This window comes from Lithobates pipiens, unplaced genomic scaffold (assembly GCF_037356315.1).
Source record: "Lithobates pipiens isolate NorthernLeopardFrog02 unplaced genomic scaffold, aLitPip1_a1.2 Scaffold_27, whole genome shotgun sequence".
Classification (NCBI taxonomy): Eukaryota; Metazoa; Chordata; class Amphibia; order Anura; family Ranidae; genus Lithobates; species Lithobates pipiens.
This window is the reverse complement of record NW_027507788.1, coordinates 108,303,706-108,425,601: the sequence shown is the minus strand read 5'-3', so window position 1 is coordinate 108,425,601 and position 121,896 is coordinate 108,303,706. Positions and strand designations below refer to the sequence as shown.

General features: G+C 42.5%; 1 protein-coding gene across 3 annotated transcripts; it reads right to left on the bottom strand.

The window, feature by feature from the left end:
• Positions 1–593: 593 nt before the first annotated feature.
• Positions 594–106,688, bottom strand: LOC143934063 (serine/threonine-protein kinase SBK2-like). 3 transcript variants are annotated; one of them, XM_077457358.1, is made up of 5 exons: positions 106,549–106,670; positions 82,339–82,399; positions 35,237–35,417; positions 12,145–12,347; positions 594–1,988 (listed from the first exon to the last, which is right to left on the bottom strand). In XM_077457358.1, the coding sequence occupies exons 2-5, from the start codon at positions 82,348–82,350 to the stop codon at positions 1,425–1,427; spliced, it is 960 nt and encodes a 319-aa protein (XP_077313484.1). In that variant the 5' UTR covers positions 82,351–82,399; positions 106,549–106,670; the 3' UTR covers positions 594–1,424. The 3 variants fall into 3 exon arrangements, with proteins under 3 accessions (XP_077313484.1, XP_077313485.1, XP_077313483.1); XM_077457359.1 differs by lacking the exon at positions 82,339–82,399 and having other exon boundaries at positions 106,549–106,688; XM_077457357.1 differs by lacking the exons at positions 82,339–82,399; positions 106,549–106,670 and adding an exon at positions 38,991–39,020.
• Between the last annotated feature and the right edge of the window lie 15,208 nt (positions 106,689–121,896).

Sequence of the window (121,896 nt, the reverse complement as noted above, 5' to 3'; positions counted from 1 at the left end):
TGGGAAAGATATGCATGTAAATATACTCATATCTTTGGAGGAGTGTTTTACTTGTCATTTCAGTATGTTTACTTATTTTATCTGCACACGATTGGATATTTAAACTGAACAGGAATTTGCTTCTCACTTATAATTTAAGTAAATATTCAATTTATTATGTGAATATTCTTTTGTTCTTTAGTAAATCAGCCCAAGTGTCTTTACTCGTGTTGAGTTTAAAGAAAACATATGGAGCATTGTTAAACTGTGCTCTGCAACTTGATGTAAACGTATATGTCAGCCAATCTTCTTACCTGCTTACCATAGATAATAAAATATAAGTCAGAGTGATTGTGTAGTTTCTATGTAAGCTTGAGAATCAACCAGTACCACATACTGTACCTACAGTTGTAGAAACCCCATTACTCACACCTTCCCGTGTGTTACAAGATTCTGCTGTAAATTCATTTTTGTTTTGCTGTAGACAGAACTATGGACTCTATTAAGCGTTTATTGTCACCTAATGGATAGTGATTATACTAAACACTTGTATCTATTTCCATTTTAATTTAGTAACTTGGATTACAGGAAAAATGACTAAAAATACATTAAAATGTAATGCATGTCTTCATTTTATTAGGTCATTTCAAATGTTACAAAACATTTTACCAGGTGACATTTGACATACATACTGTCAGCCAAATGGGAACGCTAGTCAAATTTCTAAACACATCACTATTCTCTAAAAAAGAACTTGGTAGACAGGCAAAGCTACTGTTAGTGTACAATATTGTCTATATAATGATTCAAAGGTATGTGAAAAATGGAAAGAAAACTGCGTTTGGTATTACCATCCTTAAGAAAATAAAAATATGGTTCCTGCCGTGCTTTCTGGTCCACTGTTTTAATGTCCGTGACATACCTATCACAATTATCCATTCTGTAATAAACTAGTAGGGAGTGCTATGGCTTCCTACAACTAGTGTTCTTAGATGGAGATTATTGAAAGTAGTGATAGTAATTGAGTATTGTCCCCCTTCAGTCTACAATCCACCAGCAGCATCAGCCACCTACTACATCAATACATTCACTAATAGGATTTCCTTTACTTCTAACAAAGGGATCTTTGTGACTAAGAAACTGGCACTATCTTGGTTGGCATACAGTAAAAAAAAATGCCATCCAAAATATTTCAGGGGCACATTCACTAATCAGTAAACTACCGTATGTATTTCACGCTCCAATGAGTAAAAGATCAGTTTTACAACTAAAGTTTTGTCTGTGGCTGGAAAAGATGGTGGATTTTGGTCAAGACTAAAGAACCCAAAATAAGAAATGGCGTAGACTGAGAAATTATAGATGTTAGTATTCTCTACTAACTGACATTTATGTCATTATGCTATCATAAATCAAGCCTGTTTAAAGATATGCATAAAGCAGAAATATTATTTTAATTCTTGCAATGATTTCCAGTTATCCACTATCCATGGATAGTTCAGATATCTTAAAGCTTTGTTCACTGGACTCCTTTCAGAAGGGTTCAGTGCCAATAACTGCCTGAGCATATCCATGGCCTCAAATGTCAATTTCCTCCAGTGCCAAGATAGCTCTTCATGACTGCCAGTTTGCTGCCACATTATAAAATCTTCAAAAAATGGGTCAGACCGTAGTGTTTTCTCCCAAGGAAAGTATCCTGTCATCAAACAAAAGAGAAGAACTCCAAAGGCCCATGTATCTAGAGTGAAATCAATGGGAACTGCTTCTCCATTCTGAGAATTACTTAATTCAGGTGCCGTGTAAGGAATTATACCAGACACAAGTTTAAGCAAGGTGCCTTTAGGACGAGTCAGTCCAAAATCTGTAAGTTTGATTCTTTGACAATCCGTACCAAAAAGAAGCACATTTTCAGGTTTTACATCTCGATAAACCAGGCCTCTGCTGTGGATAAATTCAAGGGCGCTCACCAGCTGACTAGTGACCTTCTTGGCAATTGGTTCTGGTACTCCTTCCTGATAAAACATTCAAACAACAAAAATGAAGGTAAGTTGACAATACTTGGAGGGTGCTAAATACAACCAGACTTGGTTCACTTTTTAAATCTGAAAATTCTGCTAATTTTTCATTTGAAATATATATGAACATTGAAACATGCATAAAACTTTAGTTCTTTAGACTGACAATAATAAAAAATATATATCTAAAGCCAAACTCTTGTTTTAGCATTTGATAGATAAAGGAATGGTAAAATATATATTTTTTTATGTCTGTGTTCCACTAGGGAGATTTTCTTGTCATGTCTTGTCATGGACGCATACCAGGAAATGAAGGAATATTTCTCCAAAGTGAGGGGAAATCACCCCTCGAGCTGGACATACTCTTTTTCTAACGCAGGCTGATTTATAACTGTAATGCTAGAAACATTTTTAGACTGTCTGTTCATAAGCAAAATGGGCTTATGGGTAACTTATCCAGCTTAAAGGTAACTTATCAAGCTTAAGGGATATACAGTAGGTGCCCATTAAAGTGACAATTTGAAGATTTATGTATCAATGATTTTACTGGTATTTAAGTGCATAAATATACATCTGTTTTGTAGAATAACATGTAATAAGCAAGCTAAAACATTCCTGGGTTCTTTCTTATGCATTTGCATACAGTATATGAATGTTTAACTTTGTCTAATGCTTTTTGTACAAGCCTGCTCACATCACAACATTGTAAAGACTCATATTATGGGACAGCAAACAGCTGAGAAATATTTTAGTTGTGTGTTGTAGTCATTTAAGTAACTAATAATCTATTACCAACTCCCCCAAATGTGCAAATATTGGCCAATTGCACATCTGCTTAAACCTTGTGATGAGAGTAGTCATAAATGCACAGGCTGCAGTTAGCCTTGAAGTTTTAACACATTCCCTGTACAGTGTTACTGTACATTGTGTTATAGGGGGAAATAGCACACAGATATATTGTGACAACAATAAACACATAAGTCTCTGGATGTTCATAGACATAAAATGAGATACAATTTCACCCATGCTTAAGGTAACACATGGCCTCTAGTCCAAAGGTATAAGGAAGCACCATACTAGCTTTACCCACAGTGTTGATAACACCTATGGGGGGAGCCAGTTTGTCAGACCATAGAGGTGTGGCAGAGTGGGAAGAAGGACCCAGTGGAACAAGTTGCTACATGCAGGCAATCTTAATTCACTGTAAATTACTCAGAGGGTGAGTAAATTTGGTGGCTTTATGTGCAAGCTATTAGTCACTTGGATAACTACAACACACAACTAGAGATGATAGTATATTGGCTTCTGTAGGATTTATTTTCTCTGGCAGTTTCCTGCATTCTCCTTTGTGTAATCACCTCACATTTTGAGTTGTTACCTGGAGTGTTTTGCTAGGTGAAATATTTGAAATTTTTATACATACATATACACATATACATACACACACATACACACACGGTATCTCACAAAAGTGAGTACATCCCTTACATTTTTGTAAATATTTTATTATACCTTTTCATGTGGAAACACTGAAGAAATGAAACTTTGCTAAAATGTAAAGTAGTGTACAGCTTGTATAAAGGTGTATATTTTCTGTCCCCTCATAATAACTCAACACACAGCCAAAATGTCTAAACCACTGGCAACAAAAGTGAGTACACCCCTAATTGAAAATGTCCAAATTGAGCCCAAAATGTCAATATTTTGTGTGGCCACCATTATTTTCCAGCACTGCCTTAACCCTCTTGGGCATGGAGTTCGCCAGAGCTTCACAGGTTGCCACTGGAGTCCTTGTCCACTCCTCCATGATGACATCACAGGGCTGGTGGTTGTTAGAGACCTTGCACTCCTCCACCTTCCATTTGAGGATGCCCCACAGACGCTCAATAGGGTTTAGGTCTGGAGACATGCTTGGCCAGTCCATCACTTTTGGCCTCAGCTTCTTTAGCAAGGCAGTGGACATCTTGGAGTTGTGTTTGGAGTCATTATCATGTCGAAATACTGCACTGCGGCCTAGTCTCTGAAGGGAGGCGATCATGCTCTGCTTCAGTATGTCACAGTACATGTTGGCATTCATGGTTCCCTCAATGAAATGTAGCTCCCCAGTGCCAGCAGCACTCATGCAGTCCCAGACCATGACACTCCCACCACCATGCTTGACAGTAGGCAAGACACACACGTCTTTGCACTCCTCACCAGGTTGCCACCATACAGGCTTGACACCATCTGAACAAAATAAGTTTATCTTGGTCTCATCAGACCACAGGACATGGTTCCAGTAATCCATGTCCTTAGTCTGCTTGTCTTCAGCAAACTGTTTGCGGGATTTCTTGTGCATCATTCCTTCTGGGATGACAGCCATGTAGACCAATTAGATGCAGTGTGCGGGTGTATGGTCTGAACAGTGACAAGCTGACCGCCCACCCCTTCAACCTCTGCAGCAATGCTGGCAGCACTCATATGTCTATTTTCTAAAGACAACCTCTGGATATGACGCTAAGCATGTGCACTCAACTTCGACAATGCCAAGGCCTGTTTTGAGTGGAACCTGTCCTGTAAAAGTGCTGTATGGTATTGGCCACCATACTGCAGCTCAGTTTCAGGGTCTTGGCAATCTTCTTATAGCCTAGGCCATCTTTATGTAGAGCAAAAATTATTTTTTCAGATCCTCAGAGAGTTCTTTGCCATGAGGTGCCATGTTGAGCTTCCAGTGACCAGTATGAGAGAGTGAGAGTGATAACACCAAATTTAACACACCTGCTCCCCATTCACACCTGAGACCTTGTAACACTAACGAGCCACATGATACCAGGGAGAGAATATGGCTAATTGGGCCCAATTTGGACATTTTCACTTAGGGATGTACTTTTTGCCAGTGGTTTAGACATTAATGGCTGTGTGTTGAATTATTTTCAGGGGACAGCAAATTTACAGTTTTATACAAGCTGTACACTCACTAACTATCATTGTAGCAAAGTGTTTTTACATGAAAAGATATAATAAAATATTTACAAAAATGTGAGGGGTGTACTCACTTTTGTGAGATACTGTATATACTGTGTGTGTATATGTATATATATTATATATAAATACACATGTATATTTTTCTATATACATCACTAAGCACCTCTGAACTGTTGACTGCCTGACTACTGCATTTTATTATACACGAGTGTATATTTAAGTTTTAGTTTAGTATAGTTTTAGTATATACCAGTAAACGCATAAAAAAACTGGTAGTTGTCACTATGCTTTAATTGGTACATATATCTTATTAGACGCATCTTCTATACATGATTTATAACTGTACAGGCTTGCCACCTCTAAATATAAAATGTACTGTTTATTTTCATGTACAGCTGAACATGTACAGTATCTAATGTGATGTCTATCTGCAATACATTAGGTCATTGATGGTACACACAATTTACTAAAAAGAAAAATGGAAGCTGAATTCCATTTCTATTGTTCCATCAACATCTGCAGTAGAGTTTTTTTTTATTTATGTCTACTGAGTAATTATCTACACACAGAAAGACCAGCAATGGTTGGCAGCAGAACCACATGCATGAGATTTTTGTTAATTGAACTTGTCTGTTATTGACAGGCTGTCATTTTTTTTTCTCAAAGAGCTACCTTGGGATACACGCCAAAGTATAATCTCTCCTGTGATCTTCTGAAATTGAAATACTAGTTGCGGACATTTCACTGTATGGTTCAATGTTTTAGAAATGATGGTAAGGTCTGAGAGTTCTGTCCATCTGTTAGAGCATATGTAGCACTCATCACTCTTGCAGATCTTTCCATTTCTCAGCCAAGTTTCTGAACTTGTTTCCCTAGCACTCTACCTGGAAGATCAGGAGGGACTTTCTACCATAAAGTGTACACACAAATAAGATATAGGAAGTTTAAATGTCTTACAAACGTAAAAAATTTTTCAATTGAATCACATGAATATCATGGCCTGCCCCTTAGGGTAAATGGTTGGACTTTGATATTCTTCCAGCAGTCACAAAACACTTTGGGGGTCCATTCTCAAAGCAACATCCCCTCTTGGGCACACTTTAAAATAAAATGTTTTTATCCTTTTTGCGCCTTGCTCTGAGTTAACAAACGCCACACTCAGTTACATGGTATTGATCCATGCCCAATATGTTAAACAAATAAAATGAAAATGTTTTTGTGTATTACAGTTTTGGGATCTGGCCTGGAGCAGCCTTGGGAGAAGGTTTATGACTTCTGGAAGTTTTATTTCACTTAGAGCACTTTTTGAGCCTTTAATGTCTTGTCAGTTAAGCAATGGAGGGGAAGAGGGGCTCAAAATTGTTCAGTTTTGGCTAGAGCATCTGTTACCCTAATCTGGCTCTGTTGATGGGTATCATTTTTTGGAATACATGTCAAACCTAGGCCATCAAAATCCCAAAAATTATAATTAAGCAATACAAATGTCAGTTTTTGGAGGCTGAATATAATCTGGTTTGCATTGTTCTGTGTTTATTTGGATGCTTTGGCCTTTTACAGTGTATTTGGAAATCAAAAAAGCAGGTCAAATTTAGCCTTTTCTTATCAAAGGCTGTAGTTCCTGACAAAGAGTAATTTTTGATGGAACATGTTTACGTTGGGCTATCTGAAGTGTTTAACAGGCCCTAACTGTTTTCAATCTACTATTGAGCTAATAAATTTAAAGAGAAGCTGAATTCTGAAAGCTGTGTTTATAAAAGGCAAGCAGAGGGCAATTGACCGATCACCAGATTTGCCTGTGAGTACACTTAAATGCATAGGTCATGGACTTTAAATGAGAAATAAATACGTAAACGTAAATAAAAGCCTAACTCCAGCATATGAGTAAAAACTGACCATTGTTAGCCCCCCCCCCCCCCCACCAGTGTAAGGGTTCAACAAATGCAGCATTTAAATAGTACACCCATGAAACCCTTACACTGTTGGGGAGGCTCATAATCCATATGGCCTAAACCTTTTTTCTAATAAAAACAAAACAACTGTTTCTGTAACTTCCTAACAAGCATTAGCTGAAGTTGGGCCTTCATTTATTTCTTTCTCCTTTAAAGTCCATTGCATATACATTGCAAATGTATTTAAGAATTCCAATAAGCTGGTGATTGGTGAATTGCTTTCTGCTTGCATTTGTTAATGCACAGCTTTTAGCACTTCGTTTTTTGTTGATCTTATTAGATCAATTATAGATTGAAAACAACTAGGACCAATAAAACATGTCCCATAGCCCAGTATAAACATATTCCATTAAAAACTAATATTTTTCATCTTCCTTTTTATCATTTCCTTTACTTAAGAACAAAATCCTCCCTTATATTTGCATCTTCAGCTTGCAAAGTCTAATGCCACGTACACACGATCGGACAATCCAACGGACTTTGCAGCTGAGGTCCACCGGACTTTTAAGCGAACGGACTTGGCCATACACAATCACTCCAAAAGTCCGGACTGATTCGAACGTGATGACGTAGAAGTTCATAGCCAGTAACCAATAGCTGCCCTAGCGTTGGTTTGAGCGTCGGTTTAAGTCCGCCGGACTAGCACACAGACAAACGGATTGTCCACTAAAAGCCGAGTCTGGTGGACAATTTTGAAGCAAATCTTATTTCTAAGTTTGCCAGACTTTTGGAAAGAAAAAGTCTACTGGAGCCCACACATGATCGAATTGTTCGGCAGACTCTGGTGCGCCAGACTAAGTCCGCCAGATAGTCCGATCGTGTGTACACGGCATAAATAAATCAATAACATTGCCAAACTCGATCTTGGTAGTTAAACATGATCTATGTTTCTGGTGTCAGGATTACTGACTAGTAGTTACCTTTTTCTAGCTTTTTACACTCCCTAAATAATGGCATGACACTAATTGTATTCCAGCCTATTGGGGTTCCCTAGTTGAAGATATATGAAATTTGAACTGGTTTTCTATTTCTTAACTAATATAGTACACAAGGATGGATGCCATTCCTGGCTAGCTTCTTTATCTATGGTATTTTTATTCAGGTGTAACTGGACCTCTTTATGTCCTCTGTGTCCACTATGTCCTCTAGACATGTGCATTCGTTTTCGTCCGAATGCATTTTTGTCCGAATTTCAGGTATTTTCGTTATTGTTTTGACAAAAGTCCGAAAAACAAAAGATCCGATACAAATAAATGTTTTATTTTCGTTTTCGTTTTGACACAGTTTGACACAGATAGCAGATTCAACGTGACTCTAACAATGACAATCTGTGTCTATTGAACTTGTATCATAACAGTCCATTCATTCACACAGAGGCAACACGATTTCCAGCATGACTTTGGGAGGCAACTTGGACACGACTTTAGTGTGAATCACAGTGCGACTTACAACACGACTTTAATGTAAAAAAAAAAAACGGCATGGGTTCCCCTTCAAGAGCATACCAGGCCCTTCGGGTCTAGTATGGGTATTAAGGGGAACCCCATGCCCAAAAATAAATGGTGTGGGGGTCCCCCTCAAAATCCATACCAGGCCCTTTAGGTCTGGCATGTATTTTAAGGGGAACCCCGCGCCAAAAAAAATGGAGTGGGGTCCCCCTCAAAGTCCATACCAGACCCTTATCTGAGCACGCAACCTGGCAGGCTGCAGGAAAAGAGAGGGGGATGAGAGAACGCCCCCCCTGAACCGTACCAGGTCACATGCCCTCAACATTGGGAGGGTGCTTTGAGGTAGCCCCTCAAAGCACCTTGTCCCTATGTTGAAGAGGACAAGGGCCTCATCCCCACAACCCTGGCCGGTGGTTGTGGGGGTTTGCGGGCGGGGAGCTTATCGGAATCTGCAAACCCCGTTTAACAAGGGGACCCCCAGATCCCGGCCTCCCCCCCTGTGTGAAATGGTAAGGGGGTACAAAAGTACCCCTACCATTTCACCAAAAAAGTGACAAAAAAGTGTTAAAAATTACAGGAGACGGTCTTCGACAATTTCTTTATTAAAGTCTTCTTTCATCTTCTTTCTTCTGGTCTTCTTCCTTCTTCTTTTCTTCATCCTTCCGTTTCTTCCTCCATCTTCTTCTTCCTCTGATCCTCTTCTTCGTCCGATCCGCTTCTTCTTGGTCCAGTGTTCTCGTCCGGCATCTTCCTCCACTGCGTCTCTTCTTGGTTCTCGGCCCGCTCCGCGCAATGAGAGGCTCCCACTGTGTGATGCTTCTCTTCTTCTGACAGTTCTTTTATAACGGAGGGCAGGGCCACCCGGTGACTGCACCCCCTCTGACATACTGTTCCATCTCATTTTGCCTTTCTGCCAGGCAAACATTTCTCCTGTCTTGAGCTTCTTATTGCCAAAGATTGGCGGCATGTCATACTGGTCAGCCCTAACGGTTCCATAGGCATCCGTTTTGTTCTGTAGAAGGAACTCAGAGTTCAGGAGATGTGAAAAAATTGTCTGTAGTTACGCAATAGCCCTGATTTAGCAATGGCTCAATCAATGAAATAGCTGAAGATGTTGCCATTCCATAATTACTGTATTTTTGGTTGAATTTGGTTCCTTTCCCAGTGTATAGGACAGAATTCCAAATGTAACCAGTGCTTGATTCACATAGCATGAAGCATGTGATGCCAAATTGTGCTCTCTTTGACACCCTATATTGTATTCAGCTGAGCCTTCCCTTGGAGCTGAGCCTTCCCTTCCCATTAGACTTTCATCTATGCTAATGTCTCTATCTGGCACATAGCTCTGTCGGAAATTTTTCTGAATCATATGATATACCTCCCAAATCTTCTTGAGTTTGGGTGCTGAATGAGTAGTTTCATCAAATACTTCATTATCAGGGAAAATTTTTACTCCGACATAACCGTGCCAAAGAATGGAGTGGCTAGTAATTTATTGGTTGTCCAATACCACTTCTCCAGGGGTTTCCCCACCCCTCCCTGAAGAAGTATTAGGCCCAGAAATTTCCAAATGTCCCCTTTGGTCACTTGCTCCCACTTTCTGCTCCTTGAAAACCTTTGATGCATAGCAGCTTGTTGCTCCTGGTACCGATTTGTCTCCGTAACTATTTTTTCAATAACCTCATCAGTCAAAAATATTTGTAGGTATGCCAAGCAGTTGTCATCTTAAACATCCACTTTAATATGAGACACTCCAGTAAATGTGAATCTTGGGGGCGCTGGATGATCCACGCCGCAGTCAATAGAGCACCAAGTCCGCATATCACTGAGGTCGCAGGATCGTCGCTAAAATCACTTTCTGTGTCTGATGACGAACTTCCCCACCAATCGCTATCACTCAATTCTACAAGTGATTCTGTATTGCTATCGCTGTTTTCCAGCACGTCATAAACCACTTTTGAGGTAGAGGTGCACTTTTTTGATGCCATGGTCATTCTCCAGTTTCCAGGCAGAAGTACAGTAAAACTGCAAGCAAGGGCACTGGACAAAGCACTAGGGGGAAACTGAGGTCAAATTATTTTATTCAGTAATGTAATCCAATAAGATTACAAAGTATTGTAGGTGTTGTGATTTATACTTTTTTTTTAATCTGCCGCCGGTTCCACCCCCCTTTGTCATGACGCTTGCAGGGAAGGAAGCAGAAACACACAGAGCATGGGGCGGAAGGTCTGGCCGCCGCACAGAACGGGAGTACATCGCAGGATCCCAGGGACAAGGTAAGTCATCTCTTCCAGGATCCAGCGATGTGGCTCGGGGTTACCACCACACTTGGGAAAACCGCCAAAGAAGGTTAAAGTGGTTATAAACCCTTACACATACCCAGTGAAGTGACTAACCCAGTGAAGTGACTAGCCTAAAATGATGCAACAAATCCTCCTACATAATTTTCACTTGATTATCTGCTGCCATCTGTACTGTACAGATGGCAAAACACACTGCAGAGCTAGGGCACAGAGCTGAGTGTAATTTGAGAGCTGATTGGAAGAAAAATCACACCAACTACCCCCCACAGGCTCAGAGAAACATAGAGCTGTGGGTATGAGTCTTCTACTATGTGCTGGAGGAGGGATGGATCATCTCGCGGGAGGCTGAGGTGTCAGCTTTATCTATTAGGAGTGAGTCATGCAAATAGCAGAGTAAGAACCAGACTTGGTGCTTTGGATTCAGGTCAGTACACACTATAGTGGGATGTGCTTTGTTAATGTTTCATATCTGAGGTGTAAAAATATTGAGTTGGCCCACCCTTTGCAGCTATAACAGCATCAACTCTTCTGGGAAGGCTGTCCACAAGGTTTAGGAGTGTGTCTATGGGAATGTTTGACCATTCTTCCAGAAAAGCATTGGTGAGGTCAGGCACTGATGTTAGAGAGAAGACCTAGCTCACCCCCTGCTCTCTAATTCATCCCAAAGGTGTTCTACCGGGTAGAGGTCAGGAATCTGTGCAGGCCAGTCAAGTTCCTCCACCCCAAACTCGCTCATCCATGTCCTTATAGACCTTGCTTTGTGCACTGGACCAAATCATTTGGTGGAGAGGGAAATATGGTGTGGGGTTGTTTTTCTGGAGTTGGGCTTGGCCCTTTCGTTCCATAGAAGGGAAATCTTAAAGCGTGAGCATACCAAGACATTTTGGACAATTTCATGCTCCCAACGTTGTGGCAAAATTTCGGTGATGGCCCCTTCCTGGTCCAAATTGACTGTACAACAGTGCACAAAGCAAGGTCCATAAAGACATGGATGAGCGAGTTTGGGGTAGAGGAAATTGACTGGCCTGTACAGAGTCCTGGCCTCAACCCGACAGAATACCTTTGGGATGAATTAGGACACAGACTGCGAGCCAGGTTTTCTCTCCAAAATCAGTGCCTGACCTCACAAATGTGCTTCTGGAAGAATGGTCAAGAATTCCCATAGACACACTTCTAAACCTTGTGGACAGCCTTCCCAGATGAGTTGAAGCTGTTATAGCTGCAAAGGGTGGGCCAACTCAATAATGAACCCTACTGAAAAAGACTGGGATGCCATTAAGGTTCATGTGCGTGTAAAGGCAGGTGTCCCAATACTTTTGGTAATATAGTGTAAATGGATCCTTGATTACATATTATTATTTCTCCCCATAGTTTACCCACTTTTTCTAAATTGCCCATATGATCCTTTATCATATTATAATATTTTACAAATAAAATCCATATTCTATCACAATAAGAATGTTACATTAGAAATATAATATTATCTTACACTTGGTTTTATAATGGAAATAAGATCTTTTTGAAGGGCAGCTTCATACAGGAAACCATAGTGCTCAGAAGATTCAAATGCAATGCCAAACATGCCAATGATATTTGGGTGAGTAGATAGGGATAGAGCCACACAGTATTCATACAGGAAGTTCTGTCTCTTGGTAAAAGTTTTTGGGAGAAGCTTTAAAGCCATAGGTGTTCCTGTAAAATAAATATACATTAAAAAGTGAGTATTTTAGATATAAAAGATATTATAAACTAATGCACAATGCATTTTCTCTTTTTCATACCTTAGTAATAAGCTAACTTGTTACCTAGCCAAAGTCTAACTTAGAGTACATGTAAAAAAAAAAAAACATACAAATGTACAGTATAAGCAAATTAGGGTACCTGTAGCAGACAGAGATGGACACGCAGCTCAATACTACACCAGCAATGTAAGTGCATCCAAGTATATACAAACCCTGGTCACCAGCATATCAAAGTTGCTGTGCTCTCCCGGGGCTGCATTGTGGCGATTGTTGTTGGGTTGTGTCATTCTGACACACCGCAACACCGATCTAGGTAAAGAGTCTGACAGGGACTCATTACCACGTGATCAGCTGTGTCCAATCACGGCTGATCATGATGTTAATAGGAAGAGCTGTTGATCGGCTTTTCCTCATCTGCGTCTGTCAGATGCGAGTAGTGTAGAGCCGATCGGCTGCTCTTTTGACCGGTGGGGGTCTGTGCTGATATCAGTGCAGCCCCCCCACTGAGGATACCCACATTGGACCACCAGGGATGCCCACCACTAGTCACCAGCAGGTATGCTACACATGGTCACCAGGGATGCCAATCAGTGCCCACAATGGGCATCACTGATTGGCAGGCATTATTGTTTATTAAAAACAAATGAGCAAGATATTAGAACACTAAAATCACACTCCATCAGCGCTCACAGTAAATACTAGACTGTAGCTGCTGCTATATTAATACAAAATTATTAATCTGGTGCCAAAGAAGATCACCAATGGTAAAAATTACTGAGGCACTAGCAGCGCTTTGAATGAACTAAACTTGTTTGGCCCTGATTGGTATCCATCAGTACAATCCATTAATGTACATCAGTGCCACCTATCAGTGCCCATTCATGTCCATACGTGCCACCTATCAGTGCCCATCCATGCCGCCTATCAGTGCTCATCAGTGCTGCCTATCAGTGCCCATCATCAGTGCCCATCAGTGCCACCTCATCGGTGCCACCTTGTCGGTGCCCATCAGCGTCGCCTTATCAATGCCCTTCTGTGCAGCCCCATCAGTGCCCATCAGTGAAGGAGAAACCTTACTTATTTACAATGTTTTGTAAGAGAAATTTTCGGTCTTTTTTTTATTTGTTTACCAGAAAATAAAAATCGCAGAGGTGATCAAAAGAAAGCTCTATTTGTGGGAATAAAATGGTAAAAAATTAGTTTGGGTACAGTGTAGCATGACCGTGCAATTGTCATTCAAAGTGCGTCAGCGCTGAAAGCTGAAAATTGGTCTGGGCAGGAATGTGTATAAGTGCGGGGTATTGATGTATTTAAATCATCTTTATGGTGCTGGTTTTGTGCACTAGAGTACCTGTTTTCATGAAGGTGGAAGTGTACAATTATCAACAGCTTCTTTGTATTCTGTAGCCTTAACAGTATCCTACACTGGAAATACCTGGAATGGATAATTTGTAATGGTGTGTACATTCTTTTGACCATACTGGTAGGTTTGATAGCCCATATACTTTTAAACATATTGAGCATTTTTATTATGAAAATAAACAGACAAAAGGATCAAAAATATAAAACAATTATATAGTGCAGTGCTTTGAGGGAAACCCTAAAATCTTAAAATCTTACAAAAATCTCCACCACACAAATAAGTGCATTAACTGGTTCCCAGCCGGCTGATGTAATTATACTGCGGCACAATGGCTCTCCTTGGCAAAATCCCATATGGATACATCCTTCCCTTCAAGAGTCGCCAGAGGGCGTGTGTGCCCACTGCACGGCAGGGGACCCAATGTGTGTGGCCGGTGGGCGTGCCACGCGGGATCCTGTGCATGAGAGCCAGCACGGGGATTTGTGTAAAAGATCCCTGTTCTATCAGGAGAGAGGAGACATATCATTTGTTCCTACTAAGTGGGAACAATATGTCTCCTCCCCCAGTCAGTCCCATCACTATACAGTTAGAACACATCTAGAGAACACGCATTTAACCCCTTGATCGTCCCCTAGTGTTAACCCCTTCCCTACCAGTGACACACAGTAATCAGTGCATATTTATAGCACTGATCGCTATGTCAAAAGCTATGTCAAAAAATAATAATAAAAATGCCATAAAAATGCATAAATCTTTCCCATAGTTTGTAGATGCTATAACTTTTGTGCAAACCAATCAGTATATGCTTATTGCAATTTTTAACCAAAAATATATAGAAGAATATATATTGGCCTTAACTGATGAAGAAATTAGCTTTTTTTTAAAAAAAACTGGGAGATATTTATTATTGCAAAAAGTAAATAATGTTTTTTTTTTATTTGACGCTCTTTTTTTGATTCTAGCGCAAAACTACACAAAAAAACACAGTAGCGATTTCTATAAAATGCACTAGAATCATCTTTCCTTTGAATAGATAAGCTTTTGATATGTGATTTACATTAAAGTCTATGGAGTGCAAAACATTCAGAGGATCCTTTTTAACCATTTAAAGACCACCCCACATACATTTACTGTGACAGGGTGGCCCTTTTTAGCGCGAAATCACATACCTGTACGTGATTCTTGACTTCGGGTCTAGGACGCGCACTCCTGATTGGACACAACGGGAGCCAATCAGCAGGTTCGGCTGCCATCGAGGCTGCCGGGAACCTGGCGATCGTTTGTAGAGAGGCAGAACGGCGGTCCGCCGATGTAAACAAGGCAGACCGCTGTTCTGCCAGAAAGGAAAACTGAGATCTCATGGATCTCTGTTTTCCTTTAGTCAAAGCACTCCCCCTACATTTAGAAAGCTCACATAGGGAACACATTTAACCCTTTGATTGCCCCCTTTTAACCCCTTCCCTGCCAGTGTCATTTATATGGTATATATAAATTATTAATTAATTATATAATTAATTATATAGTGTCAGTGCATTTTTTTTAGCACTGATCGCTGTATTGGTGTCACTGGTCCCCAAAAAGGTGTCACTTAGTGTCCAATTTGTCCACCACAACGTCGCAGTCCCACTAAAAAATGCTGATCGCCGTCATTACTAGTAAAAAATAAAATAAAAAGTCCCTAAATCTATCCCCTATTTTGTAGATGCTGTAACTTTTGCGCAAACCAATCAATATACGCTTATTGGGATTTATTTTACCAAAAATATGTAGCAGAATACATATTGACCTAAATTTTTGAAGAAACTTCTGGTCTTTTTTTGTTTTTTAGCACAAAACATAAAAACCACAGAGGTGATCAAATACCACCAAAAGAAAGCTCCATTTGTGGGAAAAAAAGGACGCAAATTTTGTTTGGGTACAGCATTGCATGACTGAGCAATTGTCAGTTAAAGTGAAGCAGTGCCAAATTGTAAAAAGTGCTCTGGTCAGGAAGGGGGTAAAATGTTCAGAGGCTGATGTGGTTAAAGCAAGTCCATAAATAGTGAGTAAATTATGAAAAGTCCCATAATAATATTTCTTCACAGTATCTTGTGGGGAACCCCTGGATTATTGCAAAGGCATTACACAATTATACATCTGGAACACTTTAGAGGGGTGAGCGCATTTGTTTGTTTGTGTCAAGGCACGTGGTGGTGGTGGCAGGAGTGTCGTTGGTGTTCACAGACACTGTATGTGTATTATTGGAAGATACTGTGAAGAAATATTATTATATGACTTTTCATCAGTTATTCACTAACCATGGACTTTAATGCACTTATTTGTGTGGTGGAGACCTTTGCGTGATTTCATGTTTTAGGAAATCTCAATCATATTCACGAAAGGCCATCTTATCCAAATAGACTCTCAAGGGCAGAGAGAATGAGAGATAATAAATCTATCTCTCAAAACTGATTTAAAATCGGTTACCCAAGCAATATGCAAAACCCTTCACACAGCTTATTTGGAAGTTAGACACTTATATAACAAAACGTAACCTCTGCCTTATGGATATAGTCCAACGCCAACTTCATGTTATTCCAAAAGCAGCAAACCTAGTGTAGCTCCCTGCTCCTAATGGGCAGACGCTATTATTTTCAAATTTAGTTGTCTGAAGCTGCAGTTGGCTCAGGCAAATTTTTTCCTTAAAAAATTCTGGTTTCTGTGCCAGTCCAACTGGGTTGCACTGGTTCCCACTTGACTGTAGGTGTCACTGTCACCGCTGGTAAGTGTGGAAATGTAGCAGGCTGGATGTATTAAATACCACCTCTTGCTTGGAAATAGCTCAGTGGGAGTGGTTTCTCTGCTGTGCATTCTGGGAGAGGATATTTAAGGTACTGACGCTATTTTTGGTTGTTTGTTTTCTGGAGTCCGCTATCCCGATCTCATGGCGATCCTGGCCTGGGGTCTGTGTCGCATGATCCTGCACCTTGGGGCCGGCTGGCCCGAGGCTCTGCAACTGAGATTGTAGGCCCAGAAAAGTCTGGGGGCCTACTGATCCAGGGGTGGTCCTGTGCTGTCTTGCCTGTGGGGAAAAGCTAAGAAAATTGGAGGATCCAGGGGAGGACTTTTCCGGAAGAGGACTGAGCGCAAGGCTGGTGTCTCAGGAGGAGCCTGTAAACTCAGTTGGAGGACGCAACCTGGACCAACACCCATACAGTATTGCTGGGTCGGCTGAAAAAATCTGGTACTGTATGGTAGTTCTTCTAAAACTCTCAAGATTTCTAAGTTCAATTGACAAGTCTGTGGCAGAGACTTTGTGGAGCATTTCATTGGTTGCTAGGTCAAGTGAGAGGGGCCTATCCGGTGATTGCTGGATCCAGTCTGTGGAGCTGTTTGTCCTCTGGATCTGACCAATACCTCTAATCTGCAATTACTAGGTGCATGAACTCCCCTTTATCCTCTGACCCTCTATTGAAGGACTTTTGTGCTATTCTTGAATAAATGTAAAAAAAAAAGTGTCAGATTTAACATCATTTGGGCTACTTTCTAACGGGACCCCTAAGATGGAGAGGCGAGCAGGTGAGGTAACGTTAAGCACAAATAAAACCAACAGCTCCTTCGGGGGTTAGTGCTACACTAGCACTAGGCTGTCAACTGTCTCTGCTGCATTGAGTGGAAATGTATAGCAATCTCCTTTCAAAGTGAACTTAATATTCTGTCGAATAAACTTATAAAAGAATTCCAGTCCCAACTTTTGGACCTCTATGCAGCTAAAATGCCCTTCTCTTGAACTAAGGCAAAGCTAACAAGTTCTAAAGATAGTTGCTGTACTATCCCCCAGTCCACAGGCCTAATTCTCATCTCTAGACAGGGACCTCATATCTACAAACTCCTCTCCAAAACATTTCCTTACATGACAAGATGGGAACAGACTAAATCTGGTCATACGTTAAACAATTTTCCTTTAGATTAACCTTCAGCTATGTAGTGCAAGGGCCTGCCTGATTGCATACAAATTAAAAGTGTCTGGGTTTCACTTCACATTATATGGTTTTGGTAAATCAAAAGAAGAATTGTACAAGAAAATTGTATAATGTGCGATTTGAATCAGTTTTCTAGTGCAATTTAAAGGAAAACGTCCAGTGCGGGTTGATGCGGATCAGACGCGATTCCATTGCATTTTTCATGTGTCTCTCGCTCCTTCGAAAGCAGATCAGGAACACAGTAGCGATTTCTATAAATAAACTAGAATCATCTTTCCTTTGAACAGATAAGCTTTTGACATGTGATTTACATTAAAGTCTATGGAGCGCAAAACATGCAGAGGATCCTTTTTAACTGCTTAAGGACCAACCCGCGTTCACTTATTGTGGCAGGGTGGCCCTTTAGCGCAAAATCACATACCTGTACATGATTCTTGACTTCAGGTCTAGGACGCGCGCTCCTGGTTGGACACAACGGAGCCAATCAGCATCACGGCCGCCGGGAACCTGGCGATCGTTCATAGAGAGGCAGAACGGCGATCCGCCTATGTAAACAAGGCAGACCGCTGTTCTGCCAGAAAGGAAAATGGAGATGTCATGGAAGCACTCCCCCTACATTTAGAAAGCTCACATAGGGAACACATTTAACCCTTTGATTGTCCCTTTTAACCCCTTCCCTGCCAGTGTCATTTATATAGTGTATATAAAGGATCAATGAATTAATTAATTATATAGTGTCAGTGCATTTTTTTTTTTAGCACTGATCACTGTATTGGTGTCACTGGTCCCCAAAAAGTGTCCTGCTAAAAAACGCTGATTGCCGCAATTACTAGTAAAAAATAAAATAGAAAGTCCCTAAAACTAGCCCCTATTTTGTAGATGCTATAACTTTTACGCAAACCAGTTAACATATATGCTTATTGGGATTTTTTTACCAAAAATATGTAGCAGAATACATATTGGCCTAAATTTTTGAAGAAACTTCTGGCCTTTTTTTTGTTTTTTAGCACAAAAAATAAAAAAACGCAGAGGTGATCAAATACCACTAAAAGAAAGCTCTATTTGTGGGAAAAAAGGACATACATTTTATTTGGGTATAGTGTCGCACTACCGCGCAATTGTCAATTAACGCATTGCCGTATCGTAAAAAATGGCCTGGTCAGGAAAGGGGTAAAACCTTCTGGAGCTGAAATGGTTAAAATCACATTCACACTGAATATATGTGAAGGATCGCCCCAGAAAATCATGATATTTCACTTATAAAATCAAAGAATAATCTGCACTTGGTCTCAAAACTTATTATAAACTATAAAGAATAAAGCTGATCCTGTGCAATTATGATGCCAATCGTGTCAGACATAAACTATTTTAAAGCAGTGCTAAATTCATCTAAGAAATTAAAACAATCTCACACAAAAGTAAATATAATTTATATACAAAATTAAAGTACAAAACCTGTATAATGAAAGTGCAAGTGCAACCATAAATTCATAATAGTCCAAAGTGAATGAAATATGGAACAGTAAAAGTCCAAAGTGAACAATATATGGAACAACAGCAGTAGATGTTGACTCGTATTCACAAAGTGCTTCCACCACCATGTACCACCATTAGAAGGAGCCTCTTACCAAACAATATGGACTGTTAAATTATAAATGGTCATAAGTGCTTAAGCTGATTATTCCTCCAATGACCTATGTAGATTGTTTTCATTTCTTAGATGAATTTAGCTCTGCTTTAAAATAGTTTATGTTAATTCACTTGTCATGCAATTCCATGCATTCTGAAAAGCATCCAAAATCACATCACTGTAAACCTTGGCTAAGGGAGTATGCAAAATATGATATATGGCAAACCATTGCCAAACGTTTTTCAAACACTTTAGCTCTTTAAACTTTTCAAATGTGCTCGTACCTAATATTGGACACAATTGCAAAATATGTTCCTGATGCTTCCCTCAGCTGCTTCAGGGGTTGTGCCTCTCATAGATCCATATTACATATTTAGTGGCCCCAAAGTTTAAGCACTGCATGGAACCTTTTAGCCTGAATTATTGAATAGTCCCTTGAAAGCTTAGGGGGTACTTGTGGCTCAAGCACAATTCAGCAGAGGAGGGCTTGGAGAAGGAGGGGGAGGAAGAGAAGGAGAGGTGGAGCTGACAAATCTTGCATAGTCACTACTAGTTGTATAGAGATATGGTGGTATAAGCTGCAGCACCGAGCCCTGTCCTCTTCCAAGTAGTAAGTAGAGTTACCTAGTATGCTATGAATGAAATATATTATATATATCATCTCTGACCTTGCTTGCTGGACCACGTGTCAGCAGTAACGTGGACCTTGCAGCTGACTGCCTTGCCCAACAATGCCACAACATTGCCTTCTACCTGATAGTAGAAAGCTGTAATGGCCTTACATGAAAAGAAATAGCAACTGGGAACCTTCCATTGTGGTACAGCACATTCTGCAAATTCACGTAAGGGGTCAGAATCTACCAGACAGAAAGGCAGGAGTTGTAAAGCCAGCAGCTTTGACAAGCTTGAATTTAGACGCTGGGCATGTAGGTGGCAGTGACTATTTTTTTCACTGCAGCACCTGGGACACCCTGTGCTATGCCATCATCCCTGTCAGTGGAGGTTGCTGAGAGGTCATGAGGTATAACCGGAAAGGTGAGGAGTGAGGAGCAGAATTGCATCCCTTTTGTGTGGCTTTCAGGTGCCAACAGGCTGAGTGGTGGGAGGTTAAATGCCTTGTCAAGCATCTGGTACCCAAATGGCTGGTGTTTTTGCCATGTTTGATGTGCTTGAGGCAAAGCTTGCAAATTACAACAGACTGCGCATGTGCTAAATAAAGCCCAAACAGCTGAGCTGTGGGAAGTGGGCTGGAAGATAACAGCTCCACAATCTGGTGGAATAGGATGGCTTCTGTCTACTCTTCCATGATGGCTGCCTCTTTAGGGTTGTGCCTCACCCTCACTTTCCTCCTCTGCTCTATCCAGCACCCAACATGGCTGCCAATTTGTTGTTTACCAGTGTTCTCCCCTCTATGTAGGCTCATGTTCCTACCTTCCTTAACCTCAGAACCAAGATCTGAATCTAGTAATGGCTGTGCATCGTCAAGGAGCCAGTGGTCGATGCTTTGTTCAAATAACTCAGCTGACTCCTCCATGTCTGATGCTGGGGCTATGACCTGAGTATTTGTGAACAAGTAAGCAGAATAAGCCACTCTGGCAGCTGCAGTGGCATGCACACTAGTCTCTGCTTGGGTGACAAATAATGAGGAAGATGCGGATGGTTAGTAAGCCAGCCCACCACCTCCTCTAAATGTTGTGGCTGATAGCATGGGCAAAATTACTAAACAGAGAAAATGATGCCCTGCCTGAGGATGGACCATGTGCACTTTTGCCTGTGGACACATACCCTGCTGGCCCCCTCACAGTGCCATAGGAATGTCTGCCTCTTCTTGTTGGCTTCCCAGACATGATGTGGGGGGTTAATCATAAAATGTAATAAAGATGTGGAAACATGTACGTGTATGCACTTTATTCAATGAAAAGTGGTGTTTGGTGCACTTTAACTTGAGTACTCACTACACAGACACACTCCACTGACACTACAATATACTGCAGTAAAACTGCCCTGATGCACTGCAAAATACTGTTGTAAACGTGCACTAATGCACTGAAATATACTGTGGTAAATGTGCACTAACACACTGCAATATACTGCAGTAATTTTTACCAATGACCTGAAATATACTGCACTAAACGTGCAGCAAGGCGCTGAAAGATACCATGTTTAACGTGCAGAAATGCACTGAAAATATACTAAGTTAAACATTCAGTAACACAATGAAATATACTGCGTTAAATGTGCAGTAATGCACTGAAATATAGTGTGTTAACCACTTCAGCCCTGAAGATTTGGCTGCTGAAGGAACGGGCCATTTTTTGTGATTTGGCAATGCATCGCTTTAACTGACAATTGCTCGATTGTGCGATGCTGCACCCAAACAAAATTGACGTACTTTTTTCCCCACAGATAGAGATTTCTTTTGGTGGTATTTGATTGCCTCTGCGGTTTTTACTTTTTGCGCTACAAACAAAAACACAATATTTTATACTTTTTGCTATAATAAATATCCTCCTTTTTTAAAAAAAAAAGATTTTTTTTTCTCAGTTTAGGCCAATATGTATTGTTCTACATATTTTTGGTAAAAAAAAATCACAATAAGCATGTATTGATTGGTTTGTGCAAAAATTATACCATTTACAAAATAATGGATAGATTTATAGCATTTTTATTATTTTTCTTTTTTTACTAGTATCTGGCGGCGATCTGTGATTTTTATTGGGACTGTGACATTATGTTGGACACATCAGCCACTTTTGACACATTTTTGGGACCAGTAGCATTTATACAGCGATCAGTGCTATAAAAATGCACTGATTACTGTAAAAATGTCACTGGCAGGGAAGGGGTTAACATTAGGGGTGATCAATAACTCTAGGGGGAGGGGACTGATCTAGGGGAAATGACAGATTGTGGTTCCTAGCCAATAGGGACTCATAATCTGTCACACCTCACAGAACAGAACAGGGATTTTTGTGTTTACACACACATGTCCCTGTTCTGCCTCTCATGCCTAGGATTGCTTGTGGCCCCTCGGTCATTGTGACCATTGGCCATGAGCATTGACACCCCTGCTGTGCAGCGGCCACGTGTGTGCGCATCTGCTATCCCGATCCTGCGAGCATGTCGTATAGCTACAATGGCTCATGGGATCGACCGACCTGCCACAGTAAAATTATGGCTGCAGGTCGGCAAGCGGTTAAACACGTAGTAATGCACTGAAGTATACTGCGTTAAAAGTGCACTAACTTATTCAAATATACTGCATTAAATGAGCAGTAACACACTGAAATATACTACGTTAAACGTGCACCAACGCACTGAAATATACTGTGTTAAACATGCAGTTACGCACTGAATAATACTGCATAAAACGTGCAGTAATGCACCAAATGATACTGCATTATACGTGCAGTAACGCACTGAAATATACTGCGTTAAATGTGCTGTAATGTACTGAAGTATACTGCATAAAACGTGCAGTAATGCACCGAATGATACTGCATTAAACGTGCAGTAATGCACCGCATGATACTGCATTAAACGTGCAGTAACGGACTGAAATGTACTGTATTAAATGCGTACTAATGCACTGAAATATACTGCATTAAATGTGAACAAACTCATTGAAATATACTGCATTAAATGAGCAGTAACGCACTAAAATAAACTGTGTTAAATGTGTACCAAGGCACTGAAATATATAGTGTTAAACGTGCACTAACCTACTGCAATATACTGCAGTAAACGTGTACCAATAACCTGAAATATACTGCATTAAATGTGCAGTAAGGCACTGAAAAATACCACGTTTAACGTGTAGAAATGCACTGAAAATATATTGATTTAAACATTCAGTAACACACTGAAATATACTGCGTTAAATGTGCAGTAATGCCCTGAAATATAGTGTGGTAAATGTGTAGTAATGCACTGAAATTTAGTGCATTAAAAGTGCACTAACTCCTTAAAATATACTGCATTAAATGAGCAGTAATGCACTGAAATAAACTGTGTTAAACATGCACCAAGGCACTGAAATATACTGCTTTAAATATGCAGTAACACACTGAAATTTACAGCACTGAAATATACTGCATTAAACATGCAGTAACGCACTGAAATATACTGCATAAAACATGCAGTAATGCACTGAAATGTACTGCATTAAATGTGCACTAATGCACTGAAATATACTGCGTTAAACGTGTAGTAATGCACTAAAATATACTGTGTTAAACATGCAGTAATGCACTAAAATTTACTGCACTGAAATATATTGCTTTAAACGTGCTGTAACACACTGAAATATACTGCGTAAAACATGCAGTAATGCACTGAAATGTTCTGCCTTAAATGTGAACTAATGCACTGAAATATACTGCGTAAAAAAATGCAGTAACGCACTGATATGTACTGCCTTAAATGTGCTCTAACGCACTGAACTATACTGTGTTAAACACTCAATAACACACTAATGCTGAAATATACTGCGTTAAACATCCAGTTACGCACTGAAATATACTGCATTAAATGTGCCGTAATGTACTGAAATACACGGCATTAAATGCACACTAACGCACTGAAATATACTGCATTAAACATACACTAACGCACTGAAATATACTGCGTTTAACCTGCAGTAATGCACTGAAATATACTGCGTTAAACCTGTACTATTACACTGAAATATACTGCGCTAAACCTGCACTAATGCACTGAAATATACTGCGTTAAACATGCAGTAATGCACTAAAATGTACTGCAGAAAACCTGCCCTATAAAATAAACCGACAGTAAAGTAAAAATAAATGGTCAAACTACACTCACACTGCACTATTACTAGATTCACACCAAAACGGTTATTCTACACTGACAATAGGATCACATTAGCACACTAGCACACTAACTCACTAGTAGTACTGAACAGAGCCCTGTTCTATCTCTCTCCACACCAACACTGCAAATGGCCTCTATACGCACAATATTGTTACAGTGTGGGGTGGGATAGAGTCATCATTATTTTCTCCAATCATGGCTCTGACAATGCTCTTTGCCCAGATTGGGCAAAGCTTTCACTGCTTCAACCAATCAGGGCTATCAATGCACTGTGCGGTGGCACAGTGCATTGTGGTTGTTCAGCGGGGGGGAACAAACGGTTAAATGTCCCGACAATTCGGGTGTTCTTCGAATGGGTGAACAGCCAATGTTCGGCTCAAGCATGAGCTTGCCAAACCCTACCGTGCAACCATGCGGTTATAATGCTGGAGGAAATGTGAATGGACTATGAGTATGCTCGTCAGTGTGCTTATAGTCCATTAAGAACTCCAAGTCCATTTTCAGTGGTGGTGGACTTGTAGTTAATCATTCACAGATCCCTATGAATGAAGGATGCAACTGTGCAGGTGGAGCCCCAAGTGCCAATTTTAAATTTGACAGCGGCTGAGGGAATCTCCACATGCTGTCACAGGGGTAGGGGATCAGGAGGAAGGGGAGCAGAAGAAGGAATGTATTACATATTGCATCCATATTTTACTCTACATACATATTTCTAGGGAAGGGCTGAACAGACCCCTGTTCGGTTCGCACCAGAACTTCCGAACACTGCGAAAGTTCAGACCCAAAAAAGAACCCCATTAAAGTCAATAGGACCCGAACGACACAATCAACATTTTTAAGGCTTATATGCAGGTTATTGGGCATACAATGGTTATAGGGGTCCGGGTCCTGCTCTGGGGAACATGTCAATAAAAAAAAGTTTGTAAAAAAACATAATTTTTAAATGAGCAGTGATTTTTTTATTTTTAAGGTGAAAGCATAAAAATAAAAAATCCTTCCAAAATAGTGCCTGGGGGGTACCCTTAGTTTACCTGTAAAGTGGCAGATCTGTACCATGTATAGAATCTGCTGCAGGAATAATTGCATTTATAAAGCCACAAAAAATTACATTTTCCCTGCAAGCTGCCTTTATTTTGCTCAGCAACAGCTGGGGAGCCAGTGGGTATGATGAGGCCATAATGTAGTACACTGGGAACACGATTAGTGATTTTTTGGATACATTCTGGTGTCACTTTGACTTTGGATATAAGTAAAGGGTACGTAAAAATTGGTCTTTGGGTGTCGTGGCTCCTTCCCAGCGTAACCCTATTGAGGTTATCTTGATGAAAGAAAGAATTGACCTTGCTGTAAAAAATTGCAATGATATGCACCTGTCAAACAGGTGCAGAAAAATTACTCTTTTGGTGTTGGGTGCGCCTTGCCACTGTAACCCTATAGAGGTACTCTTGATGAAAACAAGAATTGGCCTTTCTGTAAAAAATTGCAATGATATGCACCTGTCAAACAAGTGCAGAAAAATTGATCTTTGGGTGTTTATTGTGCCCATGAAACCTATACCAAAAACATTCTTCCAGATGAGATGATTGAACGTCCTCAAAGCTAGGCAGCCTTGAAATCCTGCAGAGATTCCACATTCCAAAAAGACTTAATCTGTGACATTGGCATCAGGGGCTTTCCTAGCTGGTAATCCAGGACTCATTCATTTTTATAAAAGTCAAACAGTCCACAGAGTCTGTGGACAGATGTGTTCTATGATGAGTAATGAAACTTCCTGCAGCACTGAATGCCCGTTCTGAAAGCACACTGGATGCAGGGCAGCCCAAAAAATTCAATAGCGTACTGGGCAAGTTCTGGCCAGGGGTCTATTCTCATGACCCAGTAAGTCAGTGGATCATCAGCTGGAAAGCTCTCCATCTCTGTTTTGGCCCTCAGGTAATCGTCCACCATGTGATGCAGATGCTGCCAATGGGATGTGGAAGCTGTCAGCCCTGGGCGGCGAGGACTAAAAAAATTCTGAAAAGGCTCACTTAGGCGGACGCCTTCTCCAACGCACCTCTCTTGACCAACAGAATACTCAAAATTACGTTTTCCACCACACTCTAATCCTTCTGGAGTCAGCAAAAACGTTCAAAAAAATCCTCTTTAACGTGTTCTCAAGAGATTTTATCTTCTGCACTCTCTGTGGGAACGGGATGAGTTCTGAGATCTTCCCCTTATAAAACGTGGTCAAGGAGGGTTGCCAACCAGTAATCATCCTTCTCCTTTATGCCACGTATTCTTGGGTCCTTTCGCAGGCTTTGAAGCATGAGTTTGTCTATGCGCCTCAAATTTTTCAGAGGCTTGAGAAGCAGACTCCTCGGGTTCACTCAGGATGGCAGCATCTGGAACTTCCACCTCCCAGCCACGTACTACTCCCAAGGGTCCTAGAGTTGGAAAGCCATTGCTTACAGATTGATGCATGTCTTCCTCTTCTTTGAAGCCTATGAAAGTGCCAGAATCCTACTCCTGATCCTCCTCCCCTCTCTCCCCCTGTGTGTTCTGTAACATAGGACTGATGGTGCTTGGATAAAGTGGGCCTTGAGATGAAAGGAAGTGATCCTCTTCCTCCTGCTGCTCTGCCTCCAGTGCCCTGTCCATAATAATCCTTAATGATCAGCCATTGGCATGGGGAAAAAAAGCCAAGGAGGCCTGAGCCCGTCGTCATGCCGCACTGGCACAGGTACTTGTTGACGGCCCTCTGCTGCATGTATAGCCTCTGTAGTAGTCCCAAAGTTGAGTTCCACTTGGTGGGCATGTCACAAATCAGGCAGTTTGCGGGCTGGTGGAGTTCCCTCTGAATTTCAGCCATCCGAGCACTGTGTATGACTGCCTGAAATGAACAGAGCCCTGTTCTATCTCTCTCCATGCCGAAACCCCACTGAAAATGTCTTCCATTGAAAGAATACTTTTATACTGTGGGGCGGGAATGAGCCATGATTGGATAAAGTCATGATGACAGTGTCCAATCATGACTCTGACAATGCTCTATACTCTGATTGGCTGAAGCGTTCACTGCTTCAGCCAATCAGGCCTTGCAATGCACTGTTCAGTGCCGCAATGCATTTTGGTTGGTTCAGGGGCTGAACAAACGGTTGAATGACCCATTTGTTCAGCTGTTCGGCGAACATCCGAACAGCGAAAGTTCAGCCCGAACTTATGCTTGGGCCGAACTGTTTGCCCATCCCTACATATTTCATTCTAAATATGGGTGTAAGGTAACCTGTTCCTAAAGGTGAACTTATCCTTTAATCATCTTCCAGTGAGGAAAGTTGCATTTTTGCATCCTTTTAGAGTATCTCACCAAAAATGTTATTTTTGATGTAGATGATGCCAATTGCAGACTTCTGGGAAACTCTGTGAGCTAACACACAAGCGGGAAATTATATTTCTGGGTATGTTCTTTATACCAAATGTGTACCAAAACGATAACTGTATCTGAAACACATTGAAACACATTTTAATAAAGGCAAGTAGGCTGTTCACTATGCAAGGGAATTTCCCCTTAGTTAGTGAAAAAGGTGAAGTTCTGCTGACAATCATCCATTAATGTACAAGCAAAAATGCTGTTTTTTATTTATATTCTTAGAAAAGCGAATTTAAGTGAGCTAAAGGAAAATTCAATTAACAGCTTATTCCCCTTTAGTAAATTAACCTTATCATCTCTTCTAATATATCCAAGGACAACAAGCCATTTTGCAAACATGACTTTTTACCTCTTTTGCCGTGTACACACGGTCAGACTTTCCGGCAGAAAAGGTCAGACAGAATTGGACTTTTTCTTTCGAAAATTCTGACGGACCTAGAAATAGAACATGTTTTAAATCTTTCCGACGGAATCAATTCCTATCGGGAAAACCATTTGTCTGTATGCTATTCTGACGAACCAAAAACGACGCAAGGACAGCTATTGGCTACTGGCTATTGAACGTTCTTTTTCCTAGTCCCGTCGTTGTACGTGTAGTACGTCACCGCGTTCTAAACGATCAGACTTTGGTGTGATCGTGTGTAGGCAAGTCCGTTTCAGCGAAACTCAGTCGGAACTCCGTTGGAAAAACCGCCAGAGTTTATTCTGATGGAAAAACTGGTCGTGTGCACGCGGCATTTCTTTTCTTTCCACGTGGTTTCAAACCTGTCATTGTAGGTCTGCAACAGTGTAAACATTCTGTTTTTTAATATACAGTATGTTGACAGTCTGCATTGACGATCAGTACCATATAAAATACATAAATGTACGGATGAAGAGATGGAGCTTCAAGCACAACTGACAGAACAGGGATGAGGACTGAGCAGGGCCAACCTAATCATGCACATGGGTTTTCCTCTTCTAGAAGTTTCTAATAGGGTTGCACTGATACCACTTTTTTAAGACCAAGTACAAGTACCAATACTTTTTTTTTAATGTCATGTGACAGTTTTCAAAGCACAATTTTGTAAATAAGTAATTTGCACTGATGGGCACTGATATGCTGCACTGATGGGCACTGATGAGGTGGCACTGATGAGGAGGCACTAATATGCAGCACTGATAGGTGGCACTGATGGGCATTGATAGGCTGCACTGATGTTCACTGAGGAGGCGGCAGTGATGTGGTGGCACTGATTAAGGAGGCACTATTATACAGCACTGATGGGCACTGGCAGGTGGCACTGATGGGCAATGGTAGCTGGGACTTATAGGTGGCACTGAAAGGCGGCACTGATGGGCACTGAAAGGTAGCACTGATTTGGCTGTGTGTAACATAACATAGCTGTGTGTAGTAACTAACAAGCCTTACTGCGGATGAGTGCTTGGTGTATGGGGTATACCAAGATGGCCGTCATGATGTTCTGACACCTCCAACATGCTGCTGACTCCCTCGGTCTTCTCCACCCACTGACTTCTGGGAATGAGCGTGGGACACCTCCAACACACCTCTAACTCCCTTGCGCGACATCTCCTCATGCAACTCGTGCAAATTCTCGGTATCCGCACCGATACTAGTATCGGTATCAGTGCAACCCTACTTTCTAATTTTTTTTTTTTTTTTAATCATGAGCAATGTACTGTAAAAAAAAAGTTATCATGTATTCATCCTATGAGAGTAGAAATTGAAAAAAACAGGTTAATGGAGCAAATGCCTTCCATGTTGTTTTTAGTCCAGATTAGTATAGGTATGTCTCCCTGCACTGTCTTGTTGATAAGTACAGACAGAATGTAATATAAGCAATATTTTACACTCACTATGACCCTTGATTACAGCAAACCACACAGAAATAAAAAGTAGAGATACAAGGTTATATTTGCAATGTTGTATTGTCCCCCTTGATATTTATTATTAAAGGGGCCAATGTATTTTAAAAGCAGAGGTCCTGCTGGCCTTGTTGATCAAGGCACTGACCTATAAGACCTTTACACAAATTAGGATCTGCTTCTACATGTCAGAGTGTAATTTAATCAGAGTCAACATTTCATATTACGCTGTATAAATCTGGCTCTATACTTCAAGCTGAGATCACACTGAGGAAAGAGTTCCTGTCCTGTGTTATGAAAGGCAAGAGATAGAATTAGTGAGCATTAAAAGGTACCATACATATACTTCTATTGATGTACCAACACTGAGCAAACTGTTTCCAATATGTGCTGCTAGTTTGCTTTTGGCCATGAATGTAACTTCACACAGAAGGGACTGGACAGTGACTGTGAAATACAGAGGAATTATAGTGACAGGAATTGAGTTAGTGCATTGCAAACTGATCTTAAATTCTTCCTTTAGAGCACAGCAGTAGACAGAAGTAAGTGCGTGCTTGGAAGCCATTAGTCTTTCTAATTTGTGAAAGCCATGCTTGATAGTGGTATGTGGACACTATGATGCCCTCACTAAATACATCTTGTTAGTGAAACTTCAAAGATTATTTACAGTGTTAGGTAAGACCAAAGCTTTTAAATAATTTTAGGAATTATCTTGTATATTTTTATATACAGAAAATACATATCTTCTTACACATCACACCACACACATTCTTCCTAATATTTGCTATATTCATGCAGCATATGATGACTGTAAGGACAGATTGGGCAAAATCTAATTTTAAAATAAAAACTGCATTGTCTGGAAACTGGCATCGGGTAAGAGGACCCATAACCACTACTTTAAGTACTAAAGTACTTTTTCCAGTGTAAAAGGAAAAGGTTACTTACTCTTTTCAGTAGACAAGCATAGCCAATTAGTGATGGACGAACTTCCGACGGGACGTTTCGCGAACGCGGACCGCGAACGCGGCCGTTAGTTCGCGAACCGGAACGTTCGCGGCGGGCCCCATTGACTTCAATGGGAGGCGAACTTTGCAAACCTACAGGTCAAATTTGCAGCCACAAAATAATTAATAGCTGTGCAAACATAGTCCCACCACATGGCCAATGACATAACACATGTATGAGGTGAATCTGGGATCGACAACTACAAGCATTCTTTTTTTATATGGGAAATTGTTGTGACAATTCAGGACTGTGGAGCGCATGAAGGCAATGGAGGAGAGGGAAGGTCAGGGACCAGGGTAGGCAAAGAAGAGGGTTCAGGAGATGATCACCAGCAGCGTGACATACAGCAATGACACCTGCACCGTGATAGAGTCATCTGACACCAGCACCGTGATAGAGAGCACTGACATCAGCAGCGTGACATAAAGCACTGACAGCAGCACCGTGATAGAGAGCACTGACATCAGCAGCGTGACATAAAGCACTCACACCAGCACCATGATATACAGCACTGACACCTGCACCGTAAGCAGCCCCAGGAGGAAGTCAGCATAGCACAGGGATGGTGGGAGCCCCTCATAATAAGCAGCCCCAGGAGGATGTCAGCATAGCACAGGGATGGTGGGAGCCCCTCATAATAAGCAGCCCCAGGAGGAAGTCAGCACAGCACAGGGATGGTGGGAGCCCCTCATAATAATAATAGTACCTCACTCAACCCTATGTACTATAGCACCCTACACCAGGTTATTACCAGTCCTTATAAGGACCTTTGTGGAACAAGTAGGTTGTGTGTGACTGATTAGCAGACTGTACGTCAGTCCCTATACTGATAAAGGACTGCTGCAGTATAGGGCAGCGGTCAGCAGTAGTGCACCTCAACCCTATGTATTGTGGACCTATACCAGTCCTTAAAGAATAGCAGACTGTACCTCACTCAACCCTATGTACTATAGCACGCTACACCAGGTTATTACCAGTCCTTATAAGGACCTTTGTGGAACAAGTAGGTTGTGTGTGACTGATTAGCAGACTGTACGTCAGTCCCTATACCGATGAAGGACTGCTGCAGTATAGGGCAGCGGTCAGCAGTAGTGCACCTCAACCCTATGTATTGTGGACCTATACCAGTCCTTATAGAATAGCAGACTGTACCTCACTCAACCCTATGTACTGTAGCACCCTACACCAGGTTATTACCAGTCCTTATAAGGACTTTTGTGGAACAAGTAGGTTGTGTGTGACTGATTAGCAGACTGTACGTCAGTCCCTATACCGATGAAGGACTGCTGCAGTATAGGGCAGCGGTCAGCAGTAGTGCACCTCAACCCTATGTATTGTGGACCTATACCAGTCCTTATAGAATAGCAGACTGTACCTCACTCAACCCTATGTACTATAGCACCCTACACCAGGTTATTACCAGTCCTTATAAGGACCTTTGTGGAACAAGTAGGTTGTGTGTGACTGATTAGCAGACTGCAGCAGAAGGGCAGCAGTCAAGTATAATAATCTTTCTATATTTGGAAGAAAGAATATTATACGTGTACAAGCCTATTGCCATACCACTGATACCAGTCCTGAAAATAATCTTTGTGGACCTAATATAGTAACAGCTACTGATTAAACTGACCCTCACTGCCTCACACACAGCTTCCTGCCTGTCCCTATATAAACTGACAAAACAGAGGCTACTGGAACAATAACTGGAATAGCACTTTTGTGGACCTGATAGTAACAGCTAATGACTAAACTGACTGTCCCTGCAGCACACACCGTCCTGTCCCTTTCTCTAAACTGACAAAAGACACTCAGGCTGCTGCAACAATCACTAGCACAGCACTGCCTCAAACCTATATCCTGAACTACACCTAACACCTATACCAGTCCTGAAAAAAACTTTTGTGTACCAAATAGCTAGCGATTTGGGTCACTGCAATCTCTCCCTGCTCCACACAGCAACCTCTCCCTATAGTGACAGAAGAAAGAATGTAAAATGGCCGCCGGATCGGGTGTATTTATAAGTTAGGGGGAATGTACAAGTGTCCATGTGCTGTAATGTCTCAATTGGCTGTCCTGTACCCCATGATGGATGTGTCATCATAGGTCAAAGTTCTTTTACACAGTAAACACGGAAGTCCGCCGGGCGAACGGCGCCAATAGTCCGCCGATCGGGCGGACCGAGAAACAGCCGAAATTTGCCGCAAAACGACCGCTGGGCGTACCGTTCGGCCATCCCTATAGCCAATGTCTAACAATAGAGATCACTAGCTTGAATTTGATACACCAACATTATAATTTTATTATTGTTTGCCTATGTAATGAGAGGAAAGGAGGGGCTTAAGGGAAAATGAGGGAATGAGGGAAGGGAAAATGGGGGATTAATATTACAATGCATCCAAAGTAAATTTTGTGTTTTAGTTGGGGAAGTGCTATAACCACCACCAAAGTGCTATGTCACTTTTTTATTGCTCAGAGCCTAAACCAAAAGAAGGAGTGCCAAACCAACTAGAATTTAAAGCGGAGTTCCAACATTTTTTTTTCAAAGTCAGCAGTTACAAATACTGCAGCTGCTGACTTTTAAAATATGGACACTTACCTGTCCAGGGCACCCGTGATGTCCTCACACGAAGCCGATCTGTCCCTCCGCTCTCAGGTGGAGGCACGCCATCTTCGGTAAGGGAATCAGGAAGTGAAGCCTTGCGGCTTCACAGTCTGGTTCCCTACTGTGCATGCCCGAGTCACGCTGCACACTCCCACTGGTCTCTGCAGTCTTCTGGGACTTAGCTGTCTCCCAGAAGACAGCGGGGGGGGGGGGGAACAGAGGAGGCGCCGGATACGGCAAATATATCTGTGCATACTGTGGCTATCTATGCCCGGAAGAGGGAGCAAATACATGGATTATACAGGTATGTGCTCCCCCTCCCCCCTGAAAGGTGCCAAATGTGACACCAGAGGGGGGGGGGGATTCTGAAAAGTGGAAGTTCCATTTTTGGGTGGAACTCCACTTAACCACTTCAGCCCCAGACCATTTTGCATGCCAAAGACCAAACCACTTTTTGCGATTCGGCACTGCGTCGCTTTAACTGACAATTGTGCGGTCATGCGATGAGGCTCCCAAACAAAATTGACATCTTTTTTTTCCCACAAATAGAGCTTTCTTTTGGTGGTATTTGATCACCCCCGCGGTTTTTATTTTTTGTGCTATAAACAAAAATAGAGCGACAATTTTGAAAAAAACGCATTATTTTTTACTTTCTGTTTTATAATAAATATCCCCCAAAAATATATAAAAAAAAACATTTTTTTCCCTCAGTTTAGGCTGAAACATATTCTTCGACCTATTTTTGGTAAAAAAAATCACAATAATCATTTATTGATTGGTTTGCGCAAAAGTTATAGCGTTTACAAAATAGGGGATAGTTTTATGGCATTTTTATTAATAATTTTTTCTTACTAGTAATGGTGGCGATCAGCGATTTTTATTGTGACTGCGACATTATGGCGGACACATCGGACATTTTTTACACATTTTTGGGACCATTGTCATTTATACAGCAATCACTGCTATATAAATGCAGTGATTCCTGTGTAAATGACACTGGCAATGAAGGGGTTAACCAGTGGATGGCAGTGTAGGGGTTAAGTGTTCCTAGGGGTGTGTTACTAACTGTTGGGGGCTGAGCTTTCATTTAGTGAACACTGATCTCTGCTCCAATCACATGGAGCAGAGATCAGCGTCACTTGTTGCTAGGCAGAACGGGGAGATGCTGTTTACAACGGCATCTCTCCTTTTCAGCTGCCCCGTGAGACGATCGCGGGCATGCCCGTGGCGACCGAGTTCACACGAGCGCGCCGTCGGCGGCGCGCTCGCGATGGCAGGGCGGCATTAAAGATTGGACATACCTGTACGCCAATATGCCTGCCCGTGCCATTCTGCCGACGTACATTGGCGTGCTCTGGTCAGGAACTGGTTAATAGAGTTTAAAGCAGCGCTCCAACTAAAAGGGAATGCTCCGCTTGTTTGCTTCCTCCCCTCTTCTGGTGCCACATTTGGCACCTTTTGGGAGGGAGCAGGTACCTGTTTTTGACAGGTATCCATCCCACCCTTCCAGGTGACCTCACCGGGGCGACTTTGACCCCCTCCTCTGCCGCCGGACAGTTAGAAAGTGAAGCGTGCTTCACGCATGCACAGTAAGGAACCATCTGTGAACATAAAAGGCTTCACTGACAGTTTCCCTTACCACTAATGGCAGCATTAGCACCTGAGAGCCGATTGGAAAATAGGCTGGGGTGTCGACATTGTGGGATCCCTGGACAGGTAAGGGTCCTAATATTAAAAGTCAGCAGCTAGAGTATTCTTAGCTGATGACTTAATTTTTTGTTGGGGAGGCGAAACTTCGATTGAGGTTCCTGTGTGCCCACCAAGATCTAGTGAGCATTTTGAACAATTTTCAAGTTTTACTACTTTGTATCATTAAGTTTTAAACTCCCAGTGCCTCTTTGATGTATCCCCTTGAACGTTTTTTTTTTTGCTATCTGTGTTTGTCCTGTTGACCTTGTCATTTTTAAGGGATGAAAAATCTAAAAATTTTATAGTTGTCTCCAGAACAAAAGAGGGGGTGAAATCTACCTATGAGGTCACCTGTCGATTGTGCAAGGAATCATACATGAATCATGAATGCCTGGAATTAGGTGGATAAAGGTGGAAAGATGGATAAATCGGCACAGATCAGACTAACCTACTGGAAATAATCAGGTGAATTTTAATTACCTCTTTGACGATGGATAACTAAGGTTACTTGGCCATATTTCCCTTTTCCGAGCTGTTTGATGAATTTATAATGATCTTCGACTTCCATTCTAACCAAGTTTTGACCAGTGATTTCGGTCATCTCTTCCAGCATGCTAGCTGCTGTCAAACCGATATTTGAGTCCATGACTGACATCTTGTCCTAATTGCAAAACAAATTAAAAAATGATTTTAATTTACAAAGTTTAAGAAGTCATAATTAACTGTTCATAAATTCAGAAAGTAGTAGCATCCTAATGTACACAGCACTGAAGATTGGTTATCAATCATTGTGGTATCTCCACATTGCCCACAGAGAGATAAATATTATAAATAGTTTTTTTTCTCCTTTTTTTATAAGTGAGGACATTCCCTCTGTTCTCAGCTGAGTATAGACCTCGGGGGGATAGCAGCACACTATTTCGCTACTGACTTCCTAGTATATGGCTGTGCACTTCCTGTCTTCATTGTGCAGCTTGGCAGCTGCTTGACACTTGGTGGGCACTGATTTTAACAAATGTAAATGAGAAAAATTGGTTTAGTGCTAAAATTGCTAGAGTGCTAAAACTGGTTAAATAAAAGTTGGATTTTAGTGATTATTTGATATTGGCTGTGTTTTAGTAACACACTGGATGTGATTTATTTGGGTCTTGCACAGGAACTTGGCACTGTTCCACAAACAGAGAATATTACATGGGATTAACACACTAAGACTAGGGGAAAACTATGTACGTGGGTAGATAACTGGCTGATGAATACAGTTCAAAAGGTTGTAATCAGTGGAACTGATTCAACATGAGCTTAAGTTATTATTGGCCTGTCTCAAGGATAAGTTGCAGGGACTGTCCTGTCCTGTCTTTCAATTGGATGTCAACATAATTTTATTATATAACCTAAGAAAAAAGATGTTTGCATTCATTAAAAAAAAAGTATCCCTCCTTTATTCTTGTGGCTGAGTGCAGGAATATCACCTGAGTTCAGGCAGTTCCAGATTCATCTCCAAAATGTGAACATTAGGCTTTAAAAGCCATCACAAAATGCATCTAAAACAACTTTTATTAAATAATACAGTTTTAACTAGCAGAAAAGGTTCTAAGATTCTTTGTACATGAAAGCAATGATGATAAACTCTCATATTGCTCAACCTTAATTGAACACTTCACAGAACACTTCACAGTATAAGTTTCATAGATACATAGTTAGTCAGAGCACTGTACACACAGTGTTTTTTTAAAGCATGTCAAATTTGCTTCACTGGAGGAAAAAATCCTTCTTAAGTCTAATAAACTTCTGCAATTTTGAAAGTAAATTTCCCATCGGATCCTCCCAGGTAGCTGTGAGACACAGCTTTCTTAACGTCTTTGATCACAAGCCTCCTCTTTAGGGGTGCTACAGGGGTCCTACAGCTTTGCTCCATATTTGGCACCTTTGGTGTTTTAATGGGGCATGTGCTCTTCAGGTAACTCAAGTCTGACACTGAACATTGCTACCACTCTGAGAGTATTGCATTGGTAAGCTAGGCAAATTGAATTTTCAACCTCTTGATACAAAGCTATAAAGATATTATGTCTATCTTGAACTGACATATTATCCCTGGTGTGAATTGAGTGTTCTATCACAAATGTTTGTCAGCAGCATGCCAAGCAAAGACATAAAGATGTTTTTCCAGAAGGTCTTTCAAGGCCTGCAGCTGATCCAAATGCAGATCCAAATCCCCCAACTGCACCTGTTTCAACAGCCCTTCCACTCCAGCGTAAGTGAAGGTGGGCATACATTAGACTGCCATTCAATTCTGGGTTGCACACTTCAGTCCTGCACTGAAAATATTTTAAGATCAGTCAGTAATGGCTCAAGTACCAACCTTATCTTTTCACATGTCTCAAGGAGACTAATCATTCTCCCTGCCTCCCAATTTCAAAGGAATCCAGAATCTGTTCCCAGCCCCTGGGGTTTGCACAGATTGGGAGTCAGGAAGATGTTTTTAGGGAATGCAAGAGAATAAGTGTTATCAGTATATTCTAATCATGGGTGAAATAAACAAGAACCTTTATTAGAGACTACTGCTTCATCAAGCAGGTAACCTAACAAGGTAAGTTAGCATAACATGACCCGGCTATGTCTGACACCTCTCTTGAATGACCTCTGCCTGTTATATCTGCAACTCGCTTATGTTATCGTCCTTGGCTTGGATTTCTGACTAAATATCTGCTTCCTGATTTGGTACCCCACCAACAACTCGTTACTGACTTCTGCCTGTTCCCAACCTTGAACCTGATCCTGACTGACCCTGCACCTGTCTGCCTGACTGCCACTGATCAATGCTTGTGATCAGACTCCATACCACCACTGGAAGGAATCCTGTGTCTCCAAGCTGCAGATCACTACTACAGCTTCCTGGCACGTGTGCCCTTCCACTGAGCTAGAATTCTCTCTCTCTCTCTCTCTCTCTCTCTCTCTCTCTCTCTCTCTCTCTCTCTCTCTACTACCAGGGTTGCATGGACAGTAATTGCATCAGAAGCCACCCTCCTAATCTCGGGCTTCACAGTCAGGTACATGACACTTACAGTTGATCTTTTCCCTGTTACTAAATTACTATGTAATTTTCCACAATGAATCTCTGTATGGTGGACATATCGAATGAGGCAGGTCTTTGTTTCCAATGTCAGAGCCCCCAATGATTTTTGATCTGATGACAAGAGGGGGGATTTTTTTTTTTTTGTAGTAAGAGTGGGGTATTTAGGAAGGAGAGGAAGAGGTTTGAAGAGCACAGATCTATAGAGTCTACAGTATAAAGCAGGAGCAGGACTTGCACTGCAAGTCTTTATGTACAACTTCCTTTTCAGTAAGGAGCAACAGTGAGCAACACAGTAGTGGCATCACCAAATCTCACTCAAATGAGACAGTCAGGGACAGTAATGTCTTCAAGTGCACACTACAGATATACCGCTATTATGCTGTAGGCACAGGAAAAGCTAGACCTAAGAAGTGCACTGTTATTTTTAAGGAGGCATTGAATATTAAAATGTAGAGTTTCCAGAGTACTGTTTAGACACAATTACAATTTTATGAGACTAATCATGTTAGCCTGCTATTGGGTCAACTCCACCCCTCTGACCCCACAGAACAGCCCCCTGCTAAAATAAAAGGACTCCCCTCACCATAATGTTACTTTTTTGTCTTTGCTGTGGGATAACTATTTCTGCTGTTCAAAATTTTTCTGAAGAGATTTGAAGATGCCATACCTTCCCACCTGGGTCAGCCTCTCCAGGTGGAGGGCTCCCTGGTCAGAGGGGAATCCTCCATATCAGGAGTGCCATGGTGCCCAAGCAAGTTAGAGCTGCCTAAATAGTGCACTTGCAGGGTGCCCAAAGTGCCCTTTGTTCAGTCAGACCTTATCCTATGGTTTCTCCTTGGTGGCCAGTTGGGTACCAGTTCCCATGAGCCATCTGCTCCCTGCATTGCTGCTCCTTGTAATGGCACCACCAGTGGCAGGGTGGTGTTTCCTTAGTTACTGGATGCTGGAGGTCTCACTGGCATTAGAAAAGATCCCATCCTTGGTGGGGTTGGCTTCTCCTTCTTAAATGAGTTTGTGCACTGGGGAGTGGAGGCTGCTACAGGACAGGTGTTTTTCTTGTACTTGGCCACAGGTAAGATCAGTCTGCGGGAGCTGGGCAAGTGAAATTTTAATCTTATGACAAGATTTAATTTTCAATCACATTGAACCTGTATATAGTACCACTATTCTATGCATAAAGCATCTATTCCACACTTTGCAGTCTTCACGTCTAACTCTTAAAACACCAAGCCTGAGAAAAAAAAAGAAAAAAAAATCGAATGAAAACAAACATTGTTTAAACCTCTGTGCATTTGCTAATAGTTTCTTAGATAAATCATAGCACCATGCAAGTACCCTAACAACATTCGGTAGTATATGTATATATATATATATATCTGAATAGTTATTAAAACTCAGGAAATAATTTAAAAACATGGTCTGGTATAACAATTTTGAGATGGTATAATAGTTTTATTTTCTAAAATTAAGTTGGACTTTTTTTTAGATAATGTTGTGTTTTTGTGCACTACTGATAATTTCACTGTATTGCTATGAGACTTGTGCACAACAGAATATTTTTTTAGTTTAATTTTCATTTGTAAAATACATCATTTAGTTCTGTTATATTCGTTATGTTACGTTAATTCGTTTTTGGATAATTAATTATTGCGTAGAGTGTCTCTATTCGTTATACTGAATCTCTAATCATGTCAAATTCATTCGTTATATCTGCTATAATTTCTTTTGAATTAGTTGAAATTTGATATTTATGTGTGTATATTGATTCGTGATAATGATTCGTAGTTTGAAAAGTCGTTTGTTTATTGAATCTATTAACACACACAATGACAAATATCTCTTCTCCTCTGCTCAAATACAATACAACACCCTTCTCACTCAGTTCTCAGAAATGCACTTTGCCAGTAATCCAACCTCCAGCGCAAAATTAATCAGCTGATTGGACTGTAAGATTTACTTTGAGCTGAAATTTTGTTTCAAATTCATTTGTTATATCTGCTATAATTTAATTCGTTATTCTTTTATTCGGACATTTAGATGCATCCGAATATCTGAAAGATGCAAAATTCTTCCGAATTTCGATTTGTTATGAAACAAATTGCACATGTCTAATTGCTATTAAAAATCTTGTTTCATTTGCACAACATTCCTGCAATGTACAAAATCAACAGTACCATCTATCAGAAAATGTATTGTTTGGGATATTCTTTTGAAAACCTTTAAGCTCTTAATACACACGAGAAAACAATTAAATATGTTTTTATTGTTCTCTTATTGTTTTCTTGTAACATTTGAAGACTTTGAGGACTCTAAGGAAAGGAAATACACCCTAAAATGTTCAACCGAAAAACCTTAACAAAGTTTATAGGATGCATCTCGTACATTCAGTTCATATCTACCTGCTGCTGCTTACCCACTGCTGTTATTGGCAATTACTGGCTGACAAAAGGACAGTTGGGAATTACTTTGTATTAAAGAGGAACTCCACTGTCTCTGAGCACCACAAATCAAAAATGCTATTTAAAGCGTCATTAAATTCAGACTATGAAAAACTCTCATTACGTGCTATACAACAGAGTGTTCTCAAAGCTACTAATGCATTAATTTTGTGTAGAGTGAAATATACCTGGCTGGTCTTACCTTCAGCTGTCCCTCCCATCTTCTCTGTGTCCCCACTGCAGGCTGAGATTGTGTAGACAAGCGGGTGTTCTCTATGGAGCATGCATATTTTCAGTTCCCTTCCTAAGCTCTTTATTTTCTTCCTTATACTTCCTTCCTTATACTTTCTTCCTATACTTCCTTATAGAGTAGTATACTCTGTACAGCCCACATGACTGTAGGGTCACACATGTGGGCATATGTACAGCGATACATGACAATCCCCTCCCTCCCTTCTCCTCCATGTCCTCCTCTTGCTAAACACTATGGGGGCAGGATATAATAAAGCTGATACACTACATTCAATAAGAAACTCCCAAAAACACTTTGTTTTAATACAATTTAAATCAGTACTAAATATATTAAATGTAATTGCCAATACCTTTAAAAAAAAAGGAAAAAACGACAAAAAAGAGCCTTGGATGCAGATGCTGTCTGAACAAAATGAAAGCTAGTGTAAATCATCTTTGACTCTGTCTACACCAGATGAATGTACAAAAAAATACACATTTCATGTTCAATAAAGATTTATATGGGGCAGTTAAACAGCTATTTGATATTTATATTTGTAGCGGGTGTCTTGTTTCTCCCCGGACCCCGCCAAGCTGCCCGTCACGAGTACACAAGCTTTTCACAGAGGGAGAGCTCCCTGTTAGTTTCCCCCTCCCTTTTTTTCTTCACTTGCTACATGTTAACACAGGCATCTGCCCACTCTCTGCCTTCCTCTCATGTGCTACTTTTGGCAGGAGAGGAGCCAATTAAAGGCACAGTTATAGCAGCCAATTAGAGGGACTGTACTAAGCTGTAGGAAGCAGCTGCAAAGGACTCTGGAATATGACGTCTCAGCACAGAGCAGCCTCACTAACTTTTAAAGAGGCAGGGCTACAAATCCCAGCATGCTCTGCTGGCAGAAAAGGAAATAATCAATTTTGATTCCCTGAGGAGAATTCAGTCAGCACGAGACGGAAGAAGAGATTAGACCTGAGGGATAGATGCTATCTCTCAGGTGATTTCACCAGACAATTTGGGCCTCCACTGCCAGTCAGGCCATCCAGTCTGAGAGAGGGGGATCCCAGGTGCACCGACGGTGAAGCATTCCAGTGTAAGGGGACCAGTTGGGTCACCAGGAGAGCCTGCTGTTCCAGGATGTTTCGCTTGGGCTTTGACCGCAGGATTTGGTGAGAGGGCTTTTGCCCATTTGCAGGAAACAGGGACACTGCACCACAGAAGGCGTTAAATGAACACTGTGTACAGACATCATTGCTGGTAGTCATCTTGCTGACACTTGTAATGCCACAGGGATAAAGGATAAGGCCATCCATTTCTGGGGACACTGTATACAGACATCATTGTCCTTTCACCTTGCTAAGAAAGATCCTGCCATCTTCACTTGATAATCTGGGCCAGTTGTGTTGTTTTTTTCCTGCTCTTCAGGAGTTTAAGTGCACACAGTTTTATCTTTCCTTCAAAAGGACTGAAGCTACTAGTGCCATACGGATCCTCACACACATATTTAGGGCTCCGTATATGCAGTGGGTGTGTCTATGAGGTTAAGCATTTGCTTGTTGATTTGAATAAAGTGTTTAAAGTTGGGCCTGTGGTGTCAGGAGACAGGAGAGAGAGGCCTGACACAAATAGGGTATATAATTAATAAATTGTTTTATATGGTAATGCACTATTGGAGACTTGTCTACGTTACATGTGGGACAGGATCCTTTATTGAAGAGTGGCGGTGCTGATCACGGGAGGATAGTTTACTGATTCCTATTGGATTTGGATACAAGGCTTATGTTGTATGTCTATGAGGTGAAGGTTCTGTGAGCACTGAGGTGTTGGTGACAGCGTCTAGACTCTCTGGGAATCACTAATAGACAATGTCACACAATTTGCATTGCATTGGAACACTGGATTTGCTACATTTATTGGACTTTATTCACTATTCACTGTTTATTAATTTATTCACCACTTATTGTTTATATCATCATATATTGATTATGTTGCTTTATTAAAGAATTTGCGCAAGATCGCTGGCCCTGACAGCTCTTAAAGGGAACAACGTACCCATACAGGGTTTTGCCCAGAAGAGAAATTCTGCCAACATATATCAGCATGAGCCAGTCGGCAAGTGGTTAATTATCAGCAAATTTACTACATATAAATAACAATGGTGTTGCACTGTGAACTCAGGCAATAGCCATTTTTATTTCATGGTCACAGTGAAGGGAATATCACAGAGTTTTAGCTTTTGGATTGTTTTGAACGTTCCTGTCACTGAAGTAGCAGCATTCATTCATGTTTTGGAACTGTCATTTATTCACTACCTGAGTCCTGTGGTGGCTCATTGGATGTTTGTTTGACTCACATTCATACTAATGTTTCTCAGTACCATTTTGTGCTAATTGTTTTTTCCTTTCTGTGTTGAACATTATTGACACTTTGCACTTTAGCACTTGTATTTGCATTATATACCCTTTTACATAGGTCATCCGATTTATATTTTATATTTGCACTTTGTATCATAATAACTTTGCTATTTACACTAGAATTCTCTTGCATTTTGCATTTTTTTATTCTAGTTTATTACTATAACCTATTTTTGAGTTCACAGTGCAGCACCATTATTATTTATGTAACCCATTTATCTGTCAAGGATCAGCTAACTAGGTACCTGCTGCGGTGGGCAGAGTAGTTTAGTCACCTGCTGACAGCGTGGGAGTCTAACCAATATAGTCAATTTACTACATAAATTATGTCTCCACACAAAAGGCAACTTTTCTTGATGCGTTTCACCACTCCCACCTTGCTTGTGAGAAAGAAAAGCTGCTATTGTACTGTGGCTGTTTTATCTTTTTTTGACTTTCAATGTGGTCACATGATCCAGAGCCTGTCTCTCCAGTTCATAATCGTGACTAGAGGCTAAGAGGTGTCTAGGAAAGTTTAGTCACTGTGGTGGGAGAGACACAGAAACCTTGGCTGTCCATGAATGCATAGGCGTTAAATCCCACCATCTTATCCACTTCGTATATGCATTGCAGGGGCAGCAAGAGGTTAAAACGGTTTTAAAGGCATATTTTTTATTAAAATAATAAAAAATGTATATTCACTTTCTGTGTGCAACCTCCACTTCTGGGGTGCTCCAATGGGGATCTTGGTTCCTCCTGTTCTGTGTCTGCCCCCATAGCAATCGTTTGTCAAACCAGCAGCTGATCGGCATCAGTGCTGGCTGTTAATGGCTGTAAGCACTGACTGGTATGTACTGGTGGCGGCAGTCCCCCTGTCAGAGCACAATAGCACAGTGGGGAGATTGCTACTCCAAAAAATTCATAGTTAGTAAAGCATGCTCCTTTTTTTTTGTTCAGCCCGATGGATTGAACTAAGAAAACTGCCTGTGTGTACCAGGCTTAAGTCTGTGTGGAAGACACAGCTCTTTTTCTTTTGGTAATATGGATGTATGGCTAAAGCTTTAGATGTTGGACACTGAAAACAGAACTCCGGGGCAGATTAAATAACCCTGATTCATATAGCAACCCCTTATATTAATCTAAATCTTCAATGATTATTTTCAAATACAACAGCTTTCTTTGACTAACCCTCCTTGAAGTTGTGCTTTACAAGTCTTACTGGCTGCATCTTCCCGTTCTGAAGACTGATCACCATGGTGTTCTCTTCTTGAGTCGGGCAACTAGAATGCCCATGGATAGTTTTTGCAGGGCGGTGCCTGGAGAAGCTGGACCTGGTTGGCTGTTTTCCTATTGAGCCTTTCTCTGTCTTCCGCAGGCACTCATTCATTATTCACCCTCCTGGCTTTGATCAATACTTTGATCAGCTTGAATCCATTAGATGCTGTGATACTGTTAAAACCCTGATTAAGGGGTAGTGTTTGGCCCTGAAACACGTTGGCTGCCCTGTTGTTATTTTTAGCTTGTGTTCATTTGATGCTCTCTTTTGCTCTACTCTACATAGACTCAGCCTATACAAATTTCAGCCCAAGCATTTTGCCAGCATCTATCATTGCTGCTACTAGAGGTTTAAAGAATCATGGGGCACATAGTTTTGTTAGTTGCACCTAATATCTGTGGAATGTGACATAGCACACCTTACATATTTTCCCTGGTGGCCTGAGGTAGCTACTCTTCTAAGGGAGAAGAGATAAAGTCACTAAAGCTAAAGTTTTTTTTGACACTGCTGTAAGTTATTGAGTGAGACAAAGAAATGTAGGACAAATCTCCATAATCCCTGGGGATGCCAGATAGATTTAGACCTGGGAATTATTCTAATATTGATCACTGTTTTAAAGCTATACTTTCTCATACCTCCCAACTTTTTGAAATGGAAATGAGGGACACCTATAAGCAAAAGTATGTAGGTGTAGGACATACCCCCTGCTGTGCCCCCTTAAAAGAGAATTACACACACACAAAAAAATAGTTAAACCCACAAGTGCTTCTTTTACCACTACTATTCCTTTATACTTGTTTTTGGAATTTACAAATGCAACAACTTAGAAATTAGACAAAAGGTTTAGCAGTGTGAAACACTTTTTGAAAGATAAATAGTGCATTTCATATACAATGATATAGATCGGACCAATCTGAGGGAGAAATGAGGAGGAAAGAGGGACAGAGGGACAGAGGGACTTTCTTCCAAATCAGGGGCAGTCCCTCGAAATCAGGGGCAGTTGGGAGTTATGCTTTCTTATGAAAGGCGTATAGGATCAAGCCTTACTTGGAGCATTATCAAATGTGACAGAACATCCAGCACCCAGCTTGTGTGCATCCGTCAAGATATAGCTTTCTTCAGTCTGGAACCTGGAACCAGATATTATAGCTGAGCACCCAAGATCTAGACTACACTATCTTAGATGCAAACTGGAACTTACTTTATTGAAAATTCACACAGAATATATAGCATACAAAATCAGGTAGAGCCTGATCACATCACCCTAACAATGCAAGCTGTAAACAGGAATATAAATAACATAAGGAACAGCCAAAATAAACAATAAAAATTAAGCTAATTAGCTAAAAGTTAGCTATTGAAAAATTAGTCACTTAAACAAGCCTAGGTGCCCAGATTGTCCATCCCACAATGGTTTGATAACAAGGTAAAGTGGACACAATATTAATCACATCTCCAAGAGATGAGCAGACAGAGAGAAGCGATAGGTGACTCACTCAACAATAAACACATAACATAAACAGTGATCCCACCCCACCTCAGATTGTCCGGGGCCAATCTACAACAGTCTATGAGACAAACTCATACAATGTTCCAGCAGCCTGAAAAGGTGGACTTAATTTATCTTATAGATTTATTGAGGGATATTGTTGATAAATATTTCTGTCCCAAGTGGAGGAGCTTTACAGACCCAATCTGCAGGTCCACCATATTCCCTCTGACCATTAACCTGTATAAGATTAATATTACACCTTTCCATCCACTCCGGAAGGGAAACTTTATCGTCCTTATTCAGGGACTTAATCCAAGCCTTACTCTCAGTGTTCATCACATGGTGATCACATCATTATGATCTGGTCTCTCTCCATGGGATCAGAAGCCGAACTGAGCTCTTCACCGTGATCTAACTGGAAGAAGCAGCCAAAATCCCTGGTCTGCTCCATAGGTCATAACCAGTGGGTAGGAGGATTGCCCCCTCCAAAAGCCACTATACCGGTTCAGTTTGTCATATTTCTCCCCCATCAAAAGTAGACTAATAAGGTCCCAGACATTCAGCAGATCTGGACATGCATTAGTCAGGCAGAGTGGTCCATATGATTTTCATTCTTGGCCGCAGGGAATAGTTGTCATTGGTAGATGTGGGGCAGGGGTTGTGAACTCTCTGTATAGCTACCACCTGGGATGTCTCTACCATTCCAGGGCATGGTCTGCTGTTGGGGATAGGGCCAACTGCCCTGGCTCCCTGGAGCTGTGGAGACACTCTAGGTGTTAGGCAGAGGCCAGTGGCCAGTAGACTAGGGGCTTCACTACATCAGCCTGTTGCTGGGCAGAGGGGCCACCTGCTCCGGTGCCAGGCAGATGTTGGTAGCACTCTGCCCTGATGCCAGTGCTTCTGCTGCGGACCCAGCATCATCCTCCCTAGCTAACTGTTGTGGAGGGAGGCTGGTTTCCTCTACTTCCAGACTGTGCATCTGCTGCTGAGGAGGGAGGAAGACCACCTCCTCTCCCTGGTCCTTGGCATGCAGTTGGGAAGGGGGAATGGCTTCCTCCCCTCCCTTTATCTCAGACTGTTGCTGTAGAGTGAGGATGGTTTCCTCCCCTCCCTGTATTTATGACTTCTGCAGGGGAGGGAGAATGACCACCTCCTTTCCCTGGTCCTTGATCTGCTATTGGGGAGATGGGCCAGCTGCTCCATCTCCCATAACATCATCTGGCTGCTGGACAGACACATTCCTCTATTCAAGCTCATCCAGAAACAGGTTCTTCAAGGTGAGACAACACATGCTGCATCCACCATAAGAGCTCCGCTTCCATAGTTGGTGGTGAACAAAACACACTGTCATTCTGCCCTATTGTGGACACTTCAGCCGGGTTTTCAGAGCTGTCGGCTGGTACTTCCAGGTAGTCCCAAGCAGGGGAGCCAAGTCCAGCTGCTGAGCAGAGTGGAGCAGTCATCTGTAGGCAATCTCCAACTCCCATTCCTGAATGGCTAGAAGCTTCAAATCTTCCTGCCCAGTGCACATCCGAGATGTTCAGCATCTGGTCTTTGTACTCCATGATTTCCTCCAAACACTGCTCCAGATCACTCCCAAAGTCAGGCTCCTGTGAAAGCCTCCTATACAACAGCCCCAGGAACCCATAACCAAAGTCTTCCATCGGGCTGTCATCCTCTGTCCAAGGGCACACTTGGGCTAAATGCCACCTGAGGGCTCTGTAACTCTCATCCAACCGCATCTCTGCCCAGACCAGCCAGCGTAACTCAACTGTCCACTTCTTGTGCAGTCGTTCCCCCAATAACAGCACCTGCACTTCGTACTGTGGCCAGTATCTTTTCTGGATAGAGGAGATAATGTTATACTGGCAGCACTGCTCTCGGTTCAGCTCTTCCTTCCAGAGTTACCGGCAGACAGATTCATACCATCCCAGCAGGACCTGCGTTGGCACTGGTCCTTTGTGCTGCATCTGCATCTCTCGCAGCCTTCTTATAAATGACTCTTTCATGGCATGGCAGCTGGCATCTGTACTTCTCTTCTGCTAACCAGACCTCAGATCCTGGTGGTGGTTTGGATGTCCCAGACTGCAGATAGCATCCCACCGCAGCTACCAAATGTGACCAAATGTGACCATCTTGGGTGCCTCTGTGAAGATATGCTTCCTTCAGTCTGGAACCAGGTATTATAGCTGAGCACCTAAGGTCTAGACCAGTGTTTCTTAACCTTTTTCCAGTTGGGGCACCCTTGAAAAGTGTTTTCAGTCTCGGAGGCACCCCAGTCTAAGGCTTGGTTCACATTACTGCGATTCACGGAATGCGTACAAAATCATGCGCATTCCTGACATGCATGCAAACACACTGCTCTTTACCAGACACGCAGGGATATCATTAATTCCTAATGGTACCCTGCGCGTATGTTTGCATTGGCAAACGTGGTGCATTTTCGGTGCAGTTCAATTAGAGAAAAAGAAAAAGAAGGAAATGCTTTCCTTGTGTTTCTGCAGGGCAGCCCACTGAAATTAATTTGCTGCCCTATCATCACGCAGCTGCACAGATGTGAACCAAGGGCTTGTTCACATGTGAGGTTAAGGGGCAGTAAAACCACATGATTTAACTGCATTTTTACCACCCCCATCTTCCCCTGGGGGTGGTAGCTGGGGGTGTACACATGCTGTGGCTGCATCTGGAAGTAGACCCCCAGGTGAATGGGGCTGTGCTGCAACTATCCCACAACTGATGATGCATGTAGGGTATTAAAGAGGAGGTGAGGAGGCAACATATCAACTCTTCAATGCCTGTCAAACGCCTCTAAAAAGCGATCTGAACATGAAACACACACACATATAAAACACACATATATAAACAAACACATACATGCACACAAACACACACACACACATACAAATACATGCACATACACATTCATACATACCCATACACACACACATACATACATACATACACACACATGCAGACATATATAAACATACATATAAACACACCCATACCCACATACATACACACCCATATACTGTACATACACAAACATACATATAAATACACATACACACATATACATGCACACACCCACATACATGCAGACACAAATATAAACACAAATACATGCACGTGCACACACACACACACACACACACACAAACACACACACACATATAAATACATGCACACACATACAGTGCCTTGAAAATGTATTGAAAATGTATTCATACCCCTCAAAATGTTCCACATTTTGCCATGTTACAAATAAAAACATAAATGTATTTTATTGGGATTCTATGTGATAGATCAACACAAAGTGGCATATAATTGTGAAGTGAAAGGAAAATGATAAGTGGTTTTCAAAATCTTTTACAAATTAATATGTGAAAAGCGTGGCGTGCATTCAGCCCCCTTTACTTTGATACCCCTAACTAAAATCTAGTGAAACCAATTGCCTTCAGAAGTCATCTAATTAGTAAATAGAGTCCCCCTGTGGGTAATTTAATCTCAGTATAAATACAGCTGTTCTGCGAAACCCTCAGGAGATTTGTTAGAGAACCTTAGTGAACAATCAGCATTATGAAGGCCAGGGAACACACCAGACATGTCAGGGATACAATTGTGGAGACTTTTAAAGCAGGGTTAGGTTATAAAAAATATATCCCAAGCTTTGAACATGTCATAGAGCACTGTTCAGTCCATCATCCAAAAATGGAAAGAGTATGGCACAACTGCAAACCTACCAAGACATGACTGTCCACCTAAACTGACAGGCTGGGCATTGATCAGAGAAGCAGCCAAGAGGCCCATGGTAATTCTGGAGGAGCTGCAGAGATCCACAGCTCAGATGGGAGAATCTGTCCACAGGACATCTATTAGCCATACAATCCTCAAATCTGGCCTTTATGGAAGAGTGGCAAGAAGAAAGCCATTGTTGAAAAAAATCCTTAAGACTTCCCATTTGCAGTTTGCAAGAAGCCATGTGGGGGACACAGCAAGCATGTAGAAGAATGTGCTCTGGTCATATGAGACCAAAATTGAAAGTTTTGGCCTATAAGCAAAACACTGTGTGGCAGAAAACTAACCCTACACATTACCTTGAACACACCATCCCCACCGTGAAACATGGTGGTGGCAGTATCACGTAGTGAAGATGCTTTTCTTCAGCAGGGACAAGGAAGCTGGTTAGAGTTGATGGGAAGATGGATGAAGCCAAATACAGGGCAATCTTAGAAGAAAACCTGTTAGAGTCTACAAAGGACTTGAGACCGGGGAGGAGGTTTACCTTCCAGCAGGACAAAGACCCTAAACATACAGCCAGAGATATAATGGAATGGTTTAGATCAAAGCATATTCATGTGTTAGAATGGCCCAGTCAAAATGAAAACCTAAATTTGATTGAAAATCTGTGGCAAGACTTGAACATAGCTGTTCACAGACAGTCTCCATCTAATCTGACAGAGCTTGAGCTATTTTGCAAAGAAGAATGGGTAAAAATGTCACTCTCTATATGTGTAAAGCTGGTAGAGATATACCCAAAAAGACTTGCAGCTGTTACTGCAGTGAAAGGTGGTTCTACAAAGTATTGACTCAGGGGGGCTGAATACAAATGCACGCCGTACTTTTCACATATTTACATGTACAAATTTTGAAAACTAAAAGAATTTATAATTTTCCTTACACTTCACAATTATGTGCCACTTTGTGGTGGTCTATCCCAATGAAATACATTTCCATTTTTGTCCGTAACAGCATAAAATGTGGAAAATTTCAAGGGGTATGAATACTTTTTCAAGGCACTGTACAAACATATGAACACACACACACACGCAAACACAGTATATATATATATATATATATATATATATATATATATATACATACATACTACACATACATGCGCATACATGCACACACACACACACACATATATACAGTATAAAACACACACATACAAATAATAGCCTTTTCAAAAATCTGCATCACTTACTTTCACTCTCCCTGCTGGGTACTGCACTGTGGGGGGGGGGGGGGGGGGTTGTGGAGAGCACAACACACATCTCTCATCCCTTGCTTTCATTTTAGAAGGGGTAAACACAGTCCGTCCAAGCTCCCGAAGGGCCGAATGACAGTTCAGACTGTCCGGCATCAGTCTACAACAGTCTATGAGACAAACTCATACAATGTTCCAGCTGTCTAAAAATGTGGAATTTACATTATATTTTCAAAAGTATTGAGGCACTTGCCTTTAAACGCACATCAACTTTAATGGCATCCCAGTCTTAGTCCATAGGGTTCAATATTGAGTTGACCCACCCTTTGCAGGTATAACAGCTTCAACTCTTCTGGAAAGGCTGTCCATAAGGTTTAAGAGTGTGTCTATGGGAATGTTTGACCATTCTTCCAGAAGTGCATTTGTGTGAGGTCAGGCACTGATGTTGGATGAGAAGGCCTGGCTCACAGTCTCTGCTCTAATTCATCCCAAAGATGTTCTACCAGCTTGAGTTCAGGACTCTGTCCAAACTCGCCCATTCATGTCTTTATGGACCTTGCTTTGTGCACTGGTGCACCATCATGTTGGAACAGAAAGGGGCCAGCCCCAAACTATTCCCACAAAGTTTGGAACATGAAATTGTCCAAAATGTCTTTGTATGCTGATGCCCTCAGAGTTCCCTTCACTGGAACTAAGGGGCCAAGCCCAACCCCTGAAAAACAACCCCACGTCATAATATCCCTCCGCTAAATGATTTTGACTAGTGCACAAAGCAAAGTTCATAAAGACATGGATTAGCGAGTTTGGGGCCAGTTTGCAAGGCCATCTGATGACATCACTGGGTGACCCGTCCCTTATGATGTAATCAGACCAGCAGGGCCCAGGTGATGACATAATAAGGGGTGGAGTCACGCAGCAACATCATCAGGTGGCCCCACCCCTAGTTTATTTTGCGAAGGGAGGCAAGGCAGCTGTCATTCAGCAGGAGCCAAGTATCAGTGCGGGGCATTTTTCTTTTTGGGTTGGCGACCAGCATTTATCATGATTGACATTGGATCTACTTTTGAGGAATTTTGGGGGGGGGGGGGGGAGGGTTGAATAAAGGACTTACTCCATTCTCAATCACATGGCGAGGTTGGGATCTGGTGGGCTTCATGATTCCGATAAGCCCCCTGCCCGCAGACCCCACAACCACTGCCCAGAGTTGTGGGGAAGAGACCCCATCAACATTAAAATCCATACTAGACCCAAAGGGCCTAGTACAGATTAGGGGGCCCCCACTTCCTGAACCATATCAGATAACATGCCCTCAATATTTGGAGGGGAGTTTTGGGGCAGAGGGGGCCCTGCCCCCTAAAGCACCTTGTCCCCTTGTTGATGAGGACAAGGGCCTCTTCCCCCCAACCCTGGCCTGGTGGTTGTGGGAGTGTGGGGGTGACTTATCTGAATATGGAAGCCCCCTTTAACAAGGGGGCTATCAGATTTTGACCCACCCTATGTTAATGAGTCTCATTACGCTACTCATTCACCAAAAAAGTGTAAAAAGTAAATAAAAACACAACGGTTTTTGACAAGTCCGTTATTAAAAAACAAAATAAATAAATGTCCCCCGAAGTAGATACAGCATCAATCACGATGCCTGAGGCTACTGCCGACCTCAAAAAAAAAGCCCTAACCTGACTAAGGCTTCCGGGTCTGACAGCTCTGCTGTCTGACAGTTCTTAAATAATTAAGGGGCAGGGCCACCTGAGGACATCACTGGGTGACCCCCATCCTCTTATGACATCATGGACCAGGGCATGTTGGGTTGGGGCGGGATTCACCTGATGAGATCGGTTGGCCCCACCCTTTACTTATTTAATAACTGTCAGATGGTGAAGCTGTCAGGTCAGACAGCGGGAGCCTTTGTTGGGTGAAGAGATTTTTTATTTTTTTGGGTCAGCGGTAGCGGCAGGCATCATGATTGATGTTTGATCTACTTTGAGGAAAAACATTTTTGGGGTTTTTATTAGTTTTTTAATAAAGGACTTACACTTTTTTGGTGAATGAGTAGGTGTACCATGTGCCCCAACGCACCCCCCCCCCCATGTTGAGGGCATATGGCCTGGTATGTTTCAGAAGTGCTCGCTCGTCCCCCCCTTTCCTGGCCTGCCGGGTAAGGGTCTAGTATGAATTTTGGGGAGGACACTACACCATATTTTAAAAAAAATCTGGCGTGGGGTTTCCTTAAAATCCACACCACACCCAAAGGGCCTCGTATGGATTGGGGGGAAGATAGTTCTTAATTACATTGGCTGTATGTTTGGGGTTGCTGTCCTGCTGCAGATCACATTTGGGATCAGTCACACACCTTCCTGATGGTATGGCATGATGGATAAATATCTGCCTGTGTTTTTCATCATTGAGGATGGACATCATTGATTCTTAACAAATCTCCTAATCCATTTGCAGAAATTATATGCTTGCAAGGAACCTCCACCATGCTTCACTGTTGCCTGCATTGTACTGCTCTACAGCCCTTCAGCGAACACATTCCCGGCTGCGACAAACAATTATGACAAATGTTGACTCATCAGTCCAGAGCACCTGCTGCCATTTATCTGCACCCCAGCTCCTATGTTTTCATGCATAGTTGAGTCACTTAACCTTGTTTCCAAAGTATGGCTTTGTGGCTGTAATTCTTCCATGAAGATTATTTCTGGCCAGACTTCTACAGACAGTAGATTGTTGTACCTGGGTCCCACTGATTTCTGGCAGTTCTGTGCTATGGCACTACTGGACATCTTCTGATGTTGAAGGGAAGTAAGCACGATGTGCTGCATTAAGTTTCCTTGGCCTACCACTGAGGCTACAGTCCACAACATTGCTAATTTCTTTGTGCTTCTTCAAAAGAGCTTGAACAGCACATCTTGAAACTCCCGTCTGCTTTGAATTCTTTTCCTGGGAGAGAAACCTGTCTTGCACAACCTCACCTTAGTAGCAGGGTTTGGCTGTTCCTCACTCACACAGCTCCTACACAGCTGTTTCTGTTTCAGTTAAACACTGTGTTTCAACCTACATATGCACTTGGCGATCATTAGCAACCTCTTGGTATAATTGGTTAATCATATATCTGATTCTAATCCTACAAAATCCCTGACTGTGCAAGTGTAAGAATTAATGCTAGTTTGAAGCCAAAGGATATTCACACCAAATATTTATTTGATTTAGACAGTGGCAGAACTACCGCCATAGGGACCCGTGAGGTCGCTATTGGGCCCGCAGCTGAGGAGGGCCCGGTGAGCAGGCGACCGGTGAGCCCATCTGCTCGGTGCTCCTACAGTCACACTGGCTGTATGAGAGGAAGCAGCTGGTTAACTCGGTAGCGGCGGAGGGAGGCTCGAGGAAGTTGCCAGCTGGGAGGCTCGGTGGGTGGGTGGCCAATCAGTGGGTGGTGGAGCAGAGAGATGACGTAATCTCTCTCACCGCCCAGCGCCCACCCTGCAAATTCCACCCTTACTCACTGTGCAGGCAGCAGAGAGATTACATCATCTCTCTGCTAGGCCAGTGACAACACTGGATTAATGACACTTTGATATAATGTAAAGTAGTGAGTGCACAGCTTGTAAAACAGTGTAAAGTTGGTGTCCCCTCAAAATCACTCAACACACAGCCATTCATAAGTGTCAATATTTTGCGTGGCTACCAATATTTTACAGCACTGCCTTAACCCTCTTGGGCATGGAGTTCACCAGAGCTTCACAGGTTGCCCCTGGAGTCCTCTTCTACTCCTCCATGATGACATCACAGAGCTGGTGGATGTTAAAGACCTTGCGTTCCTCCACCTTCCGTTTTGAGGTTTTTCCCCACAGATGCTCAATAGGGTTAAGGTCTGGGGACATGCTTGGCCAGTCCATCACCTTTACCCTCAGCCTCTTTAGTAAGGCAGTTGTCTTGGAGGTGTGTTTGGGGTCGTTATGTTGGAAGACTGCCCTGTGGCCCAGTCTCCGAAGGGAGGGGATTATGCTCTGCTTCAGTATGTCAAAGTATATGTTGGCATTCATGGTTCCCTCAATGAACTGTAGCTCCCCAGTGCCAGCAGCACTCATGCAGCCCTAGACCATGACACTCCCACCACCATGCTTGACTGTAGGCAATACACACTTGTCTTTGTACTCCTCACCTGGTTGCCACCACACACGCTTGTCACCACCTGAACCAAATAAATTTATCTTGGTCTCATCAGACCACAGGACATGGTTCCGGTAACCCATGTCTGCTTGTCTTCAGCGAACTGTTTGCGGGCTTTATTTTGCATCATTTTTAGTCGAGGCTTCCTTCTGGGATGACAGCCATGCAGACCAATTTGATGCAGTGTCCAGCATATGGTCTGAGCACGGACAGGCTGATCCCCCACCTCTTCAACCTCTGCAGCAATGCTGGCAGCACTCATACGTCTATTTTCCAAAGATAGCCTCTGGCTATGACCCTGGGTATGTGCACTCAACTTCTTTGGTCAACCATGGCAAGGCCTGTTCTGAGTGGATCCTGTCCTGTTAAACCACTGTATGGTCTTGGCCACCATGCTGAAGCTCAGATTCAGGGTCTTATAAATCTTCTTACAGCCTAGGCCATCTTTATGTAGAGAAACAATTCCTTTTTTTCAGATCCTCAGAGCGTTCTTTGCCATGAGGTGCCATGTTGAACTTCCAGTGACCAGTATGAGAGAGTGAGAGCGATAACACCAAATTTAACACACCTGCTCCCCATTAATACATGAGACCTTTTAACACTAACCAGTCACATGACACCAGGGAAGGAAAATGGCTAATTGGGCCTAATTTGGACATTTTCAGTTAGGGGTTTACTCACTTTTGTTGCCAGCGGTTTAGACATTAATGGCTGTGTTTTGAGTTATTTTGAGGGGACAGCAAATTTACACTGTTATACAAGCTTTACACTCACTACTTTACATTGTAGCAAAGTGTAATTTCTTCAGTGTTGTCACATAAAAAGATATAATAAAATATTTACAAAAAAATGTGATGGGTGTACTCTCTTTTGTGCGATACTACATATATATATATATATATATTATATTCACAGTCAGCAGCAGGCCTGTGTTGATTACAGCCTGAGGTCTTGATTACAGCCTGTTTTTGCCACCTCCCCTAGAAACATTCAAAGGCTGCTATGATATCTGCTGCAATGTTTTCAGTGGACACTCTGGATGCCACCTAAATTTTTGCCTTCACCTTTGGTTGCTAGAGTGCTGGCACATTAACGAGAAGGGACATGGAAGTGGCTTACAGTCCTGGGCTGCAGAACACAGAGCCAGGCATCATAAGTGCCCTTTTAAGGGGAGTGGCTCCATAGTGCCCTGCAAGTCAGAGTGGCCACCTAAAAAGACAAAAACACAGGAGAGTCCATTGTCAAAGATTGAATGCAAATGAGCCACAGACTTAAATTAAAGACCCATAGCAAACAAAGTAAGTGGTGAAGGCTGCTAAACTAAATGGTTCTTTTATCGTTTTGCTTGAAGGGTTTAATACTTCTTTAATACATTCAAAGACTGATATCCATCAAGTTTAACTCTTTGCATTTCTTGCACTTTTGGCCGGGATAAAGGCAGGACAAAACCATGGGCAACTGTTACCAATTTCAATACACATGAGTTAAAATAATTTTTTTCTAACCCCCATGGTCAGCCAGATTAATTCCTTCAAAAATTAAAACTATGTTTGACGCACGTTGTTGTAATCATGGATATTTTTAGATGTAGGAAAATTCTTCCAAATAAGAAAGTTCTTTCCAAATAATTAATGCTAGTCAGAAGCTATTGGTATTTTAAGAAGTAAAATCCCCTGATAACTTTTTTTGCCAATTGGGTTTCAGGCATGCTTCGCTGCTGCTTGCGGCTTTACACGAGCCAACAGGTTGCTGGATTTCCTATTTTGTATCAATACAAGCCATGTACTTTTTTTACTACACATTATTACAGTAAATACTAAATGTTTGATGGGCTTCACTATAGCAGTCTATTTTTTTTTCAATTTTTTGGGTTACATACTGGGATCTGGTGTCAAGTGACAACTGCTTTCATTTGATGATCAGTTCTCTATAGTATATTACATACGTTTATGACAATTATAATTTATGGTCCAACACATTCGGTAAGAGGCATGCTCCGAGTTTATTTGACTGGTGGTGGATCCTTTTTTCATCTACATTGCACAGTGCACTTTCCAGATGGTTGGATGCCGCTTCATTTCATTTAAATGACTGTTTGCGATATATATGAACTTTTTTCACTGATCTGTTTGTCTGTATTTTTACAGGCTGTTTTTTTACACAATCACTTTAGCATGTTTGCACTTTATGTATGTGTATTTATTTATGTTTATGAATTTATATTATTTATTAACCCTGCTTATAATTTATAAAAATTGGGATTTACACTCAAAACACTGAAATTACTGATAAAATGCCATGTATATTGTGGTAAATTTACATGGTCCATGCAATAATAAACATTAGCAGATGCAAATGCATTTTAGTGAAAATACAATGCTATGCTTTAATGAATTAGGTCCGAAGTAAGATTTTATAACATCCCATCTTACAAATCTGTACATAATGAATTTACCAATGACATAACATGTCTTGGATTCATCCGCTGCCAGTGTTACTTTTGGACCATGCTCTGGCCTGTCTCCTAGCCTCTGCCTGCCAGGGAAGTAGTGTTAATGAGCATATAGAGTGAGACATTCATTATGGAAAGCCAAGGTGCAAAGAGAAGTAAATAGTTTCCTTAGCTGTACTCATTAAATCCTGGCTTAGTGCTTGGGGTAGGGGTGGGGCGGGTGCTCTCAGTAGGTTAAGGAATCCATGCTGAACACCCTATATGAAGACATATTAGGGTATTACACAAGGCCATACTAAGCTTGTATAAATATACAGCAATAATGTAGGTTATTTTATGTAAAGGCAAGCTTTCAAAACATAGTTTAAAACTGGTCTAGTGACTACAAATATAAGATAGGGATGTGGCACAAAAACAACATCTAAAAGAACATATAAGTATATAAAAGGCAAGAATGCACAAAAACGATATATTGGGTTTTTTATTAAATTATATTTGTTTGAGAAAGGTGCCAACCTAATCAGAGTTCAAATAAAGCACATGATTAAAAGCAATCAAGAGGCCAAGAGGTTATAGGAGTCTATGAGGAGCAAATCCTAGTTAACTCTTGGCACCCAGCCCAGAGTTTCAGGTGAAAGCTCCAACACAGTGCAGGTCCTCTTCCAGGTCCTAAAGCAATGACTTCTAGTACAATGACATGCAGGTACAAAGAAGTTCTATAGGCACAAATGTGCAGGCATTGAGGCAAGATTATTGATTTATGTACTTATTTTCTTTATGTATATAGTGCCAACATGCAACTTTCCAGAGCAAATAGACAATCTGTGAGATCAATTGCCGTGGGACATGTACATAGCATTAAGTAAACTGACCGGCATTTGGCTTACCTAATAGAACAAACTGTTGGAGAAACTATACATTTAAAGCCTAGTACACACTACTATTTTTTTTAGTTCAACCCAACAGGTTAAACGAAAAAAAAAAACCTTACAGCTTTGGTCGGAGTTGCTGTACTAACAATCCAATGTTAATACAACAGTCCCCCCCCCCCAGCCAGAACACTCCGGTCAGCCATTGGCTGAGAGCGCTGATAGGGAACCGGCAGGCAGACCACTTTCAGTCATGACCCTTCGATAGATGGTCAGGATCTGTCAGAACCGGCTGCCATACACACAGGCCAGAAGGGAGTGGGGGAATGGGGCGCTTCTGGAACTGGAACTGGAACTGGAACTGGAGCTGGAATAGCACTGGAGCAGCACTTCAGTGAGGAGAAGCAACTCTGGCATGAAAATAAGAAGAATCAGGAAGGCACTTCTAAGTGCCGTATTCTAACAGTATTTTATTGCATAAACGGTAAAAAACACTTACAAGATCCAATGATAAACAGGAATGTGAGTAGTATAATCTTGGTTCCTGGCTCTAACCATAGTCTCCACAGGAAAAAGCCGACCAGCAGCACAGAAGGAGGAGGGAGTGAAGAGGAAAGATGGCTGCCTTACTTCTGGAACTATGGTGGCCATCTTTCCTCTTCACTTCCTCCTCCTTCTGCAGCTGCTGGTCAGCTTTTTCCTATGGAGTCTATGGTTAGAGCCAGAGATTATACTACTAAAATGCTTATCAATGGATCTTGTAAGTATTTTTAACCGTTTATGCAATGAAATACTGTTGGAATACTGCACTTAGTAGAGACTTCCTGTTTCTTTTTGTATACAACAGGCCGAATGTCGGCTGGTTTCTATTGAACCAGCCAATGTTGTCTGACATGTGTACTAGGCTTTAGACTCATTTGTACATTTCTACCAGTGGGTAGAGCAATAGAAGTGATGGAAAAGCTACACTTATAGCATTTCTGAGCATCTCTGGTCAATTTGTGTAATGACTAGTCCCTGCTTCTTAAATGCTTTCAAAAGTGTAGCTTGCAAACAGTTTAGTATGCCTTTTCTGAAGACAAATCTGCCTTTCATCTGGAATCTGAATTTATTTTTTCGTACATCACGGGACACAGAGCCACAGTATTTACTGAATGGGTTATATAGGCACCTCTAGGTGATGGACACTGGCACACCCTAGACAGGAAGTTTAGCTCCCTATATAACCCCTCCCCTTACTGGGAGTACCTCAGTTTTTTCGCCAGTGTCTTAGGTGTTGCCTGAAGGTTCGGAAAATGGACAGGCAGCATCAAAATCTACTATTGCTAAGTGGATTCGGCAAGTAATTATTCAAGCTTATGGTTTTAAGAGGAAAGTTCCACATTTTCAAATCACACTCCACCAGGGCTGTTAGTGCTTCATGGGCAGTGCATGACCAGGCTTCCATGGCTCAAATCTTCAAGGCTGCAACTTGGTCTTCAGTCCATACATTCACAAAATTCTATCAGGTGGATGTGAGCAGGCATGAGGATATCTTTGGGCGCAGTGTACTGCAGGCAGCAGTATAAGGTCCTCGGGTCTGATTGCATCCTACTATTTGTTTGTGACCCCTCCTCTCAGACAGCATTGCTCTGGGACATCCCATTCAGTAAATACTGTGGCCCTGTGTCCCGTGATGTACGAAAAAAAAAGAAAATAGGATTTTTATAACAGCTTACCTGTAAGATTATTTTCTTCTAGTATATCACGGGACCCAGAGGTCCCTCCCCTATTCTAATACACATATATTGCTTTGCTGCAAAACTGAGGTACTCCCAGTAAGGGGAGGGGTAATATAGAGAGCTAAACTCCCTGTCTAGGGTATGCCAGTGTCCATCACCTAGAGGTGTCTATATAACCCATTCAGTAAATACGGTGGCTTTGTGTCCCATGATGTGCTCAAAGAAAAGGATTTTACAGGTAAGCTGTTATAAAAATCCTATGTTTTAGTATATACTATGAACAGGATCAGGTCTAGCAGCTGCAACATTGCCCCATCTTATAATGGATGTTTCTGAGACCTGAATTTTCTGTTTGAAGAAGGGCAAACCAAGATGTGTGTCAAATGTTGACTAATGAAATTAGATCTGACATACAATGTGGTAGAAGGGAATTCAATGTGCTTTGTATCTAAGATGAATGACAGGTGACCTTACAGGTAGATGTGCATAAATTATCACAGAATTTCTACTTTATAAATATGCCTTATATCTATACAATATGTATCATTTCTAAGTGGATATATAAAAAACATCATTTGACAATTCTTTCAAGTTGTTTTACTTTTTATTACTTGATATTTCAGAAAAATCATGTTCCGAGCCATGTGAATGCACATTAGTAATGTGACAAAAGGCTGAAACCCCACACTAACACCCTATAAAAAGCCAGTTACCCTTAAATGATATACAAGTATGATTAACTCAAATAAAGCTAAACTCTAGTTAAACTGCTAAACAGACAAATAAAAAAAAAATTATATAACAGCCCTTTTACTTGCCAAAAGATTTGTATTTCTGGCTAACCAGTCCCGAGATTTACACAGATCTGCAGCACACCTTAATAATTCCTACCTTACCTTACAATGCTCTAATCCATCTCTATGTAGCACCTACCCCAATTTTCCGGGAGCCTAATGGTGACTACCAGAGGCAGGAAGGATGACATAATTCCTCAGGGTGCAGGTTACTAGGCATGGTGGGTGATGAACACGAAAGAAAGTTGGGCGCCAGTCACTTTTATGCTTAAACAAGAGAGAAGTTTATCTCTCAAACAGGAAAATGTGGGAGAGGGGATAGGGCACAGGACACCCTTAGTAATGATCAGCAACAGGCAGATTGGCAGACTCCTTAGACAAAGATAGGTGAGATAAACAGCAGTACAGGAAAAAGAGCCTTTAAGCTGAACTAGCACATCTGTACTTCGTAGGATAGGATGTCTCCTCTAGTAACTGAACTTTACTCACAGGGTCACACACAGATTCCCTTGGATGAGTTCGCTCTTGAAGTCCTCCCAGCCACTTCATAGCCTCCAGCTCATGAAGGGTCATCCATGGTGCTTCCTTAGAACTTCATCCCTCTCAGAATCATTTCTGGATCTTTGGCAGGCTTTTCTCAGCAGAATCTTGAACACCTGGATAACAACCAGGAGACCATCTGCATAGGCCTAAGGCTTCAGGTCTAGCAGCCAGGAACTGTTGCACCCACATTCACCCAGGCTACAGCCCTGGGCAGGAAGACTAAGATCCCCTGACTTCTTCCCAATAAATAGCTTCTCCCAGCAGACATAGCAATGAATCTTATTGGCTGAGAAAAGTATGTTTATCCATAACTTGAATGTACTTTAGCTCATCATACTAATTTTTTTTTTTAATTGAAAAACAAAATTTATTGAAAAAACAAAGAAAAAAACAAAAAGAAGGAAACAGAGAAGATAACATACATAGTAAGCATACATAAGGTACATCAGGTAATAAGGGCCAACCTGGCCAAGGCAGTGTTGCATACATGAGTGCTTTGGGATAGTTGCGCTGCATAGGGTATAGATACCTATGATGGGTAGCATCATTGTAAGACCAATCCGTGTCAACCGGGGAAGGGGAAGGAGGCGGAGAGAGAAAGAGAAAAAAAGGAGGAGAGGGAGGGGGACACAATAAAAGCAGGCCCATGGGGTGGAGGAAGCACAGAAAGGGAAAAACAGAGGGGGGAAGGGGGCAAGGGATCAATACAACAGCATATCAAGTACATGTCTCCCCATCCCCCAACCATCTGCCCCATATCTGCTCGTATTTAAGTGGACACCCTCTATGCGTATATATTAATTTCTTATACGGGAGGGTATCGTTAACCTCTTTCTTCCAGCATTGGACCGTGGGGGGAGGGCCTGCATCCAGCCGCGAGCAATCACTTTTCTCGCCAGGAACAGTGTTTCATGTAAAAAGGTACGAAGGGACTTGTCAGCATCAAATTCTGGCAAGAGACCAAGTAAGCACAGCTTCGGGTCGAGGCTAACAGGAGAGCCCATCTGGTCATGGAGAAAGCGAATTACCTGTATCCAGTATGTTTGTATAACCGGGCAGGACCATATGAGGTGATAGAAGGAGGCTGGAGTGTGGTCGCATAAGCGGCATCCCGGACTATACGTGGGTTTGAACCGTGCTATCTTTTGGGGGGTCAGATATGTCCTATGTACGATGTACAGCTGTGTGAGGCGGTCCGAAAGTCTGGGGGATACTCTCTTCACATCCCCCAATACATCATCCCACTCCTCGTCCTCAATTAATCCAACATCCACCTCCCATCTGGCCTTGGCGGCGTAAGCCAATGCCCCGGAACCTGGGAGACGGATGGCGGAGTAGAGGGCAGAGATCAACCTGGTTGGCTCAGCCCCTGTGATTATATCTACTATAGGAGGGACTGTCAGAGGGGGGTTGGAGCCGGCAAACTGAGTCTGTAGCGCATGTCGGAGCTGTAAATATCGGAAGAAGAGATGGTTAGGGAGTGCGAATTCTTCCTTTAGCATTTGAAAGGATTTAAGCCCAGTGCTAGTCATAACTTGGTGCATGTACAATATCCCATACCGCGTCCAAGCTGCGGGGTCTGGAACGGACAGCAGTTCGGGCAAGTGAGTGTTGAACCAGAGAGGAGTATAAGAATGAACCTGTGGGGTCCCAAGTTTGTTTAGGGCCGTCCGCCATATCCTCCGGTGATGCGTCAACATGTCTACTTTTGGATAGGGGGAACGTTTTGACAGTGGAGCCCTAAGGACTGACTGAAGTGGGGTGTGGGCAGGGTCGTCAGGGCGTTTACAAAGTAATGTCTGGTATCTTGGTAGCTCGCTCTTGTCAAAGTGATAAAAATGGGACAATTGGGAGGCCAGGTAGTAATCCTGGAAATCAGGAAGGGCAGCCCCTCCCATTGTCACTGGATTCTTCAGAAGTCTCCAAGACAATTTGTGTCTGCTGTGGCCCCATATAAATGAATTGAGAATTGATTCAATCGTCTTGAAAAAATTTTGTGGTATATACAGGGGTGCATGCCACACCAAATAAAGTATCTTGGGCAGAAGTATCATTTTGACCAGATTGATGCGTCCCATAACGCCCAGAGGTAGTCTGGCCCAGGTTTGTGTCTTGGTCTTGATCAGGGCATAAAGGGGTTCAATGTTTAGGGGTACATAGTCTGTCAGCGATCTAGTGACCTGCACTCCTAAATACTTGAGCGCGGAAACCCTAGGGAGATCTAGAGGAGGGGACGTGGGTACAGGGGGGAAATGATCAAGCGGAAGGATCTGGGATTTGGACCAGTTAATGCTCAGACCCGAATGACTACCGATACAGTCTATGGTGTGGAGGGCTGCAAGAAGGGAGGGACCCGAGTCGGCTAAGTATAGGAGTGTATCATCGGCATACATCCCGATCTTTTCCTCCAGATTTCCTATCCTAAGGCCACGAATTCTGGCGTCTGCGCGAACCATAATAGCCAGTGGCTCCACAGCCAACGCATACAACATGGGGGAAAGGGGGCAGCCTTGTCGGGTCCCTCTCTCCAACGGGAACTGCTCAGAGAGCCAGCCGTTCACAAACACCTTGGCCCTCGGGGATTGATACAGGAGTTGGACCCAGCGGATAAAGTTGGGGCCAAGTCCAAATCCCAAGAGGCATTCCCACAGGTAGTTCCACTCCACGGAGTCGAAGGCCTTGGCAGCATCCAAAGCCACCATGACCCGCGAGCCGACTTCATCATGGAATCCCTGGATGTTCATAAGTAAGCGGCGGATATTCATGGCGGTGTTTTTTCCTGGCATAAAGCCAGTCTGGTCAGGGTGGATCAGTGAGAGGATAACCTGATTAAGGCGGGAGGCAAGAATCTTAGCCAGTATTTTAATGTCAACCTGTAGTAGAGAGATAGGTCTATATGATTCCGGATAGTGTGGGTCCTTCCCTGGCTTGGGAATCACAACTATTTGTGCGTCCCTCATGGAGGGGGGTAGGATTCCCGTGTCAAATATGGACTCATATAAGTCATGGAGTTTAGGGGTCAAAATTTCAGAGTAGGTGGCATAAAATTCTAGCGGCAGACCGTCCAGTCCTGGTGCTTTAGAAGTGGCCAGAGAGGAAATTGCCTCGGAAATATCCTCCTCAGTAATGGGGGCCTCTAAAAGGTCACGTTGGGCGTCTGTCAGTTTGGGAAATGTAATTCTCGCCAGGTAGTCTCTGGTGTCTTGGGGAGTATGAGTGACCCGAGTGGCATAGAGTGCTCGATAAAATCTCGCAAACTCCTCCGCCACCTGTTGTGGATCCGTAATACCATTCCCCTGGGTGTCCAGCAGCGACACCACGACCGGGGGACGGGAATCTAAGTGAGCGAGGTAAGCGAGTAGTCTGACCGATCTTTCTCCATATTCAAATACCCTTTGCCTACAGAAAAAGATGCGCTGCTTGGCCTGTTCCGTATGTAGTTGGGAGACCTGTCGTAGCTGGAGCTTAAGATTAGTGGCTGCGTCAGGCGAGGGGTCTCGATGAAACTCCTCCTCCAATCTCTGTAGGTGTTCCGTAGCCTGTTGGACAACAAGTTTGGACGACCGCTTCAGTCTGTTAATGCGCGTGGAGAGCAGGGAGCGGGCGTAAAGCTTAAATGCGTCCCACACCATGTCGTAAGTAGTGGAGTCCCCGTTAACCGCAAAATAGTGCTGCAACTCCGTAGAGATGTACCCCTGCTCCCGCAGCCAAAATGGGTTCAGCCGCCAAGTAGGAGAGGGAGAGGCCCCCAGGAGCCGCATCGTAATCCAGTAGGGGGCGTGATCCGAGAGGATTCTCGGAGCGAAGCCCACATCTTCCAGTCTGGGTGTCAGAGTCTGTGAAATGAGAATGAAGTCGATTCAAGACATTGTGTTATGGCTGGCTGAGAAGCACGAGTATGCTTTGGCATGGGGATGCTTGTGGCGCCATGTATCCACAAGAGCAAAGTCGGTCAATATACGGTGTAGTCTGGTATGGGCTGGAGGGTCACCAAGGGAGTCCGGGGTGCCCATGCGGTCCAGAGCGGGAATGAGGGTCATATTAAAGTCCCCCAACCACACTGCCGGCACCGAGGGGTAGTGTGCCATAAATGCAAGGCCCTCCTTAAGTACAACTGAGTTATAGGGAGGGGGGACATAGCAGGCTATTATCAAAATAGGGGATCCATTAATGGTGGCATGCAGGAATACATATCTGCCCTGCCGGTCCGTCTGGAGCAGCACTAGATTAAACGGCACCCTTTTAGCAATTAGGACCGAAACCCCCCTGGAGTATGAGGTGTGGGTAGCATGGTACGCCCAACCTATCCACGGCTTCTTAAGAGAGGACTGGAGATGGCCAGTAACATGGGTCTCAACAAGCGCGATAATGTCAGCACGCTGAGACTTAAGGAATGTCAGGGCGGCAGTGCGTTTTATCTTGTTCCGCATGCCTCTGACATTCCACGTAAGGAACTTTAAGGAGCTCATGGTGGGTGCAGGGCGTAAACAATAAACCATAGACGGGCCAGAATCAGCAGGGCAGTCATGGCCAATTTAGTGCGCACAGAACACAATAGCAACCACTTCCAAAAATGCTGGTATGACTTTAACACAGTACCTTTAGTAGAAACAAACGTTAGCAAACATAGTGGTACAAAAAAAATAAAAACCACAACATCCCACCCCCCACCCAGTCCAGTGCCACCCCAACACGGCTTGGACATCATACCCCAAAACTGGGTACCAACAGGGGACATTCAACGCTTAGAACCCATTGGAGGCAAGGAACTTATTTGCAGAGGAGCATAGATACCCAAGGTAACAAAAAGAAAAACAAAGGGGGATAAAAAAAAATTAGATAAATGGGGGAGGGAGAAGTACACAAAAATCCTAAAAATCCTAGGGGGGCGACTTCTTCTCTGGAAGGTGCATGGGGAGCAGGGGCCACAAAGGTGTGATACCATCATGGCCAAGCAGGGGGAAGCTCCGCCCGCCATAGGGATGATGAATAAAGTACAGTAGAATAGTCCTGGATGTCGTATAATCTTCGGTCTTCCCCAGGTGCTCCTCAGGCACAGGGGAGGTAGGGATCTCAGATCAGCGGAACACCGAGAGAGAATAGGCATGCTGTGAGATCCAGTACGAGATGAAAAGAAAGTCTTCCCGGGATAGTCCCCTGGCCCTGCAATGGGCGTCGATTAATAGTGTGCTGATCGCGACGACTCAATCATCAAAGTAGCAGGAGGAGATATCGTGGGGACCCACGGGAGCAAGAAAAGAAAGGGAAAGCATCCACAATGCATATGTAGGGTGAGATGTTCAGTCTCGGCGTTCTCTCTGGTCAATCCAGGTGGATGCCGAGGCAGGGTCTTCAAAAAAGTGGGTTCGGCCCTCGCATTCCACGCGAAGCTTCGCAGGATACAGCATTGCATATTTAAGGTGTAGGACCCGAAGGCGTCGCTTAACATCCTGGAACCTGGATCGCTGCCGTTGCACCTCGCTGGAAAAGTCCGGGAATACCGCCACATGAGTATTGGTATGGGGGATATTGCCCCTCTCTCTAGTCAGGCGGAGAATTTTGTCACGGTCTCTGAAGTTAAGAAATTTCGCAATCAGAGTACGCGGTGGGGCCCCCTGGGGAGGGGGACGGGCCGGAATTCGATGAGCTCTCTCCACAGCGAACATCACCGAAAATGCCTCTCTTCCGAAGGTGGAGGTCAGAAGACTTTCAAGGAAACCCGCCGGATCATTGCCCTCAGCTGTCTCAGGGAGGCCGATGAAGCGGAGATTACATCTTCGGAGACGGTTTTCCATGTCGTCCTGTTTCGCGCAAAGCTGTTGCAGCTGACGGCGTACCTCGTCAGTGGTGTGCTGCAGGGGGTGTATGATGTCTTCAGCTCTACTGATGCGGGTCTCCGTCTCCGCCACATGATCCCGGAGGGTAGAGAGGTCTTGCCGGATGAGAGACACATCAATTTTGACCTCCTCAATTTTGGAGGTGAGCGTGCTCTGACAGAGGGCTATAGCGTCCAGGACTTGGGTGGTGGCCGACGTGGAGTGGTCTGCGTCAGAGGGAGCACTAGCTCCATCTTTGGCCCGGTGATCCTCCTCATGGCGGCGGTATCTGGCAAGCTTGTCAGCGGTCTCGTTAGACTTTTCGGTGGGGACATGGTGCAGGATGGTCCGGGGTGTTTCAAAATGGCCGCTATATATTAGGCCAGCTTCTCAATCTCCCCTCTCGTAACAATCGCCAAGTGCTGCAGGCGTGGTTTGCAGATGGGGGCTTGGTGCCTGCAAGGGTCAGTGGCTGCTGCAGAGGAGAAGCGGGCACAGAAAGGGGAGGTGGGCGCAGAGTACTCTGCAAGGGCCTGCGGTGGGTGTAGCAATATGGCCACTTCTCCAGGGCCCAGGCCGGCCCCGCAGGCTATCTAACCAGCTATTGCAGGATAGAGGGGCACTTCACAGATGGCAAGGGGCGGTTTGGCAGCCACAGGGAGGCGGATGGAGGGATAAAAACAGTTAGAGAGGCCTGTAACGGCTGCCGCGGGTGGAGCAAGATGGCCGCCGGCTCGGGGACCAGGCCGGCGCCGCGGACTATCCGACCGGCTGCTACCGGCGTGACAGGCACCACACCCGCGGCCGAGAGCGATCCGGTAGCCGTGGGTGTTGCGGGGCAGATTCGGAGAGGCTCGGAGGGCCGCGGAGGGCAGAGAAAGCCGCCGCTGGGTGGAGCAAGATGGCCGCCGACTAGGCCGAAGCCGCGGTCTGTCCTACAGGCTGCCCCCGGGAATATCCAGCTTACCGGAGCGGCGCCGCGCGGCCTCCAAAACGGGCAGATGGCTCCAGGGGAAGAGCAAGAGGTAAGGCAGGGTCCTCCAGGTAGTATGTAGAAGAAGGATGGTGCAGGATGGTTAGAACAGGAGTATGGACGAGCGGAGCACTCACTGCAGGCGTCCTACTCCATTGCACTCCAGGCCACGCCCCCTCATCATACTAATTTTAATGTCAGTGGCAACAGTGCCACCTATTGACAAAAGGGAGTAGCCACAACTGAATTGGATTAAGACAGAAGTCATTTGACCATTAACATTACAAATTAGCCAGGCTGACTATCACCCAGCATACCTGTAAAATTTACCTGTAGCCCTATTCTAGGATGAGGGTGCTACATCCATATAATTTATATCAACAAGCTATTGTTAAAAAAGTGTTTTAACTCTAATTAGACAAGGGTATACATGAACGTGCTTGTTTTTATGAAGTGGTGACACATATATTTGGATTGTGCAGGGGTGGAATGGTAAAAGCATTCCAGGAATTTTCCTCTAGCTTCTATTGAAATAAAATGTTACTTCACTGTTAACGAACAAAGATATATATATATCCATCAATTACTTCATTTTATTCTTTGCATGTTCAGATATAGTAGGTTTCTTTTATACAACATAGTACTAGCCTGAATCCCTCTAATTGGAGATATTCATGAGAGGCATCCAATATGCACACATACTATTATAACCAACATTTTATTTAATAGAAAAAAGACACACAAAAGAGCATAAATAATAAAAAAATCCCTATGTTTTATAGAACTAGAAACTGTTATAGCATTGTGTACTACTTTAAACATTATTTTGCGCCTCTATTCAACTGTGCTATACTGGTTTTAAAGGCAAAATTACATGGAGGGTACGACATAAAGTTTATATAAGTACATCTTTTTTTTTTTTTTTTTTTTTTTTACCACTCAGTAAGATTTGTTATTTATGGATTCTAATCAGATTGACTGTCTGAATCTTATCCTGTGTACTTAACATCATTGTGGCAAAAGTTTTGTTTTCTTTTCCCAATCTCTTTTTTTTTTTTTTTTTTCTTTATAAGCTTAATTCAGTTTAATATTTTCCATTAAAAAGAGAAAACCATACATATATAGAGAAAAGGGGAAAAAGAAAGAAAAGAAAAACCAACACTAAAATTGACATCTACTTGGTTATCATTGCCAACTTATTCTACTACCTTATCTCTTTATTTAACTCCTTATTTTGTTAGATTTTTCCACACCCGCCCTTCCATCTTCTCCCCGTCTGTTGACCTTCCCCTTACCCACTACTCTATATAAGTACATCTTGACCACAGTTTCATGTGCCTCATAAGACCCCCCCCCCCCCCCATACTTTTCCCAATGGAGGGAGGAGGGGTGAGTAAGGCCGCGTACACACGGGCGGACTGTTCGCCCAACTTTGTCCGCTGAACAGTGTTTCAGCGGACAGTCCGCTCGTGTGTGGGCTTCAGCGGACAGTTTCAGCGGACAGTCTGACGAACAAAGTTTTTCGGAATTCCCGTAAGACAGTCCGCTGAAACTTGGTTTGAGCGGACAGTCCGCTCGTGTGTAGGCTTGTTCGTCAAACTAAGTTCCGCGCATGCTCAGAAAGGATTTACACGCCGAAGGTTGCATTGCAGTGTATAGGACGTCATTTTTCTAGTCCCGTCGTACGTGCCATTCACGTCATCGCGCACGCTTTCAGCGGACTGTTCGTTCATCGTGTGTGGTCAAGTCCGCTCATGCAAATTTTGAGCGGACTGTTTGTCGGATTGTTTGACAAACTAAGTTGGGCGAACAGTCTGCCCGTGTGTACACGGCCTTACTGTTGGATCATATTTACTACTGTTCTGCCTGTAGACCCAAAGCTTTTAACTATTGCAGCACTGAATAGTCAGGGGATAGGATTTCTCCAAGATCCAGATGCCTGTTCAACAAACAATATACTTCACAGATAAGTGATGTGACTAAGGCTGTAGGGATTTCTTAAAGCTAAACTTCAGCTTTAATGCCAACTACCCTTGGTACAGATATGTTCATAGATGTCAAGGTTTCACTATACAACAACCAACATATTATTTAACATAGTGAAAATATGATTTATTAGATAGCAAACATGATATGTTGTAGATCAGACTCATTCTTCTCTTTGGGAGGTCTAATGTGTCCTCTTAGCTATCTGGGCCTTGTAAATTAGGTGTGCTTGTCTGATTGGGATCTTCTTAGCCCTTGTACACACGGTCGGACATTCCGACAACCAAATCCATTGGATTTTGTCCGAAACTGGTGTTGCATACACACGGTCGGACAAAGTTGTCGGAAAATCCGATCGTTCAGAACGTGATGATGTTATTTCATTACAACAGGACTACGTTCAGGCTAGTAGCCACTAGCTTTGGTCTAGGAATTTGATCTGAGCATGCGTGGCACTTTGTCTGATCGGAATTCTCTACAAACGATCAGACAAAGTCCGAAAAATGTTGTCGGAAAATTTTACAGCCCAGTTCTAAAACTTTGTCGGTCGGATATTCAGACAGAAACAGTCCGATGGAGCCCACACACGGTTGGATTATCCGAAAACGCGGTCCGATTGGACATTTTCCGTCGGAATGTCCGACCATGTGTACAAGGGCTTATACATTAATGTGGCCACTATTTGGAAAAGCAGCACCTTTACTGTAAGAATTATGGAGATTGGAGCTCAGCTTTAGGTTGGTATAGAAAAAAACCCTAGCATCACAGATGTGTGTTTCTCTGGTGCACCCAGCTTTTTTACACAGACTTTTGACTTGTCCATATACAACAGATCCTTTTTAGAAATCTTTTGAAGATCCTTCTAGTAGAAGGTTATGACATCTCTACATTCTTTTTTAGCTGGCTTGTGGTATGTCAAATGTATCTTGGGCTGATGTAAGCATGCTGGTTAAGCGCAGACATGAGACATAAATGTGAGCATTTTTTAATACCAACTTGTAAATTTTGAGGAAAATTAGGTTGGCACATTGATCAGTACTAATTATTCATTCCCTCTACACAGTTTGGAGTTTGTCAGACCTTTGTCATCACCACACATGCCACCTTAATTTTTCCCAGTATTGGCAAGTCAGTAACAGAAATGGCCAGATTTGAATCCAATAGTCAGCTTAAGCCACATTTTACAGACAGCAAAGTTAGAGGGTACACAGATACACTATACATTTTTATTAACAGGGTCTTCAAAAGACTTTTAAAGAAGCCCTGTTGTAAATGGTCACGTAATACACAGTCTGCAGAATAGTTTAAGTAATACACATCTGTCAGACAGGGGTAGTGACCTATATTGAAAAGCAAGATGAACTTTCATACATTTTAAACTCTCACATTGCATTCATAGTCCATGGTAATAGAATTATCTTTCAAAAGAGTGGCTACACTAAGGGTTTTTTCCCAAGGCTGTTCGGCAAACATTCCAGATTTTTACCTCTACCTGGAAAGTCCAAATGCTGTGTACAACCTCCCATAGACATAAATTGCTAGGCGCAGCTGTACTCTAGATATACAGTAGAGCTATTGGAAACACGAGTATAGTGTACAGATGTATGCAGAAAACAAAAAATGTTCTATCTTTTGCATACGCTTGTATGCTTTACTGATGTTTACATTAGTACTGTCATATATTCAGAGTACGTTAATTGAGTGTATACTAAAACGATGTCAAATTAATCAAATGAATATAACTAATAAATGGATATGATATACACACCAAACCAATTTAAAGTGATTAAACCAGGGTGGTATTGGGATGATACGAGCATCCTCCTTAGCTTAGAAGATGTCTTGTCGTGATTTCCTGACCCCTCCCCAACTAGTGTCGATACAGGGATATCGTATTTTACTTTAGGGGGAAATATTTGGCATAATCTGTTACATGTTCATCATAGAATGGTGCACTGACGCACCTGATAAATGTGAGTACCCCAGATGGGGATCTTTTCTTTAGTGAAATAAATTGTTTAAAAAGTCATTGCACTATTGGGTTTTTCCTTTCACATATCCCGGATATCTATGCTGAGGAACCCAGGAGCCTGACATCATAAAGAGCTCAGAATTGGTTCACATGCATGCTTTGACTTAGCTTAATTGCAAAGTCGCACGCTCCAAGGCGAGCGTTTACTACCTAAGGGGGCACCTGAGTGAAGACACCCCAGCACGTTTTGGATCACACTTTTTATTGTTCCTGAATTACACAAACTTTTATCACATTACTAGAGATGCAGTTGGATGTGATTTATATGCACATGAGCACTTTGTCTTATGATCTGAACTACATATCCTCTGCAGTGTTGTTTATTTTCATAATTTACAACGTATTTTGGATGCTATAATTGCACAGGAGCACTTTTTCTATATATTATTTGTTTACGTTTATGGTTTTAAACACAGTTATGTACGAGGCACTTTAAATTGGTTTTGTTAGTATATCATATCCATTTATTCATTTTATTAATTGATAAATTTTTATATATAATTTTTAGCACAGCATATTCAATTAATGTATTTATCTTTGCACGATTTATATGTGATGTGTTTAATGCTAGCAGCCTTAGATACTTTATTTATGTTTAATGATATATGTGACAGGCTTAATACCATTAGTCTCTTGGTTATTTAAACCACTTTAAGCATCTAGACAGTGGTGGCTCGTAGGATTACTTTCTATTTTTGTTATACATTCAGAGTAGTATCCAACAAATAGTAATTTCATTCTGCTAAATTATATGATGGTTTGAGGATTTTGAAACCTTGCCATATTGAATTATAGATGGCCCCAGTATAGCTGTGCCGCCAAAGAAAATTAAACATTCCAGCACACCTACAGCATGCCTACACCAAACCCTTTGATTGGGTGGAGTTAGATCTGTGACACCCTCTTGCAGCTATTTTTTGGGGTCCCTGAAGAGGGCTTTAACAGAATTAGCACAAAGGAAGTGAGGATTGTGCTGTGTTACAGTGTTTTATTTTGCTCCAGCAGACACTTCCTAAATGCCAATTATTTTAATTACAGTATATCTATATTCCCAGGTGACAAGGGTTCACAATCCAACAAGCAACAAATTATTGAGCAACATTTTGGTCCTGGTAATATAGGGATGTTTGGTGCCAAACTGATTGTTTTATTTTTTACTCTGAATGTAACTTCTGTACACTAATGCCCTCTACACACGACCGGTTTTCCCATCGGAATAAACTCTGAAGGCTTTTCCGATGGAATTCCGCTGAGACTGTCTTGCATATACACGATTACACCAAAGTCCGACCGCCAAGAACGCGGTGACGTACAGAACGTACGATGGGACTAGAAAAAGGAAGTTCAATAGCCATTAGCCAATAGCTTCCGTCTCAAACTTGCTTCAGAGCGTGCATCATTTTTGGTCTTTCAGAACAGCATACAGACGAGCGGTTTTCCCGATAGGAATTGGTTCCGTCGGAAATATTTAGAACATGTTCTATTTCTAGGTCCGTCAGAATTTTCGAAAAAAAAAGTCCAATGAGGCATACACATGATCGGAATATACGATGCAAAGCTTCCGTCTGACTTTTTCTGTCGAACATTCCACTTGTGTGTACGGGGCATTAGAATTACAGAAAATGTATGAAAGTGGACAGTCCTTTTTTTATTAAAACCATATTTAAAAAATGTTAAAACGAATCTGTGAATGCTCTACACAGAATTTTTTTTAAAAACTTTGCCTCTGTGAAGAGCTACCATAGTTTAAATACTATAAAAATCTTGTCTAGACATGGCAGTGACTGATACAGACTTTTTTTTTTTAACCACTTAACAACTGCCCATAGCCGATTAACGGCTTCAGGGTGGTTGTTTAACTCTGAGAGGCCGTTAATTAACGGCCTCCCAGAATTCTGCTCTCGTGCACCCCCTGGGGTGCGCACACGAGAGCATCACGGCCGTTTACCACGTGATCGCTCCGTCAAATGACGGAGTGATCACTTGTAAACAAACCGGCGTCATGTTATGACGCCAGTTCCTCCCTCCCGCTTTCTGTACTGATCGGTACAGCGGAGGGGGAAGAGATCGGTGTCAGCAGCACTGTGGAGTGCATCTGCAGTGCCCACATCGCTGCTCACCGAATTTAACCCCTCCATACCCTGGCAATACTCTGCAATACCAGCTAATACTCTGCAATGCCAGATAATACTCTGCAATACCAGCCAATATTCTGCAATACTCTGCAATACCAGCCAATACTCGACAATACCAGCCAATAATCTGCAATACCCGCCAATACGCTGCAATACTAGCCAATACTCTGCAATGCTAGCCAATACACTGCAATACTAGCCAATACTCTGCAATACCCGCCAATACTCTGCAATACCCCGCCAATACTCTCCAATACCCGCCAATACTCTCCAATACCCGCCAATACTCTCCAATACCCACCAATACTCTGCAATACCGGCCAATACTCTGCAATACCCGCCAATACTCTGCAATACTAGCCAATACTCTGCAATACTAGCCAATACACTGCAATACCTGCCAATACTCTGCAATACTAGCCAATACTCTGCAATACCCGCCAATACTCTGCAATACCAGCCAATACCCACCAATACTCTGCAATACCCTGCCAATACTCTGCAATACCCTGCCATAGATTGTCATACCCAGCCATACTTGGAGATACCCTGCAATACCCAGCCATACACGGAGATACCCAGCCATACTCGGAGATACCCAGCCATACTCGGTGATACCCTGCAATACCCAGCCATAGACGCCCCCCTCCTCGCTGCCCTCCGGTGCTTCTACCAACTCGCCAATACGATCAAAGCCAGAATCTTTTTTTTTTTTTTTTATTTCAGGCTTCCCAGCCTAAAGGTGAGATGTGGGGTCTTATTGACCCCCATATCTCACTGTAAAGAGGACCTGTCATCCCATATTCCTATTACAAGGGATGTTTACATTCCTTGTAATAGGAATACAAGTGATCAAAAATGTATTTTTGGGGGAAAAAAATGTCAAACTAAAATAAATAAAGTAAAATGAACAATAAAAAAAAATAATAATAATTTAACGCGCCCCTGTCCCCATGTGCTCGCATGCAGAAGCGAACGCATACGTAAGCCCCGCCCACATATGAAAACGGTGTTCAAACCACACATGTGAGGTATCACCGTGAACGTTAGAGCGAGAGCAATAATTCCAGCCCTAGACCCCCTCTGTAACTCAAAACATGTAACCAGTAAAAAAAAATGTAAGCGTTGCCTATGGGGATTTTTAAGTAGCGACGTTTGGCGCCATTCCACGTGCATGTGCAATTTTGTAGAGTGACATGTTAGGTATCTATTTACTCAGCATAACTTCATCTTTCACTTTATGCAAAAGTTGGGCTAACTTTACTGTTTTTTTTAAGAACAAAACATTTTTTTTCCCCAAAAAAAACGCGTTTGAAAAATTGCTGCGCAAATACCGTGTGAGATAAAAATTTGCAACGACCACCATTGTATTCTCTAGGGTCTTTGCTAAAAAAATTATATAATGTTTTGGGGTTCTATGTAATTTTCTAGCAAATAAATTATGATTTTTACATGTAGGAGAGAAATGTCAGAATTGTCCTGGGTGCTCCAGAACGCCTGATGGTGCTCCCTGCATATTGGGCCTCTGTATGTGGCCACCCTGTGTAAAAATCTCACACATGTGGTATCGCCGTACTTGGGAGTAATAGCAGAATGTGTTTTGGGGTGTAATTTGTGGTATGCATATGCTGTGTGTGAGAAATAAACTGATAATATTACAATTTTGTGGGGGGAAAAAAATCTTGATTTTGCAAAGAATTGTGGGAAAAAATTACAACTTCAAAAAACTCATCATGCCTCTTACTTAATACCTTGGAATGTCTTCTTTCCAAAAAGGGGTCATTTGGGGGGTATTTGTAATTTTATGGAATGTTGGAAAGAATTGAAATAGGCCATCAGTACTTCAGGTGTGATCAATTTTCAGATATTGGCACCATAGCCTGTGGACTCTATAACTTTCACAAAGACCAAATAATATCCACCAATTTGTACTTATTTTTTCCAAATGATATGTAGTGGTATAAATTTTGGCCAAAATGTATGAAGAAAAAATACTAATCTGCTAAATTTTATAACAGAAACGAAGAAAAATTCATTTTTTTACAGAATTTTCGGTCTTTTTTCTTTTATAGCACAAAAAATAAAAAACCGAGAGGTGATTAAATACCACCAAAAGAAAGCTCTATTTGTGTGAAAAAAAGGACAACATTTCATATGGGTACAGTGTTGCATGACTGAGTAATTGTCATTCAAAATCTGAGAGCAACAAAAGCTGAAATTTGGTCTGGTTATTAAGGGTGTTTAAGTACCCAGTGGTCAAGTGGTTAAAGGTCAGAACTGCAACTTCAGATGCTGTGAGTAGTGTGCATTTCTGTTAAAGCTGATCTCCAGCTTTTAGTGAAGTTTAACCACTACAATACAGGGCACTTTCACCCCCTTCCTTCCCAGCCCAATTTTCAGCTTTCATCACTCTAGCGCTTTCAATGACAATTGCGCGGTCATGCTACACTGTACGCAAATGAAATGGTTATCATTTTGTTCGCACAAATAGAGCTTTATTTTGGTGTTATTTATTCACAACTCCGTTTTTTATTTTTTGCGATATAAGCGCAAAAAAAGCGGAAATTTGGAAAAAAAACAATATTTTCTTTTTTCTATTTGAAAAGAAATCCAATAAAATCAAATTTTGTCATAAATTTAAGCCAAAATGTATTCTGCTACATGTTTTTGGTAAAAAAAATTCTGTTAAGTGTATAATAATTGGTTTGTGTGATCAGGGACATATGTACGCAAATGATCATGTACATATGTGTGCAGGTGATCACGTACATATGTGTGCAGATAATCATTGGGACATGTGATTTTAGTGGGACATATGTGGGGGACATGTTTTTATTATTGGGGACATGTGTTTTTATTATTTGGGGACATGTATGTTTTGGGGAGATGTGTAATTTGGGGACATATGTGGGGACTGTGTTTGTACTGTGTGGTGTGTTGCGTGTTGACACTAGACTGATGATCAGTGAGTAAAAAGCTGTAAAAAACAGCTCATACTCACTGATCATCAGCCGGCTGCAGCGTTCTGCTCTCCTCTCCTCTCCTCTCCACTTCCATGTGAGGAGAGGAGAGCCGATTGCCTAGCAACCGGCTGTTTGTTTACATCACATGACGGCCGTGATTGGACACGGCCGTCATGTGATCAGGAGAGCCAATCACAGAGCCCTCCTGCCGATCTGAGATGTGCCGTGTCCGGGTGACACGAGCACATCGGGATCGCGCCGCTGCACGGGCACGCGCGCGCGATCCCGCTACTTCTGAAGGACGTTCCTGAACGTCCTATCAGGAGTAGACGTCTCCCACCCGGCCGTATATATGCATTGGCCGGGTGGGAAGTGGTTAAATAATTTGTTTGGACCAGGCTGGTCCAAACGAACTATTACCTATTATCAGATGTACCCACTCTGTGTGCTGTATAAACTGTATGTAGGCTCTGTATAAAAATCAAATAAATGGTGTTGCGCTACCTCATAAGATCAAATTATACTACAATCTCTTATACTAAAAAAAAAAAAAAAAAAAAAGTTGTGCTACCAAAGATGTAATTTCTGCCTATTAAGTAGGTAAAATATACCTTAAATTAAACTGTTATATATTATACAGTATATCAAAATAGTTCCAACTATATAAAGTGCCTTAAACAAATGCAATCGTGAATGATCAAATAAATGAATATAAAGTGTCCAGTGTTTAAATTAAATAGCAGCAATAAATATCAAAGTGTCTTGTGCATCCAAAACATCTATAAAAGTAATTCAATCAAAGGTCTGTGTACATTCCAAACGTGGCACACACCGTGCAAAATCAACAAAAAGAAACAACCAATAAAGAAAATAGCTCAAAAAATTTAAGTCTATGTTGTGAACTTGGGGTGAATAAAGTGACCAGTGATTGATTCAGTGCTTCTCCAAAAGGGTTGCCAGAAAACGTGTCTAATCCTTATTCTGAGTGTTTCCACAGCACATCAGGTGAAATGGCCCCTTACCTTACTGCTGTAAGGTAAACAGCAGAACAGCCCAATAAAAAAATTCAGGGATTGTATCCCCCTTTCCTAGCAGGTAAGTGCTGGCCCCCACGGTTGGTATTTTCCACACAGATCTTATTGCTCAATATTATTCCATAGTTGTTTCATAGGAAAGGGAGAAGTATGCTCCAATAGTGAAGTATGTAATAAAATTTATTTGTATAAATACATTAGACAGGTACTCACACAGCGGAAGAAAATAACAGCTTTCAAGACACAAACAAATGAGCGTTCCACTCGCAATACGAACGTCACTTCCGGTATCCAAATTCCGACGCATATCGTCACCGATCACGTGACTTCCTCAGGGAATGAGATACATGTTCACAGAAGTGTCTTTTATACTAATATATGTAGCGGCCATTATCCCGGAGTCTCTCATAGACTCCTATTACCGCGGCCATTTTCTAGTGGATCAGGCTCCACCCGCGGCCATTTTGCAATTACTCAAGTACACCCGCGGTCATTTTCTAGTAGATCGAGCTCCACCTGCGACCATTTTTTGGTTATTCAGGTACACCCGCGGCCATTTTCTATATGACCAATCGTCAACTATTTCCCCATAGGGATCTCTTTATTTATGACTCATATAGGCGATTTATTATACTAATGAGCTACACCCGCGGCCATTTTCCGTGTGTCTAGATATCGTTTATTTACCCAGGGTAACTCATATATTTATTACCTTGCTATCCCGTATTAACTATTTAATCCACTGTTAAAAAATTCCGATTTATATATCTAAATAATACACATATAAAACATAATAAAAATTATTTTTAAAAAACAGGTAAAATTATTTTTTATTTTTTAAAATTTAAATGGCCGCGGTAATTGGAGTCTATGAGAGACTCCGGGATAATGGCCGCTACATATATTAGTATAAAAGACACCTCCGTGAACATGTATCTCATTCCCTGAGGAAGTCACATGATCGGCGACGATACGCGTCGGAATTTGGATACCGGAAGTGACGTTCGTATTGCGAGTGGAACGCTCGTTTGTTTGTGTCTTGAAAGCTGTTATTTTCTTCCGCTGTGTGAGTACCTGTCTAATGTATTTATACAAATACATTTTATTACATACTTCACTATTGGAGCATACTTCTCCCTTTCCTATGAAACAACTATGGAATAATATTGAGCAATAAGATCTGTGTGGAAAATACCAACCGTGGGGGCCAGCACTTACCTGCTAGGAAAGGGGGATACAATCCCTGAATTTTTTTTTTTGGGCTGTTCTGCTGTTTACCTTACAGCAGTAAGGTAAGGGGCCATTTCACCTGATGTGCTGTGGAAACACTCAGAATAAGGATTAGACACGTTTTCTGGCAACCCTTTTGGAGAAGCACTGAATCAATCACTGGTCACTTTATTCACCCCAAGTTCACAACATAGACTTAAATTTTTTGAGCTATTTTCTTTATTGGTTGTTTCTTTTTGTTGATTTTGCACGGTGTGTGCCACGTTTGGAATGTACACAGACCTTTGATTGAATTACTTTTATAGATGTTTTGGATGCACAAGACACTTTGATATTTATTGCTGCTATTTAATTTAAGCACTGGACACTTTATATTCATTTATTTGATCATTCACGATTGCATTTGCTTAAGGCACTTTATATAGTTGGAACTATTTTGATATACTGTATAATATATAACTGTTTAATTTAAGGTATATTTTACCTACTTAATAGGCAGAAATTACATCTTTGGTAGCACAACTTTTTTTTTTTTTTTTAGTAAAAGAGATTGTAGTATAATTTGATCTTATGAGGTAGCGCAACATTATTTATTTGATTTTTATACAGTTACTATTTAGGGGGTAGGGTTATACCCCTACAGGTGGCCTGCTGCAACCTAAATTTAGGGATAGCCTATGTTCTTGTTGATAGCGCAGGGATACTTTTACTACATTGTATGTAGGCTCTGCTGCATACAATATACAATGTTGTGTTCTGGCATTGAGACAGGTACTTCCTGTCCCACTCCCGGAACAAAATTAAGTGGGGGTAAGTGCTGCTCAGCCAATCACAGGAAGCCTTGTATTCTATGAATGAATACAAAGCTTCTTCTGGCTTGCTGAGTTGGAGATTGTTAAGTCAACAGCCTGCCTCTCTGCTTCAGTAAATGCCAGTAACAGGAAAAGGTTTCCAGTCTGCTACAGCATGTTCAGGCAGAGCCGGTGATGGGTGGGTCTGGGGGATGCAGTGCCTGAGCGTGTTGTGTGATGTCATGGTGCAAGGTAGGGGAGCAGCCCAAGCCTTGTGTGAGGGGCTGCTGGACAGGAGCAAGGCAAGCTGGGAGCGGGACTGCCAGTGCTGTTTGGACTGAATGGACTGAAGGAACCACCTGGCATGGAGAGAGACTGTCACTGTGACTCAGGAGGGGACTTGTCGTGTCAGTGAGGTGGCATCATCATCTGTGCTGCTGCACACTGCTGTCAGTGTCACTGTGAGAGTGGATTTCATGCTTGTGTGCCTGCAAATTCTAATTGTTGCCCTCCTGATTCCTTTCACTGAAGTACTAACTTACTATATCTAAAATAAAATAAGAAATATGTTTTTTGCCTTAAAGCAGAGTTCTACCTGATTTCTGAAGTTCTTCAGCTCTTATTACCTGTTTTGGCCAGTAAATAGATGTACCTCCTCTGTACCTCGCCATGGTACATCAAGCTAGATTTCCTGTGACTTTCATTTTCAGTGACATTTGTCACCAGGACAAAGAAAGAAGCTGAATCTCCCCAGTGGAGAGATAGCAATGAAAAATTGACAAGGCTTCTTTACTCTATCCAAAGGGGTTAAAAAAGGTTTGTCTTCATATACACCTTAAAACTCAGACAGCCAACATTCCCAGCTATGGGAACCTCAATTTCATAAACATTCTTTAATATCATAATATGACAACCTCTGTGAATGTTTTAACAATGAGTTACAATTTAGGAAAATATATTTAGTGCTGGTTATAATTTTTTTTTTTTTTGAATGACAGGGTTGCTTAAAATGTATTTCTATATATGAGTAGCATAGGTACTTGAAATTGTCTTAGTACTGGCTTCCTGTTATCCTCAACAGCAATTAGACTTAATGCAGTAACAGTGCTGCCATACTCTTTCTACTATATGAATCATAAAAATGGCTGAACAAAAGGACAACCCTTTTGATATTTGACAATTTACAAACTTTCAATTGCATATTTAACTGTTTTCCTGAGGATTAGATTTAAAAAGCCAAATAATACCCTACTAAATGCCAACAGTGAGGACATATGTATGCCAGTAGCTATAGAGAGCTCTGGTGTCCTTCATTACTTGAGTTTGTTTATTTTAAACATCACTAGTCAGTATGTTGAAAGCATCTAGTTGCATAGTTCCGCTTGGTAACGATGGTTAAAAGGAACCTCTAGTATTGCAAGTATGCATTTTCCCCAGTTACTTTCTGTACCTTGGCTAATTAGTACTGAAATCTGCTGGACAAGCCAAACGAGCACTGAAAAGTAAAATGAACACTTGGAAAATGGAGATCGGGTCTTAATCAATGGTGACAGAGCCTCAGCAGAAGGAGAACATCTGCTTGGCTGTAGTAACATTAACAGGGTTTTAATAAATAGCTGACATTGATGTCTAAAGCTACCCCTTGACCTTGATATGCATTACACAAATATATGTTAGCTGTGCAATATGCTAGTTGGCCTCTTCCAACTCTGGGTTTAAATATCTATCTGACATTATCTGCATGGCGTTTCTATATTCTCTCTGTGTTTGTATTTTAACATGTTTTTTAATGAGGTTTAAATAATTTCCTCTCACTATTCAAAAACATTAATCAGCTGTCCATAATGGTCCTAGATAAATGTGAAAAAGTCCCTAGACTGAAAGCTCCACAAAGGAATAGGATTTAATGTGAATGGTTCTATGGGGTCTGTAAAGAACGGTATAGTAAATCAACAAATCAAGTCATGTCATTATGTACATATGCCATTTATGTATTACTTTGATATAGATTATAACATAACGATAATTTTTTAATAGTGACTTCTTATGCAGTGGTAACTGAGTTAAAGTGTTACTAAACTCAGGACCCTGCATTTACTACTATCTCCCACAGTACACAGAACTGTGCTGGACACATGCACCCTTCCAAGATAAAGAAAAACTCTATAGCAATACACACCAAACTGATCATGTGCAGCTTGCCCTTTAAGGCTCGGTTCTATCAGGAAATGGTCTGGGCACTGTGGAAGAAGGGGAGGATCAGAGAAGACAGGATCAAAAAGCCAGTTTACACAATGCAGAGTATTAGGTTCCACAATGAGTATAACAAGCATGCTTTACTGCATATACAGACTTATTGTAACATTGTGGGTTTAGTAACACTTTAAGTGTATCTACAAGTGTTAATTGACCTACTGATTACCAACAATACAGACCTGATCATGGATGTGGAAATATGGGCAATTTAGGAAACAGCGATCACAGGTCAATTAGCTTTAGTATAAGCCACACAAATAAAAAACATAAGGGGAATACAAAGACACTGAATTTCAAAAGAGCCAACTTCCCTAAACTATGATCCTTGCTAGAAGATAATAATTGGGATAAAATCTTAGGAACAAAGAACACAGAGGAAAATGGGTATGTTTTAAGAGCATATTAAATAAGGGCATTACCCAGTGAATCCTAATGGGAAATAAATTTAAAAGAGCTAATAAAAGTCCTGGGTGGCTTAACTTCAATGTAAAAATGCATATAAAAGCAAAGGAGAAGGCCTTCAAAAAATACAAGGCTGAGGGTTCATCATCAGCATTCCAACTTTACAAAGAATGCAACAAGAAATGTAAGGGTGCAAACAGGACTGCTAAGATAGAACACAAATGGCACATAGCAAAGGAAAGTAAAAGAAATCCCAAGAAATGAATAGTAAGAAAGGGAAGTCAGATCATATTTGTCCCATAAAGAATGCTGAAGGGAATCCGGTTACTAAAGATGGAGAGATGGTGAAGGTATTGAATTTATTCTTCTCCTCAGTCTTCACAAGGGAATCGGGGGGCTTCAGTAACCAAAACTGCAATGTTTATCCTCATGACATGTCACATGAGGCACCCTCATGGTCAACAGAGGACAGAATTAGAATTAGACTTGAAAAACTTAACATTAATAAGTCACCTGGACCAGTTGGCTTGCACCAGAGGGTCCTTACGGAGCTCAGTCAAGTAATTGCCAGACCATTGTTCCTAATTTTTACAAACAGTCTACTGACTGGAAGGGTACCAGCTGATTGGAGAAAGGCCAATGTAGCACCAATATTTAAAAAAGGACCAAGATACATCCCAGGGAATTACAGACCAGTTAGCCTAACATCAATTGTATGTAAGCTCTTGGAGGGGATGATAAGGGACTTTATACAAGATTTTAGTAATGACAATGGTATAATTAGTAGTAATCAGTATGGATTTATGAAGAATCGTTCTTGCTAAACCAATCTATTAACCTCCAATGAGGAGGTGAGCTGCCATCTAGATAAAGGAAGGCCTGTAGGGATTAACTCCAGGGATAAAACAATAAATCTCCCACTTTCCAAGACTCTGGTTCGCCCACACCTGGAGTATTCTGTTCAATTCTGGACACCTGTCCTCGGGAAGGATGTGCTGGAACTGGAGAGAGTCCAGAGAAGGGCAACAAAACAAATAAAGGGACTGGAGGACCTTAGTTATGAGGAAAGGTTACAAGTACTGAACTTGTTCTCCCCGGAGAGGAGACGCTTTAGAGGGGATATGATTTCAATGTACAATTACCATACTGGTGACCCCACAATGGGGATAAAACTTTTCAGTGAAAGGGAATTTAATAAGGCACTCAGCCATTCACTAAAATTTGAAGAAAAGAGGTTTAACCTTAAACTGCGTAGAGGGTTCTTTACTGTAAGAGCGGTTAGGATGTGGAATTCTCTTCTACAGGCGGTGGTTTCAGCGGGGAGCATCGATAATTTCAAAAAACGATTAGATCAGCACTAAGGATGAGCCGAACACCCCCTCCCAATCAATTACCAGTCCCTTCAGGTCTGGTATTGATATTAAGGGGAACCCTTAGAGTCAAATTTTTAAAAAAAATTACGTGGGGTTCCCCCTAAATATCCATACCAGACACTTCAGGTCTGGTATGGATTTTAAGGGGAACTCCACGCCAAATTAAAAAGAGTTCCCCCTAAAAATCCATACCAGACCCTTTATCCGAGCACGCAACCTGGCAGGCCACAGGAAAAGAGGGGGGGACAAGAGAGCGCCCCCCCTCCTAAACCGTACCAGGCCACATGCCCTCAACATTGGGAGGATGCTTTGGGGGTCTCTGACCCCTCCAAGCACCATGTCCCCATGTTGATGAGGACAAGGGCCTCATCCCCACAGTCCTGGTCGGTGGTTGTGGGGGTCTGCGGGCAGGGGGGCTTATCAGAATCTGGAAGTCCCCTTTAACAAGGGGACCCCCAGATCCCGGCCCCCCGCTGTTTGATATGGTAGGGTGGTCCAAAAGTACCCCTACCATTTTACAAAGAAAGTGTAAAAGAATGTTAAAAAAGACACACACACCGTTCAAAAAGTCCTTTATTAAAAATAAAATTTTTTTTAAAAAGACTCCAGCGGTGGTAATTCACTCTTGCTATCCAGCGATGGATGATCCTCTCTCGGGGGTCCAGCAATGGCTGATCTGATCCAGCGACGGGTGATCTCTCCTTCCAGCACAGTGTATCCATCTATCCTCTGTCTCCACTGGCGGAGACACTGCGGGGATCCCGGCAGCCTGACATTTCTTATATGAGGAGGGCGGGGCCACCCCGTCACCTGACCCAGCCCCCCTCTGACGCAAGTGGGAAAGCCTGGCTTCCCCAATGATGTGTGGATGACCCGCCCCCTCTGATGTAACACAGGTTTCCGTTACATCAGAGGGGGGCGGGGTCACCCACACGTCATGATGATCAATGATTGTTCACTGTTCACCACATAGGTTGGACTTGATGGACTTGTGTTTTTGTTCAACCTCGCCTACTATGTAACTATGTAACTAATTAAAGTGAGATCTGCTCAAAAGGAAACAGGAGGCAAAAAAAACTGACAGGGTTTTATCTATTCCCCTCTATATCCAAAGAGAAAAGAAACATGTTTTGGGTTTAGATGTACTTTAACTTTGTGTAAAAATATATGAAAGTATGCTGATTTGAGTAATATTTCTCACAAACATTCAAGGATCTTCCCCCTTTTTAACTGGAGGATATCAATATGAAATGTCGCCTAATCTGCCTTGCAGCAACACATTGCAGGTGTTTTCACTGTTGGGGAGCTAATCCAAATTACTTGTGAATTTTAAACTTTCAGTTTTCAGCGCTGTTGCACATTGAATGACAATTGTGTGGTCATGCAACGCTATACCCAAATAAATTAGTAAAAGTGTTTTTTTTACCCACAAATAGAGCTTTCTTTTGGTGGTATTTGATCATCTCTGCATTTTTTTTTTTTTGCGCTATAAACAAAAGAAAAACACAATATTTTACTTTTTGCTATAATAATTTCCCATTTTTTCTTAAAAAAAACAATTTTTTCCTAAATTTATGCCGAGATGTATTCTTCTATATATTTTTGGTAAAAAAAAAAAAAATCGCAATATGCGTTTATTGATTGGTTTGCGCAAAAGTTATAGTGTCTACAATATTGGGGATAGTTTTATGGCATTTTTATTATTTTATTTTTTTAATAGTAATGACGGCGATCTGTGATTTTTATTGTGACTGTGACATATCGGACAATTTTGACACCATTTTGGGACCACTGACAATTATACAGTGAACAGTGGTATAAAAATGCATTGATTACTGTATAAATGTCACTGGCAAATGTCACTAGAGGGTGATCAAGGGATTAATGTGTTACCTAGGGAGTGATTCTAACTGTAGGAGGAGGGGACTCACAAGGTGAGGAGACTGATCGGTGTTCCTCTGTACACGGAAAACATGATCGGCCTCCTCTCCCCTGACAGGACACGGATCTGTGTGTTTACACACACAGATCCGTGTCCCGGCTCTGTTACTGGGAAATCGTGGGTGCCCAGTGGACATCATGGCTGACAGGCACACGCATTGGCTCCCGAGTGACGCAGTGGGGGTGCACACGTGCCCCCCAGATGGCTCATTTGACTATGAGTGGGACCTGAAGTGGTTAACTACAACTAGTATATATACCCAAATGTTACTTTACTTCAGCCTCCTTTAATCTCATGTACATCAGTACTCAAACTGGGAGAGGAAGTGGCAGCACTTGGAGCCAATCAAGTGAGCTGTAGTGTATATTTGCTGACATGGAACATACTGACAGAAGATGGGCACAGAGAGATGACCTGAGCAGTCCACTGCTACTCCTTCCCTGTCCAATCACAAGGTACATTGAATCAATAAACTATGCATTTGGCTACTTCTATATTAATCTGTTGATATTGTTTCATGTTGTTCTGTTTCTTAGCCCTGAAGTCAAATTTGTAAACCTCCAAAATGCATGGGCTGTACCTACTGACTTGCTATCAATGGGCATCACTGATTGGCATGCATTATTGTTTGGCACTGATTGGCATCCATTAGTAAAATATAATACAATAGAATGCCGCCTATCAGTGCCCATCTATGCCGCCCATCAGTGCCACCTATCAGTGCCACATATCAGTGTCCATCCGTGTCACCCATCAGTGCCACCTATCAGTACCACCTCATCAGTGTCCATCATTTCTGCCTTATCAGTGCCCGTCAGTGCAGCCCTATCAGTGCCCATCAGTGAAGGAGAAAAACGTACTTTTTTACAAAGTTTTGCAACTGAAAAAAAAATAAAAAATTTTTTCAATTTTTTTTTGTTTCAAAATGTAAACTTTTTTATTTGTTTAGCAAAAAATAAAAACTGTAGAGGTGATCAATTACCACCAAAAGAAAGCTCTATTTGTGGGGAAAAAAATATAAAAAATGTAATTTGGGTACAGTGTAGCATGACCGCGCAATTGTCATTCAAAGTGCAAAAGCGCTGAAAGCTCAAAATTGGTCTGGGCAGGAAGGTGTCTGGTATTGAAGTGGTTAATTGGAGAAGAAAAAACATTAGGTCACTAGTCTTGCTTTGCTGTCTGGCAGAAATGCAAATACTTCAGCAAGTAAAACATTTGTTTTTCAGTTGTGTATTTAGCCGATTGCCTGAAGCTCAATTTTAAGCACATTTTTGTACTTATGGATAAATATTATGGTACAAGATCCAGTTTAATACATTTTTGCATTACCTTGAATATTGTTACTTGCATTTCACCATTTTAAATTAGAAACTAAAACTTAAACATGCATTTTAAGGGATAAAATCAGGAAATTATTCCACAGTTCTGAAAAATATTGTACTTTTGATGATTTTATGTAAAGTTAAGGTTCCATATTTCCCAACAATTCACTCATTCTGTTCTCTAGCAGCTTTAGCATGTTGTTAGTGGAAAAAAGGCATCTGAGATGTCATAACATTTGGTGTCCTGGCTTGGACTTTAAAGCAGGGTGGTATACTGTGAATGAGGGATGTGTTTTGGCACTGGGGTCAGGGATCTTAGTCTTCTGTAATGTCAGTGCACTACTGTGCATGCAATCAGCACTCAACATAACACTACCGTTAACTTCAGTGCCAAAAAATATCATATCTTTAATTCACGCACTTAGCAAAATGCAAGGGCTATAAATTGAATCTTTCATCATACACATTCTATATGTTGTGCAGAATTCAATATTTCATTTTTTATTTTTATATGTGTGATATATATGACATATTTGTGCGAGTGTGTGATTTGTTCTTTTTTTAAGAGCAATTCCAGGGAACAAGTGGAACTCTTTAGTGAAGTGCTACTGAAAGCCAGCTTACATCAGAAAGTCTGCTTAATTTACCTTAAAGGGCATGTAAAAAATCCTGATAGCTTACCTTTCGTTGATGGTGTTGAAAGACTTGCTTTCTCTTGGCACCCTTTTATTTATTCTGTTTTGACCAGTTAACCCTGCCAGTAAGGAACTTTCTGTCCTATGATTATTATGCTGACAGAATACAGTGCTCTAAAAGAGCAATGTTGTCACCCTAGGATGTACAGATTACTGGTCGATTGTTCACTGGCACATGAGTGCAACCAGCCTATTGTATACCTTCCAGCTTCTGTACCTCACACCACAATAAAGGCAGAGCACAGAGACAGAAAGAAAATGTAGCACCCTCCTGCATGGGGTAGAAGAGCAGACTCACTTCCAGCAGGGAGAAGGCTAGCATTTAGTTTGGGATGGTTTCATGGCCACAGTGGAGAGCATCATACGACAAGGAAGGGCGCCAGTCACTTTAGTCTTTTCAAGATTTATTGCTTCAGCTTCACAAGGAGAGGGTCAGGGTTAGGTCTTCATTAGCAACAAGAGCTTCCAGACTTTATTAGTCCAAGGGAGTGCCAAGATCCTCCAAGGGCAGACACTAATTCCCCTACAGCAGACATGCAGCGGGCTCTTCCACCTTGGAAGGTGCACCCTCCTCTACCAGAGGGGACAGCCTGAAGAACTCTATGCTAGAACTCATAGGACTCGACGACGACAGCGGCGACAGAAGACCGGGCCACCGCCTGTAAAAGAGCTATAAGAAGGCGCGGTGGCCCGGCAGAAGAACCGAAGAGGGGACAAGACCCTTGAAGAGGGGGACTAGACCCCAGAAGTCGGAAGAAGAGGGCAGCGGTGAGGAAGAAAGCCGGGCTCCTCCGCTAGCAAAAGAGCTAGAAGAAGATAGTGGAGGAGTCCGGCGAGAAGACCCCCGAAGACGGAAGACCCCCGGAGCTGTGCAATAAACAATTTTTACCCTGTGTTGTGTTTTTTTTGTACTTTTTTTCACAGGTGAATGGGTAGGGGTACATTGTACCCCATACTCATTCACATAGGGTGGGGGGCCGGTATCCGGGGGCCCCCTTATTAAAGGGGGCTCCCAGATTCCGATAAGCCCCCCGCCCACAGACCCCGACAACCAATGGCCAGGGTTGTCGGGAAGAGGCCCTTGTCCTCATCAACATGGGGACAAGGTGCTTTGGGGTGGGGGGGCTGCACGGCCCCCCCTTCCCCAAGGCACCCCCCATGTTGAGGGCACGCGGCCTGGTACGGCTCAGGAGGGGGAGCGTTCGCTCGTCCCCCCCTTTCCTGGCCGGCTGGGTAGCGTGCTCGGACAAGGGTCTGATGTGGACCTGGGGGGAACCCCCACGCCGATTTTTTCGGCGTTGGGGTTCCCCTTTAAGTCCATACCAGGTGGCGGGGCCAGTGACGTCTCCTTCGCGGGCCCCACCTACCTGGAGACGCGCTCGAAATGAGCGGACTTTCCTCCGCATGTGTGGGCGAGTCCGTTCATTTCAAAAGTAGGGCGGATAGTACGGCGGACTTAGTACGACGTATTAGTCCGCTGAAAAAATGCCGTCTGTGAGCAAGTAGCCCGTTCGGAAAGTCGGACGGACAGTCTGGTGGGAAGTCCGCCAGACTAAGTCCGTCGGATAGTCGGCTACGTGTGTACGCGGCATTAACCACATGTCTATAGAGGCAATTTTTATATTTTCACACACATTTCAAAATTTGCATTTTTGCTATAAATTACTTTAGACCCCCCCCCCCCAAAAAAAAGTATATATTTTCTGAAAGCATAGACCCTGGAGAATAAAATAGAGGCACGTGATATTTGCCTAGCTTTTTATCAAACTCATATTTTCAGGACAATATATAGTAAAACAAATTTTAGTGCAAACATACATAATACCATAACCAATTTTAGTAAAATATAAAAGATGGGGTTATGTTGAGTAAATATTGCAGATACCAAACATGTCAAGACTCAAAATTGTAGATAGCCATGAAAAGGCGGCAAACTACGGTACCTATAATGTTTCATAGGGGATGATTAAGTCTGGGTTCAAACTGAGGAGTGGCTCACAGCAGGGGTCTGGCATGTCCCTAGTCATGTCCCTGTTCATTGTTTCAGGTCCGATTTCAGGCCGAATTTGTGGGTGATTTTGAACCTGAAATGGTACAGAAGATGCACATGACTCCTGTGCTCTGGAGCTGTGTAACCCGACTCACAATCTCCTGAACTGCACATTGGAAGAGGAGAAACCTGCATCCAATTTGCAATAGTGTTCACCCAGCCTTAAAAGCCTTTACAGGTTATCAGTTCAGAGTTAACTATGATTTATGGCCCTAGAAAAACTGCTCTCACTCCAAAGTTCACATAAATACCTCACATTTGTTGTACAATCACTGCTTTCATACATTTGCGGAACCTGTGTGCATTTTCCTTAATATTTGTATTTATATTTGTATTTAATTTTAAGATTTTTACACTTTACACTTTTTACATTTACTTTTATTGCTATAACAAGGGAGTTAACAAGCCCTCTTATGTAATAGCATGGGCAGATGACAAGTTCTCTTTATGGAGAAATCAGGGTCTATTGGACACACAATCTCTTCTGTGCACTCCACTGCAGCTAATCAACCACAACTTGTGCCCAATTAGCTGCATCCTTGTTTGCAGTAGTCGAGGAATGACAGCTGTGACCCCAGAAGTGGCATAATACATGTTAATTCAGGGTTCATTAGTCCCAGGGAAGAGCCTCATAAAAGTGGTCACTTTTATCTGAAAACCCTTAGGCCGCGTACACACGCGGGGACTGTTCGGCCAACTTTGTCCGCTGAACAGTGTTTCGGCGGACAGTCCGCCCGTGTGTGGGCTTTCAGCGGACAGTTTCAGCGAACAGTCCGCTGAACAAGGTTTTTCGGAAATTTCGAAAAACTGTCCGCTGAAACTTTGTTTCAGCGAACAGTCCCCTCGTGTGTAGGCTTGTTCGGCAAACTAAGTTCCGCGCATGCTCAGAAAGGATTTACACGCCGAAAGTTATAATGCAGTGTATAGGACGTCGTATTTTTCGTCCCGTCGTACGTGCCGTTCACGTCATCGCGCACGGTTTCAGCAAACTGTTCGTCCGTCGTGTGTGGCCATGTCCGTCCATGCTAATTTTGAGCGGACTGTTTGCCGAAACTGTTTGACGGACAAAGTTGGCCGAACAGTCCCTGCTGTGTGTACGCGGCCTCACAGGCTAGTAAAATCAATACTATACTAACTTCTTGTTTACCATGCCATTTATAAATGTATCTTAGTAGATAAGGGGTTTAAAAATGTAATAGAGAGAGATCAGCTTAATGTATATGATATTAAAGTGATATTAAACAGAGAAGTGTTACTTGTCATAATTCATTGACATAAATCATATATATCAGTGGTCGCCAACCTTTTGGACCAATAAACTCACACTTTCACACTAACATGAATTTTACATGCCTTATACACACAATTCTGCCCCCCCCCCCCCACCCCCTGCTTTCTGTATCACAGTGCTGCCTTACACAGACTCATAATTGGATCTTACCTCCTTTTCCAGCTATATGCTTGGGCTCTGTGCTTCCTCCCTCAGCCTGTGATCAGCGCTGCCATTGAAAGTCTCCTCCTTCTTCTCCTCCCACTCTCTGCACTACTCCTGGCGCCTCCTCTGAGTTTACAGCGGAGGCATATGAGTTCACAGAGCAGGCATCGGGTATCAATGCGCACTGAGAGTATTGATAGTTTCAGGAGAACGATTCCGATTAGATTATACATAACAACTGTTTTACAGCTCCCTATAAATCTCAATTGAACAACAAATGTGTATTTTTTATGTGGGGACATAGAGAATATGAGAGGGACAGCTGAAGGCAGGATCAACCAGGTATATTTCACTCTACACAAAATGAATGGTTTTGGGGCCTTGTGAGCATGAACAGTGTTATATAGCAAGTAATGGGTGTTTTTCACAGTCAGGTTTATTGACACTTTAATATTTAATAAAGTTTGTAATAAAAATGGTTTCTATGTATACTTTGTATTTAAAATATTAAATCATTTAGAATAGGTCCGGTCAAACACTGCAATAATAGTTCAAAATATACACACACTGAAAATATACTATACATACTTAAAAGAAACCTGTGAAAAAATAAATATGAAGGCTGCCCATTATATCTAAAAACGTTCCTTGACTGGTTGTCACTTACTTCAGAGCTACTACCCTCAAACAACTTTTAAAGTCTGGAGACTGACTAGGCCACTCCACGCCCTTAATGTGCTTCTTCTTGAGCCACGTTTTTGTTGCCTTGGTGGTATGTTTTGGGTCATTGTCATACTGGAAAACCCATCCACAACCCATCCTTAGTGTTCTGGATGAGGGAAGACGTTTCTCATTCAAGATTTTACAATACATGGCCCCTTCCATTGGCTCCTCAATGCAGCAAAGTCGGCCTATACCTTTAGCAGAGAAACAGCCCCAAAGCATCATGTTTCCACCTCCATGCTTGACTGTAGGGATGCTGTTTTTAGGGTCATAGTCAGCATTTTTTTACCTTTGTCTTATCAGTAAATATACACCTATGATAAAAATTATAGACCACTATATGATGATTTGTGCATTCCCACCGTATATTTGTCAGTGTATACTCTTTATGATGGTCAGTTTGCTCACTTTATGGCATTCAGTGTGTGCTACCATCATGGCAGTCAGTGTATGCCCCTATATGGTGGTCAGTATCAACCCTTTGTAGTGGACAGTGTGTCCCCTTTATTGTGCTCAGCCTGTGCACCCTTTATTGTGGTCAATGCATGGTTGCAGTGCAGTGGTTAGCTTGGGCTCCTTTTATGGTAGCCAACGTTTGCCCCTTTACTGTGATCAACATGTGTCTCTTTTTATTGTGGACAGCATGTGCCCCCTTTTTTGTGGTCATTGTGTGCTTGCTTTTTTGTGATTAGTGTGTACCCTTTTTATTGTGGTCAGTGAGACCTGTATTACATTGGTGGTAATTGGCTATTGCCCAGTGCCCATTTCCCTTCATTGGTGGCCATTGGTAGCAATGTGTACTTACCTTGGTAGCAGTTCCAACGCCTCTTCTTCCAGGGAGTCTTGCAGAATGACATTGGGACATTTGTAGTGAAACTATAGCTGCATGAATCAGGCTGAATATCTCTTCTTTATAGAATAGAGCAAGTCACCGACAGTCACTCTGTAAGCAGTCATGCTGGACGCAGGGCACATAACTCTTGTGCTCATGTCTAGCAACACTTATGAAGTGTAGAGCTCACTAGACAGCATGCCCCCTCCACATGAAAACAAGGCACCTGGGAACGCATTCATCAGCTGTATACAGTGCCTTGCAAAAGTATTCAACCCCCTTGGCTTTTTACCTATTTTGGTACATTACAGCCTTTGGTTCAATGTTTTGTTTTTTAATCTGAATTATATGTGATGGATCAGAATACAATAGTCTAAGTTGGTGAAGTAAAATTAGAAAAATATATACATAAAACATTTTTTCAGAAATAAAAAAAATTATAATTGGCATGTGCGTATGTATTTACCTCCTTTGTTATGAAGCCCATAAAAAGCACTGGTGCAACCAATTACCTACAGAAGTCGCATAATTAGTCAAATGATGTCCACCTGTGTGCAATCTAAGTGTCACATGATCTGTCATTACATATACAAACCTTTTGGAAAGGCCCCAGAGGCTGCAACACCTAAGCAAGAGGAACCACTAACCAAACACTGCCATGAAGACCAAGGAACTCTCCAGACAAGTAAGGGGCAATGTTGTTGAGAAGTAAAAAAATAATAATTTCTCCTGTGCTCTGGTGTCTAATTCCTCAATGTGTGGTGTGACCAGCTTAGTAATGCCTGATGTCTTGCGGCCCTCCTCTGAATAATGGGTATTCATACACTAAAGGAAAAAAAAGAAAAGAAGAAGGGCACACCAACCTAGTGCATTACCACAAGTAAAGCTTTATTCAATTAAAAAACAGCAAAGCGTATACTCACAAATGAGTATTAATAGAAGGCATAATCAATAAAGCGAAATCCACTATTCTGAACATTAAACAAGCCAGGACCTGACATCGAGGGGATCAAACGATACCTCCACTCAACGTCACTCGACGTCAAGTCCAGGCTTGTTAATGTACAGAATAGTGGATTTTGTTTTATTGATTATGCCTTATATCAATACTCATTTGTGAGTATATACTTTGCTGTTTTAATTGAATAAAGCTTTACTAGTGGTAATGCACTAGGTTGGTCTGCCCTCCTTCTTTTCTTTTTTTTCCCTTAGTGTATGAATACCCATTATTCAAAGGAGGGCGAGTGGAGGTATCGTTTGATCCACTCGACGTCAGCCGCATACCAATACTCACAGACTGGGCAAGGAGGGCTTTAATCAGAGAGGCAGCTCAGAGACCTAAGGTAACCTTGGAGGAGTTGCAGAGTTCCACAGCAGAGGCTGGAGTGTCTGTACAAAGGACAACAATAAGCTGTACGCTCCATAGAGTTGAGCTTTATGGCAGAGTAGTCAGAAGAAAGCCATTACTTTCAGCAAAAAATAAAATGGCATGTTTTGAGTTTGTGAAAAGGCATATGGGAGACTCCCAAAATGTATGGAGGAAGGTGCTCTGGTCTGATAAGAGTAATACTGAACTTTTAGGCCATCAAACAAAACGCAATGTCTGGCGCAAACCCAACACATCACATCACCCAAAGAACACCAACATGCTGTGGGGATGTTTTTCAGAAGTCAGGACTGGGAAACTGGTCAAGGTTGAGGGAAAGATGGATGGTGCTAAATACAGGAATATTCTTGAGCAAAACCTGCACCACTCTGTGGCTACAGACTGCTAAAGCAACGCTTGAGTGGTTTAAGGGGAAACATGTAAATGTGTTGGAATGGCCTAGTCAAAACCCAGACCTCAATCCAATAGAAAATCTGTGGGCAGACTTAAAGATTGCTGTTCACAAGTGCAAACCATCCAACTTGAAGGAGCTGGAGCAGTTTTTCAAGGAGGAATGGGCAAAAATCCCAGCGGTAAGATGTGGCAAGCTCATAGAGACTTATCCAAAGTGACTTGGAGCTGTGATAACTAAACATGTGCATTCGTTTTCGTCCGAATGCATTTTCATCCAAATTTCAGGTATTTTCGTTATTGTTTTAACAAACGATAACGAAAGTGCAGAATCCGAAAAACAAAAGATCCAACATAAATAAATGTTTTTTTTTTTTCGTTTTCGTTGTGACAACAGTTCGATATAGATAGGAGATTCGACATGACACTGACAATAACAATCTGTGTCTATCTAACCTGTGGTCGAATGTTCCTAACCTTAACTCTATTAGTCCAGGATTATTCTACATAGAGAGAAAAGATTTGACAGAGAGAAAAGATTCGACATAGAGAGAAAAGATTCGACAGAGAGAAAAGATTCGACAGAGAGAGAAAAGATTACTGCTGGAATTGGGTTGGGGAAGTAAAATAAAAATAATGATGATGATGAATGTTATTGGCTGATTGTAACCAAACAGGAGGAGCAGTAAAATAGCTAGAACTAAGTACACACGTACAGCCAACTTACTAATGAATGCTAGCAGAGAGAGACACACACCCTGAATCATTTCAGACAGTCAATCTTAGCTGGTCCGTTTGTCAGAGAACCTAAATTATTTAGCAATTAAGCATAAGCACAGAAGCGGAATAATAGTAAAGCAAGCTACATCTGCTGCTATTGTGTTAGTGTTGTGAACTTGAAAATGATACTAGTGTTGCTAGTATTGTAATAGTCTCAGAGGCTGCCTGTGTTATGGGGGCGGGGGGTGATTTATTATTATAGATTCTATATTATAGATTGAGATTCTATATAGATTCTATATACCCTATCTTGTTACCTGTCTGATCAGTGCTCACTATCACCAGTCCATTTTCTGTTTGAACTGTATAGATTCAACATAAATCAGAAAGATTCGACAAATCAGTGAAAAACATAGAAATGTTGAATCTTTGGCTTATGGTGTCTGTTGAAAGCTCTAAGGCCACGTACACACGCGCGGACTGTTTGCCCAACCTTGTTCGTCAAACAGTTTCGGCAAACAGTCCGCTCAAAATTTGCATGAGCGGACTTGCCCACACACGAGCGGACTGTTTCAGCAAACTGTTTGCCAAACAGTTCGCTCAACTTTTGAAATGAACGGACTCGCCCACGTAAGGAGGAGGCAAATCCGCCCATTTCGAGCGCGTGTACAGGTAGGCGGGGCCCGCGAAGGAGACGTCGCGGGCTCCGCCGCCTGGAATGGGCTTAAAGGGGAACCCCAACGCCGAAAAAAATCGGCGTGGGGGTTCCCCCAAAGTCCACACCAGACCCTTGTCCGAGCACGCTACCCGGCCGGCCAGGAAAGGGGGGCGAGCGAGCGCGCCCCCCCTCCTGAGCCGTACCAGGCCGCGTGCCCTCAACATGGGGGGGTGCCTTGGGGAAGGGGGGGCCGCGCGGCCCCCCCACCCCAAAGCACCTTGTCCCCATGTTGATGAGGACAAGGGCCTCTTCCCGACAACCCTGGCCGTTGGTTGTCGGGGTCTGCGGGCGGGGGGCTTATCGGAATCCGGGAGCCCCCTTTAAGAAGGGGGCCCCCGGATACCGGCCCCCCACCCTATGTGAATGAGTATGGGGTACAATGTACCCCTACCCATTCACCTGTGAAATAAAGTACAAAAAAAAACACAACACAGGGAAAAAATATTTTATTGCACAGCTCCGGGGGGTCTTCCGTCTTCGGGGGTCTTCTCGCCGGACTCCTCCGCTATCTGTGTGTAGCTCTTTTACTAGCGGAGGAGTCCGGCTTTCTTCCTCCCCGCCGCCGGCCTCTTCTCCCGACTTCGGGGGTCTTGTCCCCCTCTTCGGTTCTTCTGCCGGGCCACCGCGCCTTCTTGTAGCTCTTTTGCAGGCGGTGGCCCGGTCTTCTGTCGCCGCTGCCTTCCGTTCTTCTGTCGCCGCCTTCGGTTCTTCTGCCGGGCCACCGCGCCTTCTTGTAGCTCTTTTACAGGCGGTGGCCCGGTCTTCTGTCGCCGCTGTCGTCGCCGTCGCCGCCGCCGCCGCCTTCCGTTCTTGTTCTTCTTCTTGTTCTTCTTCTTCTTCTCCTGGAGATGTTGACTCGACGAGCTCTCCGGCCGGAATGCCAGAGCCGCGCTGTGCGGTCACTTATATAGTGACAATGGGGCGGTGTCACATGGTATATGTCACATGGGTTGGTCACATGGTGACCCCGCCCCCTTACGATGTCATAGTCCCCATGTGACATCAACCCATGTGACCAACCCATGTGACATATACCATGTGACACCGCCCCATTGTCACTATATAAGTGACCGCACAGCGCGGCCCTGGCATTCCGGCCGGAGAGCTCGTTGAGTCAACATCTTCAGGAGAAGAAGAAGAAGAAGAACAAGAAGAAGAACAAGAACGGAAGGCGGCGGCGGCGGCGACGACAGCGGCGACAGAAGACCGGGCCACCGCCTGTAAAAGAGCTACAAGAAGGCGCGGTGGCCCGGCAGAAGAACCGAAGGCGGCGACAGAAGAACGGAAGGCAGCGGCGACAGAAGACCGGGCCACCGCCTGTAAAAGAGCTACAAGAAGGCGCGGTGGCCCGGCAGAAGAACCGAAGAGGGGGACAAGACCCCCGAAGTCGGGAGAAGAGGCCGGCGGCGGGGAGGAAGAAAGCCGGACTCCTCCGCTAGTAAAAGAGCTACACACAGATAGCGGAGGAGTCCGGCGAGAAGACCCCCGAAGACGGAAGACCCCCGGAGCTGTGCAATAAAATATTTTTTCCCTGTGTTGTGTTTTTTTTTGTACTTTATTTCACAGGTGAATGGGTAGGGGTACATTGTACCCCATACTCATTCACATAGGGTGGGGGGCCGGTATCCGGGGGCCCCCTTCTTAAAGGGGGCTCCCGGATTCCGATAAGCCCCCCGCCCGCAGACCCCGACAACCAACGGCCAGGGTTGTCGGGAAGAGGCCCTTGTCCTCATCAACATGGGGACAAGGTGCTTTGGGGTGGGGGGGCCGCGCGGCCCCCCCTTCCCCAAGGCACCCCCCCATGTTGAGGGCACGCGGCCTGGTACGGCTCAGGAGGGGGGCGCGCTCGCTCGCCCCCCTTTCCTGGCCGGCCGGGTAGCGTGCTCGGACAAGGGTCTGGTGTGGACTTTGGGGGAATCCCCACGCCGATTTTTTTCGGCGTTGGGGTTCCCCTTTAAGCCCATTCCAGGCGGCGGAGTCCGCGATGTCTCCTTCGCGGGCCCCGCCTACCTGTACACGCGCTCGAAATGGGCGGACTTTCCGAGCGGGAACAGTCCGCTCATTTCGAAAGTACAGCGGACAGGCCCACACACGGGCGGACTGTTCGCTCAAACACAGTTTCAGCGGACAGTTTTTCGGAATTTCCGAAAGACTTTGTCCGTCCAACTGTCCGCTGAAACTGTCCGCTGAAAGCCCACACACGAGCGGACTGTCCGCCCAAACACTGTTCAGCGGACAAGGTTGGGCGAACAGTCCGCCCGTGTGTACGCGGCCTAAGAAGATTGGAAGGAGCAGCTAAACTATATGGAGTCATACAGTTTAGCTGCTCCATCGAATATTCTTTGAACATTTGACAGACACCATAAGCCTTCAATGACAGATTCGACCTTAATTCATTTGGATTTTTGGACAATTTTTTTTTTTTAATGAAAAACTAAATAAATAAAAATGAAATTTGGGAGGAACTGAATACATTTATTTTTCGGACGAAAACGAATTTCCAAAATTCTGAAAATAGACACACGTCTAGTGATAACTGCAAAAGGTGGCTCTACAAAGTATTGAAATTATGGTGGTGAATAGTTATGCACATTGACTTTTCCTGTAATTTTGCCCTATTTATTGTTTGCTTCAGAATAAAAAAAAATCTTCAAAGTTGTGGGCATGTTCTGTAAATTAAATGATGCAAATCCTTAAACAATCAATGTTAGTTCCAGGTTGTGAGGCAACAAAACATGCAAAAACCAAGGGGGGGGGGGGGGGGTGAATACTTTTGCAAGTCACTGTACCTTCTCTGTCTTTGTGACAGAAATTTGTCTCAAAGATGACCTATTTTGACATTAAGTAATAGTCTGGTGCTCTCCTTCTTCTGTATTATATGCATTTTATGGTCTAAGAGTAGCCTGACCAGAGTTATTATACTGCAATGCTGTATATTGACGCTTTAAGTGTAGCATCCTCCTAGGTACAAAAGAGTATCGTGTGTTCCCTGCCTACCAGAGAGCAGCCAGGATCTATTGGTTAGGTCTGCTCATTGTACTCAAGTGCAGCTCAGCTTCTTTGACTGTCCCTCACTGGTCCAATAGAGAGGCATATTGGACAGTGGGAGGGGATCTGACAGGTAAGTACACAGGCTTTGTTACAGTCCTGGTAATGGGCAGAGGAAAAGTGCTGCATTGCATGTTTGGATACTGTATATAAGCCCAGGGTACATGTGCTTAGAGTTAGTTGAGCTGGGGAACATAGTCAACTGGCATCTCCTCCGCTGAGGTGGTCATGCGCAGGGCCGGTACAAGGCAGGGGCAGAAGGGGTGGATGCCCTGGGCGGTACAATTTGTGGGAGGGAGGGGGCGCAGGTGAAGTGCCAGCAGTGTGCTTCACAGTACACACTAGCTAAGACCCTTATCTGTACTGTAGTTGTCTGTACCTTACTGCTGTAATGTGCCAAGTGCGCTCCTGGCACACGCCTACACAGTCCACACCAGCCATACCTGTCAGAGGTCCCCCTTCACTCCCCCTATGAAGGCACTTTGTAGTCCCGTCGATGTGACGAAACTCACGACCGAAGGTGGTATAGGAGGAAAATAGAGAGTTGCTGTGGGAGGAACCGCCGAGGAGGAATCAGCAGTTCAGAAACAATGTGTGTGTTCCGGAACCTCTGGCAGCCCTTTCCTGTCTGACCTGTCATGTAACACATAGCCAGTAGAAGGAGTTTTCTGCACAGCTCACTTCCTCTACTGGCTTTTCTGTGTTAGCTCTGGGCACTCACTGCTACTGCCCTCGAGCCCACTTCTGCTACCAGCGTTGTAAGCCACAGCTAAGGTGACTTCAGAGGCAGCTTGTCCTCGCTTGCTGCTGCTACTTAGACATTGTAGCATGGAACTGAGGAGTTCTGAAACTCCTCCTCAGCTTTGTGCTACAGCAGACAGAGCTCTTTGTACTCTGAATATTTTTTTTTTTTTTTAAAAGCCAGCTCATACCATAGAGACTGGTGGCTGTCGGAAAAGAGGTGAGGGATTGCCAAAGCCTGAAGTTGTGCAGAGAGGAATACACTGTAAAGATGTGGGGGAATATGTGCTGAGAGAAGAGCAGGTATCGATTTGTGCAGAGGGAACAGTGAAAGGGGGGTTAGCAGAGAGGAGAGCTGGGGGGATTTGTACAGAAAGGAGAGCTGGAGGGAATGTGTGCAGAAAGGGGTCTGGGGGGATTTTTAGAGAAAGGAGAGCTGGAGGGAATGTGTGCAGAGAGGGATCTGGGGGGATTTGTAAAGAAAGGAGAGCTGGGCAAGAATACCTGCAGAAATCCCCAGAAAGGCAAAGATAGTCTGAACAGTGACAATAATTGGGGGGGGGGGCACAGTTTGCCATCTTCACCCTGGGCACCAAATGACCTTGTCCTGACACTGGTCGTGGGAACTTGGGTGGTCGACTCAAGAGCCTAGAGAGAGAGAGAAGCTGAACTCAGAGGTCTTGCAGAGCTGGCTGGGTGGGAGACACCAGGAAGGATCTGATTTTGCCTGCTGAGAGTACAGATCTGTGTCTTTGGATCCTGTGACCCGAGGGTCACTCCTTCAGCTAGAAGAGTCAGTGGACAGGTGTCAGTAAAGGGGATGCTAGAGAGTGTCCTAAAGATAATGTAGTGCATCAAGTCTGCTGCTAATGAGAACAAGAAGACTTAATTCTTCCATGCCTGTGGCTGTATGGTTAAAGCAGTGTGACTGCTTCCTCAAATAATCCAGAGAGGCCAAGTGAGAGTTTTCCTTATCCATTGACAATAGTTTCAGTTGAAGTATCTTCTTAATCCCTTCTCCCATCCAAGTTCCAAAATAAAATACAAAAACCCAAATACCCTGGACTGGTCATTGAGTAATGAGCAACAGTGGGAAGTAAGGGTGGGACAAAGTGGAAACCCTTAGCAACCAAAGTGGAAACCCAGCTGCAGGTACCCAGAGAGAGGCTACATAAGAAAACCCAACACTTTGGGATCCAGAGCTGCAAAGCCCGGACCCAAACAACTACAATGACAGTCATATATTTATGTTATTGCAGATTTACTTTCATCTGTTTACCTTATTGCAGGTATCTGCAATATAGCATACAGATCCTCACATGTGGGGTGGGATTGCTTTCTAAATATATATGTGCTGTGTAATTTATTTTCTCGCGGTTTGATATATCATCAATCATAATTTGAAATTGCAAGACAGATTTGACAGGTTACTGTGAAAAACCTATCAGTACTGACACTAATGCATAACAAGGTTTGTTTCAGGACCCGTTCACACCACATGCATTGCAGTGCTTATTTTCTGCATCAAAAACTCATGCAAAGTAGGTTATATGGTTTTCAATGGTGTAGTTCACACCAGTGCACTGCGTTCCAGTGCTTTTTTTGTTGCAGACAAAAAGTACAACATGCTGCTTTTTTCTTGCACAGAACTGTACTGGAACGTGGTAAAAAAGCATCACAAATGCATTTTTTTTAAAAATGCAACCGACCCCAGTACAGTAAAAAAAAAAAAAGGAAAAAAACATCTGGACTTACGGTAATCAAAAACACAACAAAGCATCCTGGAGCACATCAAAAACACGTTAAAAACGGGCATGCAGAAACACCCAGAATGGATCTGGAGGTCATTTTTGTGGTGTGAATGGGCATTCAGAGAGTACCAAGATATTGTTCATAGTCCAGATGAAGTTTATTTATCACAATCATTATTTAAAAACCATTGTGTTTCATGGTTCTAAGTGGCCTCCTCCTTAATGATTTGACAATTACTGCTAAATCAGCAAAGCACACCTCTTGCCGTTTTCTAAATAAGAATCCCAAAATTCCCAGACTTTTTGCCCACACCTTTCCTTCCAGTACTGTAATGTACAAACTTTCACAACTGTTAGCAACACCTTGAGGCTCTCTTTTCTACACCTAAGGCTCACCTACAGCAAGGTCCAGCTCTTCACATAAGGCATAAGTGCAAATAGTAAGAAGTCTGCAATGGGTGTATTTAGAATATATCTATTCTCAGTTCCAAACAGGTAAGCAAAAATTGTTTATAGATACCAGATTACTGAAAAAGTGAGTAGGCTGGCCTGGAGGCCAGCTGGTATAAGCTATTTTATAATTAAAAAATATATATTTTCTGCAAAAGGAATGTAATGTTTTACCCACATCATACCAACCCCTATGCAAAAGAAGAAGCCTGTGTTTTGTTCTTGTGTGTACTTTGTCACAACTAAGGGTAAAACCTTAGCTCCTGTAGTGCAATGTAAGCTTTCCCATCATTAATGTGTGGAGCCAGTGCAGTCATTTGGCATATTGCAGTGCAGGGGATTGACTGAAGCGGCAAGGGTATCAAACACTTGACTGCACATAAGTTGTTGTCCCACTGCAAGATAACTAGGTGAAAATGTTAACTGGTTATACTTTGCAATTTCCGCTGCTTCGTATTTTATAACCATGTCCACTTTAAAGTGCACCTGTTGGACATGAAGGAAAAATCAGGGAGGAGCCCTCAACTTTCTACCTCCCTAACAGCATATACTTACCCTCCTTTGCCCTCCTGCAAAGGTATGTGCAGATATGAACATAGGAGGAAAGGAAACCTCTTCCTCCATGAGCAAAAACAAGGTTTACGATATATTTTTATACTCAGGTATTTTTGTTATTCATATGCACCTTTTGCACTGCATTGGCATCAGAGTGCCACTACTAAAGCAGCTTTATTGTGCCTTTTCTTTGTTCTGTAAAAGACCACCATTACTCTGCTGGGGTCCTTGCCATGCTCCCTTCATTTATTAGCTAGCTAACCTCCTCCTGCACCTTCCTGTGCCCAAAATTGATTCACAGAGCATCACCTCCAACTCACCACCCTGACTTCTGCTGAGCAGGAGATTGTGTAAAGATCATATGAAGGTACATTTTAGGAACTTATACAAATACAATGTAGCACTACCCTACCCTCAGATGGCAATTAGGGAATTCTTGACTGTTTGTGGGTGGAAGAAAAGGGTGCCAGTCACTTTAGAAAGATTTATCAGAGTTTATTAAGCTCAATAAACTTTCCATCAATATAGAAAAAGGACCATTAAGCCAGACTGGCACTTTGTAAAATGCAGACTGTAGAACAGCTTCTAGTCAGCAGGCTTACCCCTTGGATGAAAGCATTAGAACTCTACTTGCCGACCAGCCCATAGTAAAAGTACGTTGTTTGTCAGTAAATACCACTTTTAGAAGAGCCAGGAGGGCTGTCCCCACAATGCTGGTGGTAGTTGGGTATGGAGAAGAGTGAGGCCAAGACAGCCGCTACTCTTCTGTATGCCAGTGGAGGACTAGAGCAGCGGCTGATGTCCCAGGCCATAGAAAATAATGTATTTTTTAAAGCAAAAGTAAAAAAAAATTATCTTTTGCTTTTAAATGCAAATGAAGGATGTGGGGTCTTTTTGGCCCCAGATCTCTCAATAAAGAGAAACTGTCATCCTTATTTCTATTGCAAGGGATGTTTACATAGGAATAAAGGTAATAAAAAATGAAAAATTAAGTGACAGCGTAAAAAGAAGTGAACACATATGTAAGTCACGCAAGCATATGTAAACTGTGTTCAAACCACACATGTGAGGCATCACCGCAAACGTTAAAGCAAGAGCAATAATTCTAGTACAAGACCTCCTCTGTAACTCTGAAGAGGTAATTTGTAAACATTTTTAAACTGATTATAGCATTGATGGGCGCTGGTAGGCTGCATTGATGGGCGCTGGTAGGCTGCATTTGATGGGCGCTGGTGAGGCTGCATTTGATGGGTGCTGGTGAGGCTGCATTTGATGGGTGCTGGTGAGGCTGCATTTGATAGGTGCTTCATTAAATAGTTGGGGCATACATGAGCAGGGCAAAAGGGGGTGGAGTCAGGGGTGGGGCCAAGGGGGGCAGCAGAATGAAGTTTTGCCTAGGGTGTCAAAAATCCTTGCACCAGCCCTGCACCCTCCCCAGGCAGCAAGCCTGGGAGCCATAATAAACCTCACCAGCAAAACACACCCTCCTCAGGCAAAGCCTGGGAGGAAAAATAACTTTCCCAGGTCATTCCTAAATATTTATATCCTTGACCAGCATGCACCACTGGCAATAAACCTTCTAATGGTTGGCCAGGGAGAAAATTCATAACTCTAGTTAATAAATCTTCTTATGCTATTTCCATAAGATGCTCACTAATAGCAGGAAGATTCAAATAATAACACTCGGTTTAAAAAAGATCCTGAGACAAGCAGAACTACCAATTAGAACTCATGCTGACTACAGCCCAACAGTACTAAATTTAGGCTAGCGAAACTAACACATAGGATCCTTACATCACTACTGAAATAAATGAAATGCAAATAGACTTGAGAATGCTTTTAAAAAAAGAAACTTATTTTTAAACTAATACAGAGAATTTAAACAATACTTTTTATTATTTTTCCGGTACACATAGCCTTTTTGTCATATGATGCAAAAAGTTTGCAGCTATATATAGTAAAAGTAAATAGTTTAACTCAGTTCACCAATGGCAGTTAAAAAAAAATAAAAATAAGCTTGGCAGAAAGGAATTTTTGATCAGAATCCTTGTAGGCATTAATAGTTTGCATCATTGTTTCGAGATTGGAGGACATTTGCCTAAAATGCACTGTACATAGAATTTGCATGTTAAATAAAAAATAGATTTAAAAAAAATCCCTGAAAGTCTTTTTGCCCAAATGGAAAAACAAATAATAACCTTTTTTTTACATAAGAAGCTTTACAACACGACCTTATTAGAACAATTAGGTAGGAATAATAATGGTATAGTTAGTATAGTATAGTATAGTATAGTATAGTATAGTATAATATAGTATAGTATAGTATAGTATAGTATAGTATAGTATGATATAGTATAGTATAGTATAATATAGTATAGTATAATATAGTATAGTATAGTATAGTATAGTATAATATAGTATAGTATAGTATAGTATAGTATAGTATAGTATAGTATAGTATGATATAGTATAGTATAGTATAATATAGTATAGTATGATATAGTATAATATAGTATAGTATAGTATAGTATAGTATGATATAGTATAGTATAGTATAATATAGTATAGTATAATATAGTATAGTATAGTATAGTATGGTATAGCATAGTATAATATAGTATAGTATAATATAGAATCTAAGCAAACTAAACTAGGCGACACATTTTAATCTACCCATTTAATAGAATCATTTTCCCTGGGTTGCAGGTTTGTGCAGTTGTATTCTATTTATTGCTGTAGTAGTCTGGTTTGTATTTTTATTTATGATTTGTGTGCATTTTAAATCAAAGGTATCAAAAAAGATACAAATGTGTTTAGGTATGCAAAATCATTCAAAACACCTTATATTGCTTTGCTGTAAAGTAAATGTATGAAGAATAAAATTAAACAAATCTCATCCAGATTTCATTGATTATTAAGTAGCCGTTATCTAAATCATAGTATGACCTTGATCAGCAGTTTTTGAGGCCAATTTCAACAGCAAATACTTGTATCTTGTTAGTCACTTGAAGAAGAAGGAAAAATGTAGAAGTAAAATGATACCTTCATTAGTTAAGTAGTAGATTTAAGTTGCAAGCTTTTGAAGCTACTTTTTGGAGGGCTCTTCATTAGGCATAATGTCATGATTGATCAAGAGACTCAAGTACACATAAAACCTTGGAACTCCCGCTAGCTAACATCATCACATATTTTTTTTTCCTTCTCTAGCCTATATCATATTGTCTAGTTCATGTGATAAGGAGTAACAATCCAGCAAAGCATGCTAAACATTATAAAATTTGGATGCAAATTCTTTCGTCGATACACAGTAGCAATTTTACATTGGCTTTAGAATAAAGTCTCTTTATTACATATTTTAGGAATGAATCATGCTGTTAGAACATTGCCATCGTTCTCTTAGAATATTGCTACGGTCAAATGAAATTTAAAACATTTATTGCAGTATATGAAATCTTTTTATGACAAAGTGCGTTCTAAAACATCCTGCCGTTTGCTAATATAAATTTTCCTACAAGTATGAACATTTTTTTTTTTTACTAGATCATCGTTAAACATTTACATAAAAATGAAACAAAATTGTTGACTTTCCATTTCCTCACCTTTTCACGTGAAGAGCAGACGTGTGCGTTTGGTTGGCTTGTGCTGTTGTGTGTCTGTTTCTGAAAGTGACTTCAATCTATCTTCCTAAGTGTACATTCTGGTTCCCTGCCAGTTTTACTGACCAGCACTACTGCTTTTGCCAGTGGGCTGAAGAGATGTTGAGTCTCAGTTTCTCTTGCATGACATGTTAACTGTTTGGTTGCTTTGATATTTGCTAATTAATGAGGAATACTTGGTCATTATTTTTTTGTTTTCAATATAATGTTACCAAACCTAAGACAGGGTCTTTCAAAAGCTCAGATGTTTGCATTATATATATAGGAGACTTTTTTAATCACTTGAACTCTGAAAGATTTAGACCCCATACACACTTAGATTTTCCGCATTTTTCAGATTTACCAAAACCATGCAGTGCAAGGGCCTGCCTGATTGCATACAAACTGGAACTCTAATGTCCTGTACACAGGGTCGGACTTTCCGATGGAAAATGTGCGATCGGACTGTTTTGTCGGAAATTCCGATCGTGTGTGGGCTCCATCAGACTTTTTCCGTCGGAATTTCCAACACACAAAGTTTGAGATCTGGATCTAAAATTTTCCGACAACAAAATCTGATCATTTAAATTCCGAAGGTGTGTAGACAAGTCGACGCACAAAGTGCCACGCATGCTCAGAATAAATTACGAAACAAAAAGCTATTGGCTACTGGCCTCTTTATAGTCCCGTTGTATGTGTTGTATGTCACCTCGGTCTGAATGATCGGATTTTCCGACAACTTTCTGCGACCGTGTATATGCAAGACAAGTTTGGGCCAAAATCCATTGGAAAAAATCTGACAGATTTTGTCATCGGAATGTCCGACCGTGTGTACAGGGCATTAAGGTTTCACCTCTTATTATATGGTTTTGGTCAATCTGAAGACAAAAATCTGCAGGAAATCGAATTTCCCCCGTAAATTCCAACGGAAAAGGTCTGATCGGATTATATTGTCGGAAAATCCAATCGTGTGTGCTCTATCGGAATTTTTCCATCGGTAATTCAGACAGAAAAATTTTGAGAGCAGGATCTCAAATTTTCCGACAACAAAATCCGATCGGACTTTTTCCAATCGTTTGTAGAGAATTTCGATTGGCTACTAGCCTGAACGTAGTCCCGTCGGAACGAACGAACGTCATGACGCTCCGAACAATCAGATTTTCCGAAAACTTTGTCCGACCATGTGTATGCAACACCAGCTTTGGACAAAATCCATTGGAAAAAATCTGACGGATTTTGTGGTCGGAATTTTCAACCGTGTGTACGGGGGCTAATAGTGTGTATGGGGTCTTACCCTCCTTAAAGACCAGGTCACTGTTTGCGACATGGCACTGCATTACTTTAACGGACAATTGTGTGGTTATGCAACGCTGTACCCAAAAAATATTTTTCATTTTTCCTGACAAGTAGAGCTTTCTTTTGGTGGTATTTGATCACTACTGCTTTTTTATATTTTTTTATAAACAAAAAAAAAAAACAACAATATACAATACTTTCTGATATAAAACACATCCAATAAAAAATGTAAAAAAGCTAATTTCTAAATAAATTTAGACCAATATGTATTCTGCTCCATGTTTTTGGTAACAAAAAACCCCAATAAGCGTATATTGATTGCTTTACACAAACTTCATAGCATCTACAACTGATGGGATATATTCTGGAATTTTTATTTATTTATTTTCTATACTAGTAATGGTGGCGATCAGTGACTTTGATATTGCAGCAGGCAATTGAACACTAACTGACACTTTTGACACTTTACGGGAACCAGTGACACCAATACAGTGATCAATGCTAAACATATGCGCTGTCACTGTACTAATGACACTGGCTGGGAAGGAGTTAAACATCTAAGGCGACCAAAGGGTTAAATGTCTGCCTTGTCAGTGTTTGTGTTTTCTACGTGTGCTGCTTTTACTAGGGGAAGAGATGGATTCTAGTCCCTGCTTTGCAGGAGCACAGAATCCATCCCTTCCCCCCTGTCAGAAAGGCCTTGTTTAGCGATGATCAGTGGGTGCAGAAGCAGCATGCCCCTTGCAGGTGGAATGCGGGATCACGTATATAAACACACATGTGATCCGGTGTACATCTGACCCCCTGTAGTAGTAAAACTGCTATAGAGCGGTTAGCAAGTGGTTAAATTCACAGATCACAAAGCAACATTACACAGATATTAACCCCCTGGAGCCGGCTACTGCTAAAGGGTTTGCTATGCCAGGAGGCAGGGTGGGGCTTGTGGCCAGGCAGTGGTTTCAGCAGGGAGAATCAATAATTAAAAAAAAAAACGATTAGATAAGCACCTGAAGGACCACAACATACAGGGATATACAATGTAATACTGACATAAAAGCACATACATTGGTTGGACTTGATGTACTTGTTGATGTACGTGTGTCTTTTTTCAACTTCACCTACTATTTAACTATGACTGGCTGTCACAGCAGTCACATGATCGGAAAACGTTCCGTGAGCTGCCAGTCACTGTGCTGGGAGCACGCAGACCACGAGGTCTTGGCACAGCACTGTCCACTGGCCACCGAGAAGCTACATATTTGCATGTGCTCGGCACAAAGAGATTAAAGTGTTTGCTACTAAAACATTTACGTAATATGTGTCTGTTGTACCATGTACACCATGTGCAGCTGATACCAGAGGTTATGCGATCACTTTTTTAGGACTCCTAAGTATTTTTTATTTTATGCTCTCTTTGACCTATTGAACTTGGATTTCTCAACTGGTGTGAATCTTTTCTCCTGGGGGGACCTGATTTTTGTGATGTGCTGCCGAATATTGACAATTGCACTTAGAGTAATACCAAAGGCTTGTTTATTTTTTTAATAGCAAACATGTTATACTTATCTGCTCTGTGCAATGGTTTTGCACAGAGCATCCCCAATCCTCTTCTTTATGGGTCCCCTGCTGGCGATTCTGGCTCATACCCCCTGCTGAGTGTCCCCAATAGCAAGCCTTTTGCCATGGGGGCACTCGAACAGGCTTGCTTCCAAACCACGCTACTGTAAATGGAGATTGTCCATTCACACAGAGAGCATGGCTTGGCCCCACCCACATTGGCTCACTGGCTGTGATTGACAGCAGCAGGAGGAGAGAGACCAAGGACAGCCGCTGTTCTTTTGCACATTGCTGGACCGAGATGAGGCTCAGATAAGTATAGGGGGGGGGGGTTATGGGGGAGCTGCACCCAGAAGAATGCATTAAGGTAAAAAAACTTTTTCCTTTAGAACCCCTTTAAGTAAAAATGTAGTCAGAAGCTTGATGACCTGTGAAAATCTGTGTAAAGCACCCCTCTACCATTACTTCTTGATCCCAATAGGCTGGTCAGAACTGAGCGGCAGTTGGAGTGATTTTGTCCCATAACCCATGGCATGCCAAGATTATACTCAGACCTGCACATGTACTGTTCAGTGTACAATATGAAAAAAAAATTCTACCAGGCATTTAATGTAGAAGAGACATACAGAATATATTCTGCCAGAAATGCTACTTGTTCACATTTTTTTTTAAAACTTCTTCTTTAAAGTGATTCTAAAAGAAAGAATGAAAAAAAACAACAAACATATTATACTTAGGGCCGGTTCACACTGCGAGCCGCGGCGAGGCGTCTCCGACTTCCTCGCCGCGACTTGCAGGGGGGGTCAGCGGCGACTTGCAGAGGACTTCTGCATAGAAGTCAATGCAAGTCGCCCCCGAAGTCGCCCCGAAGTAGTACAGGAACCTTTTTTCTGAGTCGGAGCGACTCGAGTCGCTCCTCTCAGAACGGTTCCATTGTACTCAATGGGGACAACTTGCGGGAGCGAGGCGAGGCGAGCCGTGTCGCCTCGCCTCGCGCCGCAGTGTGAACCGGCCCTTACCAGCTCTGTTAAATGATTGTGCACAGAGCAGCCCCAATCCTATTCTTTTTGGGTCCCCAGTCAGTGGTCCCAGTTCCTCCCCCCTGTCGAGTACCCCCATAGCCATCCTCTTGCTATGGGGGCACTTAAGCAATCTCGTTCTTGAGCCACATTCTGCCCTGCGGCTCAGCCCTGCCCCCCATTCTCTCCTCATTGTCTCACTGGCTGTGATTGACAATGTGTGAGCCAATGATGAGATAGAGAGAGACTCAGTAGAGCTGCTGCTCTCATGCACATAGCTGGATCGAGATGGAGTTAAGATAAGTATGGAGGGGAGCTGCACCTAGAAGTTGATTTTTTACCTCATTGTATAGAATACATTAAGTTAAAAAACTTGGAGCCTTTACAACCGCTTTGAGTAGGCCTATTTGGTCAAGATCCTAGCCTATTAGTCAGACAAAAAAGGAGCAGCAGTATGCTGTCGAGATCATTTGTGCTCTTTCCCCTCTTCGTGTAAGCATATTTGCAGCATTAGCCCTTCTGTATGGAGATAAACAATAGAGTTTTGATAGGCTCAGGGTGCAGACCCTTTCTACCAGAATGTTTTTGTACAGGGAAATGACAAGAACCTAATACAAAAAGTCAGGATTCTTAAATGAACAGCATGAAAAAAATGAAAAAAAAATATATAAAAAAAAAATTAAATTTTCGTTATGTCACTGTAGAAAGATGATTTCTAATTTGTGGTTGTAACTGCCCATACTTTGTCTGTTGTACTGTTGTTTTTTTAATAAAACTTTTACTAAATATTAAGATCAGTTTATAATATAAATATGAAGTAAAATATCAAAATGATGTAAGGTGTAGAGTTGTATGATGACTGCAGGAGAAGACATCTTGTTATGTGAATAAAGTTAAGGACAATGTCCTTATCCTGCTGTGCCCATATAAAGTGTTTCATACTCAAGTCAAGGCACACTTTTGTTTATCTAATTCTGTTTGCCTGTTGTCTAGAAAAATCCCTGGACACTTATATTAACATGACTCATTTTGGAAGTGTTCCATGGTGGGATACACAGCTGGGACTGAGAGCAAACACACGACATATGAAAAGCTGCACAGCAGCAACAGAGTGACGTGGTTCATGTGGAATTTGTGATTAGAACTGGTAATACAAAGAACAATGTGATTAAAAACATGTTGCAATAACTTGTAACTTGTTGCGTACATCACAGTCCAACATATACCTGTGAGTTACAACTTACTGTACATCCTCAACTATGCTTGTCTGTCACATGATGCTTCAGTAGACATTAATACAAGTTGTTTTCATGTTTGACACGCTAACTGTCCTGCTACTGGAATGAGCATACAGTACAACGGGGGGGGTGGAGGCTGATATATGTGACATTGAGTGGTTACAAATGCTACAATATGTGTTCTACACACAAAGGTCACAGACTGCTGAGGTAAGCTTGTAAGTGTGACATACGTACTTTACATTATATTTATAAAACTTCCTCTGTTTTGTGCCTTTATTATAAATGTATTATTATAATGTAAGGCAGTTATGTATGACTTTGTGTTTCCTTTGTGTTTCCTTTTCCTATGTATGACTTTGTGTTTCCTTTGTGTTTCCTTTTCCTATGTATGACTATGTGTTTCCTTTTCCTATGTATGACTTTGTGTTTCCTTTTCCCATGTATGACTTTGTGTTTCCTTTGTGTTTCCTTTTCCCATGTATGACTTTGTGTTTCCTTTGTGTTTCTTTTTCCCATGTATGACTTTGTGTTTCCTTTGTGTGTCCTTTTCCTATGTATGACTTTGTGTTTCCTTTGTGACTTTTATGGCCTAGAATTCCTATGAGAGTGCCCTATAATTTACATCAAGGTGTAACTGATTACACCACACCTTTTAGTGCGCTGTGCTAAAATGATGAAGTATTCTATTCAAATCAAAATTGGCCTTTTAAAGTGGACCTTCACCCTCCTCACTCACTTTCCATAGTTTTACTCCTGCCCTTCTCCTTTTATATGATTGTACATACCGGTACTTTTTTTTATAAAACCTCCCACACTTTGTGCCTCGTCTAGGCAAGAATGATGTCCTCCTGCTGCCCACAGCCTCCTGGAATATTCACACCATGTATTCCATGAGGGCTTAAGCCCCTTTTACACCAGTGGACCGATTGGTTTCACTTGTCCGTTTTTCAGGTGGACCCAATCGGACTACCCATTGTTCCGATGGAGTAGCGGATGCCAGTAGACACATGTCCACTGGTATCTAATCATGTCCACTAAAAAAACATATACGGATTGGGATACATTCATCATCCATCCAGCAGTTTGGATGACAATCGGATGGAAATGGACATCTGGTCTGTTTCCATCTGAACACCTCATAGAGAACAGCTTTGCAGAGCAGACATGGACCTTTCATCCACCTGCTCGGCAGGAATCAGTGCAGGCTGATCCGCGTGACAGAGTCCATCCCATCTGAAAGGGGCCTTAGAGTAATCCACAGTGCATGTGCCATGGCAAGTCATCAGAGCCTGCTGTCTTTTTCCAGTTCTTGCAGCATGCTAAGGTCCATGTTGTCATGGTTATGCAGTGATCTTCCTGTGTTTGCTTACCTCCCCTCATGTGTTCAGACTAAGAGGCCAGCCACTTCCACCTGGTGGTTTTTATAACCTCTCCTCTAAGCATGGCTCCACCCCAGGCCCTATCAGGGAGCCCTATATTAACCTGTGCACTGCAGGCCATCAGGGCTGATCAATCATTGTGTATTCCTTTGCGTGTTAGCTTCCTGTTACCTGCCGTGTGCTCTTCTACTGTTTTCCGTTACCAACTTTGGCGTGTCTTTGACTATCCCTGTTTGCCAGTGATCCTGACCTTTTGGCGTGTCCCCGACTATTCTTGTTTGCTTGTGGCTCCCGACCTTGGCTTTGTCCCTCACCATCCCTATCCTCCTGTTGCCTACTGTGGGTGTGAGCTGGGGGACCCTGGGGGTCGCGACCTGGAGCCAGTTGCAGCCAAGTCCATCCTCACCACTCGAGGCTCTGGTGAACACCTGCTGGCTCTTAGACCAGGGAATCTTACGCTCTAACCCCAGTGGGACCTGTCTCCCGTCTGGAGCAGTCAGCCATAGGGTCCACAACCTTGCAGTGCACTCCTGATCCCTACGGTGTGCATCTGTCACCTCGCCTCAAGGTGACCTGACACATGTACATCATCAGGGACCTTCCTCATTTAGAAAAGAGGAAGATAGCAGTGTGAGATTAGGTGAGCAGCAGCAAAACCACAGATTACTGCAGAGCACTGCTGGATTCACTGGGCTTGCAAGTATGTTTATGAAGGAAAACCGAGCAAAAAAGGGGTATGAATCTCCTTTAACCACTTTCCTACCAAATACATTTTTTCATGTGTCACACATATGTTTAAATTAGATTTTTTTGATAGAAATTGTTTTAAACCCTTGAACAATTTTATATTTTTCTGAAAACAGAAATACATTATATACATTAACCGCATGCCGACCAGCCGCCGCAGTTGTACTGCGGCATCATGGCTCGGCTGCGTAAATCGCCGCCATGCTACTTCGGTAGCATAAACGGCCACTGGGGGGGCCCACTCGCTCCCTGAGCGGGAAGAAAGTGCCCGGCGGTCTCGATCGCCGCCGGGCTCCAGCGATCGCTTGGGCACACAGAGAACCAGAAGCTGTGTGTGTAAACACACAGTTTCCAGTTCTCTGAGCAGTGAACTGACAGATGGTCTGTTCATACAGAGTATGGACAGTGATTTCTTAGTTTCCCTGCACAGTCCCACCCCCCCTTCAGTTAGAACACTCCCTAGAATACATATTAACCCCTTCACTGCCCCCTAGTGTTAACCCCTTCACTGCCAGGGACATTTTTACAGTAATCAATGCAATTTTAATCACACTGATTGCTGTATTAATGTCAATGGTCCCAAAAATGTGTCAAAATTGTCATGTCATAAAGTCGTAGTCACGATAAAAATTGCCATAAAACTATCCCCTATTTTGTAGACGCTATAAATTTTGCACAAACCAATTAAGATTTTTTTATTGTGATTTTTTTTACCAAAAATACGTAGAAGAATACATATCAGCCTAAACTGAGGGAAAAAAATTATATATTTTTGGGGGATATTTATTATAGCAAATAGCGTTTTTTTCAGAATTGTAGCTCATTTTTTGTTTATAGCGCAAAAAAATAAAAACCGCAAAGGTGATCAAATACCACCAAAAGAAAGCTCTATTTGTGGGAAAAAAAGGACGTAAATTTTGTTTGGAAGCCGCGACGCACGACCGCGCAATTGTCAGTTAAAAACGATGCAGTGCCGAATCGCAAAAAGTGGTCTGGTCTTTGGCCAGCCAAATGGTCCGGGGCTTAAGTGGTTAAAATAGATTTTAGTGCACACAAACAATACTTTTTGGTAAAGCCTAAAAATTGCAGCATGCATGTATGAAATCGCAAAAGATTACAGTACCAAAATTGGCCATAGGCAACACTTTAAAAGCCTTAATTTAGGGGTAACCGTGAATTATGGCCCTAGAATTTTTGCACTCACTCCAGTGGTGAAATGTATGTGTGCACAGGCCTATGCATGCGTTTGCATCTAGGTGTGTGTGTGTGTGGGGGGGGGGGGGGGTGTAAGAGCCAGGATTCTTTTACATATTTTGTATTGTTTTTCTTATTTTATTAATACATTTTTGCTATTATTAAAGTAGCTGCTTCCCAAATCACCGGCTATAAAAAAATCACTATCAATACCTCCCTCCTTTTAAAGTCCTTTTAATGGGCTCAGGGTGTAGACCGTGGAGTTCTTTTACATTCCTTGTCAGCAATTGACCATAGGGTTATAATGTCACCTTTAGGAGTAAGACACTAGGCAGATAAAAAACAGCACCGCCCATGGGCTGTCCTAACTTGTAGTCAAACCCCTCATTAGAAATAGGCAGCCTAGTGCAGAAGCGAGGACCTAGTTCTCTGCTAGGACTCTTAGTTTCATGGGGGTTTTTTTTTTCTTTTCCCTTTTCTTGGGATTTTTTTCCTGTGAAGATCTTCAAGTAACAATTGGCTTGCGCAACAGGCTTCATAATCTAGACTCAGTAGTAATCACTGCTTTGCAAGCAAGCACATGCAAACCCCCTAGCTATGTGCAGGGTCAGCTGAGACACCCCCATTCAGGACTGGAGTGTGCAGCAACTTTTCTCTCGCAGTGACACATATGAATGGGCATCTGTGTTCATGTTACAATGATCCCCCACCTCTGTGGGAGGCAGTCTGTCTCAGGGGTGCTATCCACTATCATCTGTTGGGCCAGTACAAGCCTCTGAAGCCCCCTTCCTTTCCTCCTGTGCAGGTAACCCTATCTCCTGGTGTTCGGTAGTTATTGGGAATGTGGTGTGGCTTACTGCCGTCTGTCTACAGTGGTGCCTGCCATGTGTGGTTTTTGTGTAGCTCACAGTGGCCATTTTGGCGAGGCCATGCTTGGTGGCTGCCATTTTGCCTAGAGCTCTTGGGCAGCCATTTTGGCATGGTTTGGTGGCCATCTTGAAGGCTTTTCTTCAGAAAGTCTATTGGCCTGGGCACCTCCCAGGTGACCATTGTGACAGGAACCTTTCTCACAGCAGCTATTTTGGCAAGGACATGCCCAGTGGCTATTTTTTGTGTAGCCACATGGGGGTGGGGGTCTTGGGGCCAGCTAACATGTACACCCTGTGTGTGGAGTATCAGCAAAGATCAGCAATCTGTTAGCACAGAACACAGCCCAGTATCCCAGACAGCTCTTATACATTAGTGAGTCATGCTGGGGTCTCCCTCCATCTGCAGCAGCCTGTTGGGGTTGCCTTCCTTTCCCTCTGCACAGACACATGTTTGTTCCTGGTGGTTCCTGGATTGGGGCTGTGCCAACAAATGGAGCCTCAGGAGCAGGCATCTGAAGCAGACCCCTTCATGGAGGCAATGAGGGCCTCTAGTATTTCTATTTCTTTGGACACACTGTTGGTGGCACTTATAGGGCACAATTCCTTCCACTGACACCCAGTGATGGTACATTATTCTTTCCACTGATCGAAATGATGGAACACTATTCCTCCCACTGATACCGAAGATAGGGCATGATTCTCTCCACTGACACGAACAACAGGGCATGATTCCCTCCATTGACACCAATGACAGGTAACTACAGTGCCTTGAAAAATATTCATACCCCTTGAAATGTGCCACTTTGTGTTGGTCTATCACATAAAATCCCAATAAAACACATTTATGTTTTTGGCTGTAACATGACAAAATGTGGAAAATTTCAAAGGGTATGAATACTTTTTCAAGGCACTGTATTAAATTGTTTTGTTAAGGTATAAAAGTTCAATATAGAATCTCTCCAGTCTGTGGTGGCCTCTCTTCATCAGGGGGGATTTCCTGGCCTCCATAAACATCAAAAGCGTCTATTTACACATTCCAGTCTAAGCTCTATGTTAGGGGACACATATTACCAATTTGTGGCTCCCCCTTTGGTCAAGGGGTGTTCTCCTATGTCTTTTTTTTATTGCCAGGGACCAGAGGAGGACTGGGCAGTGCTTTTTGTGGCACCGTGGCATCACTTCTGGTTTCCTGGCTGGCTCACTGTGCTGTAGAGTGGACTCTGAGATTGACTGATTGTGCGACTTATGCGTGGTGGAAGCCAGTCTGAGCTGAGCAGTGCGGTAACAGTAGGTAAAGCTAACGGCACCATGGGCCTCAGGCTCACTCACCCTCTCCTCTCCTCCGAGTCCTCACTGAGTAAGCTGACTGTCTGACAGCCACCCCTTTGCTCCACACACTCTTCCCTCAGTCAGTTCCCAGCGCTTCAATGATCGATGAGGTCTCCCCATTCAGTGAGTGCAGACTGGGCCCAGGTAAGGGCAGATGTCCTGGCAGGGGTAACTGGATGAGGATAGTAATGACACCAGGTGTATTATACAATGGGATGATGATGGGTGTATTTTAAAATGATGAGGATAGTGATGAAGGGTGTATTATACAATGATGAGGATGATGATCATCATCATACTCATATATACCCTGATCTGTAATGCTGAGCTATATACCCTGATCTGTGATGCTGAACTGTATACCCTGATCTGTGAGGCTGAGTTGTATACCCTGATCTGTGAGGCTGAGCTGTATACCCTGATCTGTGATGCTTAGCTGTATACCCTGATCTGTGATGCTGAGCTATATACCTTGATCTGTAATGCTGAGCTATATACACTGATCTGTGATATTGATCTATATACCCTGATCTGTGGGGCTGAGCTTTATACACTGCTCTGTGTGGCTGAGCTGTATACCCTGATCTCTGAGGCTGAGCTATATACTCTGTCCTGTAATGCTGAGCTGTATATTCCTGACACTATGTGTGAAAGCAAGTGGAATACAGGGGACAGAGTGTGTGAATTCTATAAGGGATGGGGCTTATGTGAAGTGGGAGGGGCCAAAAAGGTCTGAGTCTGGCTCCCCATCCTAAAACTTCACCAACCACCACTGATCTGGAGTATTAATGTAAGTCTAGTTGGCCACACATCCAGTAATTACAGGTAATTACCTGGGTCTGATTCTGGATTTGGTGCAGGCCAAGGTGTTTCTTCCACCACCCAAGCTGTGGAAACTCAGGACTGCAGTTTGGTTGCTGCTGTCCTACTGGTGGCTATCTGTGCATGCTGGTCCTGAGCCTCATGGTGTCCACTTTTAAGCCTGTGCCTTATAAACATTGTAATATGAGGGTTTTGCAGATAGCAAACCTTTGCAAATTCAAATCCATGTGGGAAGATTAGTCAAGTCCTCTCTACTCTAGTGGCTTCAATCTCTGTCTCTTCTTCCTCTCTATTAGACAATGACACAAGAGATGCCAGCCTGTCCAACTGGGGGGGGGGGGGGGGGGGTTCCGGGTCCAGGGTTGTCCCGGGCCATTGGATAATGGAGAAGTCTTGGCTTCCTTTTCTACAGCTACGTGCAATCAGAATTTGTGTAGCTCAATAGATGGAGCATCTTTAAGGGTGCCTGGTCAGGATCCAGTCAGACAATTCCACAGCGGTGGCCTATGTCAAGCATCAGGGTGGGGCAAGGAGCTCGGCAGCGGGTCTTGAAACCTCACACATTCTTCAGTGGGTGGAACTTCATGTCCCGACACCGTCTTCACCGTCTACTTTCCAGGCATAGAAAACTGTCAGATGTAGTACCGCAGCCATCACATTTTGGACCAAAGAGAATGGTCCCTGCACCCAGACATTTTCTAGATATTGTGAGGCACCCCAAGTATGAATTTTCTGGCATCCCACCTTAATAGGAAGGTGCTAAACTTCAATACCAGGCGCACAGTTAAATTATCAGCTAAAATCCACTGTATATTTATACACACACACACACACACACACACACATATATATATACACATACATACACACTGTATATAATTCGTTTTGCCTGCTAAAGGAATTGTAATTTTGTTCAGCCAGTTTGTATGTAATATAAGCACACTTCCTGGATAACTCAACTGTGTACTTGGCTACCTTGTCCTCCATCCTCCATACAGAGTTACAGACTATATCACAGTTCATGAGGAAAAAAGCCTGGTCTAAGACATGCCCCAGCCTGCAATTGAACAATGATTTTGCAGCACCACATAAAAGATAGTTATCACTCTCTCCTTTTACTTAACAGTTTTATATTGCAGCCTTGTAAAAGGTGAAAATAAAACTTGGATAAACTTAGCTTTGGGCACCGGGGCACATTGCAAAAGATGTGGGCTTTTGACCTGGGTGCCTGGCAATGTAATCTATGGATTATATTGCATTTTTATATCTGAGTAAAGAAAAGTTTTAATGTTGTTAAATATTAAAATTAATGGTTTTGGAACAGTTGTCATCAATCCATGCAAGTAGCAGTCCAAGTCCAGTAGCAGTTTGTTATCTGACACTGGACTAGTCAGAACTAAAAACAGGAAATACTGTGTGCAAGCATAGTTCTGGACAACTGTAATATCATAGATTATTAATACAAGCAATATGCCCTTAGTAATAAACCCAGAAATTCCTGAAAAATGTATTATCTTTTGCGCTGGTCAACAGACCATTGCGAAACAGTGGCACAAGTACATTTACTAGTTACTACGTCCTTGCAGGCTAAATAGGATGCACACCAATGGAAGGCTCATTAGTATGAAGTGTCATCACAAATTATTTTGCCAGCAACAAAGCCATCATCACCTATTTAGCTCAAGCCTAATATAGCTTTCAGAATGCAGTGTTAACATAAATACTGCCTTTTCACTTTCTACGCTCCACTGAATTTTATTATGTATGTTGGAAAATTATAGATAGTTGTAAATATCTTATAAATCGTTACATTGCTATTGATGTTTTGTATTAATTAATTTGCTTTACTGTTGGGCCATGTACACTGCAAAATCAGAATTCTTAAGAAAAAAGTGATCATGAAAAAAAGCATTGAAAATAAGTATTTTAGTGTCTCTTGGAACCCTAAAACGTATCAGGGAATGAAGGAAAGTAAATAAAAATGTTAGTATAAGGATGGAAAGTACTGTCACCAGCAGCACGGGAAGCAACAGATGTAATGAGATAGATCTGCCTCTTCAAAGCTGTTAAATGTACCCGTATCTTAATTAGCTCCAACCAGGCATCTAACCTTCCCAGCTGCATGACTAATTTGGCTTCAGTTTATCATAAATTATCATTATTGTGACAATCTTTGCCTCATGCATAATGGGCGTTTGGCCCCTATTCATGAGGTGCTGCTGTCAGAACAGATTTGAAAAAAGCAGTTCTATGTTATTACGTCTACTGCTACTCTTGTTGCTGGTGATAGTACTTTTCATCTGTATTACAAAACTTCTGTTAACTTTTGCTGGGATCTGATGCCCAGGGTGCATTATGTCTTTACAGTAAGCAACAACATTGCCTCCCCCTTCTCTTCTTCATGCAAACACCTCCATAAACCAGGTCTATCTGCAATACTCTTTAGCAGTGGCGGCCCGTCCATAGGGGGCGCCCGGGCGCCGCCCCCCCTCCAGGCAGTCACAAAAAAAAAAAAAAAAATTGAAAAAAAAAATATTTTTTTTTTTGGGAAATGGCCCTTTAAAAAAAAAAAAATGAAAAAAAGTCCTTAAGTGCACTGTGTACGAGCGCCGGACACAGTGCAGCGCTGGACACAGTGCACTATGTGAAGACGCCACGTCAACGCAATCACAAGATTGCAGACGCGGCACTTCATTTGCAGGGTTTTAACCCGCCTTGTGGCGCAAGTACAAATGCCGATCTGCATCCGCCCGGCGCCCATAGGTTTACAATACTATGGGTTTGAGTGACAGACTAGTTAGCCGTCACTTCCGGTCTTCCCCTGTCGGATCAGTGCGCCGAGCGGAGGAGCAGAGGAATGTGAACTGCTGATGGCCTGCTGCACTATGAAACAACAAGGTAGCATTGCTGGAAATCCACAGGAGGGGGGCAGAGCTACAGGATGGATGGAGGGGGAGGCTTTACACGGGCAGCACTGACGATCAGCACTTCTATTATCTCCACTCAGTGGTTTTGCTGTGTCTCGGTTTGGCAGTCAGACCTGAATCTCTCCAAAAGCCTGTCTACTGCAGACAGTGACATCTAGTATAGGCACTTGTTGGCCATTCGGAAACCAACACTCCTTCCAGTGTTTTACCCCCCCCCCCCAACACCCCAGGATAACATTACCTTTAGCAAAAGTTCCCCACTGCTTCACTAAAATATACTCATCAAACCCTGACAGAGTGACAGTGTATTGCATCTGGATGTGAATGCCTAGGTCCCGCTGCTATGTCTGCATGGTTGTGGTTGCTGTTCAGCTTTACCTCCTGTAGCTGTGGTTTCAATAGAAGCCTTTTTAGTAGTTGCCAAATATTCTCCGCATCGTGCTTGCATTCTGTGTATCATCTGATGACTTCTGTCCCTTTAGTATGTAGTAGTAAATCTTTATCGATATGTAATATTGAAGATTTGCTCACTGCCTTTGATTTTTTTGTGAGCTTTAAGCCAATTTCTCCTGCCTTTAAACCTAAAGAACAATTTGTATGCCAGTTCAAAATGTTTAGGCTTTTAATGTAGTCTATACCAGTGGAGGCTCTTGTGAAACACACAGCCCATATGAAGCCTCCCCCCACCCACCCATCCCTCTGTCCCTGATTCATCCCAACCACCAGCTCTCTGTCCCTGATCCCTGATCCATCCCACCCACCATCCCTCTGTCCCTGATTCATCCCACCCACCAGCTCTCTGTCCCTGATCCCTGATCCATCCCACCCACCCACCATCCCTCTGTCCCTGATTCATCCCACCCACCAGCTCTCTGTCCCTGATCCATCCCACCGTCCTTCTGTCCCTGATCCGTCCCACCGTCCTTCTTCTC

Excerpts from the sequence above, each read along its gene's own strand:
- LOC143934063 (XM_077457357.1), bottom strand. Across the intron at positions 12,348-35,236 it reads AGTTATCCATCGTCAAAGAG|GAACACCTATGGCTTTAAAG; the intron begins GTAATTAAAATT and ends TTTATTTTACAG. Across the intron at positions 1,989-12,144 it reads TTTCCATTATAAAACCAAGT|GAAGGAGTACCAGAACCAAT; the intron begins GTAAGATAATAT and ends ATGTTTTATCAG.